This window comes from Dipodomys spectabilis, unplaced genomic scaffold (genome assembly GCF_019054845.1).
Source record: "Dipodomys spectabilis isolate Male_0828 unplaced genomic scaffold, ASM1905484v1 ptg000042l, whole genome shotgun sequence".
NCBI classification, from domain to species: Eukaryota; Metazoa; Chordata; class Mammalia; order Rodentia; family Heteromyidae; genus Dipodomys; species Dipodomys spectabilis.
Window position 1 is genome coordinate 13801739 of NW_024870719.1, and position 144179 is coordinate 13945917.

A 144179-nucleotide genomic window follows, 5' to 3' on the forward strand; every position below is an offset into this window, starting at 1 on the left:
CAAAAACTCCTGGAAATGGCTAGAAATATAGATTCACAGGCCTTACTCAGGATCTAATATATGAGAGTCTAAATTTTAAAAGATTTGCAGGTGATTCTTTAAAGCCTTTTAGGAGAAGCCACTTACTAAGCACTTTATAAGACATTATAATATACTAGTAGAAAATGATAAATAAGATCTTGACGAACCATTGAAACAGGATGGTGCTACCTAAAAATGCCGATACCAGCAACACAGCATGATACTCAATTCCTACTTCAACTCTTATATGACTCCATTCTGAACACAACAAAGTATTTGAAAACTCAGTACTCTAAATGTTTCCTCAGGGAAAACTTGAACTCTCAAAAGACATTAATGCATAAGGACCTCCATACTAGGGTTCAAAAAATGCACAAAACATAAGTCAGCAGAGTAATGCTATTACTTTCTTATAAGCTTAAAATCTATCTCAGAAAAAGTCACTGTTAATATTCAGTAATAAGTATAAGAGCATCCAAATGCCCAGAAGGCACTGAATATTGTATGCCTGGGGAAAAACTCAAACTAATTAATGAAAATAATTGTGGTCCTGGTTAGCTCTGTCTTAGGAATACAGGAAAATAAAGTTGTATGCATTAAGGATTAGCCTTTCGAACTGATGAACCATTCACTCTGAGGACGTACCAGCAGTACTGAAGGCCTCTGGAGCCCTCCCTACCACCCACAGTAGTTATTAGTGAACCTTTCTCCCAGACCTTGTTGCCCGCACAGCTTTATTGAGATGTCTAGAGCACAGGTGACAAAGATACTGCACAAGGCCATGTGGCAGACCAGAGCACAGGTGGAGAAGGGAACTCTTTGGTGACACCCTTCAGGCTAACCTAACCAGTGCTGCAGGAGAAAGGCATATGAAAAGAACAGCTATGATGTCCTTGGGAACAAATGAGGATGGGTACAGTGAGCAGATACCTATGCTGGGCCCAGTGAGGAATATCACTAATATTTTAGATGGTGTGCTCCCCCTGGTGCTATAAATGCATGCTAATAAAAACAGCTTGAAAAGGAAATAAATTGTACACTTAGCCAGATGAGGAAAGAGTGCTCGTTAGGACCCCAAGCCTTCTTCAACTCGATCCTCACTTGGCTTTTGAAGCCCCGTGATGGTCACCAAGGAGCTGAAGTGACTCATTATGGATAATGTGTACACATTTCAGCCAGGCAGACTCTGTCTCTGTCCTCCCTCACAGACATCACAAGGTTAATGTGAAAAAAAATCCTCAGTGTTAATCATGTATGGAAACTGCTGCTGCAGAGCGGAAGAGGCTAGAGAGGACTGTAGGTAACTAGGAAAGTACATTTCCCTTGCTGGGATATGCGTGCACAGGGAAATCAATAGACTGAGATGTATACTCTTGCTGGGATATGCATGCACAGGGAAATCAATAGACTTGAGATATATACCCTTGGAACTTGGGATGAGGACAGGTGACAACTCTACTCCCTTCTAGCATACATCCATCCATAGTCACACTACTCACATCACAAACATTACCCAGTTTGGGGCATTTTTAACCACATCTGGTCTGGGAGCCATGATTATGTTCTCAGTGGAGGGCTTGGCTTTTGTGTTTGTTTCTTTTGGTATTGACCTTGTGAGAAGATAAGGGAGTGAGTCCTTACTACAGAGTTCAGTTTCTTTTACATAGCATATTAGGGTTTGTTTGTTCATTTTAAATATTTTAAATGGAAAAAAGCTTTTTAACTTTTTTGACCATAGTCTTTCCTTCTCTGTAACTGAATCTATCTTACCTCATGAATCCTTTTTCTTTCATCTTGGGTAGTTAAAGGTAATTCGATGTGCTTTGTCTCTTCTGAATGCTCCCAAATCTCATTTGTCCTTTCCTTCCCACAGGTATGGGCTGGGCTCCAGATGAAACCTTTAGGTAGGCCAGATGCCATAAGACATCAGGATGATAAAATAGTAATACATCCTCGGGTTTTCCAGCACATGGGGAAGCAGTGAGGGCTATACTATCATCCCCCTGTCTTTTCTTTCTTTCTTTGGGCTTTCTTTTGAGCTGGAAAGTAATAATTGCATATATTTATGGAGAAGTATGTGATATTTTGAAGTATGTTTACAATGTGGAATGAGTATATCCAGTTAATTACCCTACGCATTACCTCACCTACTTACCATCTTACTATATTTTCTTAAGTTCTTTTTTTTTTTTTAAATTTAATTTAATTTTATTTGTGAACATACTGTACAGAGGAGTTACAGTTACATGGGCAGGATAATGCGTACATTTCTTACCAAGCATTGCAGCCTCCTCCTTTGTTTACCCTTCACATCCCTTCCCAGCCTCCCCCCTCCCCCCCAATCCCAATCCTTCTCCTTCCCCCCCCCCCGCCCCCCCCCTCCCCGCACCAACGTTGTAAAGCTCGTTTTGGACATGACAACTTGTACTTCTCATTGTTGCAACAGGTCCACCTGTATCCTTAAACAACTGGTTTTTCCCCATCTCCTCCACAAGTTATACTGACATCAAATATAGTGAAAGCAGGGGTTATACTGTGGGGGAGGGACATACAAAGCAACAAAGAAATAATCTTATAAATGCGTTAGAAACACATGCATGAAAGAAAAAAACATTAAAATACACATCTAAGGGTTCATTTCCCTGACATCACATTATCTGACCTTTTCCGCTTGACTCATACATATACTAGATATTGCAAATAAGGGAAACCATGGGACCTACGTTTCTTTGGGCCTGGCTTACTTCACTTAATATAATTTTTCCCAAGTTTTTCCATTTCCTAACAAATGGGGCAATGTCATTCTTTCTGATGGAGGCATAGAATTCCATTGTGTATATATACCACATTTTCTTGATCCATTCATCTACTGAGGGGCATCTGGGTTGGTTCCATATCTTAGCTATGGTAAATAATGCTGCAATAAACATAGTTGTGCTGGTAGCTTTAGTGTGGTCTTGTTTGTAAACATTAGGGTAAATGCCCAAAAGTGGGATTGCTGGGTCATAGGGGAGCTCTATGTGAAGTCTTTTGAGGAACCTCCATACTGCTTTCCAAAGTGGTTGAACAAGTTTACATTCCCACCAACAATGAAGTAAGGTTCCTTTCTGTCCACATCCCCTCCAGCATCTGTTGTTGTTAGAGTTCTTGATTTTTGCCGTTCTAACTGGAGTGAGGTGATATCTCAATGTTGTTTTGATTTGCATTTCTTTTATGGCTAGGGATGTTGAACATTTCTTCATGTGTCTATTGGCCATCCGCTCTTCCTGTGGCAGCCATAGCCAGGCACATTGCCACCTGAGCTAGGAAAGTGTGTATGTATGGTTGGCTGGCTCATTTCAGCCACTACAGGGAAGTACTTGGGAGGTGGAGTTGGTCATACAAGCCTTTCTGATGGACTTTTATGCTACATCAGACAATTTTGAAAGATTTCTGTACTGGATAATTCACTAATTTATCACTATTTTGTCATGCTGGTGTCCTATTGCACACATAGCTAAACTAAGAGGTTTTTTTTTTATCATATTTCTATTTTATACTGTAGGACAAAAGATACTGCTTTCAGAACCTCTGCATAAATCTACCTGAGATTTGAGTCACTACTCTCTCTACCAGACTCAACAGAGTAAGGTGAGGTATAGGCTTTTCAGAGAGCTGATAATATCTAAAAGCCATGTTCTCCTCCAATACCCTTGTCTTCTTTGATCAGGAAAATGGAACCTACCTCCCCAGTAATGTTTCTCAGCCTGGAAGCCATAGTCCAAATATTATTCCCTAAATCCCCAAGCTTTGGGCCTTACTTTTGAAGTTCTAGCTTTTAGAAATTCATGGAACCTATTTTTCTGCCCTGAGTCCTTGGCTCCTTCCATTGAAAATGGAAGTTTTTACACTTTGTCTCTCTGCAATAGATATACAAAAATAGTCACAAGAGCTCAAAGGCCATGAACTTGGCATCTCTACCCAGCATAGCAGAGCAATACTGCTACTTTAATGGTAAAGAGAAGCCAAAAGGTAGAAGGAATTGGAAATGTACACACTTTCTTATCAGAAAATAGCACTGCTATGCATGACTACTGAATATAGTTGTGAATTTTCTGGATAATGTAGGCTCATGCTTGGCCTGAGTGGTACTTTCTCTTCTGCAAATGTTTTTGATGTCCTCATCTCTGGCTGTCTTGTCACACTATCAACGATCACTGTGCTCAACAGTTTCTTCTCTGCCTCTTTTCTAATTCATAGTTCCTTGCCTGCTGTGAGCTAGGAAACCATATAACCAAGCTTGTTAAAAATTGTATGTTCAAGAAAAGTCAATAAAGCCTTGACCCTAGGACTTAAGTGCATGCCTTTGCAAGCATGATGTCAGCCTTAAAGGATGTTGTTCTTTGCTTCAAAGTTTGGACTGAGTTCCCAAGGGTAGAGGTTGTCAGAAAATTCACCTCTGAATAAGCAGGTCATTACTATAATTTAAAGCATAGTATGTATCTTTCTCCTTCATAAAAATGACACAATTAGAACCTCATAATTTATACCATGGGCATCATGTTTGAACTTCAAATAAGAGTCAGAGCTCCGTAGGGTATTTTCCGACATCTCTACAAAAGGCCAGCACTCCATTAGGAAGCAATGGGTTTTTCTTTCTCTCTGCTTTCATTCACTAAAGTGTATTTCCGGTTTTCTTTCCCATGAGAACACTGGCTTCGGTTATTCAGAGTTCAGAGTTTTGATTTAGCCACCCCTGTGAAGGTTTAAGTGAACATCTTAAATGGTAAGACATCAGTACAAAAACTGGCCTATAAAATCAAAATGTTTCCACATAATTGCTTGAAAGCACCTCAGACTAGAAACATAGGCAAAGATGAAAATATAAGGCACTCATGTCAATCTTTAAAAAAAGAGAAAATTCTTCATCATAGAAATAAATACATTATACAGCGATTTGCTTCATTCATCCTGACCTGTAGAGTTGAATAAGTACCTGATTTTCAAGTTGACATCGTTTAGCACTGGGCTATTCATTTTTTTTCTCACATGTCAACAGTAAGGATGCACTGGGGAAATAGAAAAGGAGCAGGCACACAAAGCCAATTCTACAACATTCATGAAACCCCAGGAACATTTGAGGAAGTTGACTATTCCTAGTTTCTTCAACTGCAGACACTTAGTATTCATTCTTAGAATTGGAGCCCTCTGACTACGTGGGTTTTTGTTTTAATTCTCTTCTTTTCTCCCTAACACTTGATAATAGGAGGAATATATTACTCTAGCAAGTGCAAAATCCAAACTTCCTTCTATTCTACAAGTAAGTACCTCAGAATCCTCAGACTTTATACACCTTGCACACTGCAGCATCCACATTTGGCTACCTGCTCCAGTCAGCAGCACCTCTTGGCTTCAGAGAATTTTGCTCTTCAGTTGGAAACTCAAGATATGTGTTTCTGTTTGTTTTTTTTTTCCCTAGTCCTGGGACTTGAACTCAGGACCTGGGCACTGTTCCCTGACCCTCTTTGTGCTCAAGGCTAATTCTTTACAACTTGAGCCACACACCACTTTTGGCTTTTTCTGAGTAATTTATTGGAGATAAAAGTCTCACAGACTTTTCTGCCCAGGGTGGTTTTGAACCACAATCCTCAGATCTCAGCCTCCTGCCTAGTGAGGAATACAGACATGAGCCCAGCACCCTGCTTCCAGATATGTTTTTAGAAAGAATGGATACACAACAAGCATTCAATGAATTCACTTCACAACAAGCATTCAATGAATTCACTTATTTCTTTAAGAAATAGTCATTGGCCTACTAAGTGCTAGGTGAAGAAATTAACATAGTCCCTTCTTATACTTTTCTTTTCTATTATGGCATAAAAATATTACCTAAAACTTCACAGTTTATAATAATAAATATTTATTATCTGTGGATCCAGTTTCTGAGAACTATCATTGTAGAGTTTAAAATCCAGGGGGGAACATGGTTAAATAAATTCACAGTTACATTATGCCCAGGGAGAGCAGGATGAAATGAACAGGTTTGGAGGTGAAGAATTCAGTGTTCATACAAATGTCTAGGAGGTTCTTGAGGTGAATGATGTCAATGGAATGGCTATAAAAGCATGCCAAAACAAAAGAGAGTATCCTCCCTGCGCCTACACGTTCAAACTCTAAATTTGAACCAGACTTTCTAGGTTATTACCAATGTGATTTATATAAGGCCATCCTCTGTATTCATAGATACTGAACCACCAACTGAGTTATTGTAGGAACTTGGTGGTTGTGTTGAGTTGTGATAGCCATGAATAAAACTGAGCAGGGCACCAGCTCCTATGCTCTGAAACCCATCATCACATTTGTACCTGGGTCACTGCTCTGAGCCAGTGACAGTCTGGAAAGGATATTGAAGAAGGATCATTCTTAGAGAATGGAGAAACCCTACAAAGACAACTTTAGCTTGACAATGCCCCAGTAGCCTTACTACACACTTCTTCAAACTGTACAGTTTGCCCAACACTCTGTCCTCCTTCCTGCTTTGCTCTCTATAAGCGCTCTTCATCTCTACCAGCTTCCTTCCTATTTTCTCTCACATGTTCACTGGATACTTAATCTTGTGGCTGATCTGAGGATCTGAACTAACACAAAGGAAAGGAAGGCATCCTGGAGTAATCTCAATGGAAACAATTTATTTGAATAAGGAATCCTTGTTAGAATAGAGGGTTTATTAGATGTATTATCATTTAACTTCTGTATATGGTTCTTTTTCCTTATCCCTATTCCCCCTAGAAAGCAGATTGAATTTTTTACCCTACTTTAATATAATAGAAGATGTGAAAGATGTTTTTAGATAATCAGCGTCTATATAGGTATTTGTAGTAACAGTATTTATAAAGAACTAAAGGCAAGTGATATGTATGGTAGTAGAAAATATCTGTATTAAAGTATCAGATTATACTAATAGAATATTAAGTTAGCATATGGTCATTAGCTATATATTCTAATATGACAAGATATATTCTCTCATGTGCTACTTAGTGACAAGAATATTCTCTAATAGTATTATTAGGTGATTGTATATATTTCATAATGAGCTTCACACCTAGAAAGCATAGGCTAGTCACTACACATTTCAATAATAATAACAATGTGGTACTAGGAGAGTACTGGCAAATGTCCATAATTCCAAGTAATTATAAGCCAGAGATTCAAGGCAAACCTAGGTAAGAAGTTAGCAAGATTTCATTTCAACAAACAGGCTGGATATGGTGGTTATGCATCTTTATTCAAGCTACATTACATGATTCATCTCAGAAACTGCTGAAGGTAGGTCTGCTCTGTGGAGTGCCTCAGATTAAGAGGGTGGGGGAAAACATTGTTTTACTGGCCCCCAATGAGGGCCAGTAAAGAGCCACAGTGGCAGGAAATGTCATTGCCACTGTGTGGGGTTCCATAGAATCCAAAGGAGAGGAACCTAAGAACATGTGCAGAGCCTAATTCAAAATCAGGGTATTGGGATTCCGGATCCCATGAACTTACCATTGGGACTGTGAAGGACCCCAGTTACTCAACTTTGTGGCACTCAGCTAGGGTCGGGTACCTATCCCCAAGAGGAAGGACTGTATTTTAAGCATTTAGAAGGACTAGAATTAAGACTAGAATCAGGATCATATAGAGGGTTGTGCTGGGGAAATCAGTTTATGTTAACTGTACATTTGTTCCTAACCATGGGTGGGCTGGAGAAACATGAAAGCTTAATCTCACAAATACCAATGTGTTATTTTCGACTGAAAGGTTCTTACACTCTGAAACACATAATCAATAAATGTACAAATGTCACTGTGTTTTCTCTTAGATCTTGGCCCTTCTTCTAATTACATTCCCAGGCTCTCTTGGCCCTGGCCCTGGGCTGTCTTAGAAAGGTGGGGGAAGGAAAATGACAAGGCATTTCTCCCTCTCTTTCTGCTTTGGAGACATCCACAAGCTCCAGCTTCTACAGAGACAGCTCTGTCTTCGCAATGGCCACCTTTACTGTGTCCTTCCAGATAATCCCTCATCTCTCTATCCCTAAGCATAATAGCAACTTGCCTAATGATGCTAAGTAGATCTAGGCCAGTCATCTGTCCATCAAACATTCTAACATTAGAGTCCTCCTAAGTCAACCACCGTGATAGAGGTAACTTTACCATGTCTAGGAACACAAGGAAATACCAGTCATGAATTTTGATCATAATTTATGTGATATAAAATTTATGGGGTTCACCATAATTACATGATGTTAATCATCCATACGAGTGCAGATAACAAGTAAGCGTACATTTTCATTAGCTGATGGAAAATGTACTTTTTGATCAGCTAATAAAAATGTTTCAAAAGCATCTCAAGCTCAGCCAATCCAAAGTCTTACTTCTTTTATCTACTCTAGGAGCCAATAGTACAAATAGTAGAAATGACTCAGCGGGTCATCTTCCTACTGGAAGTCATTGACTTTAAATCACTCCATCTGTGTTAGCTCACTTTAATGTACAAAGTGATCTCAACCTTTTAAAGAATGTTTCTGAAAGCTCTCCTGTCATCTTAAAGGCAGAGTCTCCTTTTCTATCCTTCATGCTTCTGCCCATGGGTGGCCAGCTCCCTCTGCTACATCCAAATAGATCTTCTCTGCCTAAAGCCAAAGGAGGCTTCTCCCTTCTGAGTGAATCTTTAGTGTTTTCTATCTTCCTGGTTCATTTGTTTTGGGGTTTGGGTTTTTGTTTTTTTGTTTTTTTTTACAGATTAATCTTTTCTTTCTTTCTCCCTCCTTCCCCTTACACAGTTCCCAACAATTGTATATAAAAGAGTGCCAATAACTTGGAACTTGAGACTCTCTCTTCATCTCAGGAACATACCAAAGTCAAGAGAGAGAGAATTTTGTTCTATTAGAGATGGCCCACCTGGGGGTGGGGGCAGGGGCCCCCAAGCAGGCTCCTCACAAACAGGCTGTGTGATATTGGACATTGGGTAAATAATTCCATCTATGAATCTGTTTCTGTACTTATAAAATAAAGAAAAAAACAGCCCTTACCTCATATGACCAGCAAGAATTAAATGACTTCATTCCTAAAAATTGTCAACAATGGCTCTTGTGGGTACAGGAGGCACTCAGTTAAGATATTCTGAAGATGAAAATTCTTAAGAAGCATAAAACATCTTAGTAATTGGAGCACTTTGACACCTGAAACAAAGTCATACTCAGTTCTAATTTTTCACAGGGGAACTTAGCAGAATGTGAAGAAGTGACTATGTATTTGAATGTAAATACACTACATAATAGGAGTTTTCAAAAACAATGTGTGTCCCAGAGGGATTACTATGCAAGATTTTCATTTAAAGACACATAACATTCATAAACTGATACGTGGAATATTAACCCATTTGTACAACTACTTCAAGATAATAAAAATAAAGGTGTAACTAAAATATGGTCACATTTAGAAAAGTTATATGCATATCTTTTAGTGGAATTTTGGTAGGAAAAAAAAATCTGTCCTAAGGTAGAGGAATCTGCTGCCCCTTTGTTAAATATTAAAACTCGACAGAAACAATACTATTATAAGGGAGAATAGATGACATCATATATGCTTGTTCCTTAAACATTCATTTAATCTACTTCAATAACCTTTCTAAAGATTAAGATGAAAATTAGTATTCTACTGCAGATCAGGCAGAGAATTTAGACAATTAAGAACGGGCCTATCATTCTATTAAAGGTTAAATTCCACTAAATGTTTCATAAAATAGTATTGCAGTCTTGTAAACTCTAATTTTCAAATCCAGGTCTTCAATTTCTAAAATATTAACTTTTGTCTCTTAACATACAACATGCATAATTGTGATTTTCCTAAAGCACAATTTTTTAACAAATGCAAGCACTTTATGAGCACTGTAGGCCTTGAAGGACACACTTACTTTCTTAGAAGTTTTGAATATTTGCTTTAGACAATCTCATCAAGCTGAGATACTAGCCAAGAACTGGTAGCTCATGCTTGTTATCCTAGCTACTTATGAGGTAAATCTATGAGACTTATCTCAAATAAACCACCAAAAAGCTGAAAGTGATGTGCTCAAGTGGTAAAGCAAGTACATAAGGCCCTGAGTTCAAGCCCCAGTAGTAGTACATAAAAATAAAATAAATAATTTTCTTAAAAGTAAAGCAATTAAATAATAAGGGAGAACACCCAACTCTCAATCTAAGTTTGTCAATTCCAACGAACTATTCCTAACAAATAAATCAGTCTCTGGACTGCAATAGTGGCACTCAATCCATCTGCTCTCAGTATCTGTACCCATCCTTGTCTATAATGTCTTCTAACTAATTTCAACACCACTCTTAAAATAGGGATCGACCTCATGAATGGATCAAGAGACACTTGAAATGTCAGGTTACCTGCGAAGGCCACTCAGCAGGAACAGACCTTACTACAGAATGTCCCACCTAAGTTGGCAGAGAAATTGAAAAGGTTGCAGATGCCTGTTAGACAATCCTACTGCTAAGAAAGACCCTTTTATCTCTTTCAACCATCTGATCACAGGAAAGGGAAGGTCAAGCCTCTCAATCGAAGATGAAGGTCCACTTCATCTTGAGTTTCAAACACAGAAGATCATAGCATCACGACAGGGGCCTAAGAATCTTGGAACAAAGCAAACCATCACAGTACCCTGTAGAGAATTTTCCAAGCATAATTGCTAGTTTCCCAGACCTTGAGGTTTTGAGATGTTCACTTATATTTTTCACAGAAAGCACCTTTCTTTCAAATTGTAACCTCTAGTCCTCTAGTCTTTTATTACAACCTCTTGTCTTTTATGACATAAAGACAGAAGTGCTTACCATATTTATGTAGTCAAAACGGTGGCAATTCAGGAAGACTCTGTTAGTGTGACAGATAAAATCAGCTGAGCTTTGTGTCATCATAGAGATCAGCATCATGATTATGGGACCATGCTGTAAACTCTGTAGTTTGTGAGACTGAGATACAAAAAAAAAAAAAGCCTCCAAAAGAGTACGGCGCTATCCATTTTCGAAATCTTTTCAGGAAGAGTGACTTCCGTGGTTTGCTGGATGTGACCATTATACTAATGATAACAGGCAGTGGCTTTATCATGTTTATCCAACCCTTAAGTCCTTAGGATCCCTTGTCATTAGCCTGAGTAATGACTTTAGAATCTATAAGTGAAAACAGTCCTTTATGTGATAATCACCACAGGGAAAAGGAAAGGTTAAGAGGAGATAACAAAGATTACATTTCAATGAAGGACTGTCCTTAAGCTGCTGCTCAGTTTAATAAATACATGTTCAAGAGAATTTTATAACTCTCATGTGCTATAAGAACGAAAGAAAGTTGCCCAGCATGATTTATGACTGAAAAATGAAAGAATCTTCCAAATAATGTTTAGTTTGGGCATTGATTGCTATAAAGAAACCATTTGTTTTTTTCAGCCCTTTAGAATGAATGACTCACTACAAATTACATTGGACAAAAATAATTAGAAATTTCATTTAGAGACTGTATTGGGGGAAATGTCTACATGCACTTTTGAAGTGCTAAGTAGATCTGAGAAATTTTAAAGCCTAGTTAACATAAAGAAGCTGGATATGGGAAGACTCCATTCGAGCCATCTGAAGTATATTTTATGGTAAACGGTTCCATTTGTCATGTGTGTCTTTAATATGGGTCTGTAAACAGAAGTGTCAGCTACTACATGGAAATTAGCCATTACCTTATAACTAACATTTGTCTTATAACGAGTTTCTCTAAGCTGCATAAATTATAAATAGTTGCTATAGAGATGCTGACTTGCATCAGGCAATACGTTATTTTTTAAATGTGTCCTATAATGGAATATATAGAAAGACTCATGAAAGAGTCTCATTATAGGTTGATTTGTTTGACTGCTTTTGTGAATTGATAATGAGCTACTCTTTGGATCACCTATAAAAAATTCACAGTGAGGAGAAATGCATATGCAGAGACTATCCCTACAATAAGAAAACCCTGAAATACTTGTCCACAATAAGATGCACACAATAAAGGTCAAGGCCTACCCATGGTAATCAAATCAACTGGCAGCCTCCTTTTTGAGCAATTATCAAGGAGGTGAGATATTGACAGCTAACTCTTGAAATCCAAACATTCTCTTTCCGAGAACTACATGCTCCTCAAAAGCAATACACTTCCACACACTTTCAGAATACTTTATTTTCTTAACAACCAGGAAATATGTATTTCTCTTGTTAAGTGTTTTATTCTATTTGAGGTAAGATATGCCCTTTATTTTCCTTTGCTCTTAGCTGCACCACAAACATATGATTGGGTTGTTTTCTAAAGATTGAATTTCCCATTATTTTTGTATACTTAACTGCTTTCAAATACTGCACATTAGAAAATTAAACTTTTGGCTGAGTTTTAATCTGACTCATGTTTTGATGTAATTTCAACCTTTGCAGATTGTATACCAGTACTAACTTCATAAAAATATATCTTATTCTCAAATCTGAGAATATGGCTTAGTGGTAGAATGCTTGCCTAGCATTCATGAAGCCCTGGGTTTGATTCCTCAGTACCACATAAACAGAAAGATCTGGAAAGCACCTAGGCCTTGCCTTCAAGCCTCAGCACTGTCAAAGAAAGAAAGAAAGAAAGAAAGAAAGAAAGAGAGAGAGAGAGAGAGAGAGAGAAAGAAAGAAAGAAAGAAAGAAAGAAAGAAAGAAAGAAAGAAAGAAAGAAAGAAAGAAAGAAAGAAAGAAAGAAGAAGGAAGGAAGGAAGGAAGGAAGGAAGGAAGGAAGGAAGGAAGGAAGGAAGGAAGAAAGAAAGAAAGAAAAGGAAGAAAGAAAAGGAAGAAAAGAAAGAAAGAAGGAAAAGGAAGAAAAGAAAGAAAAGAAAAAGAAAATATATCTCATTCTTATGTTGTATTATTAGCTTAGATTTGGTACAATTCATTAAAGAATTCAGACAATAACCATTTATTTTATAATTGGAATAACACAGTGACAAAGAAGACAAATATACTTATGCATTTTTGTTAGTATTATAAACTTCAGAAAGACAAGATAACATGGATCTGATGCTCGGATGCTTGAAATCCAATGCCCTCATCCAGGTAATATCTGTGAACAACACTGAGGATTGCATAAAAATTGAAAAATTCAAAAAACAATCCACCCTATGCTTTGGATGCTATCCAAAGGATTCATAGGGCCAAATCTTTTTCTTAGGCAGGTACTCTACTCTTTGATCCATACTCCAGTCATTTTTGGCTTATTGTTTTTGGATATAGGGTCTTACATTTTTGTCCAGGTAGATTTCAGACTGCATTCCTTTTTTGTACAGCTTCAGTCACAAGCATGTGCCACCATGACCTGCTTATTGATTGAGATGAGAGAAGCCTCATTAATTTCTTGCCTGAGTAGGCCTCGAACTGCAACCTTCCTAACCTATGCACTTCCCAACATATGGCACTATGTCCATCAGAAATGTATTTTCAAATTCATTTTAAAACCCTGGAAAAGCATATGATTCATATTTCTCTTATCTATGATTAATATCCATTAGAGTTCTAGAAATCAGTTTTTGATGCATACCATTTTAAAATTAGTAATTTGTGATTTCTGTGCCTCATCACAATAAAATAAGTAGTGGCAAAGTTGTTCTCCTAACACCTAGAAAACTGCATTAGACAAGAGAGAATGGAGAGCAATGGCCTTGAGAGGATGAAAAAAACAACAGGATGAGCCAACAATCACCATGAATTTTTCCCCCTAGTTCCAGTTACTGAGCAGCAGCGTAAGAGGAAACTTAGGTAGAGCAGAGCAGCTTTGCTGATTTGAAAACAGTTTGGTAAGTGTTCAGAAATAATGGCGGGGGGCTGAACTTGGATCCATTTGAAACTGTGACCAAATACACAGCTAAGCAAGACCAAGGAACTACCACAAGGCTGGCAAAAGACAATTGCCAGCAAATGAACATACATTTTGGATACATAAGACACAAAGTCCTAGAAAGCAAATGGATTGATGTTTGTGAGTTTCAACAAGCCAGGTCATTCAGCAGAAATCTCAGAAGAACAACACAATTACCAATAAGTACATCTGAAGTAGCACCAGAGTATAGGTTCCTAGGAAACCTCCTCTGAACAAAATTGTTATGTGCATACCAAGAAACCCACAAGAAGCCCTATCTACTCCTGTACCTTATTGTTTAGTTTCAACAGATTTCACTTATTTAAACTTACTCATAGTTTTGTAAGGGATTTCATCATTGACATAAAGCTTTTGCTTCATCGACTTAAATCATATGATTTGTCTTCTTTAAACTACTTATAAATATGCTTATTACTCTCACATCGATAGAGTGAATCCAGCTTGATCATTCTGCCAAAATCAAAATGCCAAATATTTAACCTAGGATTTTTTTTTCATTCAAAGAGTGGTTGCACTAATGGATTGCCTTTTTTGCCTTGTCCTAATCTACTATTGTGTTATTATGAGAAAACTCAATTTTAAATATTTTTTAATGCACAAAATATCTATTAAAGCTATTCATTTATTAGCTTATCAGAAGAAAAGGAAGAAAGCAGAGACTTTTTAACACATTAGTTAGAGGAGTTAAGACACTCCAGACTGGATATTCCTTCCATGAGAGCAATTATTTTATGAGGAATTGAAGTTAAAATATGTTCTCCAAAATCTAATAATGTATTTTTAAAATCAAAATATCTCAAAAAGGATTTTTCTACAAGTAAGAACATAAGGATACTTACATGATCATAAGAATAAGATTGTTATAAATAGAAATTTTTATATATAAATCCAGACAGGTAGTAAGAAAAGAACTCTACATATAATCTTGTCCTTTTCTTTTCTTTTCTTTTCTTTTTTGTGTGTCGTGGGGCTTGAACTCTGGGCCTGAGCACTGGGCCTTGAGCTCTTCAGCTCAAGGCAAGTGCTCTACCACTTGAACCACAGCACCACTTCTAGTCTTCTGGTGTTTTATTGGAGATAAGTGTTTCATGGACTTTCTTGCCGGGGCTGCCTTTGAACCACGATCCTCAGATCTCAGCCTCCTGAGTAGCTAAGATTATAGACATGAGCCACCAGCTCCTGGCTGCCTTTCATTTTTAATAGTCTCGTGGCAAGTATCTTTCAAATAATATTTCTATCTATATGACCTTTTATATTTACCTGTACATTCCTTAAAAACCAATTGCTAATTAGGAGAACTGTGCATTTTCAAGGCCTCTCTAAGAATTTCAGAGACTAAATATGCCAAAAATTAAATTAAAAAGCACATCAATTCCCTATAACAGACCAGTGGATCGAAAATATGACATACACATCACAATGGAATTTTACTTATCCATTAGGATATGTCATTGGCAGAAAAATGGATTGGCCTAGAGAAAATCATGTGAGCGAATTCAGAGAGACAGTGTGCATGCTCTCTTGTATATGAAAGCTAGATCTAAAGTACATCCAAACATGATTAATAATTCAGGACTTTAGGAATTCACATATAAACAGACTAAAGAAAGATACTATTAGGAGATAAAACTGAAAGCTTAACTCCACTGAACACTGAAAATACTATTAATTAGTCGGGCACTGGTGGCTCAGCCTGTAATCCTAGCTACTCAGGAGGCTGACATCTGGGGAAATCTCGGTTCGAAGAAAGTGCAGGCAGGAAAGTCTATGAGACTCTTTAATTAGCCATTCAAAAAACACAAGGGCACTGTGGTTCAATGGTAAGAGCTTGGGCCTTAAGCAAAAGAGCTCAGGGACAGTGTCCAGGCCCTGAGTTCAAGCCACATGACTGACCAAAAAAGTCCTATTTATGGAAACAATTGCCAGGAGATGAAAATGAGGAGGGTTGTTGGTGATGGTGGTGGTAATGTTTGTTTTTGCTTTGGGGTTTTTATTTTGTCCTTTATGGGGAAAGCAAAAAGAGGGCACCAAAAGGGAGAGAAGAAGGGTAAGCAAATGCGGTCATAGTACTCAGTATACACATATACACATATATGGAAAATGAACTATAGAACCATGGGCAAGGATGTCAGGAGGAAACTAGGGGAAAGTAAAGGAAGAGGTGACAGTGTCCCAGAAGGAAATGTACTCATTACCTGACTTTTGAAATGGTTACCCTTTTACGTAGCATCTTAATAATAATAAAATTGTATTTTGAAAATCATATCAAATATTCTACACATTTAAAAAGTCAAGATCTTTTTCTGTTTAGCACTAGCAAGAATAAATCTGTTTATTAAAAGTTTAGAAGAACTCCTTAGTAAAAATCACAGAGGTCTACTGTGAGAGGTATGTGATGGAAGAGAGATTCTTAATTACCAATGTAGCTCTAGTACGTTGTCGTGATTTCTATATCTTCTTGAGACAATTTTGTGTTTCTAATAAACAAATTGTTTTATTGGCAATCCATTTCTCATAAAATGTGATCTCCTTTCACTGTTTGAAATGGGATTGTGGTGTCCTCATGGAATGTTCTTACACCATTCTACAGGCCCAGTCTATTTTGGCTTTTTTACTTTATTCTTGATCAAGAATGCCAATAATTTAATTATTTTATTATTATTTTCAGAAGACTAGCTTTTACTTTGCTGATCTTCTCTGTTTCTTTGTTTTCTGTCATAATGATGTGGCTGTTTTATCTGCCATAGTTTTTCTTCTGCTTTTTTTTTTTTTTTTTTATCACTCTCAGGGTTGTATACTTAGACAAAAATTTTCAGTCTTTTTTATTCCTTCTGTAACAATTTCCTGCTACAATTCTATACAAATTTATTTTAGCTACATCCTTCACTGTTTTCATGGTCTCCTATTGACTGACAATAAAATATTTTAGTAGCTAGTATTTTCTAGTATTATTTTAAAATAAAATTGTCTCAGTACTTTTTACTGCTGCTTTATGTATCTAATCTCTTTTTTTCTACCTTAACAAATTTAAATACTTTTACTAGGCCCTTTAACTATTATACCTAAATTTTTATAGGACACATCTTATATTTGTTACTGTTACTTATGTCTGTAACTCATTCTCGATTGGTTTTTCCTTATATCTTGGCTATTTTGGAATTAAAATTTTATATTCAGCAGAAATTTATCTGTTCATTTCCATAGAAATATTTGACATCTCTTTTGCCAGCAGCAGGACAACTTTTACAATAATTTCCTGATTTGGAGTCTAAAGAAACTGTACACATTCTGTAGGACTAAGGCCAACTCAATATAAATGTAGTCCTGATTACAAAATACTTTTGGACAGACTATTTACCTATATATCTATTTAATACTCAGTGTCTAAATCACATTTGGCTTACCTATCATATTTTCTAGTCAATGAACTATTTTTTATTTATTCCACTATCTCTCGAAACTATTGGTCTTTACAGATGTGTGCAAGTGTGTGTGAGTGTGTGCGTGCTTGTGTGTGTGTGTGTGTGTGTGTGTGCCCATACCAAGTCCAATTAAGTCCTTCATTCAAAGCCCTGTCTCCTCTTAACAGGTCTTAAAATTCTAAGCTCATTCAAGGCTGCTTCAAAATTGTACCTCCAGATTGCTCTTCCTTTCATTTTTAGTTCCTGGAAATGTTCTTACTTTTTAGGTTACTGACTACAGAATTAAAATGATTTATATATTTTATAGAGTATTTATAAATATTTTATAATGGAAGTATTTTCAGGTTGCCTACTCTCATATTCTTGAAAGCTGAAAAAGAATGTCAAGCATGGAAGTATGTTCCAAGAAAATCTACATCACAGAACAAAATGTAAGAGTCAAGGCCAACTTCCTGTTGACTATGTATGAAGACATCTAGTTTTGACTCCTTTCAGATGTGCATGCTTCCATGTGAACAAGCCTTGACAGACTTGCCTGGAAGAAGGCTACTTACTTATCAATGTCAGTAAGAATTGGACATATCCCATGTCTATAGTGTTGAAGCAGAAGGAACTGAATCTAAGAGGCACTATCTTGTTGGGTACTAGTGGTTTGCACCTTTAATTGTAACTAATCAGGAGGCTGATATGTAAGAATTGAGGTTCAAAGCTAACCCTGGCAGAAAAGTCTATAAGACTCTTATCTCAAATTTGGCTGAAAAAGCCAGAAGTAGAGATGAGGCTCAAATAATAGAGTGCTAGCCTCAAGAGAATAGGCCAAGTTAGAGCCCAAGTTCAAGGCCCAGTACTGGCACAAATTAAAAATTACCTCACATTTCCAATTCATGATGTCACTCACCATGAAATTCTACTGAAATGATGCCAAGTTCTAAACATTTGTACTCACTACTAATTAAAATGGACACTAATAACACTTCCCCTCTCAGATTGTATATATTCAGTTACAGTTCTATAAATATGTTATAAATTGTATCCTTTCTCTGAACGATTTTGTTTTGAGTATTTTCCTTGTATTTGCATATTTTGCTTGTAACTGTGAAAACTGGATGCAACTGCCTATTAACTAGGACACATATTTATATAGTCTAGCATAATTTGGAACATTAATTAAAGCAGTGTGTGTTTCAAACACACATGCCCTTTCCAAATTGACTGAATTGGTCACAAGGAATGTGCATATTTGTTTGGTGCAATAAAAATTTCTATACTGTTTCTCTTTTGGTGATGTGACATGTCTCATAGATGTGAGGCATTGTGGTAAGAAAAGGGATATATATTAAAAATTAACAATCTGGGCACTGGTGGCTTATCTTTATAATCCTAGCTTCTTAGGATCCGGGGATTTCAGTTAAAGTTGAGCAACTCCATCTCAAATAATAATTGGGAAAAATTATGTCTAACCGTCATCCAGCAACATGTACGACTGATACTAGAAGAATGGTAGTTTCAAACCAGCCCCTGTAGAAGGTTTGTAAGACCCCATCTCAACAGAAAACAAGTGGATGTGGTGGTACACCCACAGCACAAAGTATAAGTGGGAACATCTTATTCCAAGTCTTTCCCAACAAAGAAAAATGCCATATCTCAAAAATAACCAAACCACTCACCAGGCACTGATAGTTCACACCTGTAACCCTAGTTACTCAGGAAGCTGAAATCAGGAAAATTGAAGCTCAATGTTAACCCAGGCAAAAAAAGTCCTTGAGATTTCATCTCCAAAAATAACCAGAAAAAAAAAAGCAAAGTAGGAGGCACAGTTCAATTCCTAGCTGAGAAAGCAAGCCAAACAAGCTCCAGGCCCTGAGTTCAAACCCCAATGATGGGAAAGATATGAGTAAAAATGGTTGGGGATGTGTCTCATGTGGTAGAGTGCCAGATGAGCAAGCAACCTGAGCAAGCCTGAGGCTCTAAGTTCAAAGCCTATTACACTGAGAAAAAGAGAAAATTTTGAAAAAAGAAGCGAAGGGAAGAGACAAAGAAGGAAAGGCAAAGGAGGAAAAATAGAACAAAAGCCAAAAGGCTAGGGGAAAGATTTTTTAAAATACTCTGCTTAAAATAAAAGACTAGAGATTTTTTTGTTTCCTTTGTATGTTCTTCCCCCTACAGTATATCCCCTGTTGTCACTGTACTTGATTTTGGTGCCCTGCATCTTGTATATACATTTGTCTAATCTGGTGAGGGGAAAGGGAATAACAAAACGCTGAAACAAGGACACAGGATGACCCATTGCAACAATGATACTCACAAGACACTAGATTGGAAATGAGCTTTACAACTTTGGTGGAGGTTGGGGGGAGTGAACGAGGTGGGAGAGGGAAAGGATAGTAGGAACAACAAGGGAGGGAGTAACAATACTCGACAAGAAATGTACTCATGGACTTACTCATGTAACCATAACCCCTATGAATGGTATCTTTACAATAAAAAATATTTTTAAAAAATCTGTTCTGTCTAATTGCCCAAAGGAGGGAACTTCATAGAGAACCATTGTCTTCATACAATTCTTACCTCACACATTTGATGGTTAGGAAAATCATTTTTGGACTTAAGCTACCACTTTCATCACAAAACATTTCGCAGTGAGGTAGGTTTGTTATATTCAGGGAGAAATCTAAGTTTCCAGGAAGCTAAGAAACTTGTCCAGACCACCTAAAGGATCAGCTAGGACTCACCAGTGTGCTCATCCAGGTTCTGCCTCCAACATCATCCTCAAGAATATTAGTCCTACCAAACATCATTATAGATCTTCTCCTATCTAAATCACATGCACACATGCATACACACACACACATACACACACACACACACACACACACACACACCAATACTCTTTGGAACCAGTGTTAAACCATTTCGGCACACCCACAGCAGACAATCATTTAGGAAAACCACTTCTCTTTAGGTGTAAACCATGCTTTGATCATAGGCAGGCCAAACAGAGCCAGCTGTTTTTATACTTCTAGGTCTTGCTAGATAATGACTCATAGGTAGAAAAATCCAACAACACAATAAAAACAAGCTTTGGTAGAGAAATCGCTTTGCAGCTTCTTACTAATAATCCCTCACTATAAAAATCACTTCCAAGGATTCCAACCTTACATTCTGAAGTGGAAAATTACAATGAAGTATAATAAGAATGATCAGGGAAAATTAGCATTAAATGCGGGAAATTAGTTCCCAATTGCTCCAGATGTTTAAAATTCAGTTTAGAGACCAGGTAGTATCACATTGCTTTAAATACATAATAAGAAAGGATTTTCAATTGCATGTTTATCTCCAAGGCTTTAAATCTTCATGAAGTTTATTTGACACCATGCCAGATAAGGAGCAGCTCAGCTCCAGTAGGGAGTGCACAGACAGCACAAACTCTTCTCCAAGTCACTATCAGGAGTCCAATGAAACCTGGAGGACTTGAAACATTCTTGAGGCAATTCATTTCAAATGTCACATTTGTGTCAAATTGTTTACTCCAAAGAGATCTTTGCAATTCACAGTTTGGAGGCATAATTTCCTTATTCATCAAACCAAAATGATTAAGCAGGATTTGGGATGACAGCTGTTTTCTGCATTTTTATTCTATAACTTTATAATGTAAGCATGAATACCCACGCCCACCACTTTGTAATGGTTGTCAACATTTCAACATTGTATTGAAGAATAAAAAGATCCCTTCATGGGATTCCCTACCTGACGTATGCGGGTCTTTAACTCAGAAATAATTCACCTGTTTACAACGTGAACAAACACAGTATCATTGTTCAAGTGCATTCTTTAAAACAGTTTTTGGGAGTCACCCTGAAAACTTGACACTTTCCTATACCTTGTCTTAAAGTAAGTCAGAGCCACAAAGGCATTCAAAACTGAAGGATGTCTGCAGTTTGCAGGGAGATAAGAGATGTCTGACTTACAAGGATTGGGACATTTTAGGATACATAGGCTTCTCTCTCCTCTGTACATTTACATGGCACAGACAGGTATATAAAGCATAAGAATGATGCTTATGCACATACACAAAAATAGTAATACCTGTTTACCAAAGTGAATTTTAAATAGCCAGAGCTATGGGGACTTTTAATTTTTTAAGTACTAACTGAATCTAATCATTTGTATGGCATGTTTTAATTCAGTCCAGAAGTTTTTCTTTGTTGTTGTTTTTAATGTACTATGTGAAGTGTTTTGTTTTTCTTGCATTTGGTTCTCTTTTTTCCCTATGGTTTATCTCTATGGTTGTCACTGTATTTGATTTTGGTACCCTTTGTATTGTATATATGTTTATCTGAATTAGGGAAGGGAAGGGGAACAACAAAATGGTGAGACAAAGGACAAAGGACGAACCAATGCAACAGTGATACTCACAAAACAACATATTGGAGATGAACTTTACAACTTGGGTAGGAAGGGGAGGGAAAGTGGGGGGAAAAAAGGAGGATAACAATGTTCAACAAGTACCCTCTACCTTACTGAAAACTGTAACAATAAAATTAACACAATAAAATTAAATTACAAAAAAAATTTAATAAGTATGCTTGTTTTCAAATTCCAGGCATACGCTAACATAATGACATTTCCAAAATATAAGTTAAAACATTCGTCTCTAACAATAAACAAATGCGATGGAAAAAAATGTGTATTAATTGGGTTCTATGTTCATTTGTTCATTTGTATGCTAGTAGAAGATAGGACTCAGAGCCTCACCTACTCACTTGGCTTTTTAACTCAAAGTTGATGCTCTACCACTTGAGCAATACTTCCACTTCCCTCTTTTCCTGGTTAATTGGAGATATGTCTCATAGACTTTTTCCACCCAAGCTAGTTTCAAACCATAACCAGCAAATCTCAGCTTCCCAAGTAGCTAGGATTACACATATAAACCACTAGTGCACTAGCGCCCAGCAATTAATTAGTTTTAAAATAGAAGATCTGATACAAGGTATACTTCTCTAGACTCTCCACACCAAAAGGCTACAATGGTGTCCTGTCTTTATATTTTAAAAAGCCGCCAAGGAAGGGGGTAACAAGTTTGACAAGAAACGTACTTATTACCTTACTTATGTAACCATAAATCTCTGTACATTACCTTGACAATAAAAAAAATTTTAAAAATTCACCAAGGAAAGAAGAATATATGAGAACATTGGGTGAACTCTACATTTATCCCATGCAAAATATTCAAATTATTTTCTACATTAGACCAATTAAGTTCTATTTCTAAAGTGGTCTTACAGACCACGAGTAATATTGATTATATTTAATAATAACAATAATAGTTGTTAGAGGAAATTCTTATAGAATATGGGTCACAATTATCCTGTCCAATCAACTTCATCCCCTCAGAGTTTGATAGCAAGGGGTTGAAGCCAACCAGTGTTTTCATATGAGGTAGTTATTTACCAACCTCAAATAATTCATGCCAAAAAGTAGAAACTTTTAATTTTTCTCAATAGTTAACTTTACAAATAATAAACTTTCAATTGTTGTTTACTCATTTAACAAAGTGTTGAGTAATTCAATAAAGCGATTTAAAATAACTATGTTTTTCTTTTTTGGAGGGGTGTAGGGTTAATACTGGGCTTTGACCTCAGGGCCTGGGTCCTATTCCTTAGCTTGTTTGATCAAGGCAAGTACTCTACCACTTGGGCCACAAATTCTACTTTCGGCATTTTGATGATTAACTGAAAATAAGAATCAAACAGACTCGGGCTGGGAAGGTGGCTCAGTGGTAGCGCGCTTGCCTTGCATGCATGAGGCCCTGGATTCGCTTCCTCAGCACCACATAAGCAAAAAGAAAAAAGCCGGAAGTGGTGCTGTGGCTCAAGTGGTAGAGCACTAGCCTTGAGCTGAAGAGCAGAGGGACAGCGCCCAGGCCCAGAGTTCAGGCCCCACAACCAGAACCTCCACCCAAAAAAAATTAAAAAAACAACAACAGACTCACCTGTGAGGGCTGGCTTCAAACTGTAAGGCTCAGATCTCAGCCTCCTAAGTAGCTAGGATTACAGGCATGAGCCACCTGGGCCTCACTCCATCCTTTCAATATCATGCTCTATATGGACTGGAAGCATACATTACTTATAAGCCCACAAAGCATGGCTAAAAGGTGCCAGGATACTGCTATATATAAGCTTCTTCAAGATACTATCTGTATTTTATTTCCAGCAACCATCAGATAGGGTCTGTGTCCCTTACATGTTCATGTGCTGGAAGCTTGCTCCCCAGAATGGTTGTGATAGTGGAACCTTTAAGGTGTGGGGCCTGATAGAAGGCAGTTAGGTCATTGGAGGCAATTCCCACAGAAGCGATTCATACAGTTTTCACTGAACTCCAATTCATTCCTGGAAATGACTCTTTACTTACAAGAGCCAGCTTGGCCCTGAGTCTCTCTAGCTTCCTCTTTCACCTTGTGCCTTTTTTCACACAGGCTCCACAATGGTGGGGCCATCAGCTGTGAGGACCTGACCTGAGGAAGAGCAGATAGGACTGCCCACCACACTATGAACTGAAAGATTTTCTTTAAAATGTATCTGGTCTTGAGTGTTTTGCTGTAGAAAAAGAAAACAAAAGTAAGTGATAGGAAAATGTAATCAGCCCCAAACTGAAATGTTGGTTTCCCTCAACACCTAATGCTCATCAACTTTCTTGTGGAATGTTTATTTATAGCTACAGATTCTATCAGCAAATATTCAACTATGTAAATCAGAAGTTAGAATCATTCACTAGGCACCAGTAGCTCATGCCTCTAATCCTAGCCACTCAAGAGGTTGTAATCTGAGAATCACTAAAGCCAGCCTGGGATAAAGTAAAAAGCTAAAAGTGAAGGTATGGCTCAAGTGGCAGAGCACCATCCTTGGACACCAAAAAACAATCTAATGAAAACACAAGGTCCTGAATTCAAGCTGCAATGTCACCCCAAAAAAAAGAAAAGAGGAAGAAAGGCAAAGAAAGACAGAAAGATAGACAAGAAAGAAAGACTGAAAAATAGACAAGAAAGGAAGAAAGGAAGGAAGGAAGGAAGAAAGAAAGGAAAGAGCTCGTGAGTATGGAATACCATATTACTTGGCAAAGTCACTAAACCCACAAAGTATACTTCTCTAGGCTCTTTGTAACAAAAGGCTACTATGATGTCCTGTTACTTAAAAAAAAAAAAAAAAAAACTACCAAGAAAGAAGAGTATAGGGAAACATTGAATGGACTCTACATCTAACCAATGCAAAATATATTCAAATCATTTTCTACATTAATAGAAAGTATCATTCACATAACACTCAGGATTTCTCCCCTTTCCTATGTAAAGATACATTCATGCTCAGTGTGGCAGAATTTAACACCATAATTTGTCCTGTCATTTTAACCACTCACACACCATCCAATCAGCTTCAGTGATGTGACTTATATCCAGTTGGTGAGATTCTGGAAAGAAAATAGAAAAATCTATCAAATCTAATATTTCAGATGAATGTTTCCTGGAAGCCAGTAAAATTACATTTAAAATGTCAGTTCTCAAATACCAAAATCTATAGTTCTCTTTAATAGTAAGTTTATGTAAGCTTAATTTTTCTAATTTCCCATCACTGTCTACACACTGCTTATCTTCATTAAGAATCATTTTCTGTAATAAATCTTACTGATCTTCTCTAAAGTACTTCCCTTCCTCATTTCATTCTGTAGAATTATGTTGTTCTTCTGTATACCATTCTGGTCTAACCAGTCTGTCACTGGGAATTATGCATGTAGCTTCCAGTTCAGGGCAATTTTACTCCCTTTATTTTTCTCCTGAAAAACAAATCATCAATGAACAGTACAAGAGCTCTGCATATTTATGTCTTCCGTTACAGATAGTAGTCCATATTGTGCTCAGCCTCTGGATCAAATGGACTTATTTCAGTTATACAGTCAATTTCATTAGTATTTTCTCCTAGAATTAAAACTTGTTTTAATGGAGTGGTATGAGGTTCACTTCCTAAATGAAACTGTTTTCTATCTCTTTTCATTCATTGTCACGACTGTTGAACAGTGCAAGGCAAAAGTAAGAATAGTCTATTCTTCATGCTTCAAGATCTTTCTCTTTGATGTCCACATATTCCTGGAATATTTCATTAATTCTTGTAAACTTACAATATAAAATTTCCACTGAATGTACGAAATACCCTCTCCAAAGCTGTGCTTATTCTAACAACACTTTAAATATTCATTGGTGCTTTTTATTACACATAAGATTTCTGCAGTGCTTCTTTGTAAATAAAAGAGCTAAAGTCGAATAACCTTATGTGTACAAGGCATCTTACAATATGGAACTTTTAAAATAGATTCATATATTAGGATAGACAAGAAGGTGTGAGAGTCAGTGGGGGGGGGAATGAAAGCTGAAAGCTCTGTAAGCCTTCCTCAAATTACATCATTCGATAATTTGCACACTAATAGACCAGTATGCTAAAAAAAATTGTCAAACTAAACCCTCATCAACTCAAGATGAGTTCTATGTGTCACAACTGTGTTCCCATAGTTTGCAGAATGATATTTGTAAATTTTAGGTTCCTGAGCTTAAATTCAGACTTCTATCACTGAGAGTCCTATGACCTGGTCACTAAGCCTCTCTGAGTTACTGTTCCCAAGCTATAAACCAGAAAGACTCCTGATTTACTATCTTAAAGACAGACAAAAATGAAATATATATATACATATATATGTGTATATATGTATATATATTTACATATATATATATGTCAGGCACTAAACTACAAAAGAAAAACGTATCTCCAGTTGCACCTTGAAGGCACTAATATAGTTTAGTTTATATATTCCTTGAAAGATGGTGTTTTCCACAGATAAATTCATTAGATCAAATGTGCATTACTTTGAGAGTTACTATTCTAATCAGCTAAAATTATTCAAAAATGTTTATCAAATGCAAATACTCATAATAAAGGGAAATTAAAAATGTTACTAACATATGCAACAAATTTATGAAGCAATTTTTTCTTTTGCAATTCATGTTCTTATCCTCCCTGTCCTTAGAAAAGAGATTTATGCCAAAAAGCAGATATTTGAATTTTTAAAGTCGAAAAAATGAGAATGAGAAAAGTCTTGGTCTGAGAAGATGGGCAAGTAAGCTGGAGAACATAAGGGAAGTCCATTGGGAGAAAACAAAATTAATAAGTATTTTGTGGTCATGTATGTTCTAGAACTAAATTAGAGCAATGCAAGTAACACTTACAAATCAGTATTACTTTGGGGTTTACAGTTATATTCTTTCAACCACAAAATAGCTCTAAAGCCCATTACGAAAAGGAGCGTTCCCTTCAGACCACAGGAGAAGTGACCTTCCCTGATATGGGTTCAAGGAGCTGAAGGTGAACCCAACAGACTTCCCTGAGGGAAGTAAAAAACTAAAGGTAAGTAGGGCATAAGAACAAACACCTAAACATGAGCCCGTCTTTCATACTTATAATCCTGGCTACTCAGGAGGCTGAGGATCATGGTTCAAAACAGGCCCAAGCAGACAAATTTCTGAGGCTCTTATCTCTAATAGTCAAGGGCTGGAAGTGGAGGTGTGTCTCAAGTGGTAAAGCACCATCATCTTTGAGTGGAAGAAGCCAAGCAGAGCTTGAGGTTCTTAGTTCAATAAAAAAAAGAATAAACACCTGTGCTGTTAACACTAGGAAATAGTGCATAGGGCTTATGATGTGCTAGGTTGTCTTCTGAGCTGATTTTGTATATTTTAATCTTCCCAACAATCTGATAAAGCAAGTATAATTATTGTCTACATTTGACAAATGAGAAAACTGAGTTGCAAGGTGATTCTTTACACAAGACCTACAGAACCAATAAATCCAGTCAGTATCGCTTCTTGGTTGTGATCATTAACTGAAGTTGAACAAATTAAACTCTCCTGAATAAGCTGTTCTTAATTTAAATTTCTTTCAATATTTTAAACTAGCTGTATACATTTAGTTTATTTGATTTATAAGCATCTCATGTGCTGTTAGGCACTTTCTGAATCACTTTTGTAAATCTAATAAACATTGGACATGCACTTGGATAAAACATTTCCTTAAAGATAGCAAGTATTTTAAATAATAGACATAACAATTATCCTGAATTAAATATAACACGTTTTGTGGCTTTTTCCTCTGTGTTCTCCTATATTTTATTATTTTCCTAGAATAATAATTCCTAGAAATAGTCCAACTGGAAAAGTTTGGGGGAGATGCAAATTACCAAGTTAAGCAGGCGAAGACTCCAGAGTCAAAAATTTAACACCACAGTGTTATTTTTTAATGATTAGAGATTTAAGGGTGGACAAAGTTCCTAAGGGAAAACCGCTTCCAACATAATTTGACCTAAATCCCTTTTCATAATTGTTGTATTAATTAATTTATCTGAACAAATTGGACTGACTCCTTATGTACCCAGATGAAAAATGTACTATTATATGCAATTCCTGGTAACCACTTTTGATTCTTGTTATGTAATCTGTATAGGTGGAGTTTACAGTCCTATACAGATTGCTTCCCATTTCTTTTACATTCACATTGCTTTCATAGTTTTGTTTTCTAGGAATTTCAGCTACAATTATACCAACTACCATACTGACATTTTTGCTGATTGTTTTTTACAATTCACTCATTACAAATGAAACAGCAGGAATGGGTGGTGTTATGACCAGATTTTGTTCTCATCACCTAGTCACTCAGTGGACCCCATGGAGGATATGTTCACAGAAAAAAATGATAATAAATGAGTAAAGTCACACTTTCATTACTTGGAAAAGCCCTCATAGGTCACTTTCTACTACTTACATCTGAGAAAGAAGTAAAGAATATATGAACCATATCCACACCTGTCACACTGTTTCTAAACACGCTAGGATTAGGATTTACGCCTTACAACTTGCTAAGCTGGCACTGCCACTTGAACCATGCCTCCAGCCTTTCTTTTTTGCTTCTTATTCTGAAGATGCAGTTTATCAGATTTTTCTGCCCTAATTGGGTTTGACCATGATCATCCAGAACTCAGTCTCTTGAATGGCTAGGATTACAAATGTGAGCCACCAGTAGCTGGCTCTGCCACACTCCTAAACTTTCTGAAAACCCTTCTCTAGGAAATGGAGCTGAAGTGGGGGATCTGCTATGACAAGCAGACCACTGCTTCTCAGATTACAGAAGAGCCAGAGCAGTGAGGGAGGACAAAAAGGAGTCTTGCACCACCTTCCTTTCAGGCCTCAAATATGCTTAGTAGTGTCCTTAATGTTTAAGGCTCCATATAATATGATGTTAAGTGAAATGAAACTCAAGATAGGGACACAAGTGGTTTTTTCTTGCTTGCTATTGTTTTTAACGTAGTTATAATGTACTATGTGATTTTTTTTGTTTCTTTTGTATGTTCTTCCTCCTCGGTATAACCCCTGTTTTCACTGTATTTGATTCCAGTGTCCTGCATCTTGTATATACATTTTTCTAACTTGGGGAAGGGAAAGGAAATAATAAAATGCTTAAAAAAGGATACAGGTTGATCCATTGTAATAATGAGATGTATAAGACACTATGTTGAAAACGAACTTTACAACTTCAGGTTAGGGGGAAGGAGGGAGGAATTGGGGAGGTGGGGCAGGAAGGGATGGTAGGGAAAATGATCAATAGGAAATGTACTCATTATCTTACTCATATAACTGTAACCCCTCTGTACAGTATTTTTACAATAAAAAGCATATAAAAATTTAAAAAAAGATTCCAAGAGACAAAATGAACATAGTGATCTTTTTACATAAACTTTGCCACCTCTCCAATCAAGGTACTTCATTATTTGTGAAAAGCATCAACACACTTTAAAGATCCAAAAATACGCTTATAGAGGAATCCCTCTTTTAAGGAGTTTCTGTCTTTCTGATCTTAGGCAAATTACTTTACTAAGCCTCAGATTCACTCATTTATAAAAAATGACTTCAATCTTACCTATTCCTCCAAGCTTTCAAGATATGGTAATAATAAAATGCAGCTACAGATTTAAAATATTAGAAAAATAGGGCCAAGTTTAGTGGCCTATAACTGTAATTCAAGCTACTTGGAGACAAAGATCAGGAGGATCACCCTTTGAAGTCAGCTTGGGCATAAAGTAAGGAAGATCCTGTCCAAATCAATAAGCTGGTCATGGTAAAGAGTACTTACAGACCTAGCTATCTAGGAGGCTCTATGTAGGAGGACACTAGATTATTTAAAAAAAAAAAAAAAGTAAATAACTAGAGTAAAACAGAGCAGGGTGCTTGGCTCAAGTGATTGCAGCACCTGCCTGAAAAGCATGAGATCCTGAACTTAAACCCCACTACTACCAAAAATTAATAAACAGAATAAAATAAAATGCTTAACAGGTTACTTACACACACACACACACACACACACACACACACACACACACACACACACACACACACATACACACACACACACAATGAGAGATATGGGTTCCTCCATTTGGAAATTATATCATATCTTCAAATTAGTTACATTGCTCTTCTTTATCATCTTAAACTGAAGAATTCAACTCACTGTCATCTGGCTCATCTGATTGATCACAGGAAACAGTGAAACTACTATTTGCTGTAAACAGTCATGAACTCCAGCTATACCACCTCACTATGAGTGTCACTTTCACTTTCACTGATGTCTCTAAATTCCAAAGTTAATTGTTCAATACTACTTTTATCACTAATTTCCAAATAGATGTTATCTGAACACAACAAGATAGAAGCCATTCCTAGAATCTGAGGCATCGTTGCAGTTAGTTATGGCATATCCTTAATAGCTGAGTGGTTGATAGCCCACATCTTTACTAAATATATTTGCCTATCGGCTAATTCCAATTCGCTGAGGAGAAAGGCTTCATCATAATTCTACCATAATGTGCAGACCTACGTTCAAACATTTTTACAGGGTTCCTTTTATTCTTGACTTTACTGAAGTTAGACAAATGTTTCATTCTCATGAGGAAATAAAAATTTTATATCCATCAGTTTTGTGCTCTATGGGTTTAAAGAACCAAAATTATATCAACCTAAACAGAAGCTTATTTATAACAGAATCACTGGAAGTAAGGCATGAATTGCCTGGAATTTTAAAGACTAGCTTCCCTCAATTTACTTCCATGTCTCACCAAAGGAATACTCAATTACCATTGAGTAGGATGAATTTCTCATGACAAAGGACACGATTGGCTATAAGGATCCATTCTGATGGCTTTACATCTTGGCTGGCTGCCTTCAAAAGAAACAAAACTTGTAATATTATCCTCATCTTTTAAATTGAAAGCCTAATACTGCAAGAGAGCAAAAAAACATCAATAAAGATAAAAAGAAAATGTTCTATTTTATTTTAAGGGCTCTCAGATACATGATCTCTCTTTCTCTCTCCCCCACATATGGTCAATAATTAATTTTAAGGGCAAATTTTCATGCACAGAATTGTCAGTTCATATTTTTGGGTGCCTCCCTGTTGTTAGATATGTAAAGAGTAAGTACAGCTCATTCTAGTGGGAAAGAAAGAGTAAAGCAAGCTTGTAATTAGCTACAAAAGGCCAGGTTACCATAGCAACATGCCAGGATGAAATGATGTCTCAAACTTTTCAGTACTTTATGTCAAAGGAAAGTATGAGCTCTTTCATCCTTCCTGGGAAAGGAAAGACACTTCCTTTCTCTCCAAAAGGGGTCCTATTTCCTTTCCAAATACACCAAGTGACTTTTAGCTGCTGAAGTGAGGGAATGAAGAGTAAAATAATGACGGAAAACAGTGAAATAGTCTTAACACAATTGGAAAAAAAGGAGGTCACCTTGTAAATTCAAGTTACTCAGCTGGTCCTACCTCAAGCTGGCCCCATCCTCATAGACCTCAAAATGTTCCTCTCAGTACCTCAATCGCCCAACTACAATTCAGTAAATTCTACTACTTTAGAAACTCTTCTAGACCACAAAACAAAGCAAGCCAACAATTCATGAAACTGTCATAACTCTGATAGGAAAACATAAAACCACTGGGCCTGTCTCACTTAGCTATTCAAAAGGCTTAAACCTGAGGATGACAGTTCAAAGTCAGCCCACACAGGAAAATCTGCAAGACTCTTATCTCCAATTAGCCACTAAAAAAAAACAGAACTGTAACTGAAATGATAGAATACTAGATTTAAGTGAAAAAAAAATAAGGTATAGCACCCACTGCCTGAGCTCAAGCCACAGTACCAGCACAACAAACCAAAAAGTATATAAACAAAAAAATCCCTGTATATCAAGAAAGACCTCTCATCTGAATCTGAACCTTTCTACTCTCCCTGATTACAGCTCAGATGCCAAAGGAAAAAGGGTAGGAGAAGGAAGTTTTTGTAATGGAGTCACCATATCTGAACAGCAAATGATCTAGACCACATTATAGACCTTCTGCTTGTGAGGAGCACATCCCATGTCCTGATGGGTATTAGAAGCAAATGTCTCCACATGTCACTAGGACTAGCCCTGCAAACTCAGATCTTGGTAGGCTTTGAGTGGGGTGCAAGAAACAACTTTTAACCTCACTCCAACACCACACATAAGAACCACTGCACAAGGAAAGAGTGAAAATAATAACAGTTGCTTCTGAGTAATGAAAGGAATAATATACAGGCTGGAGGAAATGACAATGACAGTCTAAAAAGAATATCAAATCCTGAATGGGTCAGTACCTCCAGGCACTCTTTAGACTTTGAGTCTTAATATGGTAAGTAAAAGCCTACATTTTTAGCCACCATATTAAGCAGAAGGGAAATATACAGAAAAATTCTTGCCAACTGAAGTCACAGGCAAGGTCTTACCCCAAGGTCAACATTCAACACAAGTCTCATGAAAAGCCAGCCAAATTTTAAAATAAATTCTAATAATGAATACTTTCCATCTTGGTTAAACCCAATCCATCTTTGGATCCTTGAACTTAGGTCATATATCCAGGATGATTTAATGACAAGAACAGATTGAAATATGCCCATACTTATCATATAGCAAAGTAAGGACCCACTCCTGGAAGAAATTCATGAGTTGATTCTTAAATGCTGTAGGAAGTTCAACCTTACAACAGTGTCTGAAATTCCAAGTAGTAAGACAAAAGGAAAAGTAAAAAAAAAATCAGTTAATTGCCACATTATCATTTATACAGAGATGTGGTCCTACCAAGGAGGTTCTTCTGTTCTTCCTGACCAGTGTCTGACCAGTGAGCCTTCAAGAAGGCTGTGTCTAGGGCTGGGAAGGTGGCTCAGTGGTAAAGCACTTGCCTTGCATGCCTGAGGCCCTGGGTTCGATTCCTCAGCACCACATAAGCAAAAAAAAAAAAAAAAAAAAGAGTCTCAAGGACTTTCCTACCTGTGCTGGCTTTGAACTGAGATCTGTGGATCTCAGCCTCCTGAGTAGCTGGTATTAGAGGAAAACTGTGTCCATATCTCCTATAATTCTAAAGTGCCAGGTAGTCCAATACATATTGAGCCATGGAAATAAGGAGTAAGTTTCAACCCTCCTTTCTCATCCTATATTCCATCATCCACCATTGAGAGAAGAAAGAAAAAGAATAAACAGTAATCTTCTAAGTACAGAAGGATTGAAGGTGCAAGTTCTACTTCAAACCAAAAATTCTGGAATTTCTTTACAGAGGGGCTCTTTCTCTCTAATATCATAATGCATCTGGGATTCAGAGCTGAGAAGAATATATTGTTCTGCAGAATCAGATGGGGAATATTTGAAGCTACTTGGGCTATCAAAGGATGAAATGAGAGGAGAGATGGAAAGAGTAAAGGACAGAAGTAATCAGAACACCGCAAGGCCATAATCCATAGATTATGGTGAAGCCAGTAATGGAAAACCTCAGGCTGCAGAGGATTAACCAAGCAAAAGGATTCTAATGTATTTAAAATTTGCATTGTCAATAGTCAGTCTCTCCTTCCCCACCTAAGGTTGTCAACATAGTCAACTGAACACAGTTGTCTTGTGCTTTAGTTTTGAAATCAGGATTAAGGTTCACATTTGAGTTTTCACAGAATAGCATAAAATCAACAAGCAAGGTGATACAATCCCTGAATTGAATGAATTCTGGGCAAACAGGAGTTTGTAGCAAAACAGAAATGTAACTTCTCTGGACAAGATTCTGGAAAACCACATCATATAAAATGGGAAGCTAACCAATCCTTCCCATATTTTAGGAGACAAAAGTCCATGGTTAATCTATCAGTCCTCAAGAAACAACATAATTATAATAAATTCAAATTTTAATTTAAATTACTGATCGAGAAAGCCACACCTAGATAAACTCTGGTATATATGAGCAATATTTGTCCTTTTCTCTATGTATGTGTATATGGGGGAAGGGGTAGACCTGGTGATATTTGAAAAAAATTTCCCTCGAAGTCTTGGCTATGTATGCATATATTTTCCTATGTGCTGTTAAACAGATTCATATAACTGTGAGCATAAATTTTATCGTCTCCAGTCCCCACAGCATCCTTTCTCAGCTTTTCTCTAAATGCTACATAATATCACAAAAAGAAGATAAAAATATTTACAATGCAAGAAACAGAAACTAACATTGTCATGTCACAAGCTGGAAGGAATTTACAGTAATTATGGTCTGTATGAAGCTGAATTTAGATGAACCTATTCTGGCTTCAATACATGATATAATCTGTGTTTGCTTCATGAATCAGAGATTCTTTAAAGTGATACAAAGATGTTTACTCAATGCTAAAAACAAAGACCAATATGAAATCTGGACAGTCAACACTGTGCATGCCTTGGGCTCTGTATTTTTGAACCCTATTTAATTACTCTTAATTACCTCATAACACATTTGTGATGATATACTGATGAGTGTCAATTCAGGACTTCGGAGTGTCACCTTGTGCATGCACCAGCTTCTACAGGAGTTACTTTCTCAGAATAATTGTCTCCTTAGAAGAAATCATGGTGTAGGTAAAAAGACATAACCAAAACCTAAGAGCAAGAACTCCCTCCTCAGGAATGAAGAAAGCAATTCCAGGATGGTGAAGATGACAAAATACTTTCCCTTTATATATTTTGCCAGTACCTGCCTTTGAACTCATGGCCTCAGGCCTGCTCAGCTTGTTTGCTCATGGCCTTACTCTAACTTGAGCCATGTCTCTAACACTGCTTTTTGCTAGGTTTTTTTTTTTTGGGTCCAGTCGTGGGGTCTGAACTCTGGGCCTGAGCACTGTCCCTCAGCTCTTCAGCTCAAGGCTAGAGCTCTACCACTTGAGCCACAATGCCACTTCTGGCTTTTTTCTTTTTGCTTATGTGGTGCTGAGGAATGGAACCCAGGGCCTCATGTATGCAAGGCAAGCGTACTACCACTGAGCCACCTTCCCAGCCCCTTGCTAGTTATTTTTGAAGATAGAATCTCACAGGTTTTTCTGCCAAGGGTGACATCTAACTTTAGATCCTCCATATCTCAGATTCCTGAATGAGGTTACAATAAAAGATGATGAAAAACTTCACAGTACATGTTCTAAATCTGCCGTATGCAAATGAGAAGTAGGTTTCTTAACTGACCAAATGGAAGGCTGAAGACCTCCAGTTTGTTAATATAACAAACTATTTTAGAAAACACACTATTCTATGAAAAGGTTTATGCCTTACTGTGTGTGAGTGTGTGTGCGTGTGTGTGTGTGTGTGTGTGTGTGTGTGTGTGTGTGTGTGTGTGTGTATGCGTGAGTGCTCACCAATCCTGAAGCTCCAACTTGGCCTGGTCATGTCCTTGAGCACTTATGTTCAAGGTTAGCATTCTACTACTTGAGCCACAGCTCCACTTCCAGCTTTTTTAGTGCTTAATTGGAGCTAAGAGTCTCACAGACTTTCTTGCCTTCTCTGGCTTTGAACCATGGTCCTCAGAGCTCAGCCTCCTGAGTAGCTAGCAATGCAGATATGAACTGCTAGCAACCAGCATGTCTTTTAAAACAAAAACAAAAGACATGTAGTCTAAGGAAAAATTCTAGTTTGAGGGAAATTTTTTGTCTTTTTTTTTTTTCTTTCAGTACTACTTCTTTTCTTGGTCATGGGGCTTTGTCCCTGAGCTCTTTAGCTCAAGATGTGCTCTATCACTTTGAGTCACAGTGCCACTTCCTTTTCTTTTCCTTTCTTTAAAAAGTCATATTGATTAGACAGATTAATGGGCTGCTCTGTGTTATTTTCCTTTTTTATTAAATAAGTTTTTTCTTGTGAAAATGCTGTACAGAGGAGAAGTTACAGTTACATGAGCAAGGTAATGAGTACATTTCTTATCAAGCATTGTTGCCTCCTCCTTTGTTTATGTGCCATACTTTGCTTGAATCCATCCTCCGTAATACCCTCATGCCCTCTCCTCCCTTCCAGCGCTCCTGGCTCATGTCCTTTTGGTTTCTTCAGATGATCATTCTGTTATTGTTTAGATATGATATAAAACCAAAATACATATCTTTCTATGCTTGGTTTGTTTCAATTAACATACAGATCTCCAGTTCCATAAATTTTCCTGCAAATGACTTGATTTCATCTTCTTTATAGAATGAAGCTCTTGAAATAGTGCTGCAGTAAATAAATGTGTCCATTTATACATAAATGGACACATTTATTTACTTATTTATAAATGCCAGTTTTGTATGTAATTTCATTTCCTTCAGGCAAAAACTTCAGAGGGGTATACTGTGATCACTGTATTTATAGTTTTTAAATGATTTCACATTGTGGCTATACCAACAACACATAAAGGTTTTGATGTTTTAAATATAGCCATTCTGACTGGCATGAGATGGATACTCAGTATAGAGAGGGTTTATTTTGTGATCCTGAAGTATTTGTAAAATGTATGTACAATGCAACATGCCAATATATGAATGCAATGCATCTTGATCAGTGTCACCCTTCCTTCATGCCCTCTTCATATCGATCCCAACTCCACTCAGTCCATCAAGTTTCTTGATGTAGTGTTTTAAATTGTTATTGTAGAGTTGATATACAAAGGGGTTACAGTTACATGGATCAGGTAATGAGTACAATTCTTTTTGAATCATGTTTCCCCTTCCCTCATTCTCTTCGTTTTTACCTCCCATCCCCACCCACAAGATGTACAGTTCATTTTCCACATAATGTTTAGTGAGTACCACAATTGTACTTGTTCACCCTTGTGCCACCTTTTCTGTCTCCCTATCCTTATCCTCCCAAATACAAACTAACAAACTAAAAGGAAGAGAAAACAAAAACAACAACAATGGCAATAAAATATGTCTCTTGTTTCCTTTTCTAGGAGTTCATTTCATAAAATATTATTTTATATGATCATATGCTCATACCTATGGAAGTGGGGGGAGATGGGAAGGGATGGGAAGGGGAAACAAAGGAGGAGGCAACGATGCTTGTACTCATTACGTTGCTCATGTAATTGTAACCCCTCTGTACATTTTCACAATTAAAAAATGAAAAAATTTTTGAAAACAAAAGTAAATATATTAGCCATTTCAAGTATTGACAAGTCAAGCATTTCCTCTCTGGTAGCTTTGTTTCCCTTGGAGAAGCAACCTGTGTATGACTTTACCACTCTTGAGATCAAGTCTAGAGGACTTAGGTTTATCCTGAACACAGCTTCATCCCTTCACTTCTTTTCACTCATACACAAATAGATTCAAAGACCAGTATGCATAAATTTGACACAAATCAGTATGACAGGCTAGCCACCAATGAAGCCTCCTGAAAAAAATCACATGCAAGTTATACTTCAAAGAAGTGTCTTTAACAAAAGGACTTCATTCACTATATTTTTACTGTGAGTGTTACATGGGCACTTTTGTTTGTGGCTTTTGTTTTTCTAGAAGATATTTCCTTTATACACTGAGGCATATCTGTTATGTTGTTTTCAGTACATCCGTGGTGACCAGAAATGGGATCAGAAAATGGAAAGATAGAAGCCAAATTGTCCACAATGACAGATATGTAGAATAAATAAAAGCAGACATATGAGGTGTAACATGAGGACTACAGTATAATAATGTACACTGCAAATTTACTAAGAAAGGTGCTTCTAACACAAAAAAATGGGATGGGGAGTAATGCCCAAATGGTATTTAGGTTTACTTGCTTGACTATTATAACCATTTTTACCAGATATAGATACACCAAAGCATGATGTTGTATATTCTAAATATATGCAAATAAAAGATAAGAAACTGACAGCACATTTTCTGTTTTTACCACTCAAATACATTTTCCCATTTTCTTCCCACTCTAAGTTCAGCTTTGTTAATTACACACACATAGTCATTACGATTACAAAGTCATAATTATATCTAAGTGATTTGACAGTGGCATATTTCCACTATGAGAGTGTGAATTCTGAGCTGGTTTTCTGAACTATTAACCATCATTAGATCTGAGAAATTACAGTCAGTTTTCACCATGTTATCCAATGTGTCACTCAGGATTTAACAAATACTTAGAAAGGTGCTAAGATCCAAACACCAATTTCTTTGTGAATACTCATTATATCAAAACAAATACAAGCCTATGTGTGTAAAATACTTATATTTGAAAGCATGTATGCAAAATTTTGATGTTATAATTTAGTGCCTCTTTCATCATATACTTAACACACAATTTACATTCAAAACAACTTTGTATTGATGTCTGGAAGCATAGTTAACATGGTAATGTACCTGCCTTACAAGCACAAAGCCATGAGTTCAAACCCCAGAGCCACCAAAATAAAAAGAACAAGACCTTGTAAAGAATTACTGGTATATTCATCGAGAAAAATAAATATGCTATTTAGCTTGTAAAACTGGTTATTTTTCGTAATTGAGTAATCCCCAAAGCAAGATAAATATAGCTAATACATACTACAGTTTATTAAAGGACTATTCATGTGTACAAGTTTAAGTTCATACAATTGTAGCTTTCTTTAAGAAAGAAAAGTATTTGTGAAAGAAAGTAATGTAAAAAAAGCATTTTAGGAGGTTTTTCTAACAACTTTATAGCACAAAGTTATAAAGTTCCATGGAATCTCCATATTCATTGATTTAAAAAAAATTCAGAAGGGGAAACAATGATCGACAAGTAATGTACTCATTGCCTTACTCATGTAACTATAACTCCTCTGTATAACATCTTAATAATACAATAAAATTTTTTAAAAAACTGAAAAAAATTTCCTCAGCTCAGTTTTTCAGTGGAGTAACATTTTGCTTACATGAAAACATTCATAGATGGCCAATAGATCAGAGACTTAGAAGACAATATGGCTGACCATGGCTGGCAATGACCACAGTAATTCACTTTGCTCTCGTTCTCCATGCTCTCCTCCCTGAATGCAGCCAAATGTTTGCAGAAACATATTTAGAAAACTTATACAGAAGAGCAATCAGTATTCAATTTTTTTATTGTAAACATACCATACAAAGGGGTTACAATTACATGGGCAAGGTAATGAGTACATTTCTTATCAAGCATTGTTGCATCCTCCTTTGTTTCACCTTACCATCCCTTCCCACCACCACCCCCACCAAAGTTGTAAAGTTCATTTTTCAACATAACATCTTGTACATTCATTGTTGCAATGGGTCCACCTATATCCCTATTTTCCCTTCCCCTCCACAAAGTATGCCAACATCAAATATAGTGAAAACAGGGGTTGTACCATGGGGGAGAGACATACAAAGCAACAAAGAAATCATCTTATAAATATGGTAGAAACAATAGCAAGAAAGAAGAAAACACTTGAATCCTTATCTTGGGGTTCATTTCGCTTAACATCAACTTATCTGACCATTTCTGCTTGTTTCAGACATATACTAGTTATTGCAAATAAGGGAAACCATGGGACCTATGTTTCTTTGGGCCTGGTTCTTTGAGCCTGGCTTACTTCACTTAATAGAATTGTTTCCAAGTCTTTCCATTTCTTAACAAATGGGGCAATGGCATTCTTTCTGATGGAGGCATAGAATTCCATTGTGCATATATACCACATTTTCTTGATTCATTCATCTACTGAGAGGCATCTGGGTTGTTTCCATATCTTAGCTATGGTAAATAATGCTGCAATAAACATAGTTGTGCTGGTAGCTTTAGTGTGGTCCTGTTTGTGATCATTTGGGTAAATGCCCAAAAGTGAGATTGCTGGGTCATAGGGCAGCTCTATGTGGAATCTTTTGAGAAACCTCCATACCACTTTCCAAAGTGGTTGAACAAGTTTACACTCCCACCAACAATGCAGTAAGGTTTCCTTCTGTCCACATCCCCTCTAGCATCTGTTGTTATTAGAGTTCTTGATTCTAGCCATTCTAACTGGGGTGAGGTGGTATCTCAATGTTGTTTTGATTTGGGATGAAGGGTATCACACAGTCTTTCAATAGCACACTTACAAACTAAACAATGGGACATACCCCTGAAGCTCTAAATCATGCATGGGCTTCAGAAACAGCATAAATAGCTATCGTTTCTCGTTACATGAATGAGTAGTGGCTAAAGGTGATTTTTTTAATTACTTCTAGTAAATCTCTGAGTACTCTTCATTTTTTGTCTCATTTTTGTACAGTTTTCTGCTCTGTTTTCTATTAAGTGTGTCAAATAAGGTTACTGAGAAAAAAATAACAATGGTGGCTGACTACTAGTTTCTCTTAGTTATTATTTCCTTGGATATAGAATCCTGTACTTAAGACTGTACACATGGCCACTCAGATTCAGGAAGCCAAGTGTTATTAAGGGATTAACATAGATTAATGGGCTGTAAATGGAAGTGATGTGTATAGCTTTCAGGACATCTTCTTAAAGGCACTTGTTCAAGACATGGTCTATTTGGCAGCTCTTCTCACTAAACAGGACATGGCAATGACTGGAAGAACCTCAGAAGTCACATGTGTTGATGGCAGAGATGCCTCCCTGGTTCTGCACTATGCATTTCCAAACTGCTGGCTCTGTCAAAGAACTAACTGCTGTCTTATTTTTATCACTATATTGGGGTCCCTGCAGGAAGGTCAGAGCATTTTGATATGATAGCTGTTTATGCTGCTTTTATCAGCTATGAGAAAGGAAAGCTCAAACAAGAATGTTCCAGTTGGCAAACAGAAACTGAAGGGAGAGATCTGCTAGAAGTTCTCAACCTGTAGTCAGTCATCAAAGTGAAATGAGAAACTAGGTTTGATAGCATTTCACTGCATTTGATGGTGGTATAATTTCACTGTATTTGATGGTGGTATAATTTGAGGAGGGGAAGGGAAAAACAAAATGTTTAAATAGGGATACAGGTTGACTCATTGCAACCATGAGATGTATAAGACACTATGTTGAAAAATGAACTTTACAATTTAGACGGGGGGGGGGGGGGGGGGGGGGGGGGGGGGGGAGGGACAAGAGGGCAAGAGGGGGCGGTGGTGGGGAATATAGTTGTGGGGGTGGGGGGAAAAGCAAAGGAGGGGGCAACAATGCTTGATAAGAAATGTACTCACTACCTTGCTCATGTAACTGTAACCCCTCTGTATTTTCACAATAAAAAACAAGAAAATCCAGTGCTTTTGTGTTCCCTAACAAACAGCTAGAACCAAGACAGTTTCCTAGAATGAGGCTAGCTGAAAAAAATAAATCTTGGAAAATAAATAAATAAATCTTGGCTCATCCTTTGAGATGATTTCAGAATAGCTCACAATAAATTAAAAGAAAGACAGACCACAAAATCTGGTAAACAAAAAAAAAAGAGGTTTCAGAGATTTAAGAACCATGACCCAAAGAGCTTTACACATGTGGTTATTTTCACGTGAAATTGCTGGATCCACTAGTCCTGAAGCTTAGTAAGGAATTGTACTGTCAATTGAGAGACAGCTGTCTCTATATACTTCATATGGCTCCATAACAAATGCTATCATCCTTTGGCATTTTTCAGGGATTGGTTCCAGGAACTCCCGCAGACACGATAATCCACTGATAGCAATTTTTTCATATCACAAGTCCCTTATATAAAATGGTGTAGTATTTTCATAACACATTTTCCTGTATATTTTCTCTCTATATCACATATAATACATAGTATATTATGAATACTATGTAAATAATCATTATACTGTATTGTTCAGGAAACAGTGGCCAAAAATAGTCCATAGGTGGGTCATATAGGAATAATTTTTTTCCAGTACTTTCAGTCCTTTGTTGGATAAATCAGTGCGAACTATACAACAAACTTGGAAACTTAACAACAGAAATGTATGCTTTCACAGTTCCACAATGCAAAACCCCAAACCCAACAGAGTTTGTTTCTTCTGTAGCCTCCAGAGGAGAATGTATTCCATGTTCCTTGGTGGTTCCCCGCAATATAATATTACTCCAACTTCTGTCTTCACGTCCACATCACCTTCTCCTCTATATTCCATTTCATCCTACCTCTCTTCCACAGGGCTAGCTAAGATTTAATTTAAGAGTCCATCCAAATAAGTCAGAATAGCCATATGTCAAGATCCTCAATTGTGTTTGCAAAGTTACCTTTTCCTTATAAGGTTAACCTTTATTGATTCTGGAGATTAGATAATGTTTCTAGAAACCAATCAGTCCGCTTTTTATATTAACCTTTTTGTTTCATTGTATTAGTAACCATTAGATAATTCTGTACCTGCAAGAAACTAGTTGCACCTGAGCTGTGACCGCAAGAGCTCACTCTCTAATGCTTTCTTTAAATACTCTCTAATACTTTCTGGCCCAAAAGTATAACAGAGGAATGCCTCAAAGGGTAAAGCCAATGATAAATGGAGTAACTCTAGACACAGAAGCAACAAGAAGGGTTTACTGGGGAGCTCATGTTCCTACCAGATCGCAGAGACTTCCCAATTTCTTCTGAGAAGAATTTGATAACTACTGGGTCAATAACTTCTGCTCAGACATGGAACATTTTATTATCCAATTTTTTTCTCATAATACATTGGTACTGAAGACATGTAAGAAGTATTCCACCTCTTAGTTTATGTTTAATAAACCATGTGACCTACTGGAAAGGTCAAGCATCATTCCAAAAGTCTGCACTTAAAGTTAAATGCAGTAACTAAGTTTGATTTATAGTTGTCGCTCACAGAAGTGGCTGTGTGTTTGATGTAAGAGAACAACCAGAGAGGCAGACCACAGTGAAATCCTTCATTACATTTTATTTCTTCAAGAAATCTTCTTGATTCTCAGCTGAGTCATGAACACTTATCTACAGCTTATATTTTCCCATCCCTCTTGCAGTAAGAATAATTTTAGACTCAACAGCTTGTAAATAGAAATGGCATCCATAACATCTGGTCATTTCTTTGAGTCTGCCTACTTTTATTTACCTCCTTCCCACTGGTTCAAAATAGCACTACTGAAGTCTTAGCTTGGGATGGCACAGCCAGCTCTCTAGCCCTAGATTATTTAGCTCCAAGACTGTTGTGTGAGACTAAATAAGCTGCTTGTTCCTAGTCTCTTTGCTATAAAAGTTTTATCATTAATTAATGCAAATTTTATCATGTTTTATAGAACCCCAGTAATAAAACAATATTGACCTTCCAAGAACAAATAAGAAAAATACACATAGAAGAATATGAATATTCTGAAAGCTAATATCTACTTTATAAGCCAAAAGTTGTAATCTTCCCTCCACAAAAAAAATTCCTGCTCATTTTTTATTTGCAAAGAAACAGAAAATCAGGTACTTTTATACTTAAGCCAAAACACATAGGCATTTTGTTGAGTATCTGACAAAAGCTGCTTAGAATGAATACATGTTTCTAATAAGCAGAGAACAGTCAGAATACAAAAACTGTACTATGTAGAATTTTCCTCAATAAGACAGATGTGCTTTACTTTCCATGTGGTATAGAGACGATTTTATTCACTGTGTTCAACACTGTGCATTAAAGTAACAACAAATGTGGTAAATAAATATGCAGGATAAAAATTAACAAATTTAGCTTTCATTTTCTCCTATAATGATATACAAAGCCCCAATCTTAAATCAAAGATAATAAATTATGCTTTTATTTTGCCATCATGAAACAAAGAAACTCAGTCATAATAAAACATGTTTGAAGCCAAATAAGTGTGTGTGTGTATGTGTGTGTGTGTGAGAGAGAGAGAGAGAGAGAGGCAGACAGACAGACAGACAGACAAAAGAGGTTGATAAGGTTTGAGGGGTTTAACAGAGGCTACTCAAGAATATATGGGAACGTTCCCATGGGAAAATGACAAGGTTATTTTTTACAGAAATGTCAGCAATAGATTAGATTCAGAATCACTCCGCCCTTAATATAATAGTTGTCATAAACAAAGAGGCATGAGTTATCAGCTGTTCACATAAGCAGCTTTAGAGAATCATGAAAAAAAAGATTAAATGGATATGATCTATAATCTGAGCTTCCCACCTTCTTAGGACTTTCAGAAAGGGCCTTCTACTGAGTTTCTGGGCTGGCTCTTTGCTGACCCCTACAACACTGTTTGACATTGAGCTGCAACTAGGGTTGACTTAACTTTGCATGATTGTAACACACAATAATGCAACTGTGGTACATTGGATATTTTTAATCCTTAAGAATTTCACTGAAAGAAATGGTAGAAAAGGAAAAATATCACTGAATCCCCTACTGAATTTTGCCAGTATGTGGCATATAGATTTATAATACTAAGGAATTGCCTTTGCCTTTTAAACATGCATATCCAATATGCACATTGTATGGGACCATTCATGGAAATGTAACAACATATTTATTTATATTAGATTCTCTTTTCTGTCTGCTACATGACATAATAAAGTCAGATTTATAAATAATTCAATGGAAACACTAACACCTTCTTAGTATATTTAAAAATGACTTTTTCACTTTCTAGATAATTTCTTAAGTCAAATTATATAAAAATGATGAAATGTTTGAATTTTAAGCATCAGTTATGAAATTTATCCTATTGCTTTCCATTTTCTGACAGTGATTTTTTTCCCACTGAGGTTATGAGATGTATGTGATTAGGAAGAGAAACTAAACTATGTGTGTGTGTGTGTCTGTGTGTCTGTGTGTATATGTTGGCTCTGACAATTATTTTGAAGAGTGTCAAAACTAAGGGTGTCAGTTCAAGAGTCAGGCTTCCTATTTGCTTGGGGAGTGGGTAAGGAATTTCCACTCTGGACAAGTTACTTCACTCCTCTGACTTTCGTTTTTCTCACCTTGAGTGTAGGACATCTTAATAAATTCTACTAGTACTTTGAGGCTAAATAAAATTAGATAGTTTAATTAGCAAATCACTATCAGTAAGTGCTCAGTGTTTAGCTATTGCTATCATATGTGCTCAGTGTTAGGTATTGTTGCATTATATTTAGCTGATCTAATAATTAAAAATGAAAATCCATGGTTATAGTCAACTACAAAGACTGCTGTACCCCTCCTCAAAAAGATCAAGAAGAGCCAAATTTTATGTATGCATATAGTTGCTGAGTTGATATTTGTTTTTAAGACGACATCAAATTGAAAAACATGAACATAAGCGTCTAACTTTACTATGGGACCATTGTGAACATAGGTGGATAATAGTGTTCTACAGGCAAAGTCAATCTCTCTCTGAGGTTGTTCTTGCATTTGCAGTGTTCTCTATGCCTTCCACATCATTATTTTCCTTAATGGGCTATCTCAATATCACCTCTAAAATATTCTTTCTAATAATGTCTTTTATGTTTCATCAATATTGCCCTACCGCTGTGAAACACCATCTTCTTTCTTTCCCTGTGTCCATTCACAGTCCGTTCACTTAAATTGGAAATTTTGAACTCATTCTTGACTTTTCCTTCTTCTTCTTCCTCACAGTGTATGTGCACATGTATACACATACACACACAAACATAAGCTCAAGCTAGTCCACTAGGACAATGTTCCATATTATCAACCCTACCTCTTACCCATCCATAGGAAAATTACTACTAAATTAAAATCAAGTGGGGTTTTTGTTTGTTTCTTGCAATAGTGCATCATTTTCTAATTTTCCTATCTTTCAAAATATATTGTATATTTCACATTTCTTGTTTGTTTTCCATTGTTTCTATTGTTTAGGATGGATGGATGCATAGATAGATAGATAGATAGATAGATAGATAGATAGATAGATAGATAGATAGATAGATAGATAGATAGATAGATAGATAGATAGATAGATGGATGGATGGATAGATGGATGGATAGATAGATGGATAGATAGATGGATAGATAGATGGATAGATAGATGGATAGATAGATGGATAGATAGATAGATGGATAGATAGATAGATAGATAGATAGATAGATAGATAGATAGATAGATAGATAGATAGATAGATTTCACTCCAACAATTGACTTTCGATACTCATGTGTTTTTATTGTATCATTAAAATTCTTTGAGAACATGATTAAAATTACATGTTTAACAACATAATAGCCTCTTATAGTTAAAACTTCTAATATACAAGAGGCATTATATATCAACTCTCAAATGTTCAGTAAAGAATTAGCCTCCTCTCAAAGCACATAATCATATGCCCTTTCTTAATAACTTGATAATGATATCACATACAAAATGGCATTAATAGTCAACTTTCTAATTGAATTTTAATTTTAGAAAGAGAAATTATTCCCCAAACTTCTAATAATTTAGCAATTGTGGACTTAACAGCCAAAATTTTACCTATCTATCTGTAGACTGAGGCTGTTTATACAACTTGAGTATGAAATAGCACAAAAGTACCTAGCCATTAACCTCATATTTAAAAATATATGAGATCGGACACCTTCATCCATGTGAAGATGGTGTATTTATCTCTGGTGAAACTGCAAAGGTTTCACCAAAGAAATTTTTAAGTAATTTTAAAGAACTATTTAATTCTCACATGTAGAAGTTCACTAAGGTTAATATTTTGTAAATGACATAAAGAAGTTGTGATGATGCAAGCTGATAAGAATTTAAAGCTAGGGCTGGGAAGGTGGCTCAGTGGTAGAGCGCTTGCCTTGCATGCCTGAGGCCCTGGGTTCGATTCCTCAACACCACATAAGCAAAAAGAAAAAAAAGTGAAGTAAGCCAGGCCCAAAGAAACATAGGTCCCATGGTTTCCCTTATTTGCAATATCTAGTATCTGTATGAGTCAAGTGGAAAAGGTCAGATAATGTGATGTCAGGAAAATGAACCCTTAGATATGTATTTTAATGCTTTTTTATTTCATGCATTTGTTTCTAACGCATTTATAAGATTATCTCTTTGTTGCTTTGTATGTCCCTCCCCCACAGTATAACCCCTGCTTTCACTATATTTGATGTCAGTATAACTTGTGGAGGAGATGGGGAAAAACCAGTTGTTTAAGGATACAGGTGGACCTGTTGCAACAATGAGAAGTACAAGTTGTCATGTCCAAAACGAGCTTTACAACGTTGGGGGGGGGGGGCGGAGGATTGGGGGGGGAGGCTGGGAAGGGATGTGAAGAGTAAACAAAGGAGGAGGCTGCAATGCTTGATAAGAAATGTACGCATTATCCTGCCCATGTAATTGTAACCCATCTGTACAGTATGTTCACAAAAAAAATAAAATAAAATAAAATGAAAAAAAAAAAAAAACACAATGGCATAGACCTTTTAGTCCATCTACAGGGACAGCACAATGGATGTGTACAGTGACATACTTGCCATCCCAGCAATACAGGGAAATATAAATTGGAGGATCACAGCTCAGGCAAAACTAAGCATATAGCAAGACCCTATCTAAAAAATAACCAGAAACGGTCTGGACTTATATGGAAGATGACCTTCCTAGCAAACACAAGTACTGCTATACAAGGAAAGGGCACAGAAAAAAAGATGCTAACTACTTTTACATTATAATCCTGACAAAACTGACAAAAGCCAATTACATGTTTATAATAGAATGAGCTTTACAACGTTGGTGGGGGGGAGCAGGGAGAATTGGGGGGGGGGGAGGGGGGAGGTAGGGAAGGGATGTGAAGGGTAAACAAAGGAGGAGGCTGCAATGCTTGATAAGACATGTACGCATTATCCTGCCCATGTAATTGTAACCCCTCTGTACAGTATGTTCACAAAAAAAAAAAATTTAATTTAATTTAAAAAAATTTAAAAAAAAAGCAGGAAGTGGAGCTGTTGCTCAAGTGGTAGAGTGCTAGCCTTGAGCTGAAGAGCTGAGGGACAGGACCCAGGCCCAGAATTCTGGCCCCACGACCCGACCCCCCTAAAAAAAAAAAAAAAAAGAATTTAAAGCTATTCACCCTATCCTATTAGTGTCATTTTTTACCATTCCAACTGCTTTGAATTCAACAGACTTCCTGGATCCCCAGAAGGGATTCATTACATATCTTTTCCAAAGTTAATGTCTTTATATTTGCATAAAAATACAATTCCATCAGAGCTTCCAACCAGAGGATAGGAGAGCATTGTGGTTGTCTAGTCTAAAGATTTTAATATCTGAATAGATCACGAGAATGGAATTACACATTCATTGCTGGCCTTTTGCCTTTTATCATTGAATAATATACAATACAAAAGAATATACAATCTTAGAAGGAAACATCATTCACAAAGATGCAGATGTTTATCTGGAAGACAGATCCTATGATGCCTTTTGTAACAAAATATCATCAGCTTTTTCTTCATTTTCCAGATCCTATGATGTGTTTTGTAACAAAATATTATTAGCTTTTTCTTCAAAGCCAGGGAGTAATCTACACATAGATTCCAATGATAGAAAGTGTTTTGAAATGTGACCTTTTAAGTTTCAGATCCACATAATTTCTAGAATTCCCTTTTTGGAGACTTGTACGAAGTTGACAATCATAATACTTTGACCTTTCCCATATTCCCTGTCAATAAAATAAAAATTAAACTGATGAGTTAATAAATGAACTATCCATGCCCATTACCCTGAGAGCAGAAGGTATTTATATTTACTAAACTTTACAGAGAATTATTAGGCAGTAAAAGACATTATTGTATTTATTTTAAAATCTATTATTGAAAGACCATATGGTCTGGTTTTCCTGGAATAGTAACTATTTATTACTGATAGTAAGTATAATTATTAACTGGTCTCCTCAAAGAGATCTCTTGGGACAATAAATTATATGAGAACTCTTAATAGAGGCTACATATTGGCCAGGTTTATTGGGGGTTTCAGTCAATGGGGTCCATTCCTGGGTCAAGGAATGAAATTTTTCCTTGTATGGCTAGGAAGGTGGCTCAGTGGTAGAGTGCTTGCCTTGCATTCAATAGGCCCTGGATTCGATTCCTCAGCACCACATAAGCAGAAAAAGCCGGAATTGTTGCTATAGCTCAAGTGGTAGAGCACTAGCCTTGAGCTGAAGAGCTCAGAGACTGCACCCACGCCCAGAGTTCAAGCTCCACAACCAACTAAAAATAAAATAAAATTCACTGCTTGTGTAAAATCACAGAATCAATAGTCAATCCAAGATGCATAACATTCGAGGCAATTTTAAGACAACACCTGATGTGCCTAAGCCCCATTAGTAAAGAGCTATGAGCACCAATAAAGAAAGCAGCTAGGCCAACTGGGACTGCTTAGCCAAAACAGATTAGAGAGAGACTAGGATAAATCAGGATTGAGAAGAGGTAGGGATTTACTTACCTGATTACTCAGAAACAAGAACTTTATCTTATCAGTATCCTAGAGATAATAGGCCAAAAGAAGAAGCAGACTGTGGTCATGTGACTAGAATTTCAAATACTCAAAACATTTGTTTCAATGAAATATTGGCTACTGGGTACTGCCCCTAGTTTATTACACTGTTGACTTTTTCCAGAGGTTCTCTCTGCTGCTTGTTTCCCTGCTAAAGTTATCTCTGAAATCTTTAAATGTGGGTCTATATGTGAGCTCAAATCATAAAATAATGTCAGATGCCAAAATAACACCCATCTTTTCTAAAGGTGGTAGTGAAATCTGAGGACATTATAAGATCAAGATATATGGGGAACAACACGATTCTTTTAGGAGAACTAATAGGATGATTTTATTCCAGAAGTTTGAAATTATGAACTTCTGCACAATGTTGTAGAAATATATGGGATTGCAATCAAAGATTGTACTCCAGTCCTCTCTAGTAGCTAAATAAGCAGAATGCAGTTTCTTACCTTTGAATAACACATCCTCAGACAGGAAGTACAGATGAAATCTTAATGATTTCATAGGGTTCTTTTTAGGATCAAATGAGTTAAAGTAAAATCATAGAGTAGAAGCTTCTAGTAATCATTCTAGGATTGTGGCATACCATCATTCTCTTCATTCCATTTATAAATCTCTTTTTCAAACTGATCAGACTTCAACTGTATCTTTCTTCTGTTGCTCATTTATTTTCTTTATCATTACTGGCATATTGGCCAAAAAAAATGAGAATGTCAGCATGCACATTTTTTAACTACATTGAATTATTTTTTAGTTGTTGTTGAATCCAGTAAGCTCTCCTCTTGGATTTATTAATAATATAAGTAATGGTACTTGTCTAAACACCTTGTTTCTCAGCCATTTGTTTTATTACTAGGAGGTGAGACTCATATTTTATTTTTATCTCCTTCCTAAGAGCAACGATTTTTCAAATAATCAAATAAAGCTAGTGTGATTTTTCAGTCTAAAGAAATCACTTTTTTCTGGGGAAAGGTAATTAGTAACTGCTCTCAAAGTAACTGGAGAGAGTGTATCGATTCAACTCTTCATGATTATCTACCCCATATTTTACTTAAAATGACATCTCTACCTGCCAGTAAATAGTTTTATGCTTCTTTAACATTCTACTTTTCAAAACTAGTTTTTAATGTTTTCAAAATTCAGAAACATTCACAGTTGAAGATATTAGTTTTTTTTAATTTAAAAAATAAAGATAGAGCTGAGTATTGGTGGCTCTTGCTGGTAATCCTAACCACTTGGGAGGCTGAGATGGAAGGATTGTTGTTTGACGTCAGCTGGGCAGGAAAGTCCATACGACTCTGATCTCTGATAAACTACCAACAAAAGCCAGAAGTGGAGCTGGGGCACAGGTGGTAGAGTGTCAGTCTTGAGGGGAAAAAAAATTAAAGAACAGTGCCAGGCTCTGAGTTCAAGACCCAGTACTGGCACACACAAGAAAGAGTAAAGGTAGAATTGAAACTCAAAAAATTCAAAGGTCATTTCCATATCCAGGAAGAAGAAAATAATTCCAAGCTAGTAACCTCCAGAAGCCAAAGACAAAATTCTCTTTCACAAACTTCACAAACTTGTTATCTGAGCAATCATTAGTTGTCTGTGCTTCCATCCCTATAGTGACAGATAATCTCTTCTCAATTACTCTGTTGCTTATCCCTCTGAATTAGTTCTTGATTATTTTCTTTCAAGCTTTTACTATTTATTGTCTGATTCACCATTTCCATTTCTTTAGGAACTTAGAAATTGAGAATATTAACATTTCACTCTTTTTTTTTTTTTTTACAAAATTGATAAGACAATGTCACCATTAAACAGCCACCAGTGAAGAAACCCCAAACAACCGATGGCAAATTCCCCATGTGGCTTTATAGCTCGGCCACCATCAGCAAAATCATAAAATGCTTTAAACTTAAATTTTATAGTGATTTATGTTAATTATTCAAAAGTCTCTAGGAAGTGATGTTAAGATGCCAGAACATAATTAGCCATAAGGAATTTTAAAGAGAAATTTAAAATTAGAGTTGACCAATAAAAACAAAGAAAAAACCCTCCATTATACATGATTTTGGCATCTTTTTATATTTTTATTCATTTGTTGACTAAAAAAACAAACATTTACTGAGCCAATCCTCATTTTAGATTATAAGGGTACATTAGTTAACCAGATTCCTGCCCTGAAGGAGTTTACATTTGATTGGGTGCAGACAGTAACTAATACACAGAGCACTCTTGTCTATGTGCTGTGTTTTTGTGTGTGTGTGCAGTTAATATATGCTAATAAAAAATGAAGTTTCAATTTTAAAAGAAAATTGACCTCCACAACTGCCACCCACACGTACATCAATATGAAATACAAAACAAACTTTCAATAAAAAAATACTCATCTTCCTAACTTACAAATTAAATCAAAAAGCAATACATAGAGCCATGAAAATATAGTATTTCAAGTTAGAAGCTTATAAACTTAGAGGTTATAAAATTCACAGTTAATAAAATACACAGCTACAAAAGATGCTTACAAAAAATGTCATCTCCAATCTGATAGTGACTATTTAGTTCCAAAAGCGATGGTATGTCCATCACAACAATAATATCATGTTCTCCACTGTCCACTAAAAACAAAATCTGTAATTACTACAGGAAAAACAGCTGCTGCCTAGAACAGATGTCAATCTAGTGTGGAACCAATTTATTTCAGTTGATGTCATAACAATAATGTTCCAACATAGCTGTAAAACCACATTTATTTGCAGGTCACTATTGCTTTGACTATAGAAGTACATAATGTTTTACATGTCTCTAATGATTCCTTTGTTACAAAAAAGAAAGATGTTAAAATGCCAGAAGATATTAGCCACTAAATTCATACTCAAATCAATAGGCATATTTTCAATTTCTCTGAAAAATTGCATTTGTTTCTCATTTAGAATGCAATTTAAGAAACATTAATTGAATGTCTCCTAAATGTCAGGAGTTTTGCAAGGAATAGGATGTTGAGCAAATCACATGCTCAAGAATCCATCTCCTCCAAGAGTTTGCAAATAGCTATGAATTGGAAACATGGCTGTAACTGAATACGTAACAGATATGTTGGCCTGTATTACAATTTTGCAATTGTTACTTAGCATTTTCTGAATCTCAGTGATTATATTATTCTTTCTGTAAGGTCCGCTCCTGGATGGCTAGCAGACTCCACCCTCCCCACAGCAAAGTCTCCACCCAGTACCTGCGTTACCTAAGCAACTGGGACACCTGGAAGAGGTCACATCTGAATTTGATGTGGTCACACCTTTCTCTGCCCATACCCTAGATAAGGGCTAGCCCAGGCCCAGACGCTCTCTTTCTGTTCCTCTCTGCTCTCGCTCTGTTCTTTTCTAGCTCTCTCTGCTCTCTCTGCTCTTTTCTGGTTCTTTCCTCTCTCTTTCCCAGCTCTCTCTCTCATTCCCAGGCCTTTCCCAGCCACGTGGAGTGCCAACCTTGCCTGGTCCCAGCTGGTCTACTGAATAAACCTACCCTTTACCTGAATACCACGTGAGTGCTGGTGCTGTTCTTACTCGGCTACTTCTTTTAAAAACCTAACACTTCACTAAAGCTACCAGCACAACTATGTTTATTGCAGCATTATTTACCATAGCTAAGACATGGAACCAACCCAGATGCCCCTCAGTAGATGAATGGGTCAAGAAAATGTGGTATATATACACAATGGAATTCTATGCCTCCATAAGAAAGAATGACATTGCCCCATTTGTTAGGAAATGGAAAAACTTGGAAAAAATTATATTAAGTGAAGTAAGCCAGGCCCAAAGAAACATAGGTCCCATGGTTTCCCTTATTTGCAATATCTAGTATATGTATGAGTCAAGCGGAAAAGGTCAGATAATGTGATGTTAGGAAAATGAACCCTTAGATATGTATTTTAATGTTTTTTTCTTTCATGCATGTGTTTCTAACGCATTTATAAGATTATCTCTTTGTTGCTTTGTATGTCCCTCCCCCACAGTATAACCCCTGCTTTCACTATATTTGATGTCAGTATAACTTGTGGAGGAGATGGGGAAAAACCAGTTGTTTAAGGATACAGGTGGACCTGTTGCAACAATGAGAAGTACAAGTTGTCATGTCCAAAACGAGCTTTACAACGTCGGTTGGGGGTGGGGGGGAGGCTGGGAAGGGAGGTGAAGGGTAAACAAAGGAGGAGGCTGCAATGCTTGGTAAGAAATGTACGCATTATCCTGCCCATGTAATTGTAACCCCTCTGTACAGTATGTTCACAAATAAAATAAAATAAAATTTAAAAAAAATAAAAAAAAAATAAAAACCTAACACTTTCTTGGAGCTCCATTTTTTATTTGTTTATTTGTCCTATTTCAAATCATACTTTCAATTTGGAAAGTTGCAAGAGTGAATCAGAATTGAAGAAAAGGTGTTCTCATGTGCTAGACAGGTAGACTCAAGCACATCCCTGTAAGGAACATCCTGGACACTATTCAAGAGAAAGGGTCTGAAAGAAGAGGGAAAAGAAATCTAGTGATGGTCTGGCAAAAGTCTAACCATCTTTGAAAGCAGAGGCTCCTAATTCTCTGAGACATGGCCCTCTTCTCTAAATACTGTTTCCAAAGGCATGAAAAGAAATAGTGTAGGTGGGATAAAGGGTGAACCAATGCAACAGTAATATTCACTGGAAACTATGTTGGAAATGCACTTTATAACTTGGGAGGAAGGGAGTCAGGGGGAGGGGAAGCGGAAGAAAATGAGGGAGGGGTGACACTGTTCCACAAGAAATGTACTCATTACCTTACTTATGTAACTGTAACCCCTCTGTACATCACCTTTACAATATAAAAAGAATTTTATAAAAGAAGAAAAAGTATTTTCCACACAGAAAAAAGAAAATCAATAAATACTAATAGCCAGCTACTCAGGAGGCTGAGATCTGAGGATCTTAGTTTGAAGCCAGTCTGTATACAATAGCCCATGAGACTCTTCTTTCCAATTAATCATCAATCAAAACGTCAGATGTGGATCTGTAGCTCAAGAAGTAGAGTGCCAGCTTTGAGAGAAAAAGCCAAACAAGAACATGAAGCCCTGTTAAACTCCAGTACCAACACACACACACACATACACACACACTCACGAGGAAAGCAGAAAAAATTAGTGAATTACAAATATTAGCATTTCATTGTCAAAACATAATATATATGCTTCTTTTCTAACACATTATATCATAAGAGGTAGCAGTATACTAGTGATTATCCAATAGCACCTGTAATTTTAAAATAATACAGAGTGTAAATGTTTGGTTTGAAATATTTGTGACAGCTACAATTTCTACTGTGACAAAGTCACTGGTGTCAGCCATCAATATTATGGCTTGTTGCCTCCATTATAATTAAGGAATTTGTTAAATTTCATATATAGAGAGAAAGAGCACCCTCATGCCTTCAGACATTAGCTAGTGATAAAGATATAATTCCTACCAGTGCTAGAGACACTCCAAAACTTAATTTTCCAATGCCTCACAAAATTCCTTATCAATTTCACATATTTTGTACAGAAGTCTAAGCTTCATTATGCCCTTCAAACTTTCCTGTCTCTGGTACTACTGGGTTCATGATAATATGGACTTTGATAAATAGTTCTGTTTACCCAATTTTTGGCCTGATAAATACAGCATCATTAACTGTCATTACTGAAATCACAACACTCATATAATACTAATCCTCCCTATAGCTTGCCAGAAACACATACAAAAAACACAGAATATAGCACTAAGACAACTCTATTAAGACATACAAAGCTTCAATGGTTGAGTCAAGATATCAAGAAATCAGTTGGTTAAAGATTGACAGCAACAATAAAAACATTTAAGCAACAGGAAACTCCCTGCATTCTGTTCTTCTAGGAATAAGCTGTCGAAAAAAAAGAGAGAGTAAGAATCATGAAAACTGTGTCAACAAAGGCAGAACTTATGTTAGAATGCTGACAGGGAGTCTAACTTGATCGGAGCTCAAATAAAAGGAAGATATGTTGTTTGATTCAGGAGTTATGATGAAACCATGTGGCATTCATTTCTACAAGAGTTTCTTTTAAGACAAGTATAAGAAATATTTATAAAATGACAAAATAGAGTCTTTCTCTAGTAGAAGAGAAAACTAAACAAAATAATGTGTATGCGAGATATCCTGGATACACTGAGGATGTGAGCAAGTTATAGACCTGATGTATATGAAAGCTTTGAGGCCAACAACCTCTCTGATACGCAAAGGATAAAGTGCCAGAAGGGTTTCCTTGTAAGCAACTAGAAATGAGCAACAATTTCCACAAGACTAAGAAAAGAGAAGGAAATGGGGAAGAAAAGAGTAGAAAAGGAAAAGAAGGAAGTAAGAAGGCAAAGAAGGCTATGATGTATGAAGAATGTGAGATTCCGAGTATGGAGTTCACTGTAACTCAGATTTCCCTGTCCCCGAGTGATGCTTGCAAACAAAATGCCATTAAAATCAGATAGCATCGCCCTTGCTTGCAATCTTAGCTACTCAGGAAGCTAAAATCTGAGGGTCGTTGTTTGAAGTCAGCCTAGGCAGGAAAATATGCGATACTCTTATCTCCAACTAACCACCCAAAAAGACAGAAGTAGAACTGTGGCTCAAGTGGTACAGCAACAGCTTTGAACAAAAGAACTAAGGGACACTGCCTAGATCAGGAGTTCAAGCCCTAGTACTGGCACACACATACATGAGCACGCACGCGCGCGCACACACACACACACACACACACACTATGCTATAGAATTTCAGAACATCATGAGAGGCTTGGAAATAATCACATTACCTTACCCCATTCTCTATTAACTGTATGAGTTACAGATTCTGGTGCTGCCCCATAAGGAAAGAAACTCAGACTAAATTCTATATTTAAAGAAAATGAAGAGAAATATAAATTAATTTTTCATCTAACTTTTTTTTAAAGTTAAGTTGATTGATCCAATTAGGCAGTCATTTCATTAAAAATAAAATGTTAGAAGTTATACAATATATGACATAAAACTTGAATATTAATAGTATATATTATTTTGCCAGTTCTGGGGCTTGAAGTCAGGGTCTAGGTAATATACTTGAGTTTTTTCACTTAAAGATAATGCTCTAGCATTTGAGCCACAGCTCCATTTCCAACTTTTTGGTAGTTAATTAGATAGAAGAGTTTCACAGACTTTCTTATCCCCAGACTTTCCTGTCTAGACTGGCTTCAAACCATGATCCTCAGACCTCAACTTTCTGAGGTGCTAGATTACATGTTACATTATCTTCTTTAAGTAGTTGGACAAATAATTTGCCAGTTTATACGTACAACATACATTGATCAATGTCACCCCTCTCAACATTCTCACCCATCCCTTTCCTACACACCCTTTCTTTCCTCACTGTTCTTAATTTTGTAAGATATACATTGGATTCTTGTCTGCATTTTCTTTTTTTTGCTATATGATATCAATAAAGTTCTGTTGGGCCTTAAACTATTGGTCCATTTTTTCACTTTGGTATTTTTTATTTTTATTTGTTTTATTGTCAAAGTGATGTACAGAAGGGCTACAGTTACATGTCAAACATGCTACCCTTTCCCTCACTTTTCTCCCACTTGCCCTCCCCCTCCCAGTTGTACAGATTATTTCCAACATATTGTCTTCTGCATATAGCTGTTGCATTGGTTCTCCCTTTGTCCTTTGTGTCACCATTCTCTTGTTCCTCTTCCCTTCCCTAACTCAGATAAACATATATACAGTACCAAGGTAACAAAATCAAATACAGTGACAACAAAAGATAAACTATAGGGGGAAGAACATACAAAAGAAATCACTTGGTACATTAAAAACAACAACAAAGAAAAACCTCTTGTGCCTATATCTTGGAGTTCATTTCACTTGGCATCATCTTATATGGTCATACGTACATAGCTATTGAGCTATTCTGTTTATCTGCTAAGATTATTCTAGATATATGCTACTTAGTGTAAATAAGGGAAACCATGAGACCTATGTTTCTCTGGGTCTGGCTTACTTCATTTAATATGATTTTTTCCAAGTCTTTCCGTTTCCTTACAAATGGGGTGGTGTCATTCTTTCTGATGGAAGCATAGACTTCCAGTGTGTATATATACCACATTTTCTTAATCCATGCATCTACTGAGGGGCATCTGGGTTGGAGATTTCACCGCACTCCAGTTAGAATGCCTGGAATCAAGAAATATAATGAGAAGAGAGGTTGGAGGGGATGTGGCCAAAAGGGAACACTACTACACATTTGGTGAGAGTGTAAACTTGTTCAACTACTCTGAAAAGCAGTATAGAGGTTCCTCAAAAGACTAAACATAGAGCTCCCCTATGACCAGCAATCCTACTCTGGGACATTTACCCAAATGACCACAAACAAGGTCATACTAAAGCTACAAGCACAACCATGTTCATTGCAGTATTATTTACAATAGCTAATTTATGGGGAACCAACCTAGATGCTCTTCAGTAGATGAATGGATCAAGAAAGTGTGATACACACACACACACACACACACACACACACACACACACACACACACAAAATGGTCCATTTTTTATTTCAAATCTATTTTTATGGCTCTTCATACCCATTCCCCAGCATCAGAGCTGAAATCAATGGCTTCTGAGGCAACCTTCCTCACAGTTATGCATAGTTATTGTGTGCCTCAAGATTTCTGAGTACAAATTAATTTTTAATGTATGTGTAATTATGTGAATCATTAAAATTACAAAGACGTTATTAAAAAAGTAAAACAGAAAGACTGAAGAAATTATTAGCTCATTAACCTCGACAGGGACCAATGAATTCCATTTTATTTCCTAAGACTGAATTTCCCAGAGCTCATGTTCATTGTACTTACTTAATCAACTGCAAACAAAGTTAGAACTTCCAGCTTCCATACTTTTCCAATCAGGACCAGAATCCTGACCCAGTCAGCTTTAGGGTCAGTGACATTGTCCATGAAAGAAGAGCATCTAAGAATGTCCCAAAGAGGCAACTGGCAACAACAGGGAATAATCATTTGGTATGTTTTTAATACTACCCAAATAACAATAAAAATCTAAACCATAAATATGTGAGGTCATAAATTTGGGAGCAAGTAAATTTTTGTTTTAGTAGGAAAAATGGATAACTTCAATTTTGAATATCAAATCATTGCAGATAGTGTTGTTCAGGGAGTTCAGGGCATGTGATAGAATGTGTGTGTGTGAGTGTGTATGTGTGTGTGTGTGTGTGTGCATGCATGCACGTCCACATGCATGTGCACATATGTTTGTGTACTTTTTCCTGTGAAAGGATTATATATTCCCACTCTATATATGCCATGCTTGATTGAATGTCTTACTGCACAATAAATAGTCAGATATACCATTTTGAAGAGAAGCTTCAAGTGTCACTCATATTCTCTTGCGCCCTCTCATGAAATCTCAGCATATCAATTTTGTGCAGCTTCTTCAGTATGGATATTGAATACTTCAGACACAGCAAAGATTCACAGTTGATTAAAACCAAAGGAATAGCATACAAGAAATAAGTTTGTGTGATGAGAGCACACAAAGTTAGATTAGCATGGGCAAGGCCCAGGCAAAGAAAGGAAGAAAGAGATAAAGAAAAGGAGAAAGAGATAGAGAAAGAAAAGGAGAACTAAAGGAAAAAAGAAAGGGAGAGGGAGAGAGAGAGAGAAGGAAGAAAGAAAGAAAGAAAGAAAGAAAGAAAGAAAGAAAGAAAGAAAGAAAGAAAGAAAGAAAGAAAGAAAGAAAGAAAGAAAGAAAGAAAGAAAGAAAGAAGGAAAGAAAGAAAGAAAGAAAGAAAGAAAGAAAGAAAGAAAGAAAGAAGAAGAACAAGAAGAACAAGAAGAAGAACAAGAACAAGAAGAACAAGAACAAGAACAAGAAGAAGAAGAAGAAGAAGAAGAAAGAAAGAAAGGAAGGAAGGAAGGAAGGAAGGAAGAAAGAAAGAAATAAAGAAAGAAAGAAAGAAGAAAGAAAGAAAGAAAAAGAGAGAGAGGAGGGAGGGAGGGAAGGAGGAGGAAAAGAAAGAGGGAAGAAAGCAAAGGAAGGAACAAAAGGACAGAAGGAAAGAAGGAAAGAAGGAAGGAAGGAAGGAAGGAAGGAAGGAATATATGTAATCCATCAAGATTTGTGGGATTGAGAAATGAACCCACAGACCTATAGCCATCTAATCTTCAATAAGGGAGCTAAAAAAATAGAATGGAATAAAGACAGTCTCTTCAGTAAATGGTGCTGGAAAACTAAAGCTAGATCCTTATATATCGCCCTATACCAGAATCAACTCCAAACGAATCAAAGACCTCAGAGTCAAAGGAGACACTCTGAAAACATTACAGGATGGAATAGGAGAAACCCTTGGCACAGGCCGAAATTTTCTTAATAGAGACCCAGAAACACAACAAATAAAAGAAAAGTTGGACAAATGGGACTGCATGAAATTGCAGAGCTTCTGCATGGCAAAGGACAAAGCTAGCAAGATCAATGGAAAGCCTGTCACAGATTAGAAGATCTTCACTAGCCATAAAACAGACAAGGGTCTCATATCTAACATATACCTGGAACTCAAAAAATTAAATCCCCCAACAACAAGTCCTCAAAGAAATAACTGCCCAATAAATAAGTGTGCTAAAGACTTAAAAAGAAACTTCTCTGAAGAGGAAAGAAGGATGGCCAATAGACACATGAAGAAATGCTCAACCTCTCTAGCCATAAATGAAATGCAAATCAAATCAACATTGAGATACCACCTCACCCCAGTTAGAATGGCTAGAATCAAGAACTCTAATGACCACAGATACTAGAGGGGATGTGGACAGAAGGAAACCTTACTACATTGTTGGTGGGAGTGTAAACTTGTTCAACCACTTTGGAAAGCAGTATGGAAGTTCCTCAAAAGACTCCACATAGAGCTCCCCTATGACCCAGCAATCCCACTTTTGGGCATTTACCCAAATGATCACAAACAAGACCATACTAAAGCTACGAGCACAACTATGTTTATTGCAGCATTATTTACCATAGCTAAGATATGGAACCAACCCAGATGCCCCTCAGTAGATGAATGGATCAAGAAAATGTGGTATATATACACAATGGAATTCTATGCCTCCATCAGAAAGAATGAGATTGCCTCATTTGTTAGGAAATGGAAAGACTTGGAAAACATTATATTAAGTGAAGTAAGCCAGGCCCAAAGAAACATAGGTCCCATGGTTTCCCTTATTTGCAATTACTAGTATATGTCTGAGACAAGCAGAAACAGTCCGGTAAGTTGATGTTAGGCAAAATGAATCCCAAGATAGGGATTCAAATGTTTTTCCATTCTTGTGATTATTTCTAACATATTTATAAGATGATTTCTTTGTTGCTTTGTATGTCCCTCCCCCATGGTATAACCCCTGTTTTCACTCTATTTGATGTTGGTATAATTTATGGAGGGAAAGGGAAAAAACAAATTGTTTAAATAGGGATACAGGTGGACTCATTGCAACAATGAAATGTACAAGATGTTATGTTGAAAAACTAACTTTACAACTTTTGCGGGGAGGAGGGGGTCAGGAGGGGAGCATGGGAAGGGATGGGAAGGGGAAACAAAGGAGGAGGCAACAATGCTTGATAAGAAGTGTACTCAGGGGCTGGGAAGGTGGCTCAGTGGTAGAGCGCTTGCCTTGCATGCCTGAGGCCCTGGGTTCGATTCCTCAGCACCACATAAGAAAAAAGAAAAAAGCCGGAAGTGGCGCTGTGGCTCAAGTGGTAGAGTGCTGGCCTTGAGCTGAAAAGCTGAGGGACAGCGCCCAGGCCCAGAGTTCAGCCCCCATAACCGGTCCATGTAATTGTAACCCCTCCTTATGGTATTTTCACAATTAAAAAAAAAAGATTTGTGGGATTTTATTACTGCAGCATAATTTAACCTATGTTAATGTATACAAGGTAGATGAGATTCCAAAGGCTAAAAGTAGGAGCAGTGAGCATACATTAGTATTTACTAGTAACTAAAACTAAATAATAAATACTATAACAAATGCTATTACTTCTGTTACAAAGTCCCAGATACTCATCATCATCTTTCATACTAGCCCAAGAAATATATTGAAGGAAATAGCAAATCACCAGTATTATGTGAGATACAGTCCACAGTCAATGGTTTCTGTTAGACTTTCTGGAGTATACAAAAGTTAGTCTTTTATCTCATTAACTTTGATAACTCTAATAGGCCAATCATATAGCACATTTTTTTTAACTTGCTAACACAGAAAAGGGTGGGGGGAAGTCTTGTTTACAAACACAAGAGTGTCATTAGCATCAGTCCTTCAGGCTCCTTGATGTTTGTGCTAGATAGGTGCTTCTGCTAGGTAAAGTCCTTCAAGAGATTATTAGCTTCCTGTTCTAGTGATCTTACAGTACTTGTAGCCAAGGTCCTAGCTGCCTCTGCACTGAACTGCCTGGGCACCAAACCTGTCAGTTCTCATCATACTCACTTCTTCCTTCCACCAAGATTCTCTAACATGAGGGAAAAGAGAAGTAGGTAACTTCTATCTACCTTGTATGTAAATCTTCAATTAAATGTCAGGAAGAATCACAGATGATTTCTGTTTTTCCCTCCAGCTACAACTCTACTCTGAGGCAATAGGAAGAAGACAGATTGTCTGAATAGTAGCAAGAGCAAAGAGGCCAATTATAAATTCATCTTTTGTCACTGCCACACTAATATTACCAAAGTGTAGCAGTTGACAGGATTTATATGAAAGATCACTATGACTGCACATTCTAATCTAACCAGAGCCATCAATACAATGACATTTCTATGCTACATTTCATGGCATATTAAAAAAGAAAGATCAGCCAAGTGCCAATGTCTGCAATCCTAGCTACTCAGGAGGCTGAGATGGGGAGGATGGCAATTCAAAGCACCCCAGACAACAAAGTCCAGGAGAATCTGTCTTCAATTAACTGGAAGAAAGCTATACTAGAGGTATGACTCAAGTGGTACAGCATCAGCTGTGAATAAGAAAGCTGAGGAAGATCTCAGGACACTACGTTCCAACACCAGCACAAAACCAAAACACATCCAACGAGTTCTAGTCTCAGCAGTGGTGGATAACAAGTTAGAAGAAGATGCAAGAAATATTTGAGTCCTGAGAAGAATCTGAGTGATTGTTACCTTGAAGATGGAGACTCAAATGCTGAGGGCATATCCCTGACAAACAGAGAGCAAGTAAACAGGAGCCTGGGACCTACAAGTAACTCCATGATGCCAATTCCTGAGTGAATCTGAAAGCAGATACCCCCTTAGAGCATCAAAGTAAGATCTCAGAAAGCCAACTCTGTTTGTCATCTCTTTTAAAAGTATTTTTGTTGTAAAGGTGATGCACAGAGGGGTTATAGTTACATAAGTGAGGTAATGAGTACATCTCTTTTGAATAATGTCACCCCTCCCTCATTCTCTACCTGTTTTTTTACCCTCCTGACACCCCCTAAGTGGTATAGTTCATTTCCAACATAATATCTAGTGAATATCACTGCTGAATTAGCTCACCCATTGTCCCACCATTTCTGTGTTTCTCCTTCCCCTCCCCAAACCTGATAAACTTACATACAAGACAAAAGATACATAAATCAAAAACAATGACAAAAGGGGGACAAAGAATAAAAACATGAGGAGGAGGAGAAGGAGGAGCAGGAGGAGCAAGAGGAGCAGGAGGAGGAGGAGGAGCAGGAGGAGGAGCAAAGAAGAAACAAACCTCCTTTCCATTTCTTGGAATTCATTTCGCTAAGCATCATTTTACATGATCTTATGCACATAAGGCAAGAACCCAGCTGAACTCACCTGGGCTTCAGACCTACAGAACTGTGAACTAATCAGTTAATGCCACTTTTTTCAACTAACGTTGTAGTTTGTTACACAGCAATAAGGAAGGTAATACAATCATATACCCTCGACCCACACTCCTACAAAATACAGTTTCCAAGCTTCCTTAGCACAATAAATCTTTCTTCAAGGACCATACTTTCTCTGAAATTGTTCAGTTAACTAATAGACACTATCTTCATTATCTTTCTTAAAATACTATAATCGTGTTTGTTAACATACTGTGCAGTGTGGTTGCATTTTTTTCTTTGTGATGCTCCATACATATTTACCCTCATTTTATAAGCTCACTTGAATTAAAACAAAATGGAAAGGTAACCTGCCTAGACCAATAACTTATCTTGCCAAGGACAATCCCATTTTCTCCAACAGTGGGGAATCTTCTAGTTCTATGCTGAGATCTGATGATATACTTCTTAGTACTTAATAGACTGAGGATCAAAAAAATCAATTTGATCCAGTTGGTGCCTCTATGCAGAATATACTGTAAAATCTATATTGCCACTGGTTTTGAAAATTCAACTTAGAAAGTTATTTTTTTAATAGTTTAATTCTATAAGTCAGAATTATCAACACATATATGATATTCTTCAACTTTGACTATAACTAAAACCACCTTATCTCATTTGGTTCTGTGTTCCTTTCCTTTTCTTATTAAATGGCCATGAAAAATCCAGAATTTATTATTGTACAATTTTCATTATTATTGTTTCTGGATTTTTTTGCCAACAACAAAAAATTGAAGGCCAAGAGGGCTGTTTTTGGCTTAAGTCACCAACTATCCACTTGGAAGCCTTTTCAGAGATTTGTGGTTGTGCCCCTTGAAAAGGACTAGATTTGGAAGGAAGAACTTCATTCAATAAAGGCTGAAAAGCTCCAAGACTTTTATTCTATAACTCAGGGATGTATCAAAGCTCTAAGGTGCTGTACAAATGCTTTTGATTCTTGTAATGTTTCTCCTATATAATTCTGAGTCCTTCCTGTCAGTTTTTCAGCAATAAAAGCAGCTCTAGGTTGTGTTCAATGAAGTTTTGATCTTTAAAAACTGTCTTCTTGAATTTCCAACAGTGTTCCATTGCATGGTTTTCCACCTGAGCACCCTCTGAAGGCAGTTGTACTTGTCCTCACTGGATGGCTAGAAATGATGAATTGGATAATACACAATAAAGCACAAATAAACATTTGCAGCAAACAAAGTCAACCCCTTTCCCTTACCAAATTACAAGAGTCTGAACAGCTATTGACCTACCGTTGCTTTATAAAAAAGTTTGTAGCCAAAGTCTACATGACAATTGTTTTTTTTTCACCATTGTAATTCCTAGGAAGTAAGACTAAGGAAAAGAGGGCTGGAGACAGAAGAGGGAGGGGAGATAATGGAGGGAGTGTTATCAGGCTAAACTCAGCTTTCCACTAATCACAGAGGAGTGTCAGTCTCACAAGATGTCTTCAGGCTGGAAGTATAGACAGGGGAGGAGGAAAGCATAGCCTTGTTTGTCCTGGGGGACAGCAAGCCCTCACATTTCTGTGTTACACAAGAACCAATCTGGCAGGGTCTAGAAAATTTGACCTCAGCAGTGGCCACATCAGCAGTGCCCTAGCAGACCACATAGGTAAATGAAAATGCAAGTTCAAACTCAAGCATCATCTACCATCCCAACAGCAACTACTTGGGCTTGTTGCATTAGGCCATTTTGTGTGGGTGCTTGGCAAGTTCCAGAGCAGTAAAGGCCCAGACAAAAAAGGTAAGAAGCTCTTAGCATTATGCTGGAGACAAGGCTATGTCACACCAGGGCCAAGAACAACCTGCAGACTTGAGAACCAGTGCCCCAAAGCAAGACAACTATCTGGTGAGGCTTCCTCTAGCCAAGACTAACCATGATGATTCAAAGCTTTTAAGAGAGCAGTTGGTTTCAGGCCCTAGTTGTGGAGATTCATCTATAACTCCAAAGACAAGCAAATCCAGAGGCTGGTTTAAGTTAATCCAGTCAAGGCATAGCCTGCCTCTTGTGCAACTCAGATTCTCTCACACCATCTCTGTAGGAAAAGAAAATGATTTTATTTCTACTCTGACAGGGCAGCCACTTCTAAGGCATGGCTAGTTTTAGTCAGCAAATGGACTTCTAGATGGCTTAAAAACTAAGGTTTAGAGGCCAATGCTATCGTTGGTCCCAATGCAGTGACTGAAATTCATGGTTTCCCTCCTTCCTTATCCTTCCTAGAGTTCCCTCACCTTTTGCCAACTCCTTAGCTGGTCTGAGTTGTTGATTCCTGAGCTGATCCTTCATTACCAACTCTGAGTCCTCAGCTGTCAGTGCTCCTTGTCAGACCATGATGATTGCAATTATCCATCACTGACAGCTTTTTCTGGGCATGGAAACACCAAAACACATAGCCACAATTTTCCTTTTTGTTTCCATATCAAAAGCAACACATATGAAAAGTTTGCAAAGACAAATGTATTGTTTTTGCCTAAAGTCATCCTCATCAACAGTAGCTAAAGCAACAACAAAACTGTATTTCTAAAATTAAGAAACACATAGTAAAAGAAGGAAATGCTGTATTACAACCACATAAATGAACCTGAAAGACATTATGTTAAGTAGCATAGGCCAAGTATGAAGACACAAATACTGAACCATCACAATTATTTGTGGGAACTAAAAACATTGAATCCATAGAATTAAATATTAGAATAGTAGTAGTGAGAGACTGGAGAGAAAGAAAGAAACAGACAAGAAGGTGTTGGTGAGTAAGCAAAAAGCTACATTTTGTTAGAAATAGTAAGTTTTAAGTGTTCTAAAACACTAAATCAATAACATCCCAAGGGATATTATTGTCAATATGCATGTTATATACTTCAAAATAGCTAGAAGAATGGATGTTAAATATTTTCACCACAAAGAAAAGATAAAGTTTTAGGATGATGGATGTGCTACTTACTCTGAGTTGATCATCACTCAATGTATCCATGAGTCAAAAAGAAAAAAAGGTAAGTGCCATTGGCTTATGCCTATGATCCTAGCTACTCAGGAGACTAAAATCTGAGGAGCATGGTTTGAAGCCAGTCCAGGTAGATAAACCCGAGATAATCTTATCTCCAATTTACAACTAAATAGCTGAAAGTAGAGCTGTGGCTCAAGTGGTAGGGCACTAGCCTTGAGCAGAAAAGCTTAGAGACAGCTCTTTGGCCCTAAGTTCAAGTGCCAGGACCATCAAAAAAGTAAAAGAAAAATTTTTAAAATCAGATATACCCCAAAATATTTACAACTATTATAGTCAATTAAAAATGAAATAAAATGCTTAGAAATTTTGAAAGGCCTAAAATAGTTAATTCAGAGGTTCAATGTAATCTAAAAATCAAACACATACATGCGTGCATCTGCGCACACACGTGGGCGCGCACACACACACATATCATTAACCATAATCAAAAAGGTAATAATAATGTCAGGCTACATGAAGAAGAAAACATATTATTTGGAATGATAATAGCCACATAGTATCTGATGTTAATTTAAAAAATATTTGCATTGAATCCAAGACATACCTGTAATACTATATATTCTATGTTAGGTTGAAGACTCAATGGATTATATCTTAATGCATGAATCTCAGACTATTTCTATGAAAATCATTATGAATAGTGAGAATATGCCTTGCTTCTTAACTTTTGTTTTGTGTATTATCAATATTCAAATAAATTATAGCCTTAGTAATAGAAAAATTTATGAAGCACCGTTGAAAATGGTTGAAATAAACTTTGATGCCTTGGAAGCGTAATTGGATAAAAGGAAAAAAGGTCAATAGGTGCAGAAAAAGCATTTGCAAAGATCCAACACCCCTTTATGATGAAGGCTCTGGAAAAATTAGGAATCCAGGGAACATTACTCAATACAATAAAGGCTGTATATGACAAACCTACAGCCAGCATTATATTTAATGGTGAAAAGCTAAAGCCATTTCCTCTTAACTCAGGAATGAGACAAGGATGTCCACTCTCTCCACTTCTCTTCAATCTAGTATTAGAATGCCTAGCTACAGCAATAAGACAAGATGCAAATATATAGGAGATCCAAATAGGGAAAGATGAAGCAAAACTCTCCCTCTTTACAGATGACATGATCTTGTATTTAAAGAATCCCACGGACTCCACTCCCAAATTACTCAAGCTGATTCAAAACTTTGGCAAAGTAGCAGGGTATAAAATTAACCCTCAAATATCAATGGCTTTTCTGTATGCCAACAATGATAAGAGTGCGGCTGAATTCAGGAAAGCAACTCCATTCCTAATAGCCCCACAAAAAATATAATACCTAGGAATTAACTTAACTAAAGCACTGAAGGACCTCTATGATGAAAACTTTAAAAACCTGAAAAAGGAAATCAAAACAGAACTTAGAAAGTGGTAAAACCTCCCATGCTTCTGGATTGGAAGGATCAACATGGTGAAAATGGCAATACTTTCCAGGGCTATCTACAAATTTAATGCTATATCTATCAATATTCCAACCTCATTCTTCAAGGAAATAGAAGAGGGAATCCAAAAATTCATATAGAACAATAAAAGATTCCGAATATAAAAAACGATCCTTAACAGAAAGAAAAATTTTGGAGGAATATCAATACCGAATTTCAGACTGTACTACAAAGCCATAGTAATCAAAACAGCTTGGTACTGGCACAAGAAAGACCTCAGGACCAATGGAATAGAATTGAAAACCCAGAAATGAACACACAGACCTATAGCCACCTAATCTTCGATAAGGGAGCTTAAAAAATAGAATGAGTAAATGGTGCTGGCAACATTGGTTAACTACTTGTAGAAACCTAAAGCTAGATCTTTCTATATCACCCACACCAGAATCAACTCCAAATGGATCAAAGACCTCAAAGTCAAAGCAGACACCCTGAAAACATTACAGGACAGAATATGAGAAACCCTAGGTCTCCTTGGCACAGGTCGAAATTTTCTTAATAGAGACCCAGAAACACAACAAATCAAAGAATGGTTGGACAAATGGGATTGCATGAAATTGCAGAGCTTCTGCATGGCAAAGAACAAAGCTAGCAAGATCAATGGAAAGCCTGTCACAGACTGGGAGAAGATCTTCACTAGCCATACAACAGACAGGTGTCTCATATCTAAAATATATCTGGAACTCAAAACATTGAATCCCTCAACAACAAATCCTCAAAAAACAACTGCCCAATAAATAAGTGGGCTAAAGACTTAAAGAGAAACTTCTCTGAAGAGGATATAAGAATGGCCAATAGACACATGAAGAAATGCTCAACCTCTCTAGCCATAAATGAAATGCAAATCAAATCAACATTGAGATAACACCTCACCCCAGTTAAAATGTCTTTAATCAAGAACTCTAATAACAACAGATGCTAAAGGGGATGTGGACAGAAGGGAACCTTACTGCATTGTTGGTGGAAGTGTAAACTTTTTCAACTACTTTGGAAAGCAGTATGGAGGTTCCTCAAAAGACTCCACATAGAGCTCCCCTATGACCTAGCAATCCCACTTCTGGGAATTTACCCAAATGATCACAAACAAGACCATACTAAAGCTGACCAGCACGACTATGTTTATTGCAGCATTATTTACCATAGCTAAGATTGGGAACCAAACCAGATGCCCCTCAGTAGATGAATGGATCAAGAAAATGTGGTATATATACACAATGGAATTCCATGCCTCCATCAGAAAGAATAACATTGCCCCATTTGTTAGAAAATGGAAAGACTTGGAAAAAATTATATTAAGTGAAGTAAGCCAGGATCAAAGAAACATAGGTCCCATGGTTTCCCTTATTTGCAGTAACTAGTATATATTTGAGACAAGCAGAAAAGGTCCGATAAGAAGATGTTAAGCAAAATGAACCCCAATATAAGGACACAAGTGGTTTTTTCTTGCTTACTATTGTTTCTAATGAATTTATAAGGTACCACATTAATTTTTTGTTGCTTTGTATGTCCCTTCCCCACGGTATAACCCTTTTTTTCACTGTATTTAATGTTGGTATAATTTGAGAAGGGGAAGGGGAAAAAAAGAAATTGTTTAAATAGGGATACAGGTTGACCCATTACAACCATGAAATGTATAAGACGCTATGTTGAAAAAGGAACTTTACAATTTAGGCAGGGAGGGAGAGGGGGGGATGTAGTTTGAAGGTAGGAGGGAAGGAATGGTAGGGAAAAACAAAGGAGGAGGCACTAATGCTTCATAAGAAATGTACTCATTACCTTGCTCATGTGATTGTAACCCCTCTGTAGAGTATTTTCACAATAAAAAAACTTAGTAAAAAAAAGAAATTATAACTGCCAGAAATATACTTGCTAGTTGGCTAAATTTGGCCATTCCATGATGTACATATATATTCAACTTCCTGTGGTACACAATAAAAAATATAATAAGTGTGTAAAAGCAACTGGGGGGGGGGGGAGGCCGGGAAGGCACCAAAATAAGGGAGAAAAAAATACTTGTTTCAGAAAAACTAAGGTAAACTGTTTATAAATAGCTAAGAATCATCATGCTGATGGCTAGAACCCCAACTCGATTCCTAGGAACTGAATTCTTCAGTCTTTGAATTTTTAACCTACTTTCATGAAACAATTCAATGTTTAATGTGGAACAGTTCTCTTATCCTTTTTTTTCTGTGTCATGTGTTTACTAGTTTGTTTTATGAGGATTTTTAAATCATTTGCTTTTAAGTTCACATAAAACATGGAGAAAGTCCAAAATCACTTAAGGAAAATACTCTCAGAGGTAGCCATTACCAAACACACCACACTGCCACTTCTCCCAAATGCACAAAATTTTATCTGTGATGAGAATGCATGACAGACCATTAGAGAAGAGGGAAAAAATAACAGGAACAGCTAAAACAATTACACAGTGCGATGGTTTCATCATCATCATCCCACTGACTCACATCTGTGACTATATCGAATCTGCTACTAATTAAATAGGGGCATCATAGGAAATAAAACATCTGGACCAGAATCATGGCTGAGGTGCTCTGCACAAACATGATCTGTCCCTCATACTTGCTTTGCGCTTGTCAGAAAAATTTTCAAGCCTTATTTTCTTCTCCTAAATAAAAAATCCAAAACAAGGTGTTATTCCCATACTTACGCTACCTATCTCCTTTTATATTACAAAGTAGTTTTTAAATTAGTTCTATTAAAATATTTTTCCTCTGATAATTTAGAAAATTAACTTATTTCACATCTACTTCTAGGGACAATATTGGTCTTTTTTTTCTCATATTGCAATTTCCTTAGCTTTAATCCCCATAATTTTTGTGAAAGTTCTTCCCAGGTCTTTGTTGGCAAACTAATGATGTATCCTTCACAGATTCAAAATCATTTTTCCTTTACACCAACAATTTAGAATGTTGTAGAAGACTAATGTTCAAGAGCAATGCATACAAAGAAATTTTCAGGATAGTAGCAAAAGCAAAGCTATGGTTTTTGTTTTGCACTATAAAAAGATTCAAAGGTGAGGAAGGGATTACAGCATTTCATTGAGGGGAGAGGGATCCTACATAGCTCCTACCTCTCAAGCATATCACTAAAGTCTTGTTTTTCATGGAAATTTAAATTTAAGTATCAGATTTGGATATATTCTATACCAGATCAGACAAGTCGATTTTTCAAGATGAAAGCAGGTTAAGAAACAAAAAAAAAAAAAAGGATGAAAATGCCAGTCAATGTACTAGTGGATAAACGTAAAGGCTGCTATGTGAAGAATCCTCAAATAAACCTAAATGAACTTTAGGAGCCCATTCAAGATGCCCTAAAGAGGCTAGAATCTCTATGCAGCTTTTTGACACAGAAGTGGTCTGCTCTTATCCTGCCACATGGGATGAAGCTGACAAATGGAGCAAGAAAGACACAGGTGACTCTAATCTTAGCTACTTAGGTGCTAAGATCTGGTAATTACAATTCAAAGCTAGCAGGGGCACATAAAACTGGGACTCTACTCTAATTAATAAAACATCAGAAGTGGTAGTGGTAGTGCTGAAGTGGTAGTGCACTGCCAGCCTTGAGCCAAATGATACAGCAGCTCAGCAAGATTGTGAAGCCCTATGTTCAAGCCCTACTAGTAGCACGGAAAACAAAATCTCTGACTGTCCTCCCAGAACTCTACTACAAAAGAAGAACACAGTATACCTCTGCATCTTCTAAACTCCTCATCTGCTACCAAGGCAGAAACTGAGAGAGAGGAGGCAAAGGTAAAGGTGAAGACAAAGGGCTGGGAAGGTGGCTCAGTGGTAGAGCGCTTGCCTTGCATGCCTGAGGCCCTGGGTTCGATTCCCCAGCACCACATAAGCAAAAAGAAAAAAAGCCAGAAGTGGCGCTGTGGCTCAAGTGGTAGAGCGCTAGCCTTGAGCTGAAGAGCTGAGGGACAGCGCCCAGGCCCAGAGTTCAGGCCCCACGACCAGACCCTCCCCCCAAAAAAGAAGGAGTTCTTAGCAAGAGAACACAAGTTTACACAAGAATTGTCTAATTTGAAAACTGTATTGCATCAGAAGGAAATATTTAAGATAACGGTACACAAAGTAAAATTTCATGTAGGTCAACGGCGTACAGCTTGTCTATTCAGGAACAGTTTTAAAACAATATGAGTGGATGCACATTTGGGGAATAAATGAAAGCAGAAAGTCATTGAAATAGAATTATGGAAATAAAATTGGAGAGAAGTAGAGAGGGGAAAGGTAGTAGAAAAGGACAGGGAGGGAGAGAAAGAGGGAAAGGAGGGAGGAAAGGAGGAAGGAAAGGAGGTAGGAAAGAAAAAAAGGAGGGAGACATAAAAGGGAGGGAGGGAGGGAGGAAGGGAGGGAGGAGGAGAGACCCAAGAATCCCAGGAGGAAAGAAAGTCTACTCCTCAGCAAGGCCAAAGTCCTGCACAAAGCTGGCCCTCAAGCCAGGACTGCCTACTGGGCTGTCAACCTGTGGTAATTTACATGGGCTTTTCTCCCTTCTACTCTAGTAAGCTTTGGTAAGATAAAAGTTATCATAAATCACCATGTTGAGTAAACATATCGGATAGAGTAATTTGCTAAATGATAAAATGTTCTTGGAAATATACTGGTTAGTAATTTCACTAGAATATCTCTGCTCTTTCCTCACTAAAATCTATGAAGGATAGTTGAACACAATAACACATAATGCCACTAATATCCAAAGTTTAAATGAAGCTGACATACCTTGGTACAAGGCCTCAGATATTTTTCCCCTGTAGAAGCAAGAAATGAAATGTCTCGAGAGCCTCACTCTGCCAACCATTTGTCACCTATGTGACTGTCATAGACCAGGTCTGCCACATAACCCACAAAGACACAATTGCAGATAGTCCTGATAAAAGCTCACCAAATGCTTCGAGGGTTTTTCTTGCCACTGCTTAAATAATGACTTCTCTTTGTCACTGATAATTTCAGAGTTTGATCCAATTACTGCACAAATTCTATCATCATTCAGGAAATCAACAGTGCCCATATAAGCTAAGACTAACAGGATATTGCGTTACTCTGCTTTGCAAAAACCTAACAGGTCTTTACTTCTTTTCAAGCAGACCATTTTCTGATTAAAAGCTTTTGAATTTCTAGTTAAATACTCAGGAAGGATCTTAAGAGAAAGGCTCAGTAATGTACCCTGTGCCATTACTGTACCTGCGGATCAGCTCATTGTCTGCAGAGCTCCTTGGGGCTCAGTTAGAAGCCTTTTTTATTTTCTATACAAATGCTCAAGGCCTACATTTACACACAGTTCATTTGCATTTTTATGGGGATGAACCCATTTTGTATGCCAGGGAGTCATCTGTGGGTTTTGCACAGGATACTTTTTTAAATGCATTTAACATAATGAAGGATAGATTGCTAGATATTAAACTATAGAAGTTGGTACAAAATATTTGAAAATGTGTTTCATCTAGACATATTAAACTGAGAAATATTATACCTTTCTCCTTGAAAACTGAAATCTGTGCAGTTTGGGCAGAATATATATTTATGCAAGTGTATGTGTAGAAAACACACACTTGATTAGCTCTTTTATAAAAGAGTAGCTGTTTTTTAAAGTTCAATAAAAAAACTAATGAAGTTATACAGAATATAAAAAAAGAAATACTTAAGTTGCCAGAATTCTACAACTACCGTAAAAAGGAAAAAACCCACCAAATTGAAAATACTTAAAACTAAACAGAAAACATCATTGGCAGAGTTCACACAGTAAAGATTACCATGGATTCTCTTCCAGTAGAGAACTGAGATGCATAGTGTTGATGGCCATGACAGACTTAGAATTCTTTCTTTAAGTGACATGTTAGAATTAATTATACGGAATATTGCAGAATTAATTATGAGGAGTAATTCCTACTCTGCATGAAATCAGTAAATATGTACTAAGCCTCCTTTCTGTAAGAGCACTGTCAGATCACTATAAGAATTGAAAGATAAATAATACAATTTCTGTTCTAAGCTGATGAAAGGTTGACAATAACCAGGCTGAACTGCCCATTGTTTCAGCTTGTGTTGCAGGTTCCTCAACTAAAAGCTTTCCAAGTCATGTGCCTTCCCACTGAGGCACCTGTAAGCCATCAGCTTTTAGCATTGCCTGAGTGTTTGTTACAAATGCAGAGTTTCAGGGGATCATTAAGGAACCACCGAATCAAAACCTACATTTGAGCTTTATGTATAGAAGCTAGACTGAGCTTATAAACTCATAAGTAAATATGTTGGTGGTGGTATGTAAGTGTGTGTAAATATTTTAACTGAGATACATTAGATTAAATGGAGACTTTAAATAGTGTAATTCCTCAGAAAGGTAAAATCAAAGTTCAGCAAAATAAAACACCAGAAAGGAGTGGGGTGGAACTCAAGGGGGAAAGAGTAGAGGAATGAAAAGAAGAGGGAGAAAATACAGTCAAGAATCCAGTGGAAACAAAGAGGAGACAACAATGCTTGATAAGAAATGTACTCGTTATCTTGCCCATGTAATTGTAACTCCTCTGTATGGTATTCTCACAATAATAAATAAATAAATAAATAAGAATCCAGTGGATATCCTATAAAATTAGGAAGAATGAGGGAAGGGGTGGGTAGGGGGTGAGATGGGTGTGGTTATTGAAAGAAGTGATATTGATCAGGGTATATCATACTCATAAACTGCTTTCTTTGTTAAAATGGCAACTCCCTTGTACAACTACTTAAAGATAATAATAAAAGGAAAAATCATCTACATTTGAATAGGTTCCAGGTGATTTGTGTGTATTTGCTGCTCTACTGCTCTGTTTGTCAACATTTTAAACTTCTGCCAAAGTTCTATTTAAACCCAATTAATTTCTAAATGGTGTTATAATCCATAAAAAACAGACTTTGTTTATGTACTTCCTTGCTCAAAGTTCTTCAGTGATTTCCCAACATTCTAACCTTGACCCTCAAGGAATCCCATAGTATGACCCCTGTTCACCTTTCCTTCTGATACATGACACACAAGTTAACTATGCATGTGTATGTTCCTACACATATACACGCACAGACACACACACCACATCTAGAGTCTGGTATCACATTCCCATATGGGCTTTGCATTCAATTTTATCACAATTTTGTTCATTTGGTCACCTCTACTTAAAACACTGCTTCTTAAATTTGGTTATCATTAGACACCTTGAAAAAGTTTACAAAACCCAGATGTGCAAGTTTTATCTCATACCAAATAAATCAGAATACACATTTATATATAGTATATCTGTATACTTTATATATATGTATACTTTATATATATATATATATATATACTGTATACAGTATATGACCAATATTTTAGTGTTTTATAGCTTCCTAGGGTGATTTCAGTATGCAACCAATTCAGTATGCAATCATTGACCTATACACCCTGCTCTCCTCCCATTCACATTCTGAAATGGTACCCATTCTTTATAACAGAAACCAAATGCCCACATGCAACCCGTGTGATTCTAGCCTACTGTGGCCTCCTTAGCTAGTGCTTCCTCTTTGTAAACTACAACATATCGCATAGTAAGATGCTGATTTTTTTTAACTAAAAGGTTGTTCGGCCTCAATTTGCCACTGATACTGGGAGAAAGATTTTCAGCAAAAAGCAACTTCAGTTGCTTATAATTAATCTGAATGTTACAACAGATCCTGGCAGGAGTTTCTGTGTGTCTATGTCTGTGAGTGTGTTGTATGTATGTGTCCCCTTGTGTTTTGTAGTCTCTATGACTCTGGGGAATCCTAACACAGAAAGCATTCAATAGACAGTTGTTCAAAGAATCATACAATCTAAAGTTCACTGACTTCTACCTAAATAATTATATAATGCTTCCTAGATTTCACACATACATCCCATCACTTATACTCAGAAAACTGGTCTTTCTAAGCACTAAATGTGACTACTATAACCACAGTTTCTCTCCAGCTTCAAATTAACTGCTCCCTATTATCTGCCACCAAAAAAATTAAAATTTAACTTCTTAACATACTAATCCCCTCTAGTCTAACCTCCACTAAATACAAATTCAGCTTCATCATCCTAAATGTAACTTTCAGCATCAATAAACTCATTTCTTGGCCATATCTCTTTGTTTATTTTTATTTTTATTTTTTTTGTGTGAACATACTGTACAGAGGGGTTACAATTACATGGGCAGGATAATGAGTACATTTTTTATCAAGCATTGTAGCCTCCTCCTTTGTTTACCCTTCACATCCCTTCCCAGCCTCCCCCCACCCCCCGCCCCCAATTTTCCGCCCCCCCCCCCCTTCCCGCCACCACCAAAGTTGTAAAATTCGTTTTCAACATGACAACTTGTACTTCTCATTGTTGCAACGGGCCCACCTGTATCCTTATCTAAACGACTTGTTTTTCCCCTTCCCCTCCACAAATTGTACCCACTCTTGGCCATATCTCTTATACCCAAATCCCTTGTAACCCCTGCTCTTATATAACAGGTCCTGACTTCCAGGAGTTACTTCTCAATCCTTGTTCACTTAAAAAATCACCTTTTCCTCCTTGAAAAGGATGTCAGAGAGAATTTCTTTGTTTACTTTTCAAAACATTATTAACTACTATCCTCTTAATATTGACCCTGAAGATTTAACTTACTATATTCTCTTTAATTTTACATGTTCAGGCTTTAATTGGCTGCAGTAGTTAGGATGCTTTGGGCTACAAAAACTCCGAGTGTCTAAGAGTAGTTTAGAAAAATAAGGACATTTAATTGTCTCATATATTATGAAGTTCAGACAGTTCTAGGCCATGGGTAGCACATTAACTCTGCTATGAAGGTCCAAGTTCTTTCCAAACTATAATCTTCATTATGTATGCGCTATTTCTCCTTATAGCTTCAAGATGGCTTCAAGTATCCTGTCATCTTCACCTTTCCTAAATTTGGAACTGGAGCAAAGGGCTTTGTGTTTATCTGGGAAGAAACTAGCTTCAGAATAATATCTCAGACTCATATCTGTTTAAAACTGGCTCATATGCTCATTCTTTCACCAATCCACGGCAAATAGCAACAAATTATTTAGATTTTGTTAGATCAATTATAATTCAGCATTCAGACCTGGACATGTTTGAACATGAACCAAATTAGGATTCTCTAAACTAAGGAAGGAGAGAGTGATCATAGGAAATGTAGCCGACAGTACACCATTGTAGTTCTACATGACTTTCTTCTCAGTAAAATGATCACACTGTTTTCTCTTCTACCTACATCCATTGACAATGTCTATCATTAAATGTATGAATTTGAATTCTGATCTCATCTAGGAATGGCCCTGGTTAAATAATGACCCAAGGAAAGGCTCTTAATTTCCCTTTTGTCTCCATATTCTCGAATATTCTCTCATCTACTCCTAAAATTTATACAAGCAACATTATACAAAATAGTATCATTATGATACATAACAACAAAGCATGAACAGCACATTAAAAAATCTAAATCATAGCCGGGCGCTGGTGGCTCACGCCTGTAATCCTAGCTACTCAGGAGGCTGAGATCTGAGGATCTCGGTTCAAAGCCAGCCCGGGCAGGAGAGACCGTGAGACTCCTATCTCCAATAAACCACCAGAAAACCGGAAGTGGCGCTGTAGCTCAAGTGGTAGAGCTCTCGCCTTGAGCTGAAGAGCTGAGGGACAGTGCCCAGGCCCAGAGTTCAAGCCCCATGACCGACAAAAAAAAAAAAAAAAAAAAATCTAAATCATTATGTTATAATGTTGACAAAGATTTCTGTTGTTACTGTTGTTTCAGTATGTGGCATTGAATCCAGGGTCTCATACTTGCTAGGCAAGCACTCTACCATTTGAGCCATGTCCCCAGTCCTTTTGCTTTGTTTTGTTTGTTTTTCAGACAGGGTCTTGTGCATTTGCTCAAGCCAACCTTGGACTATCATCTTTTTGCCTATGTCTGCTGAGTTTGAAGACTTCAAGTATAGCTACACCAGGCTTGGTGGGTTTTTTTAGATACATTCTAACTTTTTCCCGGAGGATTTCAAGCTACAATACTCTTATCTCTCCCTCCAAATTAGCTGAGATTATAGATATGCAAGGCATGAAACATCATCCTAAAAAGAATTCTTATCATGCTATATAATGGATCATTATTCATAAAGCATTCCCCTCTGAAAAGCAAGCCTTACAAGCTGTATTAGTTACCTAGAGATGCCATAACTACCACATGAAGGGTAGCTTAAACAAATGAAATTTCATTTGACATATCCAGAAGATAGAAGTTCAGAATGAAGGTATCAGCAGAGTTTGCTCCTTCCAATGGCTGTGAGGGATGAAGGCCTTCCAGACATCTCTCCTTGACTAGTCAATGCCTATCTTCTCCTGGTGTGTCTTTATATCATCTTTTCTCTATGCCTATGTCTATGCCCAAATATTCCCTTTCCATGGGAACACAAGTCACACTAGATTAGGTCCTACCCTAAAGACCTCTTTTTTTAACTTGACTAGTCCTAAAAAGGCCTTATCACTAAAACGCCACATACTAAAGCACTTGAAGCTAGGACTATGACTAAAACTTTAGGGAGACATGTATTATCTGATTTGATCCTCACCACCATCCTCTATGGCAGGTATAGTTATTTCCTTGATTTCCCAGAGGAAGACACTGAGGATTATGAAGTCAAGAAGCTTCCCACAGGAACTGGTGGCTAAGACCTGTGTTATTTTACACATGATGTAACTAGAAATAAAGCAGCAGGATGGTTTATAACGTGTATTCACTGATTTTGAATTATTTGGTAAGATAAACTAACATATCCATTTTAATTACATTTTGGGAGTAAATAGCATTATACCAAAGAATTATTTAATTAGAATTGGTAGTTTCCTTGGGCTTAATCCTTCTACATCATACACGTCGAAACAGAAGCCCAGATATGTAAATTTAGTTAGAATACATAGCCTATTTATGGCAAGATTTGATTATAATGCAGGCCTCTTAGAATAACTGTGCCTCTGGTTCACAATGCAGTCCTGTGTTACTGAAGAATTGCCACATGAAGAGTGGAGAGATTCACAACTTTGGCTAACTTTGGACTGAAAATACAGCACTGATTAATTACATTGTTAATTTGTCCAACCAATATTTGTGAGAATTTACCACCTAGAAAAGACAATATATATCACAGTTAAAAGCATTAACATTAGGTTCCTACTATTCAGATCCTAATTCTATTACTAGCAAGTGACCTTGGATAATGGGCCAAACCTCCTGTCCTTCTGATCCTTAATCTGTACCATGGATATTAAGATAGCTCTTGACCCTAATGAGAATTAAATGACAATGCATGTAGAGGACTTGTTGAGGTGCCTACATTTACAGTAACCATCAGCAAACATTATCTCTTGATTTTTCTTCTTTTCCAGAGACTCTGCTAGGCACTAAAGATGGAGATGGTACCCAAGGCAGTTGTCACCTACATTCTGACTAGATGCTATGTAAGAAGAAAATAAAAGGTTATTCAGAGTGTAGGATAAAAAGCAGATCAATCACAAAGGACAGGCAAGAATTTTACTAAGGCTGGATTTCAAGGTGTCTTGGGAGTGGAAGGCAGGGCTGGGATGTGAGTTGAGACTGGAAAAGCAAACTAAATTCAGACAGTGGAAGCCTGGGCCAAGGTGGTAAAATTTTAAGGACTACAAACAGAAAAGAAAAACCATCCCACTCTGCTTTAACATCTGTTGGCTTCATTTTCCATTTCTATAAAATGACCAAGCTGGACAAAATATTTTAGATATTCACTTTTGGGAGATTTTGTTCTTTGTAACCTCCACATTTCCTTTTCTCTGTGTGTCTCAGTACAAGAAAATTCAATGTGTTTTAGAGTTAGCACCAGGGGAATGGTGGATGGTATATGCCATGCTAATCTGTAACCAGGACAGCTTAATGTAATTTTTTTAAAAACACTTTAATACCAGGCACCCAAATTGAAAACCCCAGTCCTAATTATAAAGTATAGCTGAACAGCACACAACTGTGTTACAATTCCCCTTCACCAGCCATTGTCATGTGATTTTGAAAATGAAATGGTAGGATAAAGCTTATATACAAATTATACCGACATCAAATGCAGTGAAAGCAGGGGTTATACTGTGGGGGAGGGACATACAAAGCAACAAAGAAATAATCTTATAAATGTGTTAGAAACGATCGGATGAAAGAAAAAAAACATTTGAATACATATCTTAGGGTTATAATTTGTGGAGGGGAAGGGGAAAAACAAATAGTTTAACTAGGGATACAGGTGGACCCATTGCAACAATGAGATGTACAAGTTGGTATGTCAAAAACGAACTTTATAACTTTGGTGGAGAGGGGAGGGAGGTGGGGAGGAATAGGAGGGGCAGGGGGAAGATGGGAAGGAATGGGAAGGGGAAAAAAAGGAGGAGGCTACTATGCTTGATAAGAAATGTACTCATTATCTTGCCCATGTAATTGTAACCCCTCTGTACAGTATTTTCACAATTAAAAAATAATAATAAAAGGCAAAAAAGAAAAAAAACAGCTTATATACAACAGTAACAAAGTAGCAAGTTCTGCATAATTTAAAAAGTCTTGTTTTGAAATAATTCCAAAAAGCAAGGCCAACATCATGGTGTATTATGAAATGTCAAGGAATCATGACTGGTATACTTTAAACCTTTAATTAGATCTCCCTCGGCAAGACTGATAGCTTATCCATTAGTATTTGTGTAGCTATAAATCTTTGAAAGGAAGACTTGTCTAAATATGAAAATTGACACTGCGTGTGTGTGTGTGTGTGTGTGTGTGTGTGTGTGTGTGTGTGTGTGACAACAGCTGTGATTACCACTGATAGCTTATCCATTAGTATTTGTGTAGCTATAAATCTTTGAAAGGAAGTCTTGGTCTAAATATGAAAATTGAAACTCTGTGTGTGTGTGTGTGTGTGTGTGTGTGTGTGTGTGTGTGTGTGTGTGTGTGCACAACAGCTGTGATTACCACAGCTGTAATAAACTGGTAGTTTGATTATTTGGGAGCTCTTTTTAAATAGACATCCTGAAACATTGATCTTCTAGTAACTTCTCTAATTCATTTCAACATCACTTGAACAATACCCAACTTACCTATTTATTTTATTGCAACTTAATGTCAATTATATATGTGGGTCATAAGGTTTCACTGTTAAAACTGCATTAAAACTGAGGCCAGCCTTGCTTTCTAAATTGCTTCCTTAATTAACATTTTACTGATGATATCTAGTATATCTGGCACACAGAATTACACTGGTGAATTTAATTTAGTAGAACCTTCCAAAAGGCATCATGACTCATAGTCTTAAAGCAAGTATCAGTGACAGGATAGAATGAGTAGTGAGGGTCAAAATTTTAGAGAAAACTAAAATGGGTTAAATTTTAGTACAATGGCAAATGCCAGGACTGATAGGCTCCCCAATATAACCAACATTTATTTTGGTAGCTACTATACTCCAGTTAGGTAAAAGTCACATTCAAGCAACCAACTTGGAAAATTCTTAAAAACAGATAAAATGGTTTGTCATTATATGTACATTCAAGCACAGAACCAACTTCAATGCAGGTGTTCAGAAAATGTGTGCCAAATTATAAACAATAGGATGACAATAGAACCCAACTTACCATTTATATTTCACAACATGGCTTTTCTTCTCAAAGAAAAACAGCAACTTAAAGAACAACTAAAATATATTTTTTAAACAGGTATTGCTTACCTCCCTCTCCATGGAGCTTCTGATACGTTTACTAGATTTATCACCATAATAAAACTTTGGAATTGTAGCCCAGAAGCTCCAATTCTGCTATACTTTATGTGTCTCTCATTGATATTTTTTATATTGCTAGATTATATTGCTCTGAATAGCAAGGACCATGTTTTTATGTATATGTTTTTAATCACCCCCCTAATGCCTAAAACAGTGACTTAAAGAGACAAGAAATAAACGTTGAGCAAAGGAATTAAAACAAATCAATCAAACAACTTAAATCATCTCTCCTTCCCATCCCTACCCTTGCAGCTCATCATTTTCTATGTAAGGAGCCTGAGGCTTTGAGAAAGTAACTTAATTGCTCAGGGAGACATAGCCAATTATTGGCAGAGTTTCCAAGCCAAGCTGCCTTCATTGTGCTGCTATTTCTGGAAGAGAAAATTGCAAAAGAAACACACTAACAGAGAAAAGCTTATTGATACTGAAAGTTGTAAGTAATGCACTACAAGGGAAAAGTTAAGCCATTACAAATGTAACAACAAAGTAATTTGGTCAAGGCATAGAAATAGACAATCTCCTATGGCCCTTAATACCAGTCCCCAGGTTCAATTTCTTACCAAGTTAACATTTTCCCTTTGATTATTTTATAAGGGGTACTGTGATGCCCAAATTGATACTTTTTATAGAATATTTCATTTACTTTTTGAAGCAAGAGTCGAACATGGACAGCACTATTCACAGTTTTATGGATTAAAAAGAAAAGGCTTTCAATGATAGTAGAGATTAAGGAAGATCATCAAGATAGAATAGAGCTATGACACAAATTCAGTCCCTTCCTTTTTCTTTTACCTTCTTGCCAATAGAAATTAATGGAAATATTTTTGAAGATTGTTCTAATGCTGTTTGAAATGTGCTACTAAAGAGAACACTTTTACCACTGAAAGGATGTAATATACTTTCACATTATTGTACCCTCTGTAGATGGTCTGCCCACTGAAGAGAGGAAGCCATGAAAAGCCATCCCAAGAATCTTTTTTTGCCACACAGTTTCAGGTTATAGTCAGTGTGAAGTCCTGGATGAGAAAGCTAGAAGGTAGGGGATATGGAGAAACCAGTGCTTATTAGAGAGAGCTCCAAGCAAGCACAGTGCAGTATGCAGGCTGTGGAAAAACAGATGAGGCAGCAGGCGGAGGACCCTTAAGACTACTTGTGCTAGGGTTTACTGCTAGGATGGTAGGAAGCTGTTGCTGGAGTTCCCTAATGTTCACAAAAGTTTAGAGGGCTCATCTGGAGAAGCACTCGTTTTGAAACTAATGCATTGCTGGTGTTCCCTGGATCTTCGCTTCTCCAGTTTTACCAACTGCTATAAATAAGCTATTTCCTTAATTAAAGCCTCCAAACTTGAAACATGTGAATGGTTATGTTTTCTTGGATAAAACTGACTAATGCAACTAACTAGGTCAATTTCAAATTTTCAACTTAAAACTAAATACAGCATGATAAAACCATTTATTTGTGAAAATAATAGCCCTTTTCTTTGCTCTTTGGAAAACCAAATATCAAAAATTTTGTCTGTACAATTTTTTTTTCTTAGAAATTGTAGTTGTACTTCATGAGTCCTAATATGAATTGGCAAATGAAGCTATAGACTTTTCCTCTTTTAGAATTTTTTAGATTAAGACTAACATTTGCTTTGATATCTCAGGGTAAATTTTTCCCCTTGATTCAGAGTTGGCATGGAAGAGCTTGTTAAGATGTCTACTTATACTACCACTTTAAAATTTCTTCTGGCTGGGGACATAAAAACAACAATGCTCCAATACACTAAATTAAAAAATATATACCCCTGTACATTGTGTATCTATAGATTTTAATTGCAAAGGCTGTTCCCTGAGGAAGACATCTGTTATGCCAATATAAAGCATTTTAAATGAAAACAATCTGGCTGTTTTAATTCCAAAATTAAAACTGCCAAATTTGTAATTTGATACTGAACTGTCTCTGAATTTTAAGTATTCCTATTCCTCCCCAAAGCCACTAGATGATTGTTCTATCATGCAAACCCTCATAGTTGCTAAAAATCTTCCTCCATGTCTGTTACTACATGAAGCTTCCAACTGTAAAGTAAGACTCCGTTTCTCAAGTAAACAGGAGTAAAGAGAGCTGAGGAAAAAGTAAGGGGAACAAGTCACTTGAAGTGCTTTCCACTAAGGTACACATACCTCATGACTCTTCATCTAATTAATGTACTACCTGCTCACTGTACACCAGACCATCAGGACCAACTAGAAATTCACATTGAGTGGATTTTTTTTTAGTAGTTCAAAGCAATGTCTATCTCAAAGATGGCATTTAACAAGCTATTATATTCTGGAGTTAGCAGATTTTTTAAAAAAAAAGTCTAATATGATTTTTAGGATTTGGTTGAGAACTTGTAGCATCAAACACATTAGAAAATAAAGAAACAAAGAAGAAAACACTGAACCATACATGTGATAAAGAACATCTGAGGGGAGTTCCGGGAAGATGGCGGAGGAGAAGCTGGAATCTGAACAAGCTCTCGCATAGAAAGCAGTTTTAGAGTTCCAGTGAACAGTCCTAAGCCAGAGAATCACACCAAGTGTGCCATCACAGGACAGAGAGTTAGACAAGAGAGGGGAAGCCAAGACAAGGAGACACATCTGAGCGCCTGCCAGCAGCCGCCGCGGCGGCGGCAGGGTCGCAGCGGCGACCGCAGCCGCGGCCATACCTGAGCGCTCACACAGAGAGTCCGGGACGAAGGAGCCAGACGCAGCGGGCGAGAGGATTCTACTCAACACCAGCAAGAACCGACAAGGAGCGGACAACTTCATCCTGCACTTTGCAGACCAGAGACGACCCAGGATCCAAGACTCTGCATGAGTAGAAGCCCCACTTCCTCACTCCTTCTCAGGGAGCAGAGGAGGGAAGGCCACCCCTCCCCCCCCAGCACCGGTGATCTCCATCTTGGATACCGACAAAGCTCGGAGGAGCTGCTAGCTCCAACTCAGGCCTTGGAATAAAACGAGTCATTTAACAGGTCACAAGAACTTAACGGCGAAGTGACCTGCCAGACTCAGCTCCATCCAGGGAAAAGTCACCCAGCCCAGGCACCAGCCATTGGAGTGGCTTTCCTCACTGGGTAACCAGAGCCAGAGGCTGCCCCTCCCTCTAGCAGCCACCACAATCAATTGAAAAACAGAAACCCTGAGAATGGCTCCAGGGTGGGCTCTGTGAATTTTTCACAAAATAGCCCCAGGGAAAAGCTACTGTTTGTTGAAAGGCCTCAACTCTACCAGAACCTAGCCTCATCACCCCTCTTTTGTGATTCTCAAAGCAGATCACCCTCCCAGTAAACTAACCTGGGAGGGGGATCTCAAAATCTTGGGTAAAGCAGAGCATTTTTCTGCCTGTTCGAACAAACTGACTTAAGAAACCAATCAAGCCACAGGACCTCAAGCTGACCAGAGACTCCAACAAGAGGCTGGTTACAGACAAAAGGGAGATACAGGATTCTTCCCACCCCTCCCAAAAAAATCAAAAAAAAAAAAATCAAAGAACTTTTTTTTCTTCTTTTCTTTTTTTTTTTTTTGGTACCTTATATATATAAAAAAATTTTTTTCCTTTTCTAAAACTTTTATTAATCTTTAATTTTTGCCTTTTTTGAAAAAATAGTTTCCCAGTAACGTTTCTTTCCCTCTTATAATTTTTATTTTAGGAATACGTGAATGTACGTTTTCCTTTCTTTTCTTGTCTTCTCTCTCTTTTTCTTTCTTTCTTAATTTTGTTTTTTGTCTAGCTCTACTGAACTTCTGATCTTTTTTTTCTCCCTTTCTTATCCTTTTCACCTTTTCCTTTCTTTTGTTCTTCTGTATGTGACTTAACTCTCGTCCTGCACATCCTCAGATAAACCCATAGTTAACTAGTAGACCCTATCCCCCATTGTATACACACTTAATCCACAAATTTATTACTCAATCCAAAACCTCTGAGACTTAAATTCCTTAATAGCAGTACTACCTCTTTATACCTATATAATATTTTAAGCATTTTTTAAGTTTTTCACATCTCCTCTATCTCCCTCCTGTTTTCTCATTATATTCACATTCCTCTCTAAATAGATGGTCTTTCACTCTCCATAACTATATTAATTTTTACGTTTCTAATTTTTTTTCTGGTCTCTTTTCATTTCCCTTTCCCTTTCTTCTTTTTCTCTCCCTCTCTACTTGCATCCTACCGAACCTATTTCCTGCATTGAGATTAGGACATAGTTAACTCTCCCTGTGCCTCCCCACACCAATCTATTCCTAATTTTTACCCACATCTCTCCCTAACCCTAAAAATTTCTGGTTTTCCAAATTCTTCTCTGCGGTTCAAAGCCCATTAACATATAGTTGTTTGATGTTGAATAGATGCCTCTGTTGAACTAGATTGTATCTGTAGACTATTGACTGTATAAATGCAAACATTGGTTGATGGTTGCCTTAAGATAGTGTTCTAGCACAAAACTGGTACTATTTTCATCTCAAATGGGCAGAGTAAGCCGAAAAAACACAAGAAAAATGGCAAATCCGGGTATCTCAATTCCCAATCTTGATAATCAGGGGTCAGATCAGATAATGAACAATCCAGAGGAGAGTTCCCAAATAGCTCTACAAACACTGGTGGCAAACATGATAAATGAGAAGTTTGACAACTTACAAAGGACTCTGTATGAGCGTGATAGGGAGAGAGAGGAGGCATCCCAAAAGTTTATACAGGAATATCATAAGCGTGAGGAAGCTACTCAAAAACTGATACAGGATTTGCGTGAACAACTTGAGAATACTCAAAGAGAAAGGGAGGAATGGTGTGAGCAGGCTGAGAACACTCAAAGAGAACTGCAGGAATCCCACGAACGGGAGGAAAGAGAACTGCAGGAATCCCACAAACGGGAGGAAGCTAATCAAAGAGTAATTCAGGAATTGAGAGACCAGGTTGAGAACACAAAAAGATCACTAAAGGCATTCATGGAATCCATTAACAAAGAGCTGAAGGAAGTCAGGGAGACCACAAAGGGAATGCTGAATGGAACCCAACAGAAGGAATGGGAGTCCAAAGAAACCATAACGAATCAATTAAGTGATTTGAGAACAAACACTGAACACCAAATTAAGGAAGTAAAGAAATTCATACAAGACCTAAAACAGAGCTTCAACAAAGAACTTGAAGCCATCAAAGCTGACCAATTAGAAGGAAAAGAGATAAAAAACAAAGTAGAGAGTCTTGACAGCAGGTTAGACCATGCAGAAGATCGAATCTCAGGGATTGAAGACAGCCTAGATATTATAGAGAAAGAACATACAACCATCCAAGACAAGTCCAAGAAGTATGATAGATCTATCCAACACCTGGAAGACACCATCAGAAGGCCTAATCTAAGGAAAATGGGTGTAGAGGAGCACCTAGAAACAGAAGGTAATGGTCTAGGAAATTTGTTTAACAGGATCCTAGCAGAGAACTTCCCAAACATACAAAAAGATAGGCCTATTCAGATACAAGAAGCTTTTAGAACCCCAAATAGACCAGACCAGAATAGGACATCCCACCGTCACATTATAATCCACACAGGATCAACTCAGACCAAGGAAAAGATCCTTAAAGCTGTCAAGGAGAAAAGGTTAATCACCTATAAAGGGAAACCAATAAGAATCACCTCAGATTTCTCAACAGAGACAATCAAAGCAAGAAGAGCCTGGAATGATGTATGCCATGCCCTAAAAACAAACAACTATCAACCAAGAATACTGTACCCAGCTAAACTCTCCTTCATAACTGAAGGCCAAATAAAAACCTTAAAGAGCAAAGAAAAATTGAAACAATACATCTCCACCAAACCAGCCCTACAAAAGATTCTTAAAGATGTCCTACACATAGAAAACTAACAAGACCGCAACAAAGGCCAAGAAACTGCACCCAAACTGAGAATCCAAGAACCATAGGAAGAACCCAGTTTTCGCAGCCCCCAAGAAGGTGGATAACATGGCAGGAACTCCCAAATACCTCTCAGTCCTATCTCTTAACGTTAACGGACTGAACTCTCCAATTAAGCGACATAGACTGTCTAGTTGGATTAAAAAACAAGACCCTTCTATCTGCTGCCTGCAGGAGTCACATCTTGCCCATAAAAACAAACACATTTTCAATGTTAAAGGCTGGAACAAAATCTACCAAGCAAACGGACCCCATAAACAGGCGGGAGTTGCAATCCTAATATCAGATAAAATAGACTTCAAATTAAAATTCGTGAGAAGAGATAAAGAAGGTCGCTACATACTAATTAAAGGATCTCTCCTTCAGGAGGATATTACAATTCTAAATATCTATTCGCCAAACAATGGAGCACCCAAATTTATCAAAGAAACACTACTTTCCCTCAAATCCCATATAGATCCAAAGACATTAATTGTTGGGGATTTTAACACACCACTCTCCCCACTAGATAGATCAACTCGGCAAAAACTCAACAGAGAAACCGCAGATCTAAACAGCTGCATAGATCAACTAGACTTAACAGACATCTACCGAACATTTCACCCAGCAGCATCAGAATACACGTTTTTCTCAGCAGCACATGGAACGTTTTCTAAAATAGACCACATTTTAGGCCACAAAGCAAACTTGTCTAAATTCAGAAACATTGAAGTTATACCTTGCATTCTCTCTGACCACAAGGGAATAAAATTAGAACTCAACACCAAAAGCCACCAAAGAAAGTCCGTTATCACATGGAGGCTGAACAACACACTGCTGAATCAAGAGTGGGTCATGGAAGAGATTAGAAAGGAAATTCAAATGTTCATGCTATTCAACAAAAATGAACACACAAATGACCAGCTCCTCTGGGACACAGCAAAGGCAGTACTCAGAGGCAAGTTTATAGCTCTGAGCTCCTACATCAACAAATTGGAGAGATCTGAAACTAGCAATTTAATGACACATCTAAACCTCCTTGAAAAAGAGCAGCAAGATAAACCCCAATCCAGTAGACAGAAAGAAATAATCAAAATTAAATCAGAATTAAATGAATTAGAATCCAAAAAAACTATAGAAAGAATCAACAAAACAAAGAGCTGGTTCTTCGAAAAACTTAACAAAATTGACAGACCCTTAGCAAATTTTATCAGAAAAAGAAAAGAACACACCCAAATTAATAAACTCAGAGATGAGAATGGAAACATCACCACGGAAACAACCAAGATTCAGAACATTATAAGGGAATACTTCTCAAAACTTTATGCTAATAAGTTTGAGAACTTGACAGAAATGGACGTCTTCCTAGCAAATATTGACATGCCAAAACTAAATCAAGATGAGTTAAACCAGCTTAACAGGCCCATATCAAGCATTGAAATAGAAACAGCAATAAGAGACCTCCCAGCTAAGAAAAGTCCAGGACCAGATTGTTTTACAGCGGAATTTTACAAGGCCTTCAAAGCAGAGCTCACACCAATACTCCTCCAACTCTTCATTGAAATTGAAAGAGAAAGCTCACTACCGAACACATTCTATGAAGCCATCATAACCCTCATCCCAAAACCAGGCAGGGACTCATCAAAGAAAGAGAACTATAGACCCATTTCTTTGATGAACATTGATGCAAAACTTCTCAACAAAATTTTGGCCAATCGACTTCAACAATTCATCCAAAAAATCATACACCACGATCAAACAGGATTCATTTCAGGGATGCAAAGCTGGTTCAATATACGCAAATCAATTAATATTATTCATCACATCAACAGGAGCAAGAATAAGAACCACATGGTTATCTCAATAGATGTAGAAAAAGCATTCGACAAGATCCAACACCCCTTTATGATGAAGGTTTTGGAAAAATTAGGAATCCATGGAACATTCCTCAATACAATAAAGGCTGTATATGACAAACCTACAGCCAGCATTATACTCAATGGTGAAAAACTAAAGCCATTTCCTCTTATCTCAGGAACAAGACAAGGATGCCCACTCTCTCCACTTCTCTTCAATCTAGTATTAGAATGCCTAGCTACAGCAATAAGACAAGATGCAGACATAAAGGGGATCCAAATAGGGAAAGAAGAAATAAAACTCTCCCTCTTTGCAGATGACATGATCTTGTATTTAAAGAATCCCATAGACTCCACTCCCAAATTACTTAAGCTGATTCAAAACTTTGGCAAAGTAGCAGGTTATAAAATTAACCCCCAAAAATCCATGGCTTTTCTGTATGCCAACAATGAGAAAAGTGTGGCTGAAATTAGGAAAGCAACTCCATTTGTAATAGCCCCACAAAAAATAAAATACCTAGGAATTAACTAAAGAAGTGAAGGACCTCTATGATGAAAACTTTAAAATCTTGAAAAAGGAAATCAACACAGAACTTAAAAAATGGCAAAACCTCCCATGCTCCTGGATTGGAAAGATTAACATTGTGAAAATGGCAATACTTCCCAAGGCTATCTACAAATTCAATGCAATACCTATCAAAATTCCACCCTCATTCTTCAAGGAAATAGAAGAGGCAATCCAAAAATTCATATGGAACAATAAAAGACCCCGAATAGCAAAAACACTCCTGAATGGAAAGAACACTGCTGGAGGAATATCAATACCAAACTTCAAACTCTACTATAAAGCCATAGTAATCAAAACAGCTTGGTATTGGCATAAGAACAGACCTCAGGACCAATGGAATAGAATTGAAAACCCAGAAATGAACCTACAGACCCATAGCCATCTAATCTTCGATAAGGAAGCTAAAACAATAGAATGGAAGAAAGACAACCTCTTCAGTAAATGGTGCTGGCAAAACTGGTTAACTACATGTAGAAAACTTAAGCTAGATCCTTATATATCACCCTGCACCAGAATCAACTCCAAATGGATCAAAGACCTTGAACTCAAAGCAGACACTCTGAAAACATTACAGGATGGAATAGGAGAAATCCTGGGTCTCCTTGGCTCAGGCCTAAATTTTCTGAATAGAGACACGGAAACACAACAAATCAAAGAAAGGTTGGACAAATGGGATTGCATAAAGTTGCAGAGCTTCTGCAGGGCAAATGATATAGCTAGCAAGATCAATTGAAAGCCCACGGATTGGGAGAAGATCTTTACTAGCCATACAACGGACAAGGGTCTCATATCTAAAATATACTTGGAACTCAAAAAATTAAACCCCCCAACAACAAATCCTCAAAGAAACAACTGCCCAATAAATAAGTGGGCGAAAGACTTAAAGAGAAACTTCTCTGAAGAAGAAAGAAGGATGGCCAATAGACACATGAAGAAATGTTCAACATCCCTAGCCATAAAAGAAATGCAAATCAAAACAACATTGAGATATCACCTCACTCCAGTTAGAACGGCAAAAATCAAGAACTCTAACAACAACAGATGCTGGAGGGGATGTGGACAGAAAGGAACCTTACTTCATTGTTGGTGGGAATGTAAACTTGTTCAACCACTTTGGAAAGCAGTATGGAGGTTCCTCAAAAGATTTCACATAGAGCTCCCCTATGACCCAGCAATCCCACTTTTGGGCATTTACCCTAATGTTTACAAACAAGACCACACTAAAGCTACCAGCACAACTATGTTTATTGCAGCATTATTTACCATAGCTAAGATATGGAACCAACCCAGATGCCCCTCAGTAGATGAATGGATCAAGAAAATGTGGTATATATACACAATGGAATTCTATGCCTCCATCAGAAAGAATGACATTGCCCCATTTGTTAGGAAATGGAAAAACTTGGAAAAAATTATATTAAGTGAAGTAAGCCAGGCCCAAAGAAACGTAGGTCCCATGGTTTCCCTTATTTGTAATATCTAGTATATGTATGAGTCAAGCGGAAAAGGTCAGATAATGTGATGTCAGGAAAATGAACCCTTAGATGTGTATTTTAATGTTTTTTTCTTTCATGCATGTGTTTCTAACGCATTTATAAGATTATTTCTTTGTTGCTTTGTATGTCCCTCCCCCACAGTATAACCCCTGCTTTCACTATATTTGATGTCAGTATAACTTGTGGAGGAGATGGGGAAAAACCAGTTGTTTAAGGATCCAGGTGGACCTGTTGCAACAATGAGAAGTACAAGTTGTCATGTCCAAAACGAGCTTTACAACGTTGGTGTGGGGAGGGGGGGGTGGGGGGGGAAGGAGAAGGATTGGGATTAGGGGGGAAGGGGGGAGGCTGGGAAGGGATGTGAAGGGTAAACAAAGGAGGAGGCTGCAATGCTTGGTAAGAAATGTACGCATTATCCTGCCCATGTAACTGTAACTCCTCTGTACAGCATGTTCACAAATAAAATTAAATTAAATTTAAAAAAAAAAAAAGAACATCTGAGGGGCCAGTAGGACTTCTTCAGGGGTCAGCAGGAGATGATGCCCCCAAAAAGTAGCTAAAATCCAGGAAGGACTGATTATGTGCCACCACTTATATGCTAAGGATTAAAGGAGAGTAACAAGATCAGACTTGAATTTGGTTCCAATAAGGAAAATAAAACAAAGACAGAGAACAGAGAAGTCTTTGGAATCTGCTTCTTATTGATTTGATGTCTTCTCTTTTTCTTTTGACCAGTCTTTATTGTTTAAGGTTATATGGGGTGTTGGTCTCAGTACTCTTCCTTACACAACTCATGTTCCTTAGATTTTGTGTAACAAAATGGGAAAAATAATTGAAACAATCAAGCAAGTGTAGATTATCTATTTCTGTAAGGTGAATCATTGCTGTATCATTCAAGGACCTAAGGAGACCAAAGGTATGTTCTCAAGAACTGACTTGAAAAGATTTCAGATGAGGCAGCTATTTGCAGAGGCATGAGAATGGTTAACCAACCAACAAGAGAACTGGAAACAACTAGGGAGTCAAAACAGCAAAAAATAACAAACCATGTTATTGTAAGTCAGTGAAAACTAGAGCGTGAAAAAGGGGACACCTAGGGAAAGCTATGCCCACAGAGGAATGGTTATTACTACTACCCTGCTGCAGGCATAGAGAAATGGGGAGTAAATGTTCTGCCTTCTTTTTCTTCATGTCCACTGATTGCCTCTTATTGGCCAAATGGAAATGGAGAACAGGTAATACACAATATAGAAAGGCTTCCCAGAGCACAGAGAAGGGCAGGGGCAATAGGAGAATAGATCTAGGGAGCAAATAGGGAATAATAAATGCAACTTCATTCACTATTGATACAGAAGCTAAATTAGTATTTGTATACCGCTCCTAGCACATTTTGGAACATAAATCTAATATTAGAAACTAAATACACAGAAAATATAGCATCACTAAAGCCATCAACACAACAGAATTCATCCAATAAAGGGGAAATTGAAACACCAACACTAAAGAATATGCACAAAGACTGGAATCCATCACAAAATTAGGCAAAACTGAGATTAAGTGAACCAAAGCCAAAGAAAACAAAACTGATAAAGGTAAAATAAGATAAGTAGCCCCTAGAAATCATGGGCTTCATTTTTAAAGTTTTTTAATCAATGTCAAGTTCCATGAAAAGTGGTAATTTGGTTGTGTGTGTATATGTGTGTGTTTGTGCCAATATTGGGGCTTGAGCTCAAGTACTCACATTCCCACTTAGCTTTTTGCACAAGACTGTACTTGAGCTATGCCTGTAAATGTGGCTTTTTTTAGATTAACTGGAGGTAAGAGTTTCATGAACATTTCTGCCTCTGCTGGCTTCAAACTGTGGTCCTCATATCTCAGCCCTACTGAGTAACTAGGATTATAAACATGAGTCATCATTACCTGGGAACAAGGAACAATTTGAAGTCTTTCAACAGGGAGTTGGAAAAAGACAATGAAACAGAAGCCTCCTCCTCCTCCACTAATGAAAAGGGTCAAGAGAGAAACAGGAGATTGGTATCAGGATGTATGGAAGAGGGACTAGAGAGCTAAGAAGCAGAAACAGAAAAGGTGGCAAAGAAAGGTAGGAAGGAAATTCCAGCTCTAGCTCTTGGTAGCAAGAGAAATCAAAGACACAACCACAAGGTTAGCTATCACAGTAACAGACAAGCAGTGACTACTACAGCAGAATAAGCTAGAATTAGAAAAGAAAGACACTTTCACATCCCGTACTACAGAAGGCTATAGCTAGGTGCCATCTTAAGAGAAAGCCTGTTCTTCAAAGAACAATTGTCTGTCAGAGACAGAGATTTGGAGACACTCTGTCACAGTGTCTGGGTAAGAAACAACATAAGGTGTTGGGAGGTGGGTGTAATGGAGAGGAAGAATGCTTGACATAGACCCACTCACCAAGAAGTTTAAGAAGTTTAAGCAGCTGGGAACTGGAGCAGAGATATGCATAGTAGCCAGTGGTTTCAACCTCTGGTGAGGAGAGAGCTCCATCACCAAAGCATCTGAGAAAACAGAGCTTAGAACCGGTGGAAGATAATTCCAAGTATGAAAGGAAAATTCAGAATATATATGAAAATCCTGGAAGAAAGATCAAGTGAAAATTCTAGAAATGAAACAAGAAAACCTCAAAGAAACAACTGCCCAAAAAATAAGTGGGCTAAAGACTTAAAGAGAAATTTCTCTGCAGAGGAAAGAAGGATGGCCAATAGACACATGAAGAAATACTCAACCTCCCTAGCCATAAAAGAAATGCAAATCAAAACAACATTGAGATAACACCTCACCCCAGTTAGAATGGCTAGAATCAAGAACTCTAATAACAACAGATGCTGGAGGGGATGTGGACAGAAGAGAACCCTACTGGATTGTTGGTGCGAGTGTAAACTTGTTCAACCACTTTGGAAAGTAATACGGAGGTTCCTCAAAAGTTCCACATAGAGCTCCCCTATGACCCAGCAATCCCACTTTTGGGCATTTACCCAAACGATCACAAACAAGACCATACTAAAGCTTTCAGCACAACTATGTTTATCACAGCATTATTTACCATAGCTAAGATATGGAACCAACCCAGATGCCCCTCAGTAGATGAATGGATCAAGAAAATGTGGTATATATACACAATGGAATTCTATGCCTCCATCAGAAAGAATGACATTGCCCCATTTGTTAGGAAATGGAAAGACTTGGAAAAAATTATATTAAGTGAAGTAAGCCAGGCCCAAAGAAACATAGGTCCCATGGTTTCCCTTATTTGCAATAACTAGTATATGTCTGAGACAAGCAGAAACTGTCAGATAAGTTGATGTTAGGTGAAATGAACCCCAAGATAAGGACTCCAATGGTTTTTATTTCTTGCTATTGTTTGTAACATATTTATGGTAGTTCTTTGTTGCTTTGTATGTCCCTCCCCCACAGTATAACTCCAATTTTCACTGTATTTGATGTTGGTATAATTTGTGGAGGGGAAGGGAAAAAAACCAATTATTTAAATAGGGATACAGGTGGACCATTGCAACAAGACATGTGGAAAAATGAACTTTACAACTTTGGTGTGGTCGGGAAGATAAGGGGGAGGGAGGGAGATGGGAAAGGATGGGAAGGGGTAACAAAGGAGGAGGCAACAATGCTTGATAAGAAATGTACTCATTATACCTTGCCCATGTAATTGTAACCGCTCTGTATGGTATTTTCACAATTAAAAAAAAATCAAAAAAGAAAAGAAAAACTCAGTAAGAATAAAAAAATAAAATCTGTCAGTTGAAGGTCTTGCCAATAGATAAGAAAGGAACACACAAGACACGTGGGATACCATTACGAGACCAAATGTATGGATGATGGGCATAGAGAAGGAAGAATATTTCAAGATAAAGGAATAAAAGAACATGTTTTTTAATGGGAAATTTCTAAAACTTAGGAAAAAGTAAACAGTAAGGTACAAGAGGCTTTGTATGCTGTTTCTCTGGGTCTGGCTTACTTCACTTAATATGATTTTTTCCAAGTCTTTCTGTTTCCCTACAAATGGGGTGATGTCATACTTTCTGATGGAAGCACAAAATTCCATTATGTATATACACCACATCTTCTTGATCCATTCATCTACTGAGGGGCATCTTGGTTGGTTCCATAGCTTAGATATGGTAAATAATGCTGCAATGAACATAGTTGTTCTGGTAGCATTAATGTAACCTTGTTTATGATCGTTTGGGTAAATGCCCAGGAGTGGGATTGCTGGGTCATGGTTTAGTCTTTTGAGGAACCTCCACATTGATTTCCAGAGTGGTTGAACAAGTTTATACTTCCACCAACAGTGCCATGGGTTCCCTTTTGGCCACATCGTTGCCAGGATCTGTTGGTATTAGATTTCTTGATAATGGCCATTCTAACTGAGGTGAAGTGGAGTCTCAATTCATTTTCTTTTATGGCCAGAGATGCTGAATATGTCTATTGGCTATTCTTATTTCCTCTCTAAGGTAGTCTGTCTTTAATTCTTTAGCCTAGTTATTAATGTGTTTGTTTCTTTGAGGATTTGTTTTTTAGGGATTTAATTTTTGAGCTCTATGCATTTTTGGGGGGGTCCAGTCATGGGGCCTGAACTCTGGGCCTGTGCGCTGTCCCTCAGCTCTTCAGCTCAAGGCTAGCACTCTACGACTTGAGCCACAGCGCCACTTCCGGCTTTTTCTTTTTGCTTATGTGGTGCTGAGGAATCAAACCCAGGGCCTCAGGCATGCAAGGCAAGCGCTCTACCACTGAGCCACCTTCCCAGCCCCTCTATGCATATTTTTTATATGAGGCCCTTATGTATTGTAAAGCTACTGAAGATCTTTTCCCAATCTGTGGACTTTCTATTTATCTTCCTAGCTATGTCCTTTGCCATGAGGAAGCTCTGCAGTTTTGAAATCCCATTTATCCAGCCTTTCTTTGATTGGTTGTGTTTCTGGATTTTTTGAAAGTTTCAACTTGTGCCAAAGAGCCCTAGTGTATACCCTATCGCTTCCTGTAATATTTTTAGGATATCTGCTCTTAATTTGAGGTCTTTGATCCATTTGGAATGATTTTGGTACAAGATGATATATAAGGATCTAACTTCAGTTTTCTACACTATTCAGTTTTCCAGCACTATTAGTTGAAGAAGCTGTCTTTCTTCCATTTGATAATTTTGGCTCCCTTATTTAAGATTAGGTGGACATAGGTCTGTGGGATCAGGGATCCATGATTTCCTTCATTTGTAATAATTAGTATATGTCTAGGATAGCAGCAGAAGATCACAATAGCTCAATACCTATGAACATATGCTAATCAAAATGAACTCCAAGAAATGGAAACAAGAGGGTTTTGTTGTTGTTGACATACTGTGTGAAATTCTTTTTTTTTTCATGTTTCCTCCCTTTGGTTTATCTTGTCATCACTGTTTTTGATTCTGGTACCCTGTGTCTTGTTATATACACTTAATCTGATTTGAGGAAGAGAAGGAGACTAACAAAATGGTGAAACAAAGGACAAAGGTGAACCAAGGCAACAGCAATATTCACAAGACACTATGTTGGAAATCAACTTTACAATTTTTGGGGGAACCAGAGGGAGGGAAAGTGGGAGAAAAATGAGGGAAGGAGTAACAATGTTTGACAATAAATATACTCATTGCCTTACTAACATAACTGTACATCATCAGAATACAACAAAAGAAAATAATTTTTTAATTATATTTTTGCTAACTATGGAGAAGTAGGAAAGGATATTGAAAGCTGCAAGTACCTAATCACTTACCATCACTTAACAGCGTACCATTAGAATTATAGCAGAAACCTAAAGAAAAAAAGGTATGGGATAATGTACTCCAACCCTTGAAAAAAATGAGGCTAAGTTACTGTATCTGGAAAAACTATTCTTCATGATTGAAATAAATAAAATTTTAACTCAGAAGCTCATAACTCATGACTACTGAGCCAGTACTGAAGAAGACATTTAAAGGAATCCTACCCAGAGAAGGAAAAAGTAAACACAGCCATCGAAATATAAGACAAAATAAATCTCAGTAGATGAGTAGATATATTAATGGTCTCAGTTCACCAATCAAAAGGCACAGACTGGCAGATTGGATTAAAAAATAAGACACATGCCTTTTTGGGCTAAAAGAAATGCACTTCCCCAGCAAAGGCAATCACAGGCTTGAAGTAAGATATTGAAAAAAAATTCTAAGCAAATAACAGATGAAAGCAAGCACTAGCTAGATTTCAATCCAAAATTAGAAGAGCCAAAGAATATTGTTTCATATCATTGAAGGAAATGCTTCATCAAGAGGATATAACAATGGAAAGCATATGTGAACTAAGCATTGGCATACACAATTTCACAAAAAATACTTTTAGACATACAAATGATCAATAAATACATGAAGAAATGTTCAACATCCTTATCCATAAAGGAAATCATTTCACCCCAGTGAGCATGGTAGTCATAAAAAAAAAAAAGAAACAAAAAATGCCAGTGAAAATGCAGGAGTAAGGAAAGGGACCCTTAAACACTCCTAATGTGAATGTAAAGTAGTGTGGCCACTATGTGCAGGACCATATGATCCTTCAAGACCACTCTTGGGCATGTATCTAAATCAGAATTGGGCATGTACCTGAGCCAGCATACAATAGAGATACCTGCATATCCATGTTTATAGTAGCATTCTTCACAATATCAAGTTATAGAATCAGCTAAGATACCCACCAACTGATGAATGAAGAATATATAAAAGTATATATACACACAATGAACTACACACACACACACAATGGAGTATTATTCAACCATAAAAAGGATGAAATTACGTTGCTTTCAGAACATGGCTAGAACTGGGGATCATCGTGTTAAGTGAGATAAATCAGACTCAGAAAGACAAATATCCCATGTTTTCTCTCATATGTGAAATATAAATGTCAAAAAAACTAATGGATCTGCTATAGTGAGAAGCAATAAGGGGAGAATGTGATGGATGGTAAATGATCAATACTCATTATATGAAAATAGAATAAAGAAACCCAACAAAATTCTGAAAAAGAAAGGAAAGAAAACATCAGAAAGGATGCATATGAGAAAAGTATAATAAAAACATGCATCCATGAAAATATCTCAGTAATATCCCTTTGTAAGAGGAAAAAAGAAAGGAAGGGAGGGAACTGCAGGAAAGGAAGTAGGGAGGGAGGGAGGAAAGGAAGGAAGGAAGGAAGGAAGGAAGGAAGGAAGGAAGGAAGGAAGGAAGGAAGGAAGGGAGGAAGGGAGGGAGGGAGGAAGGGAGGGAGGGAGGGAGGGAGGGAGGGAGGGAGGGAAGGAGGGAGGGAGGAAGGAAGGAAGGGAGGGAAAGAGGGAGGGAGGGAAGGTAGGAGGGAAGGTAGGAAGGAAGGAAGGAAGAAAGAAAGAAAGAAAGAAAGAAAGAAAGAAAGAAAGAAAGAAAGAAAGAAAGAAAGAAAGAAAGAAAGAAAGGAAAAGAAAACTTGAGTCTACAGTTGGGATGCAGATTTAGTTATCAGAGAGTACATTCTATATCCACTGGGTGCTGGTGGTTCACATCTATAATCTTAGCTACTCAGAATAGCTAAGATCTGAGGATCTTGGAAAGGGAAGGGAAGAGAATGGAAAGGAAAAGGGTGGAGGGAAAGGGAAAGAGTAAGGGGAAGGAAAGAAAGGGACAGGAAAGGAAAGGAACATTTAAGAATTTAGAGAGCACAATGTTTGGGAGATATATTTCATACAAGGGTCAAGGCCCTACAAGGCCAGAGAGGTTGAGTAATACTCTATACATTGTATTGGTCAATTAGGAAGTATTGGAGACTTTGACCTAGAAATGTCCTGCAATAATGGAGTAGATGCCAGTGGAAGATGGTTTGGGGAAATGAGGAGCAGAAGCTAGATTGTAGTTGGTATTGGAATAAATGAGAGGTGAGGAAGGGAGGCAATAGATGAAGAGGAGCACTTCAAATAAATAGGATATGTAGAAAAGAAGCCTGGCACTCACTTCTGGAAAGAGAAGTCTTCATTTGAGTCTGATTAATGAGGAAAGAAAAAGTACAGGACAGAAGCAGCTCACTAGTATTTTTCCTTTGTAGATCTCAGAAACCTCCGTAATCACAGAATTTGGAAGTTAAGATGTGGCAGAGAGTAAACACATGAGGGATCAGTACTACATGTGCTGAGGCCAGCCACTGTGAGTAACCCATCTGTTAACTTAAATCACCAGAGCCTAACTCAGCACCTAAAGAATAGGCAGGAAACTGAGACAATGGTTAAGTAAAGATCATACTCTTCCATGAAGAGTCTCAGACATGAAGTGGATTTGCCAATAGCCGAGATAGGGCTGAAGCCCAGGTGGCTCATAGCCACCCAGTATTAACTACTTACATGTCAAACTCTTCATCTTGCCATTGGGATCCCTTCACTTTGAACTATAGCAGTGAGAAGTAACACCCAACCAATGCAGTAGGGTCTGTTTTTTCTTTATCTTTCTCTTTTCAGTAAACCAAGGGGAATATTAAACTAAAACATAGGAAACCCAGGCCTCAACTCTGGGTTGATCACTCACTGGTAATGGGGCCTTGGATATATCTAATTCACTACATGTTTATTGAGTACCACAAGTCAGATGATATATAAAGCCCTGGGCATGGGACAAAGAACAAGTATCATGGAACTTATTAGGTAACCAAGTAAACAAAACCCCCAATACAGTATCCTAGCAATAGAGTGGATGTAGAGTTTCCCTGGAAACAAAATATATGGGGTGCCATAGAGGGAGTGACAATGGCTCAGAAGTTGTATGGACAGTCTCTTCTCTGTACCTTGTGTTCTGTAAGAATAGAATTCTTTCTGATGGAATCATAGAATTCCATTGTATATATAGTACATTTTCTTGATCCATTCATCTACTGAGGGGCATCTGGGTTGGTTCCGTATCTTAGCTATGGTGAATAATGCTGAGATAAACATAATTGTGCTGGTAGTTTTAGTATGGGCTTGTTTGTTTTCATTTGGGTAAATGCTCAAAAGTGGGATTGCTAGGTCATAGGGGAGCTCTATGTGGAGTTTTCTGAGGAACCTCCATACTGTTTTCCAGAGTGATTGAACAAGTTTACACTCCCACCAACAATGCAGTAGGATTCCCTTTTGGCCACATACCCTCTAACTGGGGGGGAGGTGGAATCTCAGTGTTGTTTTGATTTGCATTTTCTTTATGGCCAGAGAAGTTGAGCATTTCTTCATGCATTTATTGGCCATTCTTAACTTCCTCTTCAGAGAAGTCTAAGTCTTTAGTCCACTTGTTGATGGGGCGATTGTTTCTTTGAGGATTTGTTGTTGAGGGATTTAATTTTTTGAGTTCTAAGTATATCTTAGATATGAGAGCCTTGTCTGTTGTATGGCTAGTGAAGATCTTCTCCCAGTCCGGGGTTTTCTTTTTTTGGTCCGGTCGTGGGGCCTGAACTCTGGGCCTTGGCGCTGTCCCTCAGCTCTTCAGCTCAAGGCTAGCACTCCAGCACTTGAGCCATAGCGCCACTTCCGGCTTTTTTCTTATGTGGTGCTGAGGAAACGAACCCAGGGCCTCAGGCATGCAAGGCAACTGCTCTACCACTGAGCCACCTTCCCAGCTCCAGTCCGGGGGGTTTTCTATTGATCTTGCTAGCTATGTCCTTTGCCACACAGAAGCTCTGAAGTTTCATGCAATCCTATTTATCCAACCTTTCCTTGATTTGTTGAAAGATAGCTCCCCATTTGTTAGGAAATGTAAAGACTTGGGAAAATCATATTAAGTGAAGTGAGCCTGTCACAAAGAAATTTAGGTCCCATGGTTTCCCTTATTTGCAATAATTAGTATACTTATAGGATAATCGTATGAGATAAGCTGAAAATCTTATATGTCCATATAAGATGATGCTAAGTGAAATGAACCCCAAGATATGGACACAAGAGGTCTGTCTTTGTTGTTATTGTTTTAAATGTACTATGTGATTTCTTTTTGTTGTTTCATGTGTATGATTTTCCTCCTGTAGTATATCTCCTGTTGTCACTGTACTTGATTTTGGTACCCTAATCTGGGGAGGAAAAGGGGAATAACAAAACGCTGAAACAAGGACACAGGATGACCCATGCAACAAGGATACCTATAGGACATACATTGGAAACAAACTTTACATCGGGTTGGTGGGGAAGGATGGAATGGGAGGAGAGGGGAGGGATAGTGGGACAGCAACAAGGAAAGGAAGCAGTAACAATTATCAACAAGTAATGTACTCATTGCCTTACTCATGTAACTATAATCCTGCTGGACAGCATCTTTACAATAAAAAAAAAATTTTAAAGAATAGAACTATGGGTGGAGAAGAGGGTGCTCAAGGATCCTCCGGTCTCTTTTTTCCTATCACAGTGGATAGAATAGAAGTGGAGAAAGCCTTGAAACTCTGTCCATAAAAAAGAGAAAATGGGTAAAAATGTTGAGGCTTAGAGAGAGAGAAAGGGGGGGGGCGGGGAGAAAGCACACAAGCACCCATTTTCTAGGGCATAAAGATTTTTTGTTTATTTTTAATGTAATACACCAAAAACTAAATATAATGATCCCAATTTCTGCCCACAGTTTTCAGCATTGTGAAGCCTTTATTTAATGATACATGGGAACACTTTCTCTGCCAATCCTTCAGTTGCTTAGGAACAGGAAGTCAAGAGCCTAAGCATTGCTATCAGTAAAATGCTAATTCAGTAAGCCTGATTGATACCCTCCTCTTAGCAAGGTCCAGGAACAAGGACCCAGATCCTGCTAATTTGGCTAGTCCTCCTTTATTCCATTCATTGTGGCTTATGTAAAAATAAATAAATAAATAAATAGTTCACAACCATCAACTCGGTGCATTTCTGAAGAGCTGTTTCTCTGTCTTCAACACACCATACTCTTCTGATGCCTAAATTTACTGTGCTTTCTCCTGTGTAGTCCTATTTCTAGTTGTATAATTGTTCCACATCCTTCTCAGTCACTTCTTAGTATAATCATGTTTGACTTGCGCTTGAAGAGAAATGAGGAAGATGTGTCTTTGGTTGGCCTGAGCCTGTGAGGCAGGTGTCTCTCCGCCACATTAGGGAAGCCAGCTGCCTCAGAGAGCTCTCCAGCTGTGTTGCAGTTGGAACCCCTGAGATCCAATTTACTCTTTTCCATGACTTATATCTACAGACATCAGCCACTATCATCTTCACTAAGACCCTTTCTGACTTGACCTGAGCACAGTGGTTGTCAGTGTAAAATTGCTTCTCCCCTTCTGCCACTACAAGTCACTGTTCCCCAGCCATCATCTCCTTGTGGTTATGATCTGGCCCAGTGCTGAAACTATTCCTGCCTGCTGGCTGTGAACTGGCTGTGTATAAGAGCATTACCAGTGTTTTACTTTTTCCCAGCTTCATGGAGGTCAGCATCAATTGCTATTTTTCTCCTTTTCTCTCTCAAAGCAGAAATCGAGGACAATGATACTGTCTTCGTCTAATATTTTTATTGTAAAGATACTGTACACAGGAATTACAGTTACATGAGTAAGGTAATGAGTATGTCGAGGAGGATGCTATCTCTTTTTCAACCAGAAGCAACAAGTATTCCTTTCTACTATGCTCAGAAATTTTGCATCTCTCTCCTCAACCTTGGTGGAGACAGTTCTGTTTATATTACAAACATCACTATGCTTGAACCCCACTAAGACCATCTTTTACTACCATAGCTGTTAAGAATGCTCCAAATATACCTCTATCTGTAGGAAATATAATCGACCTAGCATCCCAGCTGTGGTGATCTGAAATCTATCACTGAACTTACAGCAAGACTACACATTTCCTGAATGTATGGATGAATAAAGCAAGAAGATTGCTAAGACAGGTTCATTCCTGAAAGACTTGACAATTTTGGTTCCAGAAATTCCTCCCAAAGCCTATCAAAATGTGTCATATGACCTAGTTATCTTTACGGTTCCTGACCAGCTTCTTCCCCACATCCATGATGATCTGTCAGCCTTCTTGCCTCTCCCACTTCACCCCCATGTTCTCTCACAGAAGATTGTTCAGGTCTAACCCTGATCCATTGAACTCCATTTTTGTTTGATTCCTAGAAGACCCAAACCTAACTCAATCTTTCTATTAGATTTCCTTCACAGCCTCTGCAGATTTGTAACCTCCCCATTGAGGCCCTTCCCATGACTCCTCACTGGTATGCTCATCTGAGAATTCTTTGGAAAAGATGTGTCTCATGATACTCAAGTACTTCCTAAGCAGCTCTTTGGTGAAGCACTTGGCCACTGTTAGCAGACGCATGAGCTTCTATGTCTGCCTCCAAAAACAGCTGGAGATTCTCCCACAAATCATTTGCTTCTCTGAAGGTATTTGCTGCAGAACATGAAAACATAATGGCCCCTGTAAATAAGGCCAACAATAGCCCAAGCATAAGTTAAGAGTTCTGTGGTTAGTCTGTAATTTGTTATGCATAACACAGTATCAATGATTAGATAAATTATAAAGAAGAGAGATTTGTTCTGATCAGAGCTCAAGGGGTCACATCAGTGATGATTTTCTTGGTACTAGAGTCCAAGAGCATCACAAGAAAACAGACAAGTTGCATGTATGTTTGTGTGTGTGTGTGTGCGTGCGTGCATGTGTGTGTGTGTGTGTGTGTGTGCGTGCGTGCGTGTTTTCTGGTCTTCTTATTCAATCATGGTGGATCCACATGAATGACCTTTGTCTAATTACCTCTCAAAAGCCCTGCTCTAAACTCCAAAATGAGGGTTGAATACACAGCCTCTTAATACCTCACTGTGGGAATTCAGCTCCAACATAAACTGGGGAAGCAACAAACCATATGCAAACAAAAGTGAATCTGGTCTTGAGTGTTATGATTCTGAGGAGTCCATTTCAGTCCTTGATCGTTCTGGAAGGATGTGCTGACCTCTCCAGCCTTTCTCTGCCTCAGCGTGATAGATCTCCTCTCCATCTCGTCTGTGTTTAAGAGCTACAAAGTGGTTGGAGAGTGCTCAAAGAGATCACAGCTCAAAAAAGCTCTCTAAGCTCAGCCCTAGAAAGTATAGAAGGCCAGAGTGGCTGGAATTCAGCCCTGCTGGGGATGATAGTCTTAATCCAACCTGCTCCAGAAAGGAACCAGGTCTTCAGTGCACATTACAGCTAGCCATGAGCCATGGAGGTTTATAAGGTGGGGAATGGTAAAGATGAGAAATGTAGGACATACAGGAAGGACTACAGCTATTTCTTCAATCAATATCAGAGCTCCAATGTTTGTGAAGGATGGATAGCGTGACTGTGTGTGTATATGCATGCATGTGGGGAAAGGGGCCTGGCAAGAAATCTCATGTAAGAAAAAGAGCTTATTATGTGGAAGTCTTTGGTTTAAAATTAGCAACCATTTCAACATTAGCCAAGGAAAGACACACAATTGACTAACTTTCTTCTTATGGTCTTAGTAGTGGCGATTCTCTGCCTTGAGACAGCTGGTTATTTCATTCCCAAGCCCACTGATGGAGGCCTAAAGAGAGTCAGAACAGGCAGTCAAAACTGATTCCCCTTCTATTTATGGACCAGAGAAATGTGTGTGACATTAGTCAGCTTCATGTAACAAACTGCAATAGCTGAAAATTAGAAGGGTCAAAGACACCTAGGAGAGCCCAAGGCTCCAAGCCGGGAATAGCACGTGCTTTGAGAGATAGCAACAATGGAAAGAAAGCATGCTTTTTACTCTCAACACACTACAGAATGAACACAGGTAGAAACAGATTACTCAGTGGAGAAAGAATGCCCTCCTTTGAGGAGTTGAGACCAAATAATTTCATGAAAAGGAGAAGGCTGAGCAGATGTGACCTCAATGTCTTCTGGCATTAAAACTCCGGTGTAAATCTGATGACCTCATCTCCCTGCAGCGTGTGATTAATTCTATTTATAAAATACAGCTCATCAGATCAAAGTTAATCCTTTTCATGCCAAAGTGAGTAGGGCACAGTGATGGGTCACTTGGTGGAAGGGCATGAAACTAAATCAGACTGCTGTCCTACACATGGGATTTGCGCCCCTGGGTGTTTACCTGAGACAGGAGAGATTAAAGGCTTCCAAGATATACAACTTGTAATGTCCACCTCTTGAGACTCATTTTTAAATTCTCTTCAAAAGCATAAAATTCCTCAAATATCACTGACCTGTATTTTTATTTGTTGAAACCATACTCTTCCCAGCAATTCACCAATACACGCACACACACACACACACACACACACACACACACACACACACACACACACACACACACACACACATAAGTTCTACCCAATTGAAATAATTCTACCAATTGGCAAGTGTGACCATTGTCATAAAGCATCTTTGTGTGTGTGCGTGTGTGCCAGTCCTGGGCCTTGAACTCAGGACCTAGGCATAGTACCTTAGATTTTTTACTCAACGCTAGCACTCTACCATTTGAGCCACAACTCTAGTTGTGCCTTTTTGGTGGATATAAGAATCACACACTTTCCTGCCTGGGCTGTCTTCATACTGTGATTCTCAGATCTCAGTCTCCTGAGTATCAACTAGGATTATAGGTGTGAGTCACAAGTGCTTAGCTTGCACAGCATTTTAACAGCATGGCTTCTGGCACCAAAATGCCTGAGTTTGAATTATGGGTCAGCCCCTTGTGAGCCATGTGAGCTTGAACAAGTCAGTTTAGTTCCTTTGTCTCAGTTTTCTCATGATTAAAATAGAGTTAAAGCAGTATGTGCCTCATAGGGTTATTGTTAAGAGTAAATAAATGAATGCATTAAGCCTTAGACTATCTGCCATCTCCATAAGCCTGCCAACCATCCTGTAACCATCCTGTTACATGCATGAACTGCCTTTCAGATTGGGGCAACAATTCCATATTCCCAATGTGTACTTATTATAAGAAAGAAATAAGTTCAAATATTTTCTGCCCTTCAGCACAGTTCTGTTTCACTAGTTCTCCTAATTTTCTCTCACAGTTAAATCTCAGTATGGTTAATATTAGGTCTCTGTAGCATTAGGCCTCTGCAACATTAATACCCTTAAACTTAATGACTCTCATGAGTACCTTGTGAGCTGAATGTTGATTTGAGGATTTTAATTTCCCAATGTGCAAATGAGATCATATTAACAGAAATAGCTTAAATTTCACTAGGTTATGATTACACTTGTCCTCAACAACCCCAAACTTTAAAAGTACCCCATATGACACCACCAAGGACCCTGAAGTCACAAGGGTTCACAGTAAATCTGTCCCTTGTGGCACTGAATCTCTACTGAATGGTTCCTTAGATACTGCAACAATTTCCTGCACTGTTCTGCTCATGCATCTAGTTAATATATCTGTAGGGGTTTCACGCCCCACTTCTGAGGGGCTGATGATTTAAAAAGTTTATTTTTAGCCTCATTTTTAACACATGTTCCAACAAGATGAAAACATAGGTCCAATCTGGAGACAAGCCAGAACTTAAATGTAAAAGATAGGCACCATTCTATTCCCACAATTGTCTCTCTGTGACAATGGCCTCAAATTCCTGAATTGAGATCATTTTCAGACAAATGGCTGACAGGTGTTGAGTCTGAAAATCTTACCTAAGTCAGAACCTTAAATGTACAAGAGTGGGAATCAGTGGCTCACATACTGGATCAATAATGCAAGTAGGTGATTTTTTTTTCCTTTGTGAAAACTGCAGTGAATTATTAGATATGCAGGGGTCAATGACCGAAGAATACAACACTTGATGGAATCCTAATCCTAAGGCTTTGGCTCACCAAAGCCTTTCTTGCCACTTCTTATGAAGCCTTTCTTGCCACTTCTTATGAAACCATCCCATCCCCTCCTCTAGACAGATGCAAGCAATGCTTGAAATTTGCTGTTCTTCAGGCAAGGGATAGTCAACCATTTTCACAATTTTTCTTCCTAATAAAAGAAATACAAAATCAGTTTGGAGGCAGAAAAATGTCATGAGCCAGCTTTTTGGATGTGATAGCCTAGAGTCTTTCTTACTGCCACCAACAGATGGGACACAATATCCACCAATGAGCCATTATGGTCTTTGGTTGTTATTTTTTTCCTATGGTTTGGCCAAAACACATTCTGAAAAATAATACACATTTCTGAGGCAGGTTTGCATGATAATTTTTGAGAGTAATCCAGACATGTTTTTGCCTATTTCCCACTCTACTGAAAATGGAGCCTCTTTATAGTTTTATTTGGACTTCACTGATAGGTTGCAACTTGGCAAAATACAATGACACTGGTCTACAAATGGTTTGTAAAAATGTCAGTGGTTCCCCCTGGGAGTCAGTACATCTCCCATTCTAACTAGATTGTATTGGCTGTGTTGGCAGTAATAGGGGAGCATATATGCAGTTACCATTAAAAGGCTTTTCCTGTTATGACAATCAGATCCCCTGGTGCTCAGCTATGGCATTCATTTTCAAACTCATTCATCATGTGAATGAAATGAGGGAATAATGGGAACTGTCCTTCACAGTTATTTGTCATTTAGTGAGGACACTGTGTTCAAATTCTTTAGATGGGAAAGGAAAGATAAATAAGAAGCTTATCATTTCTGCATCTGACATTCCCGGCAACTTCTAAGTCCTTACCTCACTCAAAAGCCATGTCACAATAGACAAGTCCATGAGAAAGGGACGAAGGAGCTGGCAGAGCTCACCAGGAAATTCCAGGAAGACATATCTTCAAGCCCTTTTTGTTTTTATCTCTTCTATATAAACTTCTTTTAATTAAATTCAAATGTTGCCAACTCAATTAGAATAAAACATTTCTTTGACTCTATACATTCCACTTTTAGATATTTATCCTGGAAAAAAAGCAACTCCTTTGTTCAACAAATTTAAGATAATAAAAACATTTTAAAAAAATTAGAAATGTGTGTACACATTAAAAATTGTGAGCATAACCATGGCTGGGATCTAAAAGTAAAATCTAGGAACAACCTAAATATCCTTTAAGTATCATATTTATAAATAACTTATAGAGAATATCCTAAACAATGTCTTTGTAGACAATTTAAATACACAAAGAAATAATTGATTATATCCAGTGAATATTCAAAGAAAAAATTACCAGGTATCTAAGTATTCACAATTATTCCTGCTAGTCAGTAGAATTTCAAATACTGATTTTTCTTTTATACATTTTCAGATACTTAAATATTTCAACAATAAATACATTCAAAAAAGTTATAATAAATGACATTTCAAGAACAAGAGATAAGATAGCTTTCTAGATTATGATAAGGTTGACTATACCTTTTGTACAAGAAAATAATGAAGCAAATTTAGGTTGGGAGAAATTACTGGCAATTAGGAAGTTGACAATAAATAAAATCAGACAAAATGGAAAGAGTCTGAAGAGTATGACATATTGATTGAATTATTTCCTGCTTTGTTTTGTTCTCTCTTCTCTATAGCAAAATGCCAACAAAGACACTTCTTTGTGTAGACCCTAATGTTCATCTATATTCACCCAATGTTCATTCATTGGATTATTTATTCTTTATTAGTTCTTTACTTACTTACCCTTCATATAGTGGCAAACAAGAGAAAATTATTCCTACTTTGTGGAATTTGACATTTCTGTTAATTCCCACAATCACTCCATGAGATTAGCTGCTGATTCTTCTTCAGTTAGAAAACTGAAGTTTGGAGAACTATGTCACTTGCTGCAGTCCTTCAAAATAGCCAGTACTCATCCCGGGTTTTCCCATGCCCTCCATGGTCAGTCATGGAACCTGAACTCTGGGCCTGGGTGCTGTCTCTCAGCTCCTCAACTAAAGGCTAGTGCTCTACCATAAGCCACGGCACCACTTCCAGCTATTTCTGCTTATGTGGTGCTGAGGAATCAAACCCAGGGCCTCATGCATGCAAGGCAAGCACTCTACCATTGAGCCACCTTCCCAGACCCATTTTGCAAACATTTCACTGATTCTAATAAATACTTTTTCACATTTCACTGATTCTAATAAATACTTTTTCACATTTTAGTCTGAAAACAAGAAGCATCTTATAATTGTTATCAGTCAGGAAGTAGTAGAGATGAAATTCTGAGAACCTACACACTTTAATCCAGTCTGTCACAGACAAGTACCAATGGATTGCAAAGAAGCCAGATGTAATAGAGTGCTCTTTCAACATTGCCTTATCATTACTCTCAGTGACACACAAGAGGATGCTGACTAGAAAACACAGACATGAGAAATTCTGGTGCCAGATATAAACATCTTTTAGGAATAATTCAAGAAATGTATATTGCTTACATGTCTATATGAGATTAAGAGAGTACTAGTTTAGTATAAAATTTGTAAATCCAAATACAGCTGCTCAGAGGCTGAGAATCTGGAGGATGATGGTTTGACACCAGCCTGGGCAAAATGGTTCACCAGAGCCCATTTCCAAAATGATTAACAAAAAGCAGGTTCACAGAGTTCCAAATTAGCCAATGTGAAGTTCTGAGTTCAAACCTAGTGCTGTCCAAAAGCATAAAACAAGCAATAAGAAAACATTAGGCATGATTATTTTAAAATCATTTTTATATTCTTAATGAAATAATAAAACTGGTGAAACTAGCCACCAATAATTCACAACTATAATCCACGCCTCTCAGAAGGTTAAGATTTGAGGATTGTGATTTGAGGCTAACCTGGGCAGAAAAGCTCATGAGACTTTTATCTCTAATTAACCACCAAAAAACAAACAAACCAACTAAACCCTAGAATTGGAGATGTGGCTCAAGTAGCAGAAAGCTAGTAAAAAAGATAAAGGAAAGATTCCAGACCCTGGTACATATAGTAATCCAGAGAATCCTAGATTCATTGTAATGTGCTATGACCACAAGTCTTTGTTCTTAACTAATGATGTGAGATTCTCACCACCATTAACTTCACTTGGCACTTCAACCAGAATAGCTCTTAAAATTTGTTGGCAATTCTCTTCTTCCTCAACAGCCAAAAATTAATCCTGTCAGGGCCTTGTTGCAAACTTGATCATTGAAAGCTCACTTTGAAAATCCTTAAAGGACTTCTTGGGGGCTTGACGACAGATTCTTGATAAGTAACCCTCCTAAAATTCATTTCAAGCTTGGTCCAAATGAGATGAGACGTAAGGTAGAGGAGAGAAACATTGAAAGCACAAGTTTCAGAATCAGATGTCTTTGCTCTCTATGCTAAATTACCTATTTATTAGCAGTGAGACTGTGGATTATTTAAACTTTTTCTCCCTCTGCTTCCCCACCCAAAAAATAGCACTGATATCATAGGATGTAACAGAATAAAAGAAAATCCTTGTCAAATACCAAATGTTACTTAAGCCTTCAATAAATGTTCCCTATTGTGTTGTGGGAGAAAGGATAAGCTTAAAATTACAGATTTACTTTTGAGACTTTGCCTCTAGTCCTTCAACAAAATATGATCTACAATCTGTTATCATCACTGACATATAGAGAGAGACACAGAGAGAGAGAGAGAGAGCACTTTGTCTGTGGAAGACATCATCTAGGAGTTTATCATCTACTGGAGGGATGAGATACAGACAGCAAAAAATAACTACAATACAAGACAGTAAATTAAATGTTCTGGAAAACAGCACTCTATATTTATAGAAGAAAAGAAATTGCTTTTATCAAGAATGAACAGGAAAGTTTCCCAGAGGACATGGGATTTGGGACTTCATACTAGATTCTCCTCTGAAAAGTAAATAAGGAGACATTGAAGTCTTGTGAACATAAGTGACCTACTCAAGGTCATGTTTTAGTGAACATTCTTTGTAGGTCAACAGGAATATAGATCAGTTCTTCTTTGGAGGACAGCAAGGGAAAGAGGTGACATTTTCTTGAGGACTTGTCAAGTGTGTTTAGCAATAGGTCAGCTCAAAAGGGAAACAAGATCTTCAACAAAAAAGATTAAAAAGCTGTGTAAGTAGTAGGTGAGGTGGAGAAAAAAACAGGTATCCAGAAAAAGACTATTGAATTCAGATGGCTACAACAAAAAAGAGATTTTAGGTCAGAGTTACTAGTGGCGACTTAAAGGTTGAACAGATTAGATTAATACAAGCTGGGGAAAGATTTGCTAAATTTAAATTGCTCTGACTATTTCAAGTTAAGTGAATGACAATGGTAAGCAGAGGAGTAATTAATTTGTCACTCCCATCTAAGGGAGAATTGAAAAGCTGAAATAAATAAAGTACATCAATCATAGTAAGAATCAAGAAAAGCTACCATGACCATTTTGCTGAATAGTTACTGAAGACATCGAACAATGAACTCTCCTAACAAGAGATAACATTTGTCACAGAAATGATTCCAGGAACCTGACTTGATTTTTATTAACACTATCATAAAACCATTACAGATTATTAATATTGATTGTTTGCTCAGGGTTTTACCTCACCATTTTATGCATGTGACCTAAAATCTGCCTTCTGTGAAGTTCACAATACTGTGTGAGCTAATGCATGCCAAGAGTTTAACTGGATACTCTGATTTCAGACGTAGTTTGTATTAATTGATCTTTTAACATCTCATCACAAACAGTTCACAATAAAAGATGGGCAAGTGTTTTCAGGCAACTGTTCCCTGACATGAGTCACTAGGGCATTCAGTTTCACAAATCCAACAGGTTATTATGCACATACATGCCAAGGCTTTATTGTGCCCATTAAGTAACTAAAATTATCCAGCTGAAAGCTCCAAAATATGTTTGTTAGAGATAGAAAAATTAGGTCAGACACAGATGGGAATTATTTGAGTTTATTCGTACACCTTCTAAAGATCATCATTGACATTCCTGGCTGCCTCCCCAGCCCTTGCCCAGATTTCCAGCTCAGAACACATCTGTCACCATCTTCCTCATATTAATGTTCCTACATCTACGGTCAACACTTCTCCCAACAGGAGCGCTAAGGAAGTGACATTTAAGCGAGAAGTGGCTAAATACCTAAGGAGATATATTTAATTTTGGCAGCTCCCATCTGAGCCTGAACCTGGATACCTAAACTAAGACAATCCAGAGTTATCTGTGGCCCCAACATTCAAAAGACACTGACACTAATACGTGTTGGGAGAAATCTTGCACATTTTCTCCCAGTGAAGTCTTTCTACCAGTTTACACAGTAGATTCAGAGATAGACGGAGACTTGAGGATGACTGGGTCTCTCCTATGTGATAATAATCAATGGGCCCAAATCTGAAAGCCACAAGAAACAAGAAGCCTTCTTAGAAAACCAAAGTCATAGTACTACCTTCAGTCTTGACTTCCTTCTACTTCACAGGCAACTTGGTTCACAGAAATACATGAGATGAGCTGTACTATGGACTCATCTGGAGAGTTTTGAATACTACTGATTCCTGGGAACCACCACCAAGATTCTTGGTTGTTCCAAAGTGCAACCTGAGACTCTAGATATTTAAGAAACTCCATCCAAGTGATTCTGATATGAGGTCAAGGCTGAAAGCCACGGCTAAACTGGTAAAATTTTTAAAAAAAATGATAAGCATGTAGACAACTAGGTACTCTGAGTCATGCTTAAATTATTCAAATTATTTTGCTTTTCCAATACTATACCTGGCAAATAAAACCTTCCAGAGTTTGCAAATAGATCAAGAAAAACACATTATTCTCTAAAAATGGTGTAGATGGACAGAAATAACTTGAGAGGGAGATGAGGAAAACTTATTAATCGATTCACTACACATTTCCTTTAACTTTGTAATCCTTAGAACATCTCCTGAGGAGCCCTAACACGTGCAAAGTACCCAATAAATATTTGTGAAAACATAGTACACCATTTTACAGAAGAGAAAATAAAGACCCAGGATAGTTAGTTTGTCCAAACTTACAGTAATAAAAGATCCAAGACTTTAATCCAATATATCTAAATTTTACCATTTGATTATACTGCCTTAGTTATTGAGAACTCTAAAGTATTCAACTTTTTTACAGAGAAATGTAGGCTTAGAGCGTGGGTGTGGGATTTCCTTTTTGACCTTAGACACAGGTCGTATTTCAGATATGGAGAAGCACTAGCTCTCACTTTCCAGAAACAATTTCATCAATAACTTGAAAGGGCACCTTCATTGCATTCCCAAATGTCTCAGTTATTTTCACAGGGTAATAATAATATTTACATGAGCGTCAAACTGAGTCCAGGAATTAACTAACTCAAAATAAATAACTATAACAGGTGCTCCACAAGATGAAGTAGGATAGCAGGTTTGTTATACAGACTAGACCAGCAATAACACTAATTACTCGATGGAAAAGATGTATATATAAAAGCATACAAGACCTACCAACATAAGGATTGAGAAAAAGGTAATAATAATCAATGTGTGGTGTCAACTAAGTCACACACAAATGAAAAAGTGGAAAAGTGTCTATGTATTCTTGAGAGCTAGGTCTCTAAGGGGTTTGAATTTTGTACAGTATATGCAGTTTTCACTGCCTAGAATTCTCCCTTTTTTCTGTCTAGAGGGAGGATTGATCTATTAGGCATGTCTCTCCTGTGAACACCTTTTTAACTCCTCTTATCAAGGCAAATAATTGTGTACTGTCTGTTCTTATTTGCTTGCTGTATATAAGTCTAAGATAACTCTCATAATATGTATCACAATGGTATGTAGATGATAGATGGGATAGATACTATATATATAATTCCTTCTTTTGAAACACAGCCTTTCCTTAAAAATGAGTTTGTCTTTGTATGAGGATTTGTCTTTGTAATATTGACCCTTAGCATATGAGATATAAAGGGATGTTTCAGATGCCTCTAACATCTAAGCAAGAATCTTGCTAACTTACAAGTAGTAGTAGACCTAACACCAGATTTCTCAACCCCAAAAACAGGTTAATAAATTACTTCCAGTGTAACTTCTAGAACACTAAGCTTGGCTCTAAAGTCACATTCCATAGTACTGTGAAGCCAGGCATGTTGGTATCTATCTGTAATCCCAGCTACTCAGAAGGCAGAGGAGAAGACTTATGAATTCAAAGCCAGCTTGTGTGAAATTAATGAGACTCTACCTCAAAGATGAAATGCAAGCCGGGCACTGGAAAACACATACCTGTAATCCTAGCTATTCAGGAGAGTGAGAGCTGAGGATTGTGGTTTAAAGCCAGACAGGGCAGGAGAGTCAACAAATTACTCAGAAATAATAGGAAGTGATGCTATGGCTCAAGTGTTAGTTAGAGCACTAGCCTTAAATACAAGAGTTTAAGCCCTAAGAATGGCAAAAACATATAACGAAATAAAAGAAAGAGAGAGAGAAAGAGAGAAGAGAAAGCAAGAAAGAAAGGAGGAATATTTGGTGGGAGTGTAAATTTGTTCAGTTACTCTGGAAAGCAGTATGGAGGTTCCTCCAAAGACTTCACATAGAGCTTCCCTATGACCCAACAATCCCACTTCTGGGCATTTACCCAAACGATCACAAACAAGGCCATAGTAAAACTACCAGCACAACTATGTATATCTCAGCATTATTCACCATAGCTAAGATATGGAACCAACCCAGATGTCCCTCAGTAGATTAATGGATCAAGAAAATATGAGATAGATAGATAGATAGATAGATACATACATACATACATACATACATACATAAAATGGAATTCTATGCCTCAATCAGAAAGAATAATACTACCCCATTTGTTAGGAAATGGAAAGGCTTATTTGCAATAACTAGTACATGTCTTGGGCATGCAGAAAAGGTCAAAAGCTATTACATATGACCATATAAGATGATGCTAAGCAAAATGAATCCCAAGATAAGGACACAAAAAGTTTTATCTTTCTTTCTGTAGTTTTTAAATGTACTTATAATGAACTATGTGATTTTTTTTGTTTCTTTTTTATTTTTTTTTGGTCCAGTCATGGGGCCTGAACTCTGGGCCTGGGCACTGTCCCTCAGCTCTTCAGCTCAAGGCTAGTGCTCTACCATTTGAGCCACAACGCCACTTCCGGCTTTTTTCTTTTTGCTTATGTGGTGCTGAGGAATCGAACCCAGGGCCTCAGGCATGCAAGGCAAGTGGTCTACCACTAAGCCACCTTCCCAGCCCCTTTTTTTTGTTTCTTTTATATGTTCTTCCCCCATGATATAACCCCTGTGTTCACTGTATTTTATTCTGGTGCCCTGAATCTTGTATATACATTTTTCTAATTTGGGGAGAAGAAGAGAAATAACACAATGCTGAAATAAGGATACAGGTTGACCCATTGTAACAATGAGATGTACAAGACACTATATTGAAAACAAGCTTTACAACTTCAGGGGGGAGGGAGGAGTTCTGGTGGTGGGGAGGAAAGGGATGGTAGAGGAAAAACAAAGGAGGGGTAACAATGCTCAATAGGAATTGTACTCATTACCTTACTCATGCAACTGTAACCCCTCTGTACAGTATTTTTACAATAACATATATACATATTTAATTTTAAAAAGAAAGAAAGAAGGAAGGAAGAAAGGAAAAAAGAAAGGCAAAGAAAATGACTAGATGTGTGGCTTAAGTGGTATAGTACTTGCCTAGTGCAAGGCTCTGAGTTCAATCCTCGGTACTGTGGGGAGGGGATGGAGACAGGATAAATAGCCAAGCTTTTCTACAGCCATCTGGGATATCATTAATGATTATCGATAAATAGGCTCTCTGTGCCCAAAAGTAAACATTTAATGTTCTGTAAACAAATTTCGCTGTTTAAAAAGTGACTTAGAAAAATCCTACTTGTAACATTTCATGCCAGTCCATATGAAATCAATGTATGACTGGCTGAAGAGGACTCTGGAGGTAAGAACTACCTTGACTCTTTAGGTCATGAGATTACAAGTTTAGATCATATCATCTTGAAATGAGTTAATGCTGTTCATTCCTCCCTACCCAATCTCTTTTTTAAAAAAAAAATTGTAATGGGAAAGATATGTCTGCAAGAATTAAATACCTTAAAGAGCAGCATTTTTAAACTAATAGTCAGGGTAAGACAAAATACTTGACCTGTGAAATATCTCTTGCTTACTTTTAATGACTCTCCTCAACTCAGGAGTTTGTCATAATCACCCCTTCTTATTGATGTGAAGGTAAATTAATCTTTGCACTCTATGGGGGGAAAATGAATGCACCTGAACACAACTTTAAAGTTATCCCCTGAAAAATCAGTTTTTCTTCATGAAAGATGGTTAATCTGCCTGTAATAAAAAATTTCGATTCTCTAGTGTAAAATTTTACTTAAGACAGAGATATTTATAAATGCTTTTTGGTAGAAGTAAATGAAACATTATACAATAAAGCTTGATTCATGTCCCATGATACACACCCTTCACCCTTAACAGATCTTCCCGTTAAGGACAGATATATAAGTAGTTGAGGTAAGTTGGAGAAGAGAGCAGAGAGAGGGGCAAGAAATAACAGAGAAAATAGGAAGATATAGATATTACCAAAATAAGAATTGATATAATTTTAGATATAAAAATTATGAGTTTCCCTTCAATAAGCCAAACTTTGTACACAGTGCTTAAATGTTACTTTTACGGGGCCTATGAATTAACTAAAGCAGAAATAAAGGTTGATACACCTACCTCCCATCAACATGCATCTCTAAAATAAGGGGGTGAGGATTGTAAGATGTGCTTAAAAACTGGATTTTTGTTGAGAACCACTGACTCTTTGCTTGGGAGCAAAAAAGTAATTGGGAACAAGATGAAAGAGTAGATATCAGACTTCTCCAATTTCTACCTATCCTCTGTTCTAAGTTATTCTCTCTGCAGTCCCTTTGTAATCACACTAAAATCCAGGAAATGGGGAGGAGTGAAAAAATTCAAGAAGGATAGGACTTATCACTGACCAATTGCATCTTTATGGGGGGCTGTAATTAACCCAAAGGAACAATAGAGCTTCCTCAGGACAGACCTGCCCCCACCTTCCCCTCCCCCCCCTTTCCCCTACCCCCAACCACGCAACCAGAGATAGTCCCCTTAACAATTTCTCAGGACCTTTTCCCAAAATGAGGAATGAAATAATGATCAATTAGGCCAGATTTTGGCCGGGACTGTTTAATAAGTATGCACTTCTTTCACTGTCTGTCTCCAGTTCCCTGTCTATTAAGTGCATAGCTCACAATTGTACCTCGAATATACCTGAAGATGTACATAAGCGTTGTTGTTCCAGGGCTGCTACAGAAAAAAAAAGTCTCTGCTTTTCATCATGTCATTTTATTTTCATCATGTCATTTTATCTTCATCATGTCATTTTATCACCTCATCTAGAGGTGAGCGACATGTAGAAATTCTGGAATTTGGGGCTGGGTTCTAAACACTCCTGTTTCAACTCTAACAACTCCAAATGAATGTTTAAATATTCAGAGTCAGTGTTCAAGTCATCCTTGAAAAAAGGGTAAATGTTTCCTTCCCCAGTTTCCAAGTCCTGTGGTGAGAAACTGAGTTCTCAAGACAAGATGTCCAAGTTCAAATCATGGCTATTGTAACCATGTATTTATGTCTTCACATTTCTGTTCTTCTGTTTCCCTATCTGTATACTCATAAGAATAGCACCTTCTCATGAAGTTATAAAGCGAATAAAGGCTCAATGCTAATGATACTACATTTATTTACAGGCCAAAGAAGGTAGTAGAAAATAGTTACGATTTCTAGAATGCATTAGGTAGAAACTTCATGGAAATAATAAATAGTATTTGTCAAATTTCCCTATTTAGATACTGTCCCAAAAGCTTTAGATGCATAATTCTAATCTTTACAAGCATCCTGTGATGTAGGTGCCATCATTTTTCCCAATATTGTAGAGATGGACTGAGACTCAAAAAGTAAATCCCCCAGAACAATTTTTACTAGCAATAAGGATTTAAACACTCTTTCATCAGCCACATTCCCAATGAAATACAAATAAAAAAAAATCTTCTGAAATGTTTTCCTACATTTTCCTTCTTGTTTTCACAGTTCGTTTTTTCTTTAAAGCCAACTTAGGTTTGCAAGTATATTTCATATATTAATTATATTTTGTGCAGCTAAAGCATTTCTTTTTTTATTGTGAAAATACTGTACAGAGGGGTTACAATTACATGGGCAAGATAATGCATTTCTTATCAAGCATTGTAGCCTCCTCCTTTGTTTCCCCTTCCCATCCCATCCTCCCCTCACCCCCCCCCACCCAACATTCCTCCCCCCCCCCCCCACCTACCAAAGTTGTAAAGTTCGTTTTGGACATAACAACTTGTACGTCTCCTTGTTGCAACGGGTCCACCTGTATCCCTATTTAAACAATTTGTTTTTTCCCTTCCCCTCCACAAATAAGCATTTCTTCCAAATGTCTGAATAATAAAAGGTGACAAAACAGCAATCAATCATAAACATGCATTTTTTCAATGTTAAAAACATTTTTTGGATGTAACCCCTCTGTACAGTATTTTCATAATAAAAAAAAGAAAAAATATTTAAGTCTGGGATTAATGGAATGTCAGTTCACTTCTTATTGAATTGATTTTAAAGAAACTTAAAACTGGCTTTACTTAATTTTGTTATAGGATGTAGCTAGATTTCAAATGGGTATAAAAATTAAACAAAGGACCATTAAAACTTCAGTTATAGTCTATTCCTAGAATCAAATAGAGGTCATCCTTTATAAAGTTGTTTTTATTGTTCAGACTCTTTACATTCTATCACTCTCCATCCAAAAAAGTTCCTGCGTTAAAACATTTGGCATAATTTTAAATCTTCCTTTACAATGTTGACGTTTGCCTTAGTTTTTGCTCCATGCCTCTCTTGAAACAGTAATAACATTTTGGATATTTATTAGATGTCAGAGCTTGATACATATATTCTTACCTAGTCAACACAACAGATCTAACTCATGTCACACAGGAAAAACTAACTTTAGAATAAGTAAGATGCCCAAGGCACACAACCCTGCTCATCACAAAATGTATGACTGCTTTCCCAGTAGCTCTGTCAGCCCTATGGCTTCCTCAACTATGATGTTCATCTAACCCACCTAGGAATCGTGCACACATAAAAACAGATCCAACTTTCTAAACATTCAGAGTCATATTACAAAAAAACTGAAACCAGCAATGTTTTGCATCAAGTTCTTTCCTAGTAGATCATCAACTTCAGTGCACACGAAAATGGTCTTAAAAATTGGTTTAAAATGAAGAAGCCTCTTAGGGACCAAGCTACCACCCCATAATTCAAATCCAATTTGATATGCAGTAAGGCCAAAGAGTCTAGATTTGCAACCAATTCTGCGGTTTTTGATACACATATTTTGCAGACCACACTTTAGTAAACAACATTCCAGACTCCACATAAAATCGTCGGTGACAGAAGAGCTGAGAGTTCACATTTTCACTCACCTCCTCTGCTCCAAACACATAGCTATGATTCATAAAATATAATGATTTGAAAATAATCAAGTATAAAAGCAATATAAACATCCCTATGAAACAGAAATTGAGCCTCTGTGGAACAGTGTAGTGAACATGAAATGAAGCCAGGAGCCTCACTAGCTCCTAATTCAGAAGCTGGCACTAGTGACCAGGAACTCTACCACTGCAAGTGGAGACATTAATTTCAGATAAAGTAGAATCTAATGCAGAAGTTATTAATAGGCACACAAGTAGATAGTACAATATAAAAGGAAAACTTCACTAGTAACATATTATATTCAAATTTACAAGTAGTTGTTATTTCGGCTTCAAAATGTAGAAAGAGAAGCCAACAGGATTATAAATAGAAACTGAAACACCTACATCATATTGAGAGATTTTTGACATATCTTCACTAGAAACAAGTGAATGAACACTACTTTCTATGTTAACTACCTTAATTTGAGCATTACATATTATATTTATATGTTTTAAATTTAGGCACTGTCCTCTAAACATATATATAAAACTAAAATAATAATTATTAAGTACATACATAAACCAATGAATGAAATAAGGGAAAAATGTATAAACCTTAGAGAAAACAGAACCACAGATTTAAGATTTTTATCCCAACAAGTAAAAAGTCCTACAGGGAACAAATAGGAGCTGTACATCATTTTCACATATAGAAAATACAAGGCTTGCCTAAAAGGCATGAGGCCCTGAGTTCAAGCACCAGGACTACCAAATAATCAATATAGATAGATAGACAGATAGATAGATAAGTAAAATTTAAAAATTAGTGTCTTTTAAACTCAAGGAAAATTCCTCTTCTCTGCTATAATATCAGAGCCCTCCTCTTCACTAGATCTTTTCTATCAAATAAATGTTCTGCTATTCTCCTACCAGAAAAAAAAAAAATGCTTTAAATTTCCTGAATCTCTTCCACTTGTTTTTTTCTGTTTCCTTTATTGTAAAATTCTTCAAAAGAGTTATCTATCATTGATGGCTCCAATCTTCTTCTACCGCTCAAAACCTCATCATCACATTCCAACCTAACTCACAGACTTACAATGGCAGGAAGCAGAGGTTTCTATTGTTTTCTTAAGTGTATATAAGTACTGTTGGTTTGAGATGCTTCAAGATAATAAATGAACCATGGCCCTTATTGCTTTTCTGACCTATCATTTGCTTCTTAATTTTTCTTCTCTGATCACATTGGCTCTGTTGATATGCCTTTACCCCATCAAGAACGTTTATCCTCTTGAGACATTCACCCTTGCTGTACTCTCTACCAGAAATGATTTTCCCACAGAGAGCCACACAATCCTTTCTGCCCTAGTGCCTTCTCCGGGAGGCCATGTCTCAAAAGCCTTCTCAAAAGCTCTATCACCATACTTTCCTAGCACTCTCGACTCTCTTTTCATGTTCCAACCTTCTCTGGAAAACCTGACACTCCTACTCTATCATTGCCTCATTTGGATATTCCATTTAATTCTTTGCTTCCCACAAGAATGTACCTCCACAAGAGCAGACATTTTTTTGTTCATTCATTGTAACCTACTACCTACTTCAGTGTCTAGCACATTAGATATTTTGAAGTATTTTTGAGTGAGTGAATGAATGAATGCACAGGGAAGAAAAATGAAAGGGAGGGGGTGACACTGATCAAGCAGCATTGTGCTCACAACCTGACTTATGGAAGTATAACCTCTTTGTACAACTACTTAATACTAACATAAAAAGTACCTCATTGTTTCTAAATATATATCCAGCAATGAAATAAAATAATGGTAAGTTAAGGGGGGAAATTGAAGAAAATAATTGGTAATAAAGCACAGAATTCATCTTACCTGATTTTTTTCATAAATGTGCATATATCCTAGGTGACATTTGAAATATTTAGTGAGAAATATGACCCCTACTTATCTAAAAATGATCTCCACGTGTTGCTTCTCCCTGTTGATGTCTCCGGAGATATTAACAAATTGGACATCTTGGGTGCAAGGAGAAAGATTTTTTTCAGACACAGTTACAAGATAAAATTCAGGCAAGAATTTCACTCAGTTCAGAGTTTACATTGATCATACTTCAGCAGGTTGAGCATAAAACCACATCTAATGTGTTGAAGATTCCAGATTTGGCTTACAATATAATATCATTCACTGTCTAGTGATTCCTTGGACAGTTACCCTCAAAATTCTCAGTTCCACAACTAAGTTCTGTCCTCACCCCACAGCCAGCTTCTGATATAATTCCACGTGAAGCTTCTAGACACTTTTCTTCTACACCCTGTTGAGGGCTTAATGTATTTTCAGTGTGCAGTTTTTCAAAGAAATCATTTAAACAAAAATCATCTCAGAAAGTCTTACAAACACAAATTTTAATTTAAGTATTATTAGTTCATAAAGTTGGGTATCTCAAATTGTTTTCTATTTGCTACAAAAATTATTAGAAAATAACAAAACTCCTTTTTTTGCCCTGGAGCAAACAGACTTGCCATGTTTTTAGGATACTCATATGCTCTTCTTTTGATACTAAATTTTATTTAAAATTAATCATGTCTTTTCTTAAAAATTAAAACTATTGATCTTGAACCAACCTACACATGTTATAAAGAAAATCCACTTTCTGTCTTTATAAGACATCACCCACTCCATTTCCTTTAATAAGAGAAGCTCTGTGAAGGTATAAATGAATAAATTCTGTATTTATAGGGAGGCAAGCCCTTAAGTGCAGAAATATCTAGTAAGCATGTTTGTGATCTTGAAAGGTTTCCTACTTGCTTAAATACAGGAGTATAAACGTATAGGAAAACATACAGTGATCATATGCCTATATATGTATACAGGTAAATAGGTATTCATATAGAGGTAAAAATGCATATATATACATAAACATATGTCTAAAGTATGGTTTACATATGGGAGATTTACAATGATATAACTCTTTCAAAGAACTAATTAGTTTGTAAACTATGAGTTCATTGTTAGACGTTTACAAATTATGAATTTGTCAGATCATCATAACAAATTCTGAGTTGTCCAGGGAGAGGAGGTCAAAGGACGAAAGGCAAATGAATGGGCAGAGTGGTGGGTTAATACAATCATAATACTAATTGTACATGTATGAAAATGGAACTAGGTAATCTGAGGAGATGAGAAGGGTTGGAAGAGGTGGAGCAGAATGATGAAAGAGGTGACACTGATCACAATGTATTGTACTCACAAACTGACATGTTGAATTGAAATCCTTTTGAACGGGTCCTTAAAGATAATAATAATAATAATAATAGAGAAAAACACAGGAGTCTGTAATTCTAGATGTGATCATGCACACCACCATCCTTAGTGTATGTATATATATATATATATACATATATATATATATATATATTTATAGAGTATATATTTAATTCATTAATAGGCAGATGCTTGCCTGAATGATGCTTGCCTAAGTGCATGAGAAACAATTGCAGTTTTATTTATCTAAAAATACCTAGTTGAAATTGGCACTTGTAAATCTAGTTTTGACAACTGACTGTGATTTAACTGAGTTTTACCAGCTCACATTCCCACCCATAGTAACCTCTTCCTCCAAAAATATTAAATTGGTACTCACCCTGGCCCACATCTGACCTGAAGTAAAAAACCCTTTCCTGTGGCATTTATGTTAGAACAGGAAGATAAGGAGTCCATATCTCAGTAGGAAATGTCCTAACATCTAGCTCATCAATTGCCTGTGTCAAATCCAGTCACCAGCATGACAGGTGACTTCTATCTGTTTGGTTCTGCTGTTCAGCTAGATACAGAGATCAGAGCTACCATGAACACATTTAGAGGTGTAGGTTTGAAACATTAGATGCTTACTAGTGTCCATGAGAGATTTCCATAAAACGATTAACTCAATGTTGGTATTTGCCTTAAAGGAAAAACTGAATGCAATAATTCACTTTGAATGTTGCAACATAATAAGTACATTGTTATAGTTTGTATTTTTAAATAAATTTTCTATCGCACCACACACACACACACACACACACACACACATACTTTACTTTCACTTACTATCCCCTTTAACAAAAAATTGATATGGTGATATAAATTATTTGGGGGTAGAGATGATAAGGTAAATGCAGTATGTTCTTGGTGAGTTTCAAGAAGCCAATTTCAAAAGGTAGGAGATCCTAAAACATTGCCTCTTACATAACACCTCTATTTACAGTTGAACTATTATTGTGTATTTACTGTTTACCAGGTATTTTGCTAGGTCTGGGAACACTGATATAAGATCCTTAAAGGATGCCTCCTCACAATACGAATAATTGGAACCACAGGAGAGGGTGCCAGGAAAACCAAACTTCTCCTAGATCTGAGGAAGATAGAGAATTCGTACCTAGAGTAGAATATTTGGGGATAAATGAGAGTATGTAATATGTAGACAGGTAGATAAAGGAACAATATGAGCAAGGCAGCATAAACATATAGAACAGGAAGATCCAGAAAAGTTGTTAGGATAAAGGTGCAATTTTATAATATAGAATCCTTTATAGAATCCTTTAAGGGATTTTTCCCCTGCAAGTTCTGGGGCTTGAATTTGGGGCTGGGTACTATCCCTGAGCATCTTTGTGCTCAAGTCTGCTAGTCTTGAGCCTCTACCACTGGAGCCACCATATCCAGCTTTTTCTGAATAGGTTATTGGAGACAAGAATTACATGAACTTTTCTGCCCAGGCTGGCTTCAAACCTTGATTCTCAGATCTCAGATCTCCCGAGTAGCTAAGATTACAGGTGTGAGCCACTGACACCTGGCTTCCTTTAAAGGATTTTGAGCAAGCAAGTAGACTGAATGTAATCATCTTTAAAAAAAGCCATATGCCAGAAGAAAGGAAGATCAGAGGAAGACTACAGGAATCAAGAACTATGGCCAACTAGTTACAAAATCTATCACATCTCCATCATGTCAAGAAAAGTGTCAGTGAGATGTATGAGTATAATAAGAGGGAAATATTCCAAATGTAGCTAGAACCTCATTGTAACTCCACTCCCTATGAAAATAATAAAATAAGAATCCACTACCTTTTAGTGTCTTTAATCATTATGACCAGGCTGGAAAGTAGAATTTCTTAGCTTCCACTTTACAGAGATAACAAAAATCAGATAAATTAGATAATTGTTTTCAAATCACATAGCAACTAGATAACAAATTTGACCCAAAATCAGGTCATCTGGCTCCAAACCCACTGTGCTTTCATTACCCCACGATTTATCATTGATCTTCCATCTCAAGAAGTTTATCACTGGAGTCCTCAAAAGACCAGAGTGGTGCCCCCTTGGAAAATATCCCAATAAAGTTAGTTCAGAAATACCCTTATTGTTTTGTCTTAGTCTTGCACGTATTAGAGTCAAGACATCTTTCAAAAAAAATGTACTTTGTAAGTGGCTACCATACCAATCTGGGATGTTCTCAAGCTAGTACAACTTTTCAGAGAGAAATGCTAATGCTAAATTCTGCTAACAGTACTTTTAGCTCTTATTAAATGATGCATATAAAAAAGCTAGTTTAATGCAGTCACAAAATTGGGGTAGGGGAAGAGGAAAACTACCTCACTGGCTGGCCCTCACTTAAATGGTCTAATTAGTCATGCAAAATGCAACCTTTATGGAACTGATGAGTTAACATTGCTATCACAACCTTCACTTTTCCATTATTTGACTTTTATGAGTTTAAATTTGCAGTCTTAACGGTTGCTCCACTCCAGGATTCCTGCATTTAATTAAATACAGCAATAGAGAAAAATCACATTTTTTCAAAATAAGTGTTCATCATCCTAAATCTAGCAATAAAAAGATGAGTCATCATTATTCTCAGAGGAAAAAGCTTTCAATTTGCTTTGCTACTGTACTATTTTACAGCTAATATGAGATCTGCCCAAACATGTGAATAAAAGACAACTGCTGTACTTGTGTTCAGACTTGCTTCATGTCATTTGATCACAGAGTGCAAAATCAAATCTAGCTAGAATTTGCTCATTAAGCCATTAATACATATAACTTTTCTGCTATCATTATAATAAACCAAAATTACTAAGGAGGATAGTCATTGGTAACTCATGCCTGTAATCCTAGCTACTCAGGAGATCTGAGAACTAAGGTTCAACAATAGTGCTGGCCAAAAAAGCCTGTAAGACTCTTATTTCCAATTAACCAGCAAAAAAGTAAAAACTGAAGGTGTTGTTCATATGGAAGAATGCCAGCCTTGAGCCTTGATCAAAAAAAGCTGAGTGACAAGCTGATTCAAAACTTTGGCAAAGTAGCAGGTTATAAAATTAACCCCCAAAAATCAATGGCTTTTCTGTATGCCAACAATGAGAAAAGTGTGGCTGAAATTACGAAAGCAACTCCATTTGTAATAGCCCCACAAAAAATAAAATACCTAGGAATTAACTTAACTAAAGAAGTGAAGGACCTATATGATGAAAACTTTAAAATCTTGAAAAAGGAAATCAACACAGAACTTAAAAAATGGCAAAACCTCCCATGCTCCTGGATTGGAAAGATTAACATCGTGAAAATGGCAATACTTCCCAAGGCTATCTACAAATTCAACGCAATACCTATCCAAATTCCAACCTCATTCTTCAAGGAAATAGAAGAGGCAATCCAAAAATTCATATGGAACAATAAAAGACCCCGAATAGCAAAAAACGCTCCTGAATGGAAAGAACACTGCTGGAGGAATATCAATACCAAACTTCAAACTCTACTATAAAGCCATAGTAATCAAAACAGCTTGGTATTGGCATAAGAACAGACCTCAGGACCAATGGAATAGAATTGAAAACCCAGAAATGAACCTACAGACCTATAGCCATCTAATCTTCGATAAGGGAGCTAAAACAATAGAATGGAAGAAAGACAACCTCTTCAGTAAATGGTGCTGGCAAAATTGGTTAACAACATGTAGAAAACTTAAGCTAGATCCGTATATATCACCCTGCACCAGAATCAACTCCAAATGGATCAAAGACATTGAACTCAAAGCGGACACTCTGAAAACATTACAGGAAGGAATAGGAGAAACCCTAGGTCTCCTTGGCTCAGGCCGAAATTTTCTGAATAGAGACCCGGAAACACAACAAATCAAAGAAAGGTTGGACAAATGGGATTGCATAAGGTTGCAGAGCTTCTGCAGGGCGAATGACATAGCTAGCAAGATCAATAGAAAGCCCACGGATTGGGAGAAGATCTTTACTAGCCATACAACGGACAAGGGTCTCATATCTAAAATATACTTGGAACTCAAAAAATTAAACCCCCCAACAACAAATCCTCAAAGAAACAACTGCCCAATAAATAAGTGGGCGAAAGACTTAAAGAGAAACTTCTCTGAAGAAGAAAGAAGGATGGCCAATAGACACATGAAGAAATGTTGAACATCCCTAGCCATAAAAGAAATGCAAATCAAAACAACATTGAGATATCACCTCACTCCAGTTAGAACGGCAAAAATCAAGAACTCTAACAACAACAGATGCTGGAGGGGATGTGGACAGAAAGGAACCTTACTTCATTGTTGGTGGGAATGTAAACTTGTTCAACCACTTTGGAAAGCAGTATGGAGGTTCCTCAAAAGACTTCACATAGAGCTCCCCTATGACCCAGCAATCCCACTTTTGTGCATTTACCCTAATGTTTACAAACAAGACCACACTAAAGCTACCAGCACAACTATGTTTATTGCAGCATTATTTACCATAGCTAAGATATGGAACCAACCCAGATGCCCCTCAGTAGATGAATGGATCAAGAAAATGTGGTATATATACACAATGGAATTCTATGCCTCCATCAGAAAGAATGACATTGCCCCATTTGTTAGGAAATGGAAAATCTTGGAAAAAATTATATTAAGTGAAGTAAGCCAGGCCCAAAGAAACGTAGGTCCCATGATTTCCCTTATTTGTAATATCTAGTATATGTATGAGTCAAGTGGAAAAGGTCAGATAATGTGATGTCAAGAAAATGAACCCTTAGATGTGTATTTTAATGTTTTTTTTCTTTCATGCATGTGTTTCTAACACATTTATAAGATTATCTCTTTGTTGCTTTGTATGTCCCTCCTCCACAGTATAACCCCTGCTTTCACTATATTTGATGTCAGTATAACTTGTGGAGGAGACGGGGAAAAACCAGTTGTTTAAGGATACAGGTGGACCTGTTGCAACAATGAGAAGTACAAGTTGAAAAAAAAAAAAAAGCTGAGTGAGACTGTGAGGCCCTGAGTTCAAGCATCAATAAAAGAAGGAAGAAAGGAAGGAAGGAATTACTAAGTACAAAATCTTAAAAATGCAAATATACTCTAAAACTTAAATTATATATCCTGAAGTTATATGAAGTACCCAACACAAAAAAAATAAAAGTAAATGCCTCTATTTTTCCTAAAATTGAGTGAAGAAAGACATTATGCTTAGAGTATTTTAAGAAAATAAGAAAATTCCTTATATTGTAATGGCATTCCATATAAGCATTAAATCTATGATATAAACTTTCCATTATCAAATATTAATTGCACAATATCTAGTAAATCTATGAGTCAAGCAGAAAAAGTCAGATAATGTGATGTTAGGAAAATGAACCCTTAGATATGTATTTAAATGATTTTTTCTTTCATGCATTTGTTTCTAACGCATTTATAAGATTAGTTCTTTGTTGCTTTGTATGTCTCTCCCCCACAGTATAACCCCTGCTTTCACTATATTTGATGTCGGTATAATTTGTGGAGGAAAAGGGGAAAAACAAGTCGTTTAAGGATACAGGTGGACCCATTGCAACAATGAGAAGTACAAGTTGTCATGTTGAAAACGAACTTTAAAACTTTGGTGCGGGGGGGGGGGGGGAGAATTGGGAGGGCGGGGGGAGGCTGGGAAGGGATGGGAAGGGTAAACAAAGGAGGAGGCTGCAATGCTTGATAAGAAATGTACTCATTATCTTGCCCATGTAATTGTAACCCCTCTGTATAGTATGTTCACAAATATTAATTGCACAATTAACAGTTTTCATTATTGCATTTTTATTCCTGCATACTTCAATCATATTCATTCCCTCTATTATCATCTCTAATTTCTGTTCTCCCCTCTCTTTTTTCTTCTTCCACATCCCTGTTGTTTTTTTAGCTTTTTATTATAAAATGTCTTCTTAACTGAAATGTGACTACCACTAATTTTAAAATAGTTCTTGTTCCTGAAAAAATGTTAACTTTTTAAATAGAGAAAAGACATTTCTATAATATCTTCCAAAACTCGGCACTATAGCAGTTCCCCATAATCTAGGGAAGGTAACCCAAGGGTCACTACACTTGTATCTGAATGTATTTTCAAGAATTCCATTAAAAAGAACAACAAGAAAGATAAAATCTCTTGTGTCCCTATCTTGGGGTTCATTTTGCTTAGCAACAGGTTATATGGTCATATGGACATAGCTTTTGACCTCTTCTGCTTGTCCTAGACATATACTGGTTATTGCAAATAAAAGAAACTATGGGACCTATGTTTCTTTGAGTCTGGCTTATTAGGTGACTGATATTTTTTCCAAGTCTTTCCATTTCCTAACAAATGGGGCAGTGTCATTCTTTCTGATGGCAGCATAGAATTCCATTGTGTGTGTGTGTGTGTGTGTGTGTGTGTGTGTGTGTGTGTGTGTATGTGTATACCAAATGTACTATGTGATTTTTTTTGTTTCTTTGTATGTTCTTCCTCCATAGTACATCTCCTGTTGTCACTGTATTTGATTCCAGTGTCCTGCATCTTATACATATATTTTCCTAATTTGGGAAGGGGAAAGGAAATAACAATGTTGAAGTAAGGATACAGGATGGCCCATTGTAACAATAAGTTGTACAAGACACTATGTTGAAAACAAACTTTACAACTTTGCAGGGGGGGAGGAGTTGAAGAGGTGGAGAGGGAAGGGATGGTAAATAAAGGAGGAGGTAACAATGCTTGATAGGAAATGTACTCATTACCTTACTCATGTAACTGTAACCCCGCTGTACACTATTTTTACAATGAAAAATGAATTTTTAAAAAAAGAGTCTCACAGACTTTCCTGCCCAGGTTGGCTTTGAACCCTGATCCTCAGATCTTAGTCTCCTGTATAGCTAGGATTTTTCAAGAAGAAAGAAGTTTGTCCTGGTAAATACTTTGAAAGGTGATGTAAAGTATAAACAAAACCAATAACCATTTGGACTTGGATATTTATTCTTTTGCTCCATTGCTAGGGTTTAAACCTAGGTTCCTGTGTATGCTAGATTAGCATTTTACTATGGAGTTACATCCCCAGTCCCTGCATTTAACTTTTAGGAGGCATTAATTTTGAAAGGGCCAGATAACAATGGTTTATAGACAGTAGTCATTGACTACATAAAATAGCTATTGAGGATCATCCATTGTAAAGCCTAGCTATGGTAGGAAAAGGAGAAAATATGAACAAATAGAGGAACAGAAGCTATGAGATTAAGCTTCATCCATACCCTGAGAAGAAGTAACTATCATAAAAGAGAGCAGTCAATGAACTGAAAACCAGGATTGATAAAAATCAAAACCATCAGTGGAGGAATTAAGAACTATTATATAGCAGAAGGGACATCTCCTCTATACTGAAAAGAAAATAGGTGATAGTATATATTGGTATAGATAGAGATGTATTTCAGTAAGTCTGTCTTGACAGACAGGAAGAAAGTTTGCCTTTCTTCTTTGGGAGAAGAGACATTGTGACCGGCAAGATGCTTTGAAGAGAGTGTGTTGCAAAAGATGATGTGGAGAAATAAGAGGATAGTACTGAAATGGTGGTCTACAGTAGAGACCAGCAGTTTGGTATGAGTCCCCTCAACATGAATTTGACCCTGTTCTGTTTTTTGTTTTATGTTTTTTAGTGTCAATCCTGGGGCTTCAACTTAGGGACTGGGCATTATTCCTGAATTTTTTTGATCAAAATTTTTCCCTCTACCACTTGAGCTCTACTTCCACCCTCCACACTAATTTCATCCAGCATCTCTCAGCATCTGAGACTTAGGATAGAAAGGGAAAGGCTAATACAAGTCAGGCTTAGCAGAATGAAACTGATAGGAACTCTGATGCAAAGAATGCCAGAGAGCAAAGGAAGGGGTGACATTGTCTAAAGAGAAATACATGCTTAGCCAGGCACCAGTGGCTCAAGCCTGTAATCCTAGCTACTCAGGAGGCTGAAATCTGAGGATCATGGTTCAAAGCCAGCCCAGGCAGAAAACCAGAAGTGGGTCTGTGGTGCTCACAGTGGGTCTGTGAGCTCTTCAGCTCACAGAGCTGAAGAGCTGAGGGACAGCACCCAGACCCAGTGTTCAAGCCTCATGACAAGAAAGAAAGAAAGAAAGAAAGAAAGGAAGAAAGAAAGAAAGAGAGAGAGAGAGAGAGAGAGAGAAAGAAAGAAAGAAAGAAAGAAAGAAAGAAAGAAAGAAAGAAAGAAAGAAAGAAAGAAAGAAAGAAAGAAAGAAAGAACGAAAGAAAGAAAGAAGAAAGGCACTCTTTGCCTGACATGTAACTATAACCCTTCTGTTTGGGGCATTTTTCAAATAAAATAATAATAAAAGAATGTCAGTAAGGAATGGATGACACTTTATCCACAGGCTCCCATGGAAGAGATAAAGCCAGAAATGGGCAGTTCACTGAGAAGAAAAGTGGAGGAGGGGCAGGTAATTGAAAGAACTTGATAAAGACCATTGTAGTCTAAATTTCCTGAAAGCCAAGCTTGAGACACAGACAGGCAGGCTTCTCTGTAGACAGTTTATTTAAGAAACTCTAGGGAACCGGAATGCGGAACAGGGAGTGTTAAACAAAGAAGAAAAGAAAAATCAGTATAAGGATGTCTTATCAAGTTAGTCACTGCAAGAGATAACTGGTGCTTGATCCTGTTGAATCTGCTAGAAGCGATATAATGCATTCATAACTACTTTCCCAGGGAGCAGAAGGACAAGGCACCTTTTCACAGGTCTTCTATGATATAGATTGAGATGGTCCTATGAGCAATAACCTCACTCCATCTTCCATTTGCACACACATGAAGGATGAAGCAAGCACTGGCCACTCCATGCTGTATCAATAGCAAATTATTGGAACATGAAGACTTGAGAGGACATGCTCCTAGGTTGTATCTTCCAACATTTGGTCAGATCCTAACCAAAATTTACCATAGCAGTGACTAGAGAACGAGATGAACCTAAGTATGTGTACAGTGGTACAGAAGAGACCAAACGACAAGTGCGATAGTTAAGCAAGTGAGGGAGCCAGCACAGAAGGCTGGTACTTGCTGCCAGGTACAATGGCTCAAGCCTGTACTCCTCCCTACTGGGTTAGGTAGGATTGGAGATCAAGGGATTGACATTCAAGACCACCTTGGACAAAAAGAAGTTCAAAAGATATCACCTGGACCAATAACTGGCCCCAGTGGTATGCACTTGCCCAACTATAGGGAAAGCAAGATAGCTGCATGTGATGGTGTGTGCCAGCCATTCCAACAACCTGCAGAAGCACAAATAGAAGGATCACAGCCCAGGCTGACCCAGGGCATAATACAAGACCCTATGTTGAAAATAACTAAGACAAAAGGAAACTTGCAGAGTAGCTCATGTGGTATAGTACCTACCTGATACGCACAAAGCTCAAAGTTCAAATTATCCAAGATGTGGAAATACTTATATGTGTAAATGTACAAATTTCACAGCAAGTTATACTGGAGTTGAGGAACTCTGAGAATCTAAAGAAGGTGTTAATTAGGTTAAACTATAGTAGCAAATAACCTTTGAATCTTAAATATGGAACAACCATGGTCTGTTTAATATTCATACTATATGTCCATCTCATATCAGAGATGTACATACATTCACACTCATGAACTCAACATGAACATGTGTTGTTGGTAGGGTTGAGTGGATAAGAAGAACAATGTCTTCTGTGAATAAAGGTAAAAAATGCACAGCAATAAGGAGCTCTAGAAGATGCTCCATTCAAAGAAGAAAACAGTAACAGAGACCTAGAAACATCTTGGAACCCCAGTTGTGAGACAAAATGGTGCCAAAGAGCATATGCTCGAGAGGTTTGCTGAGGAAGAGATTCAGAATGCAGAGAGAGTTGTTTCTTAAGACTATTTGCTTTTATCTGAAGCTCTTCTTTACTAGCTTTCTTGAAGCAATTTCAACCAGTCTTACCACTTCTATTACATTTGATATCCAGAGGATCTCAAGTCTCTGCCTCAAGCTCAAGTTCATTCTCTAACCCCTATCTTCAATATTTATCTTGCCTCTATGTCAACAAAACTCAAGATGAATAAAGCAAATTCACCATCATTGTCCCTTTCCATACTTTCAGCTACGTTAAATGTTAAATGTTTTCCCCAAAATAGTAGCCATATCAGATACCTCTTAGACTTCATTTGAGGCAATGGTCACTGCGTCATGTTGTTCAAAGAAAATAATATGTGGACAGCAGAGCAAGATTACTAGATACTTTGAAACGTATGATGTAAGAGACACTCAGAGCTGCCTAGAAAAATAGTGACACTGACCACAACAGAAAAATGTTTTCCCTCATGTGGTTCCCACATTTGAGGCAGTTCTTGAAGGGACTAGTGTTTAATAAAGGGATGTGGTCCCTTTGAAAAAGGATACTTTGAGCTCCTATACATAGGAACTGTAAATACTATCCTGTTTCTTCTCCAAAGAGGCATCTTGCTATTTTTAATGCAACTCAGATATAAGAACAACTACATAATCCAAGCCCAGTCATAATGATTTTTTTAATCTAGTGAAATCAGCCATTGAAATGATTTATAGGATCTAGTAATGAGTGGTAATTTTAAAAATGCTTAGAGGAAAAAATAAAAGAATGACAGTGTCCTCATTCACATATGGAACAATAGAAAATATTGGAAAACTTGAACCTAAAGCTATAGTTAGACATGGAATGTCAAGACATCTCTTAATTCAAAATACCATCGTATTCCTGCATTAAGAGTTAGAGGCTTAGTGCCTCATGTTTATAATCTAAGCAACTTAGGAGACAGAGACCTGGAGGTTTATGGTTTGAAGCTAGTCTAAGCAGAAAAGTCTACAAGACTTCATTTCCAATTAAGTAGAAAAAATGAAGACAAGATATGGCTCAAGAATCAGAGTACCAGCTGTGAGCAAGTAAGCCTCACTAGAGCATGAAACCCTGAAGTCAAGCTCCAGTACCAGCACACATATATATTTACATGGCACGCGCGCGCACACACACACACACACACACACACACACACACACACACACACGGTTTATAGCCATCAGTTTTCCAAAAGCAGATGATTCAATGGTTATTTGGACCTAAAATTTGGTTACTTGCTCATCTCCATGTTTTCAAGGGAATGGGCAAAACCCAACCCCTATGAGCACTATGGTAGCAAGAGCCTAAAGAAAATCCAGAAATGGTCCCAAAGACTATTTTCTCTGATCAAGAAGCCTATTAGAAGGCTGAAGTGATGACAGAGGCAAAAGGCAAGATAAGGCACTGGTCTTCCTGTGGAATCCATGACCCAGAAACAATCAGCCTGACAGAATGGTGGAGCGACTTGATAAGGGAGAAGTAAGACATAATCTTGGTCATGAAGCACTGACCTGCTGTAATGGAAGGGAATGGCTATGTAGGAGTACATCCCAAAAGGTGACCCAACAGGTGCAAATAGAATTGGCAGTTTAAGCCTCTTCTCCCTTGCTGAACATTTGCTCACTATTCCCTCACCATTCCTGCAGCTTTCATTTCTGACATGTCAAAGATCCTGATCTCCAAGCTGGAAAAAGAGAAGGCAAAGAAGGAGGTTTCAACCAGCTCTCTATTTCACATCTTGAAGTCAGAGATTTAGAAAAATAATTAGAAAAGTGATGTTACAGGCAAAGATGATGGACCCTGATTACCAACATTAGCTAGCGTGGCTTCTAAACAGTATAGCAAGGAGCAATGCATCAAGAACCCAGGGCCATTTTCCAGAGTTCCACTCCAGACTCTAGTAAGTGGCCAGTCACAATCATCATACTCTAGTAAGGACAAGACAACCAGGACTCAGACTCTACAGGGAAGAAGTGTGGGTTAGCCCACCAGACAAGCAATTCAGATCAGCTCAAGTTTTAATAAAAGGTGAGGGATATCAGTGACACAAAGTAGAGATGATAAATGAAGTCTATTAAACTGGGTATCAGCACTGGCTGTAGCAGTAAGAATCGCAGCTCGTCTTACTCTCCTTGCCTCAATTAGACAATGTAGCTGGCCACCACTTTGAAGGGCTCTCAGTCATTTTTGCTTCTTCCATTGGAGGGGAAAAACGAGGACAATATTTTGCCACAATGAAGCAGGATGGATCAGGGAAAATGAAACATGGGAAACAGCAGTCAAGAAATCATAGATGAACACTGTATTTCTGAATAGCTTGATTTAAAGCACATAAGCACATTTTCTTTGCTTTAAACCTTACACTCTTCCATAAGCTACCACAAAAATAAATAAATAAGAACAAAAAGTAAAGAGTATCTTTCTTTCTCTGACCTTGTCTATTTTGCCCAGCTGATTGGCATGTTCTGGGATGGTAATCTTAACAAGGATATCTTAAGAGGAGGAAAGGGATCATTTGAGAAAAATGACTCCTCTGGGCACTAAATGTGTTTAAAAATACTTATCCCAAGGATAGACACCTGTCTTGAAGGAAATGTGTGGCACAATCCATCATTTGTTTGAAGGGATGCCCAAACATTCAGTGATTCACATTTAGTAAGCAGGCCAGCCTTGAAATCTCTGGGTCCATTTGATAAAGCAGTGTAATATCAAGAATTGAAGAATGTACCAATGGTACATTCTGAACAAAGAGGAACACTTATTTTAAGGTGAATTTGAGCCATTCCCAGTCTACTTTTTCATCATAAACACTCCTGATGTTAGCACATTCATTGTACCATAGTATCAGATTTGCTCACAGCCACATTTGGGTTGTGTTCTCTGTTCTCTATCTTTCCTTTGTTTGTGCTCTGCAAATACAATTCCTTGATATCTACTTTAATGTGTCCTCAAATTCTTCCTGCAACAACATGTTGAACTTGGTACCCAGGATGTCATTCCTTTTGAAAGGCAACCTCTCTGAACACGGAACATGAGACACTTATATTGTAATAGGTGGGAAATGAGACACTTGGAAAGAACTGGATGGATATGTGACCCCAAGGAAATAGTACATTTCTCTTATGTGCTATTTCCAATTTCTTGGGCCTCATCTGTCTCCTTCCAGCTTAGGCCTCAAGGATTCACATCCACGTAGCCGCCTACTAACTTCATGCTGGTCCAGTCTGACAACATGTCACCTCCGGCCTGAATTAAATCCCTGTCTCTCCTCTCTTCTCTTTGATATTTATTCAAGACCAAGTGAGACGAGAGCAGTAGATAAATTATTCCCCTTTGAAGTCAGAAATCAGAAAGTGAGACAGAAATCTACTTTCAAGGGATTTATTGAAAAAGTATTCCCAATAGATAGAGAATGCAGCGAGCAGGTTAGAAGGGTGAAAGGAGCCAAGCAAGTAATCTATTTCAGCAAGAGACCAGGATCCATTTGATGAAGTCTTCTGGGGCATGAATTGAAACAAAAGAACAGGTTTTTGAACCTCCTGTCAAAGCCACCATTGGGTATGGGCTACCCCTACAGCTAGGAACTTAACTGTGGTACAGGGAATTTGGGGTAATTCCCCCTGAGAATCATGTAACAATACGCTCCTTGGAATCAACACGGTGGGTTGATTCCAAGGTGCACAGGCCTATTAAAAGAATTGGAAGGGCTTCGATGGCATCCTTTCTCTGATAGAAAAATTTAAGAATCTGTTGATGGGCTGTTCAAGGCAGGTCGGGGATTTTAGCAACCTTCTACAATTAGTAGTCTATGTATGTTCTGGAGGACTGAAATGTAGAACCCTGTGTAAGGAGGTATCCAAATCCTGAGGAATACACAATGGCTGGAGGTTTTGCCAAGATGGTGAGGCAAATAAAAGACCTACATAAACTGAGTTCTCCTATGTGTGGGTCTTTAGGGCCCAGCAAAGATGGCAGGCTGGCATATACGTATGCAGTATTTTGCTTAAAAAAAAAAGATAGAGAAAAAAGAAAAAAAGTTGTTCTGCAGAGTCTCATACACAAGCAAAACTTGGTCAAAGATTTTAGCAGTCTGAAATATCTCAAAATGTAAGATATTTTAAGTTTTATCTTCTGATGAAAATTTGTGAGTGTACAGGCAATAAAATCAATTTCTTTTTGATGAAGAGTCTAAGGCAATTGTTACAGAAAGTCACACAGCTAAACCTCACGCTGATTAGACCCCATTTCTCTCATCTTGCATGAGAGAAATTCAAGCAAGACACAAAGTATAATGAAAATGACAGGCAAGTTTATTACAATAAAGGTGAGATATACTGCAAAGGAGCAAGGGGCGCAAGCAAGGCTCCGGAGCACCAGTGCTTTGATTGGCTGGAGTTTTATTCCAGGCAGGGTTAGGTTGTGGAGAACTCTGATGGGCAGGTTGATGGACAGATGGAGTTCAAGTGCTATATTTTCACCTACACATGCTCCTCATATAGATTAAATACTCTCAAACCCATATCACCAGTACTGAAATGCCAGCAGGTCACTGTGGGGTACGGTAGGTGAATGACTCTGATACATGAAACCCCTGTCTTTCAGGATTTGAAATCTTAATGGCACCTATATTACATCTTTTTGGTAGGACAAAGATGGTGACCTTAGTTATTTCTTTGAAGTTCCAGAAAGGCTATCTTGTGGGCGGGTCCAGTCTTATCAGGGACCTTGGTAATGATGTCTGTTGCCCTGGCAACCAGGGACCTTATGCTTGCTGCCTGCTTCACAACTATATGTTGTTAGGCAACTGGGGGGAAAATTGATTTTTTTTATTTTCTATATGGTTTCTTCTCAGAGGAGTCAGAAGGCTTACTTGGTAGAAAAGCAGAGACCTCTAATCAGCTGGGGAAATTACTAGTTTAAGTCAGACTTCCAACAGTCAGCATGGATGTTTGCTATTTGTTACAAAGGCTTCTAAAATATTCTTAATTATTGAAGTGTGAACCACTTTCATGCAGCACAGAGAAATAAAATTTTTCTGAAATCTCTCTCTGAATTGTTTCTCTAATAGGATGTTACATAGGTTATACCTAGGCAATTGATTTCCTTCACATCTATGTACAATCAGTAAATGCACCATTATCAAAAGCCTTCTTTATCTTTTTCCCTCAGGAATTGAACTCAAGGCCCTGTGTTTGCTAGGCAAGAACTCTGTCATTTGACCCTCATCCCCAGTCCTTTTGCTTTTAGTTTTTCAGATTGGAGCTTGAAAACTTTTCCCAGGCTCCCCTCAAATGTTAATCCCACTACCGCTATCTTTCATGACTTGTTTTTAAACACAAATGGTGATTGCTAAAATAAGAAAAATTCATTTTATACTTTAAAATACATTATTTAGTAGCATAAAATCTTTGAGTAATTCTTATCGATTAAGGGATCAAGAAAGAAAGTGCCTATATACTGAAAGAGAACTTGGCATCTAAGACACAGGGCCATTTTTTATTATTTCTCCGTATTGTTTGGACTGCTAGCCACCATTGTTTACCAGACCCTATGGATATAGGAAATCCTGGCATGTCCTTCAAAGCAATTGTACTATGCACATTTCCTACAGCTCACCAATCACAGCTTCCCAAATGTCACTAAATTTTTAGCCTTTTTATCTTAGCTACTTTTTCAGCAGGAGTGTTACTGCATTGTATTTATCTATATATTATCTATATCCACAACTATGTCCTAAAAGAAATTAAGATAGATTAACATATTAAAATATGAGCCAGGCACCAGTGGCTCACACCTATAATCCTAATTACTCAGGAGGCTGAGATCTGAGGATCATGATTCAAAGCCAGCCCAGGCAGGAAAGTCTGTGAGACTCTTCTCTCCAATAAAAATACCAATAAAATCTCCAATAAAACTCTTATCTCCAAGAAAAAGTGGGAAGTGATACTGTGGCTCAAGTGGTAGAGTGATAACCTTGAGCAAAAGGACCTCAGAGACATCACCCAGGCCCAGAGTTCAAGGCCCAGGACTGGTTAAAAAAAAATTAAATTAAAATATGATAGGCAAGACCATTAGAAGTTAAGGGGAGGTGGATAAGAGTGTAGGATTTAAAAAAAACAGAATAATGAATAAACATATCAAAATGAAAATGAGTTACTAAGCAAGATACAAAATTTAGCTTCAAACTCACTTAAAAAGGACAAAAAGGTTATGTTATATGGTTTTAATTTCTTGATGGATTCAGGAAGTTAGACAAACTTTATCTATGGCAGTGACTGCAAAGTATCCATTATCCTCTTCTTTTGGGATGATAGAGTGCTAACTGAACCACATGCTGTGGCCTCCTCTGCAATGAGACGTGTAGCTCAGGTACTACTATAAGTATATGAGCAGAACTGATGTGCACAATTCCTGTATCTACTACTTAAGAAAAAATGTTTGGCCAGCAACATAACCAGAGTGATATTGGAAGGCACAAATTAAAATGGTGGAGATACCATTAACCTGGGTCCCTGATCGACTCCAAGGAACAGTGAAGGTAGATTTTCCTCTTGGGAAACTCTGGGTGCTCAACTTGATACTTCCCTTAGATCATCCAAATACCTCAAAAACTTAACCCGAAGGAAGTATCACTGAGCTAAATCAAATATCTAGCTCTTTAAAAAAGGCTATTAAACATCTGGAAGAATGAAGTCTGAGGTCACAGCTAGTATTTGGGATAAGTCTGCTTAAAAATTGGGACCATCCTATCAAGATTTATGATGCATTTTACTTGCTAACTGGAGTTGTGTGATAACACACATAGGCACCAAGTTGCCTGACCCTATGGCATGTCACTACCTCCTACTAAGGCTAAGGGAGCACTACTTGAACCCCAAAGGGCCAGAGTGTCTAGTGATCAGTCTGGTCCTGGATAAATTTAAAATTAGTCAAGCTATTTTCTTCTCTCTTCCACCACTTCCTCTGGCTCCAAACACATACACAGACCCAAAAGCATTCATAAGCCTAGAGCTGAATCCAGGCTCCTCACAGACTCTCCCTTACATTAGCATCATACTACTCAATTCCTTATCTCCCATCATGAGCATTGTCACATGTTCTATGTCTTTAGAGCTTCACTGTAAATGTTTGCTAATTGGATTGTTGGATAACAAAGACATGCATATAAAACTGTGTGAACACAAATCCTTCTTCATGTTTTCCCCTACCAGACACACTATTGAAAATGTAATGCCAAATCACACATACACAAACACAGATGCTAACACACAACCAATACTTGGAATTTGCAGTATATCCATAAGTTGGAAGTTTTAATTCAGGGAGATGAGGGAGAAAAGCCAGACAATCATTATTTTTGATGTCAGGAAAGCACTGGAACATTTTCTAGTTACATGGCAATGTAAAAGAAGACACATTCTGGAGTCCAGAGGAAGATGGCAGAGAAGAAGCTAGAGGCTAAACAAGCTTTCACATAGAAAGCAGTTTTAGTGTTCCAGTGAACAGTCCTAGACTAGAGAATCACACCAAGTGTGCCATCACAGTACAGAGAGTTTGGCCAGAGTGGGTAAATCCAGGCAAGGAAAGAAATATGAGCACTTGCCCATAGCCACCACGGGTGCCACGGTGGCCATACTGGGACAAAGGTGCCAGAGGTGGTGTGGGAACAGAGTCTACTCACCACCATCAAGAACTGACAAGGAGCAGAAATATTTATCCTGCTGATCACAGACCAGGGACAGTCCAGGAACTAAGAGTCTGCCGTGAGTAGAACCCTGACATCCTCATGGAGCAGTGGTGGGAAGGTAGCTCCTCTCCCACCACTGGAGAAGACCTCCATCTTTGATACTGACAAAGGCCTACCCAGCAGCTAGCTCCAACTCAGGCCTTGGAAGAAAACAATAGGAGCCATTCAACAGGTCACAAGAACCTGATCTGACCTGCCAGGCTCAGCTCTACAGAGGAGAAAATTACCCCGCTCTAGCAAAGGAAGCTCTGCCCTGGAGGAGTAACTTTCTTCACTGGGTAAACAGAGCCAGAGGCTGCTCCTCCTCACTGCAAATGAGACAAACAATTGAAAGGCATTAAACATAAACCTTGAGAATGACTCCAGGCTGGGATCTGTGAGTGTCTCAGGAGCAAGCCCCTAGAGGAAAAGCTACTGATTGTTGATAGGCCTCAACCTTACCCAGAACCTACCCTATCACAGCAACTTCAAGATAGAGGAAACAGCCATCTCCCTCTTTTGTGATAGTCAAAGCAGATCTCCCTACCACTGAACTAGCTTGGAAGGAGGATCACAAAGTCCTGGGTAAGGCAGAGCTTCTTTCTGCCTGCTCAAACAAACCGATGTAAGAAACCAATCAAGCCACAGGAAAACCAAACACCACAAGCAGACAAGAGAATCCACTGAGAGACTGGTTATGGACACGGGAAGATACAAGATCTCACCCTACTCCCCAAAACATCAAAGAATTCTTTTTTCTAGTTTTTATTTCAATATAAAACATTGTTTTTTATTATTTTTTTCATTCATAATGTTTATTTTAGGGGTGTGTGTGTTTAAATCTCTTTTGAACTTTTGGTCCTTTTTTCTTTCTTTCTTTCTTTTGTGCATGATTTAATTGCTGTTCTGCTCATCCCAAGATATAAACCCATCAATGATTATTAGACCTTATCCCTCATTGTGTACATACTTAATTCAGAAATTAATTACTCAATGCACAACCTCTTAGGCTTAACTTCTTTAATAGTAGTATTATTTCTTTATACCTATATAATTTTTAAGTATTCCAATCTTAAGATTTTTGATTGTTTCTTTTTTCTTTTTTCCCTTTTCTCTCTCCTCCCTTCATCCTATCCTTTTCTTCTCTCAATATCATTTCTTTATGCTTACATAATTTTTAAGTATTTCATTTTTTAAATTTAAACTTTTTTCATTCTTTTCTTCTTTATCTCTCTCCTTTCATCCTGTCCTATCCATTTCCCTCTCTGAGATTCTTTCCTTTTACCTCTCTACATCCCTCTAATCCTATTCCTTCCACCCCCACCCCCAACAATTCTCCCTAAACCTATTCATTTCTGGTCTGCTAAATCCTTCATTGATGTTCTTAGCCAATTAATCCATAGTTGTTTGATCTTGAATAGGTCGAATTTGTTGAATTAGATTGTATTTGAAGCCATTTTGACTGCGCAACTACCGGACTCTAGTTGATGTTTGCCTTAAAAGTGTTCTAGCACAAAATTGGTGTTACTTTCATACCAAATGGGCAGAACAAGCGGGAGAAACACAAGAAAAAATGACAAGTCTGGGTATCTCAACTTCCACTCATGATAATCAAGTGACAGGACAGTTATTGACTAATACAGAGGAGAGTTCCCAAAAGCTCTACAAACACTATTCACAAACATGGTGAATGAAAATATTGAAAACCTGCAAAGTATTCAATGTGGGAGTGATGCAGAGTGAGACAAGGCTAAACTCATGAGCCTGAGGAAACTCATGAGCCTGAGGAAGCTAATCAAAGGTTAAGACAGAAATTGCATGAGCAGGCTGAGAACAAACTAATACAGGAATTGTGTGAGCAGGCTCAGAACAGTCAAAGAGAATACAGGACTTTCCTAAGGATGAGGAAGCTAATCAAAGAGTAATACAGGAATTGTGTGAGCGGGATGAGAATAGATAAAGATCAATAGAGGCATTTATGGAATCCATAAACAGACAGCTGAAGGAATCCAGGGAGATCACAAAGGGAATCCTGAATGGAGCCCCTCAGAAGGAAAGGGAGTCCAAGAAAACCATAACCAATCAATTAAGTGATTTGAGAATAAACACTGAACACCAAATTAAGTAAGTAAAGAAGTCCATACAAGATGTAAAACAAAGCTCCAACAAAGAATTTGAAGCCATCAAAGCCGACCAATTAGAAGGAAAGGGAATTAAAAACAAAGTAGAAAGTCTTAACAGTAGGTTAGACCATGCAGAAGATCGAATCTCCAGAATTGAAGACAGCCTAGATATTATAGAGAAAGAACATACACTATCCAAGACAAATCCAAGAAATATGATAGCTCTATTCAACATTTAGAAGACACCATCAGAAGGCCTAATCTAAGGACAATGGGTGTAGAGGAGCACCTAGAGACAGAAGTTAATTGTCTAGGAAATTTATTTAACAGGATCCTAGAAGAGAACTTCCCAAACATGCAAAAAGATAGGCCTATTCAGATATAAGAAGCTTTTAGAACCCCAAAGAGACCAGACCAGAACAAGACATCCCAGAATCACATTATAATCCACACAAGATCAACTCAGACCAAGGAAAGTATCCTTAAAGCTGTCAAGGAGAAAAGATCAATCACCTTTAAAGGGAAACCAATTAGAATCACCTCAGATTTATCAGCAGAGACAATTAAAGCAAGAAGAGCCTGAGATAATGTATGCCATGCCCTAAACAAAAATTACTATCAACCAAGAATACTGTACCCACCTAAACTTTCCTTCATAATGGAAGGTAAAATAAAAAGCTTCCATACCAAAGAAAAACTGAAACAATGTTTCTCCACCAAACCAGCCTTACAAAAGATACATAAAGATGTCCTACACATAGAAAACCAACAAGACCACAATAAAGGCCAAGAAACCACACCCAAACTGAGAATCCAAGAACCATAGGAAGAACCCAGTTGTCACAGCCCCCAAGAAGGTGGATAACATGGCAGGAATAACCAAACACCTCTCAGTCCTAACTCTCAACATTAATGGACTTAATTCTCCAATTAAGCAACATGGACTGTCTAGTTGGATTAAAATGCAAGATCTTCCTATCTGCTGCCTTCTAGAGTCACACCTTGCCCATAAAAACAAATATACTTTGAAAGGCTGGAATAAAATCTACCAAGCAAATGGCCCCCATAAACAGACAGGAGTTGCAATCCTAATATCAGATAAAATAGATTTCAAATTAAAATTAGTGAGAGGAGATAAAGAAAGTCGCAACATACTAATTAAGGGATCACTCTTTCAAAAGGATATTACAATTCTAAATATCTATTCACCAACAACAGAGCACCGAAATTTATCCAAGAAACACTGGCTTCCCTCAAAGCTCACATAGATCCAAAGACATTAATTGTTGGGGACTTTAACACACCACTATCCCCACTACATAGATCAGCTCGGCAAAACCTCAACAGAGAAACCACAGATCTAAACAACTGCATAGATCAACTAGATTTAACAGACATCTACCGAATATTTCACCCAGCAGCATCAGAATACACGTTCTTCTCAACTTCACATGGAACAGTTTCCAAAACAGACCATATTTTTTAGGTCACAAAGCAAACTTGTCCAAATTCAGAAACATTGAAATTATGCC